At 47.9% G+C, this 139,407-nt stretch overlaps 9 protein-coding genes across 21 annotated transcripts; 7 read left to right on the forward strand and 2 right to left on the reverse strand.

The window, feature by feature from the left end:
* The first annotated feature begins 4,411 nt into the window (after nt 1-4,411).
* On the forward strand, nt 4,412-73,508 carry kiaa1217 (KIAA1217 ortholog). 10 transcript variants are annotated; one of them, XM_084702653.1, is made up of 22 exons: nt 4,412-4,527; nt 25,471-25,797; nt 40,137-40,217; nt 41,302-41,497; nt 43,766-43,964; nt 44,867-44,960; nt 52,496-53,301; nt 55,148-55,252; nt 55,794-55,843; nt 58,090-58,235; nt 60,376-60,551; nt 62,738-62,874; nt 63,109-63,256; nt 64,205-64,757; nt 64,943-65,153; nt 65,271-65,599; nt 65,768-65,923; nt 66,358-66,477; nt 67,944-68,021; nt 68,326-69,945; nt 70,549-70,674; nt 71,797-73,508. In XM_084702653.1, the coding sequence occupies exons 1-22, from the start codon at nt 4,504-4,506 to the stop codon at nt 72,322-72,324; spliced, it is 6,210 nt and encodes a 2,069-aa protein (XP_084558779.1). In that variant the 5' UTR covers nt 4,412-4,503; the 3' UTR covers nt 72,325-73,508. The 10 variants fall into 10 exon arrangements, with proteins under 10 accessions (XP_084558779.1, XP_084558783.1, XP_084558777.1 ...); XM_084702657.1 differs by having other exon boundaries at nt 4,419-4,527; nt 25,466-25,797; XM_084702651.1 differs by lacking the exon at nt 4,412-4,527 and adding an exon at nt 23,338-23,449 and having other exon boundaries at nt 25,466-25,797.
* Nucleotides 73,509-74,639: 1,131 nt separating this feature from the next.
* LOC146275046 (uracil nucleotide/cysteinyl leukotriene receptor) lies at nt 74,640-75,596 on the forward strand. Its single transcript, XM_084703686.1, has one exon. It carries the CDS (start codon nt 74,640-74,642, stop codon nt 75,594-75,596), a length of 957 nt encoding a protein of 318 aa, XP_084559812.1.
* Nucleotides 75,597-75,708: 112 nt separating this feature from the next.
* nphp3 (nephronophthisis 3) lies at nt 75,709-86,833 on the forward strand. Its single transcript, XM_084703722.1, has 28 exons — nt 75,709-75,765; nt 76,490-76,900; nt 77,126-77,251; nt 77,345-77,495; nt 77,612-77,764; nt 77,904-78,037; nt 78,171-78,331; nt 78,522-78,678; nt 78,841-78,915; nt 79,124-79,291; nt 79,691-79,794; nt 80,068-80,182; nt 80,395-80,538; nt 80,716-80,813; nt 81,126-81,228; nt 81,375-81,457; nt 81,604-81,736; nt 81,959-82,123; nt 82,497-82,591; nt 82,720-82,842; nt 83,037-83,226; nt 83,501-83,742; nt 83,924-83,999; nt 84,233-84,360; nt 84,485-84,725; nt 84,838-84,963; nt 85,093-85,208; nt 85,385-86,833. Exons 1-28 carry the CDS (start codon nt 75,709-75,711, stop codon nt 85,551-85,553), a joined length of 4,044 nt encoding a protein of 1,347 aa, XP_084559848.1. The 3' UTR covers nt 85,554-86,833.
* A 2,297-nt stretch (nt 86,834-89,130) lies between these two features.
* LOC146275048 (holocytochrome c-type synthase-like) lies at nt 89,131-93,354 on the reverse strand. 3 transcript variants are annotated; one of them, XM_084702947.1, is made up of 7 exons: nt 93,216-93,354; nt 91,130-91,277; nt 90,781-90,938; nt 90,408-90,556; nt 90,061-90,180; nt 89,745-89,831; nt 89,131-89,478 (listed from the first exon to the last, which is right to left on the reverse strand). In XM_084702947.1, exons 2-7 carry the CDS (start codon nt 91,251-91,253, stop codon nt 89,280-89,282), a joined length of 837 nt encoding a protein of 278 aa, XP_084559073.1. In that variant the 5' UTR covers nt 91,254-91,277; nt 93,216-93,354; the 3' UTR covers nt 89,131-89,279. The 3 variants fall into 3 exon arrangements, with proteins under 3 accessions (XP_084559073.1, XP_084559072.1, XP_084559074.1); XM_084702946.1 differs by lacking the exon at nt 93,216-93,354 and adding an exon at nt 92,060-92,170; XM_084702948.1 differs by lacking the exon at nt 93,216-93,354 and adding an exon at nt 92,066-92,090.
* Nucleotides 92,847-101,142, forward strand: tfr1b (transferrin receptor 1b). 2 transcript variants are annotated; one of them, XM_084702944.1, is made up of 19 exons: nt 92,847-92,959; nt 94,384-94,436; nt 94,564-94,780; nt 94,869-95,061; nt 95,150-95,287; nt 95,393-95,480; nt 95,563-95,685; nt 96,125-96,220; nt 96,408-96,547; nt 96,929-97,101; nt 97,218-97,337; nt 97,455-97,540; nt 97,648-97,711; nt 97,798-97,865; nt 97,962-98,032; nt 98,109-98,199; nt 98,304-98,531; nt 98,664-98,798; nt 99,036-101,142. In XM_084702944.1, the coding sequence occupies exons 2-19, from the start codon at nt 94,392-94,394 to the stop codon at nt 99,246-99,248; spliced, it is 2,289 nt and encodes a 762-aa protein (XP_084559070.1). In that variant the 5' UTR covers nt 92,847-92,959; nt 94,384-94,391; the 3' UTR covers nt 99,249-101,142. The 2 variants fall into 2 exon arrangements, with proteins under 2 accessions (XP_084559070.1, XP_084559071.1); XM_084702945.1 differs by having other exon boundaries at nt 92,878-92,959; nt 94,388-94,436; nt 99,036-99,378.
* A 450-nt stretch (nt 101,143-101,592) lies between these two features.
* Nucleotides 101,593-110,265, forward strand: tnk2a (tyrosine kinase, non-receptor, 2a). The gene is given in 22 exon segments (XM_084703814.1): nt 101,593-101,938; nt 102,092-102,194; nt 102,971-103,178; nt 103,341-103,509; nt 103,619-103,689; nt 103,828-104,040; nt 104,506-104,655; nt 104,810-104,905; nt 104,985-105,166; nt 105,520-105,646; nt 105,740-105,886; nt 106,027-106,121; nt 106,230-106,424; nt 106,633-106,724; nt 106,848-106,892; nt 106,981-107,219; nt 107,399-107,602; nt 107,709-108,087; nt 108,090-108,466; nt 108,639-108,734; nt 108,840-108,961; nt 109,133-110,265. Coding segments are annotated over 20 exon segments (3,105 nt in total). The 5' UTR covers nt 101,593-101,938; nt 102,092-102,194; nt 102,971-103,079; the 3' UTR covers nt 109,140-110,265.
* Nucleotides 110,266-116,476: 6,211 nt separating this feature from the next.
* Nucleotides 116,477-123,342, forward strand: tmtopsb (teleost multiple tissue opsin b). Its single transcript, XM_084702984.1, has 4 exons — nt 116,477-116,816; nt 118,483-118,811; nt 120,341-120,574; nt 123,049-123,342. Exons 1-4 carry the CDS (start codon nt 116,477-116,479, stop codon nt 123,340-123,342), a joined length of 1,197 nt encoding a protein of 398 aa, XP_084559110.1.
* An 8,141-nt stretch (nt 123,343-131,483) lies between these two features.
* adipoqa (adiponectin, C1Q and collagen domain containing, a) lies at nt 131,484-134,383 on the forward strand. The gene is made up of 6 exons (XM_084703245.1): nt 131,484-131,606; nt 132,073-132,302; nt 132,596-132,801; nt 132,902-132,982; nt 133,074-133,214; nt 133,466-134,383. The coding sequence occupies exons 2-6, from the start codon at nt 132,092-132,094 to the stop codon at nt 133,586-133,588; spliced, it is 762 nt and encodes a 253-aa protein (XP_084559371.1). The 5' UTR covers nt 131,484-131,606; nt 132,073-132,091; the 3' UTR covers nt 133,589-134,383.
* Nucleotides 134,384-134,792: 409 nt separating this feature from the next.
* and1 (actinodin1) lies at nt 134,793-139,273 on the reverse strand. Its single transcript, XM_084703381.1, has 6 exons — nt 139,204-139,273; nt 137,863-137,907; nt 137,634-137,776; nt 136,955-137,338; nt 136,576-136,830; nt 134,793-136,353 (listed from the first exon to the last, which is right to left on the reverse strand). The coding sequence occupies exons 1-6, from the start codon at nt 139,271-139,273 to the stop codon at nt 135,307-135,309; spliced, it is 1,944 nt and encodes a 647-aa protein (XP_084559507.1). The 3' UTR covers nt 134,793-135,306.
* Nucleotides 139,274-139,407: the final 134 nt, after the last annotated feature.

The raw sequence follows: 139,407 nt of genomic DNA on the forward strand, positions 1-139,407 counted from the left end.
TCAAAAGAGTCGTTTAGGACTAATTCAAACTTCCAAGTTTCCTTGTGCATGAGGCAACTTCTAAGTTAAATATTGACAAATACAAACATAGGAATTAAGATGTTGAGAAATGGGAGCCTTTATGTCCTCTGTTATTAGTTTTTCTAGTGGTGTTGTGGACTTTATGACATACTTAGTCAACTGGCTGGCTTTACCTCAGCTTGTCATGAGTAGTCATGATTGACAGTACAGGATTTTTCACATTAGATAATAAAACTGTGTGTGTGTGTGTCTATCTGGGCTTGTTTGTGTGTGTGTTTGTGTGTGTGTGTTCCACTATGTACATTTAGTTTCTTTCAATTATCAAGCTTGCAGTAGGTACAAGACAACTGCCAGTTAATATCATGTATCACAACTAACACCCATCAATTATTCATTGTTGATACAAGACAAAACTAACAAACGGAGCATTTGGTTTGTTTTGGGTGGAAGTTGGCGTCAGAGTTGTAATATTTGCAGAGAAATGCTTGCTTGAATCTGCAGGGTACCACAACGACAAACATTTTAGAAAGGCGCTGGTTAAACTGTCATCTTTGTTGCCTGTTGTAAATGTCCCATCTCTCTGCGGTGTCAGAAAAACACCAATGCACTGTGTTCGTCGATTCATTTTTAATAACAACTGAATGCGGCTCATGAATGTTTTAACATGTTTTGGTCGTTGAGTTTGTCTGCCTTATCAGTCTCACAAAGCTACCTTTGGAAGAAAACCAAGCCAAATGGCTGCCAGCCTGTTGTAACTGTTGTAGTGGGACTTCAAAACAAACACTAAATGGCCAGCTTTCTTTCTCTGAGGCGGTTGTCCATTTCCTCAACACTCAGGGCAACGCTCAGGGCCTGCTGGGGGCGTGGGGGCCTGGGCTCAAACAGCACCGTGTTTCTGTTGAGATCTGTTCACTTGGTCTGTTTGGCCTTCTCCTCATTTCCTTTATGCCTGTTCCTCAATGTGTCATCAGATTCTGACAGAGAGAGAAAGAGAGGGAGGAATGATAAGAAGAGAGATGACAAAAGTGAAAGAGAAGGAGAGACAGACACTGTGTGAATACTGTTTACATAGAGAGAGAGAGAGAGAGAGAGAGAGAGAGAGAGAGAGAGAGAGAGAGAGAGAGAGAGAGAGAGAGAGAGAGAGAGAGACGGGGGGAGAGAGAGAGAGAGAGAGAGAGAGAGAGAGAGAGAGAGAGAGAAGAGAGAGAGAGAGAGAGAGACGGGGAGAGAGAGAGAGACGGGGAGAGAGAGAGAGAGAGAGAGAGAGAGAGAGAGAGAGAGAGAGAGAGAGAGAGAGCAGGTGTGTGGAGGAGACGGTCTGGTGCCCCCCTCCAGGGCCATGCTGGGAGAGCAGTCCGACAGGTTCAGCGCCTGGGACATCTGGAGGCAGTAGACTGTCTTTCGTCCCGTCTCTCTCTCTCTCTCTCTCTCTCTCTCTCTCTCTCTCTCTCTCTCTCTCTCTCTCTCTCTCTCTCTCTCTCTCTGTCTCTCTCTCTCTCTCTCTCTCTCTCTCTCTCTGTCTCTCTTTCTCTCTCTCTCTCTATGTATCTCCCTCTTATGTGAGGGAAATGAAGAGAAAGAGATGTGAACGGGAGTTACTTTCTCACCCCCACGCCTTTCGTCTCCTATGATATATCAAGTATTCTCCTCCCCTCTCGTGTCCAGCTGGACTGCTCCCCCCCCCCCCCTCCAACACCCTCCCTTCTTCAGGAGTCCTCTACTCCGTCTCTCTCCAAGTCACTCTGCGGTCCAGGGAGACCCCTGCCTGGCCTCATAATGTCACAACCGCTCCCCTGAGCCCTGGCTCGCCCCCACACCTTTCACTCCATGTAACCTTCCTGGAGCTCCATCCCTGTTAACACGTGTAGTCATCATCTGTTAGGGCCACCATCAAGCCTCATTAAGGACAGGATAGCACACACTGCCGGGATAGAATCACAAATGCTGTGAGGAAGGACTAGCTGTGGTCAACCGGTCACTGGGTCCAGTTTTGCTTCAGAGGTTTGAAGTGGGTTTATTTACAAGTACTTTGGCCTGTTGATGGGAACACAATGGGTATACTTTGTTGGTCATTTTTTTAAATTAAAAATACGAATATATTTTGAAGATTCGGTATTCTGGGCTTGTTGTTACAGAGTCCAAATGCGGGAGCTTCCCTGAATATGTTTTCTGGACTTCCTCCTGTCTGCTCTTACCCTTGGGTATATGATGACGACGTCACTGCAGCAACCCTAATCTAACCTCCGGCAAATTCCCCCAGCGATTCCCATGAAGGATTATGGGAATGGTAGAGACAGAAAGAGAGAGAGAGAGAGAAAGAGAGACAGAAGTCAGAGAGAGAGAGATGGACAAGCAGTCATAGACAAGGAGAGCGAGGCAGAGAAACCCCAGCTCAGTGAGGCTGTGGCAGGTACGGTGCTACATCACTCAGGTAATGCCAGCTCGTCACAGAGGCTCGGGGCCGTGTGCCGTTTCTGGATGAGAGTGTCGTGGAATTACCTTGATGTGTTCCAAATAAATGTCTTTGGACTCTTTTCCTGGGCTACTTATCAGTGTGCTGTGGTCAGTAGGGTGACCATCTCTCTGTTTCCCTGTCTGAGTGGAACATTGAAGATGTTCTGTTCGGTGTGTGGCTGGCTGGCATAAGCTGAATAGCTTCAGGTGTTTTCTTAACCTGCTCCACCCGCCGCTTTCTTCAAGTGTAATCCATTGATTTAATGTGTGTAACCGCACACACACACACAGCACACTTCTCTTTATTTGTTTTTGTTCTCTGTCTGAATGGATTCGTGTTTTTATGCATGTGTGTGTGTGTGTGCGTGTATGTAGACACACATACATACACACACACACACGATGCTGTTGAGCGTCCTCCTTCTTCCTCTCGTTTCCTTCCTGCTAAAAGCTCCATTAATCACCCCCTTGCTTGAAGTCAACTTCTGAGACACACCAATTCCTCAATGTTCCTCAGTCTAGCATAGCAGCCCCCCCCTCTCCCACCCCTCTGGTTGGTGAGTTCAGAAGTGCTGACACACACAAACCCTCGAGGTAGCGGCAGTGGCAGAATAGTCTCTGTCTTCATGTAAAATACAGACGTGTTCTGTAGTTCTGAGGTAGATGCCCCTTACACACACACACACACACACGCACACACCCCAGAACACATGGTGCTCAGGCTCAATCTAAACAGTCAGATGAATGTTTCCATTGCAGATCCTGGCGTGAAGGAAACCATATCTGCGTGTGTGGTTTTCCAGACCGTCTGGTATCCTGACTGGCGCATACTGTAAGAACCCTTAAAAAGAAAAAAAGAATTGCGTCTCCAATCCCATTCCAGTCACAAGCCATGTGTTCGGTTCCACTGGGCCACCAAATGTTGACCTTTACGACCTTAGGTGACAAGGCCATGTGATGACAGGCCACAGCAGATAGGAGACGCAACAAAAGCCCCCTTGTAAGTGCTGTTAACTTGTCCCCTCTCACCCTTCTCCCCCCTCCTCTCTCTCTTCCTCCCCCTTCTCTCTTGTTGGGATGGTGTGGGCTGCGGCTTGGGTTTGCAACGAGAGAGGGAAGGGAAGGAGGGGAAGGAGGAGGAACAGGGAGGGGGGTTTGGAGGTCTCAGTGGTGAAAAGCTCCAGCCAGACTCCCAGAGATGACGCCTATGGGTCTTGAGGAGTCTTGAGTCTTGAGCTCACCGTCGCCCCGTCCCGTCCCCCTCCCTCCCTCCCACCCCCCACCCCAACCCCCCCCCCAAAAAAGAGAGGGGGCTGAACCTCAGCTGTGGTTTCTAACAACCAACTGTGGGACTGCAGAGAGAAAGCTGTAGTCGCCCAACCCTTTACTCAGTTCCAACCCTCCCACCCCCCCCCCCACTCCCCCCATCCCGCCCCCATGGAGAGGTGTGTCTTGGTAGGACAGCCCAGCAGGAAGTCCCCCACATGTTTTGCTTTAACCCCCAAGTGGACCCCCTGAGCCCCTAACCCCCCTCCCCCCCACACACACACACACACAGAGACACACACCCTTTTTGTATCTTTCTCCTCTCTTCTCTCACCCGCTCCTACCCCCTCTCACTCTCTTCAGTTTTGCATTGACGGGAGACAGGCTGCAGATACTGGCAGGAGGTCACACAAACTTTATTCAAGAGGACACACACACGCGCGCGCGCGTGCACATCAGTACACGTGAAGGCCGAACAATAGCTGTTGGCTGAGCGGAGGGAGGGAGGGAGGGGGAAGAGCGGCCGTCTGCTTTCTCGGTGGAGCTGATTGGAGCTAGCGTAAACACACAGGCCAGGAAGTGTTAAAGCGAGCGAGGGGGGGGGGGGAGAGAAAGGAGGGGAGGAGGGGGAGAGCGGTGGAAGTGTGCAGAGCAGAAGGGAAAGGAAATAAGTTTGGGCTGCATCAGGGAGCGCTAGTTCAGAGTCGCTCCTCTCTGTGTCTTAGCCCTCCGTAGTCTCATTTGTGTTTTCGGACAGACTGTATGACCAGGTGCCAGGGAGGGAGGGTGAGTAGCCGTTTCTTTACACACACACACACACACACACACACACACACACCCTCTTTCTCTCACACAGACTCAGACACACACCCAGACCCAAACATACGGTATTAGCCCACTAAATAATCTAGTAGTTTGTCATAGCATGAACTATCTTTCTTTGAAATGTATGACTAGATATCCTAAGGATCTGTCTATCTTGATCCATCTTCCTTTGGTTTCGAACGATTGTTTGGATTGCTGTTTTGCGGTGCAAGGAAGATGAAAGCCGTGCGCGCGTGCGTGTGTCTGCGTGCGTGCGTGTGTGCATGCGGCTGTGTTTTTATAACTGTATCCAATTAAGCTCATGGCATGTGGGTTATACCAAAGCGGCTTGCGGGTCATTTCACAAGGGGACTAGAAGTCTGAAAAAACTCGAGGCGTTTGCATCTCTCCAGCTTTATCAACACCATCTATCATGAGTCCATCCCTCTCTTTGAAAACCTACCCAGAGGCTGAAGTGATGGACAGAATGTGTTTATTTGCGCCTGTCTGGTTTGCCATGGTTTCATGAAGCCCCTCGGCCATATTAGGAAGATAGTGGGTGATAGTGGGTGCATCCGATCTATTTCGATTTGTCCATGTATGGGTATGTTCGCTCCCTGGATCACATAGGCTTTAGAAGCCTCCCATCAGGGGGCAGATATTGCATTCTTCTCCTCCGAGGGTGAACGACAGAGTCACAGGGCAGCTTTAAATATGTGAGGCTTGTCGTCCCCTCATGGGCTTGTTCCATGGAAGTACCTCACTCACCATGATGAAAGGATTTGCAATGGTCTTGTCCGTTAGAATAAGACCATTCAAAACAAAGACCTATCCCTTAAACTTTTAACAAAGTAAGAAATGTCTTTTTTTCCAAAAAGTATTTGAAAAAATACTGCGGTTTAAAAAAAACGAGACATTTTCCATCTGGAAGCGTTTTTGGATACTTTAGGACTTGTTTGACTTTTTCCAACCATTAAGTGGATTTGCATCTGGGGTAGCTGGGTCACTTGCCCAAGTGAAAGCGGATGGAAAGATTTTGCAGACACGTTCAAACATAAATGTTTGATATGAAACTCACTTAATGTCAAACTGGCAGTCAAGTAGGGGGTTTCTGGGGGTGGGGGGAACCTTTCAGTATCTGGAGACTGGGAGCCATGTCCACAATGATGTGTCAAATAAACATAGGAAATGACTGAGCAAAACAACTTTCGGCTTTTCCAATTATTCAAACAAATTATGACCCCAAACTTCAAACTAATTTGCATATGCAGTTTTTCAGAATTGAATTGCGCTCCCCAGTCTTGGTTAATGCACCCTCTGCTTTAGACAAGACTGGCCATAGTTCAATTTAGTAAGTTTCACTGATACACACAAACTTTCCATGATGAGATGGTAGTGGAGAAATGTGTTGTGTTCCGGCAGTCAAACCTGGCAAACCTGCTAGGAGGGTAGGTGAGGACTTTCAGAGCAAGGTGCGCCTCGTCAGGAAGAATGATAGGTGCACACCTGACTTCCAATGGTCCATGTCCTCATCTGTCATCCCGGCATCCCTGTCTCCCTCTCTCTCCCTGTCTCCCTCTCTCTTCCTGTCTCCCTCTCTCTTCCTGTCTCCCTCTCTCTCCCTGTCTCCCTCTCTCTTCCTGTCTCCCTCTCTCTTCCTGTCTCCCTCTCTCTCCCTGTCTCCCTCTCTCTCTGTGTCTCCCTCTCTCCCTGTGTCTCTCGGTCTGTCCGCCTCCTCTATTTCTACATTGCTGACATTGTGGATTGACGTTGCTGCATTTGTCTTAAGCAAACTACTGAGAAAATGTTGTAAAAAACAAACCCTACCCAGTCTGCTAAAGCCAATCTAAGTGTCTAAGTGTTAGCATATGAAAGTGCTTTAAATTTGGCAGTTTATTCATATTCGCTGTGCCAGACATTTTGGCTTCTGAAATCGCTACTGCATCGACTGTACCTGGCCCAAGCTCCGTAGAAACAAAGAACCAGAGGGGACAAGGCTAAATCTCAGCCCACAATCAAGCACCAAACTGGGCCATGTCTAGCAGCAGATGTGGATGCACGGCTCTGGTACTGGATGGCTAATTTCTTTCAGTGGAAACACACCTGGCCCCTGTGGCATGTGTCCCAGCTGAGGGGTGGGAGGGAATGGGGATCTGACCAGGTGTTCATCTAGAAAGCTGTCAAGAATGTCATTCCTCATTGGGCGTTTGGCCAGTGGGGTCTGTAACATCAGCTCTCATAGGGGCCTGATCAAAGCGTAGTATGGAGGGATCCTCTTATCAGGACACATTTGGAATTGGAACCTGGGATGTGAAGAAACTTTCCTTAGTCAAGTTTTCTGGACCTTTTTGTGTGTGGCTCTGTGTGTGTGTGTCTTTTAGCACATTGCTTCTTTTGTGCCAAGGACCATCTTGCACATCTTTGTTTTCAGTCATCTGATTTGCACACTTCCATCTTGAGCTGCAGACAGCGGCAAATATTCAGCGGCAAATGTTCAACAGTCCTAACCCAGGTTGTCCTCCAAAAGTTCTCTGACCTTTGAAACATCCTGAAATTATGAATAATCAACTAGACCATGTCATGCTTCAGTCAAGGTGATCTCCACTGATGATGCCTATCTGGCCGAAACTTGTCTTGTGGCCGATGTTAGAACCAATAGCTTTACCACGAAAGTCCTCTTAAAACTATCTTTCTGCTTCTGAACAGCAGAGTCCTATATTGCAGGCAGGGAGGTTTGGGAGTGGAGCTATGTCCATCACATGGTTTGGACTGGGATGTGTCTGTTTAGCTAATAACATCTTTAGTCTAATAGAGGTGGATTTGATATTAAGGGATCATTGTAGAGTTATTTTCTTCATCCAATATTAATCAAAGTTCCCCCACAGCTCACTGACCTCATAGCACACCAAATAATTTCCTTGATGGCGGTACAGAATCATTTTAAATAATCTAAATGACCCCCTCTACCCCATGAAAAACACATTCATTGGCCCAAAGGGCATTATTTCCCATTTCTTTGTTGACGTAAATGAATACCTTATCTGAACACACTTCGAGCAAGCTTACAGTCAGATAAGCCATTCCCTATTTCATAAACATACTTTTTTACATGTTCCACTGACTCCAACAGCTTGCCAGTCAACTCCCAGATAACAGCATTTTAATGACTTGCACAGAGCAAAAGTGACAGACTAGCAAAAAATAGCTGCAATGGCTTGGTTTCGAAATCACGCATCAAAACAATATCATTTGCCATCTCTCTTTTTACATCTCAGCTCCACATTGTTAATTCCAAATCAACCCAAAGCTATAATTTGTCCCAACTAGATACCCCAAACCAGCGAACAAACAGAAATTGAAATGGTTTCTTCATTCAGACAAGTCTACCCACATCATAAAACACAAGACTCTCAATGTTTTTTTAATGGTAGAGCTGTTTGGTTGAATGGAAGTGGGCACTCAGGGTGAAGGAGGGACTGGTATGGACTGAAGATGTGGTTTCTTTTGTCGATGGCCACTGACAGGCTTTGGCGGAGGCTTACGTAAGCTCTCAGCATTCTCCAGCAGTCCTGGATGTGACAGGGATTATCCATAGAGTGAAATACCACGCATCCTACAGTGCTTTGCAGGCTGAGCTCATGGAAAATCTGTGTGTGGGTTAGCCAGACCGATCTCAGCCATTTAATAATATATGGTATAAAAAAAAAAGGATTGTTTACAGTAACTTGAAATATTTGAATCTCTTTCAGGACCCGGGCAGCCTCTGGGTCACTCACATCTTTGTTTTCCCTCACGTTCCTTTCAGACACGATGACTTATGAACTCAACCTCATTGCCTCTGAGAGTCATTTTCTTGACCTCCACCTCCTCCACCCCTCCTCGCAGGGCGGGGGGGTAAAACAAACGTCCTCCGCCCCTAACTACGGGGAACCCCCGCACACACGCCCACAAACACACACACACACACGCAAGCACACTGTCTTGACACTTCATTTCTATTACCTTCCCCTTCTTTCTGTCCCTCTGTTTGTTCTTCAACTGCAAACATTTCCCCTTCTCTTCCAGACCCGACGAGTTTTCTTTATGGCCTGAGTGTTCCAGACACTTGCTTTACGCCACTGTGGAACCACACACAATGGGGCTGTCTGGTGCCTTAGGCCTTCTGCCTGTCAGTCTGTACACACACACACACACACACATACATGGACACACTACGCTTTAGGACTGTCTGGACTCACACTGTATAACTTTCCTTTGTGCATCCATCTAGGCTCTGTAGACAAGCAGGCTTGCAGACGTCCTCACAGACAGTGTTTGCAGGTCAGGAGACCAGAACAGCCAGAGCAGCACTCAGCTAATCCAGGTTGTGTACTGTAGTGAATGAGTAGTCCTGTTCAGTGCCTTGCTTCAGCTTAAACTCGTGCTTCGTGTGGAGATTTGAGGTGGGGACGTCAAACAGAAAGGGAGATGGAGTTACTTTGGGCCACGTTGAGGGAGGCAGTGCTCACTTTAAAATGCTGATCCAGGTTAAGGAGTCAGATGGCTGAGCGGTTAGGGAATCGGGCTATTAATCAGAAGGTTGCCGGTTCGATTCCTGGCCGTGAAAAATGACGTAGTGTCCTTGGGCAAGGCACTCCACCCTACTTGCCTTACTGTAAGTCGCTCTGGATAAGAGTGTCTGCTAAATGACTAAATGTAGTCATAAGGAGAGAATGTAGGTTGTAGAGTGCCAAACATGACCAAGGTACAGTTTGTCCTGGGCCTATGTTTCCCCTAGTGTTGAAATGAGCTGAGCTCAATGGCTTAGGATGTTACTTTGGAAGCTTTTGTACACAGAAGAAAGAACCATCCTGGGTAAATACTGACCCAGGGCAGAACTTCAGTTTGGAGCCAAGCACTAAAAGGGTTAACCTCAATGACATCAGCGAAAAAGAAAAGAGAATCAGAGAGTGTGTGAAAGACGAGATGAGATGCAGTAGGCGTCCCTCAGATCATCTGAATTAGGGTTTAATTGATGAGCCGGCGAAAAGTTGGCTATAATCCCTTAAAGTGCCCTTCATATCAGGCTAGGATAATTGGAAAGTCCATTTGCCTTCGTCACTCTTTATCCAAGTTTCCACCATTCTATGCTGCCGAAAAGCAGAGCTGTCTCCGTCCCTGAGAAGAGTTGTTAATTAAGCTGAGGTTAAGTTGGAATTTTGCCGGCATTAAAGCCGGCTAATCCCAATAAATATGGATGAAAATCCGCTGCGGTCGAGTTCTGCCTCATCCCACAGCTTTGCCCCTCCCAACACCCCCCCTCACCCCACCCCTCATATGTCATCTTTCCACTCGTTTGCCTTCACCCCCCCCCGGGACCACCGGCTAATGATTCATTATTATTGTGATGTCACAACTCTCTCCGCCTGACAAACTGATTATCGCACTCTTCGCTTGTATGGATACTTTGCATGGCCGTGTATACACATACACACACACATACACACACATACACACACACACGTTGGATAAATATTTTGTTACATGTGTCTTAAAGTGCTTACATTGCTGTTACAGGTGCATGAAATGTGCAGGATGTTCCAGTAATGCCAAGCTTTTCTGGGGAATGTTGAGCTACCTGAACACCAGGCCTGCCAGGGGTTAAATGGGGCGAGCGAGACGGAAGCCTCCCTTCTGTCCCGCTCTCCGGAGGGGTTTGGCTGCTTTCGCAAGAACACGCCCCCGCTCTGCTTGAAGGAAAACACCCAGGAGCATGTAAACACTGGAGGCTGCACCAGGATACACAGGGTAGTGAGTCTTGACCAATCTGTGGAGACGTAAAGGCAGCTCCCTCACAGATGAAGTGTGCTTTTGAGCGAGAGTTCTATGTCTGAGGCTTAATGTATGATTCAGCATGTGGATCCGGGACGCTTTAATCCCTTAAGTAAGGGAATGGGATTGAGCCTGACTGTGACCATCCTCCACTACTCTGTTCAGAACATGAGTTTTGGCAGATATGATGACTCAAACCAAAGCATTATCCCAGTGAGGGTTCTGTCCTCTGACACAAGGGGGATGAAGGCTTGCTTCTGCCATGTTCGTGTCACCAAAGCAATGGTCTCCATTTTGGAGTCTTCCGACTGATGCATTAATCAACTTGATCCTGAGGAAGGTCCTGCTAGTCTGGTATTGAGGAAGTGAGAAAAATTAGAGAAGTATGACAATTAGGAAATGAAAACAACAAGAGACGAAGTCTCTGTATTATTTGTTTTCCTCATCCACCCATCTGCCCTCTACCTCTTCCTAACCCACACTGCACCTCTGTGTCCCAGAATGCATTGCTCGTCCACCCGAAACTCCCTACAGAGTTATAAACCCACCCTCTTATAAAACGTAGCAGTTATGTGGAAGAGTGGAAATTTATCTTCCTCTCTTATTTTCCCCACTCGTAATTCCAAACGTTCTGGCTTGGACTTTTGATGGCTTTTGTAAGATTTTGTGCAATGATGAGCTCGAACCCACGTCCGCCGGAAATCAATTGACTCATTTTGCGTTTCTTACTTGATAAAATCCTTTTTTGTAAGTAATCGAAGCAATAAAACGTGTTTGAGATTCATTTGGTTAATTCTGAAGAAAAGCATTATCCCTGATGAAAAAACGATGCGGTAATGGAAGAAAACCCATTGATGCTTAACCCGGTGGAACAGATTGGATATATTTTACTCAATGTCCTCAGGCCCTCTGTCAGGAAGAAGGAGAGCATGCAGGATGGAGGCTTAGGCTGGTTTACATTTGACTGCTCTTTCTTAGAACATCCTCTCAGCTCGCACCTCAGAAGACAAGGTCACAGAACGTTCCATTGCATTCTGTGGACCAAATCTTTCCATGGCTTTGTATAAAGGCAGGAAGCTAGAGGAAGTGGTCCAAAACACGTAAACAGTCTTGGTGTGATGCAAAGACTCACGTGCACACACACACACAGACAAACACACACACATGCAACACACAAACACACTTTCCTGCTTTCTCAGGTCTTTTGTTCCAGTTTTCCTCCCATCTGGTTCTCCTTCCAGGGGGGGGAATTGTGTGTTCCTCCTCTTCCCCCTGTCGGGGCAGCAACAAGGCCCTGTTTTATCTCGGCAGTAAGGCTCTAGACCGCCGGAGCCACATGCTAAAGCCATTCAGTTATGGACAAGACCTGCGGTCGACCACGAGAGGACCGCAAATAACTGTCCAGGTCAAACTGGTGGTGGGGGAGGGAGGGTCAACCTTTTTCTTTGAAAAAGCATATTTTTTTCATTTTTCAGCTTTATTGTGACAGTGGAGAGAGACAGGAAATGTAGAGGGGAGAGAGATGACCACGAAATGACTTCAAATAACTGTCCAGGTTGCCCGGGCTGGACTCCAACCCAGGCCCCTCACGTTAAGGCTTTAGCCTATGTTGTACAGCTCTACTCGGTGAGCCACTGGGGCACTCATCAAAACAGGGTCAGGCTTATAAAAACGTATACAAACAGAGTGAACCTTTGCTTGGAAGAGGTCAAGTGGTGTGTGTGTGTGTGTCTACAGTTTGTGCGTGTGTGTGTGGTGTGCATGTGTGATAACCATTGATTAACCCTCCTCTCACCACTCAGAGAAACCCAGAGAGCAGTCGACCCAGGGGGTGTCCCCAGTAACAGCCTCTCTCTCCCAGGCCTAAATACCACGCTGTCCCCCCAGAAAACATCACACCCACTTACCACAAATACCATGACTGTGTTCAATGAAAGGCAGGGGCAATCTGTCTCATATTTCAACTCACAAACACGGATATAAATCCGCATTAACCCCTGTCAGTCTATATTGAACCCTTGGTCTACCAACAGACACTCAATATCTATTACTGTTGGGCAGGCCATTGTCACGGACAGAAGGACTCTCTTTAATACTTAGACCCTGGCTGATATGTGTGTGTCTGTGTGTGTGTGTGTGTGTGTGTGTGTGTGCGTGTGCGCGCGCATGCTGCCTTGATCTGTGTGTCCGTGACGGCTCTGTGATTAATGGTGCTCCCCTGTGAGACACATTATGAGTTCATCACAGCTAGGTTCTCACTCTAAATTTACCAAGACCCAAGAATGCATCCATAATATATGCCTTCCTGTCCAGGCATTGATGAGCCCCAATTAGAATAGCTCAATACTGACTGATTTCGATGCTAAGCTACAGTCCACGTGTCGAGGTCGAGTTGTTGTGATTATTCATTGCCGATAAGAAGCACACTCCATACGGACGCAGACATGAAAAAACGGTGTGTTTGTTCCTATGGATCATGTTGTGTGTATGTGGGGCTGTGTATGTGTGTCTGTGTGTGGGTCTGTGTGTGTGTGTGGATCCTGGACGTAGCGTGGTTATGTAGTATGTAAAACCAGTGGGCTGGTGAGCTGGGTCCTGTGCTGCTGTGACACTCGGTGATGAGGGCAGAGTTCCTCTGCTAATCCGCTGGAGCTTTGGCTGTCCTCCCCTGGACACACACACACACACACACACACACACACACACACTCTGTGATTAAAATCTAGATACGGCTGTCCACTCCTAAAATATGAAATAACCTAGAAAAAAAAGATGGGACAACATTTTCCCCGGATCCTGTGGATGGAACCTGCTTAGCAACCATCCTTGGCCATGTGTGTGTGTGTCCATGTGTTTTTGTTTGTGTTTCCATTTGTTTTCTATCTATGTGTGTGTGTATTCGTGTATATGTGTGTGTGTCTCTGTGGGTTTATAGTTTCTCTGCTAGTCCAAATGGAGACGGTCTAGGACTTATCTCTGGGTGGAATCACCATAGAATCTTTGGTTTCCGTGGTTTCCTTCCTGGGCCCAGTCCTATGGGAGATAATGATGATCTCTAGACTATCGTCTAATTAGACCAGCAGAACTGAGATAGAATACCTCATATCTCTCTCTCTCTCTCTCTCTCTCTCTCTCTCTCTCTCTCTCTCTCTCTCTCTCTCTCTCTCTCTCTCTCTCTCTCTCTCTCTCTCTCTCTCTCTCTCTCTCTCTCTCTCTCTCTCTCTCTCTCTCTCTCTCTCTCTCTCTCTGTATATCTGTCTATCTCTCTCTGTCAGTCTTTTTCTGTGTGTCTCTGTCTCCCTCTATCTCGTTTTGTGTCTCTCTCCCTTTCTCACTCACGCTCTGTTTTTCATTTTGGGGAGCAAGAATTGGTAGAGGAGAAATGAGAGATGGAGTGGAAAGGAGGAGGAAGGAGGGATGTAGAAAGGATGAAGATGGGAAAGTGGGGTGCTTGTCCAGAGTGCGAGAAGGCCCTGCCTGGATGACATCAGCGGCATGCCTTGGCTCTGATGACATTGCTTGCTGACGAACTGAGGTCCGCCTTGGAATGATGTCACCGGCAGCCAATAGACATCCAGCTCTGGCCCGTGTGGTCTGCGCTAGCCCCCATGCTCCGGGGTTTGAAGCAGCTCTCACTCTCCAGAAAGCTTGCCTCCGTCTTTTGTGCGGGTTATTTTTAGCCTCTAATTCAAACATGGATTCTATTTGAGATGCCCCCCCCAAACACACACACACTCTTGACTGTCTCCGTGCATCATTACCAACACACACAAAAACACACACACAAAAACACACACAAAAAAACACACACACAAAAACACATTCAGAAAGAGGAGCTGGAGAACTGACACATCTCCCACAGAGCGTGTAATGCAGTAAATATGTCTTTAAGGCGGTTAGCATTTAGCTAACTCAATAACACAGCTCAAATCTGGCGTTTCACTCCCCAAAATAAGTCTCTCTGCTCCACCTTGTTTGGTGGGGCTGAGAATCAAGCTGAGAATAAGTTTTAAAGCTCTTGAGGGCAGGAGACTCAATAATTCTGCAGTCCTTCAGATGCAAATTTGGAGTTAGCTTAGTATCAGTTCATGTAGTTTACATTTTACATTTAGTCATTTAGCAGACACTCTTATCCAGAGCGACTTACAGTTAGTACTGGGACATTCCCCTGAGGCAAGTAGGGTGAAGTGCCTTGCCCAAGGAAAAAAACGTCAACGGCTCGAACTAGTAACCTTCTGATTACGAGCCCGTATCCCTAACCGCTCAGCCACCTGACTCCCTAGTTGTAGAGGGAACTTGCTTCCTCATTCCTCCCTCTCCTCTCTCCTCTCCTGATACATTGGCTTCTCTCTCCTTCCCTCTCTCCTTCCCTCTCTCCTTTCCTCTCCCCTTCCCTCTCCCCTTCCCTCTCTCCTTTCCTCTCCCCTTCCCTCTCTCTCTCTTCCCTCTCTCCTGAGACATTGGTCAGTTCCCTCTCTCCTGTCTTCTCCTGGGAGACCTTAATGTTCTTTGTAGCTGTGATTCTCCTAAGATGTTCTGCCATTGCTGTCCTGTTGTAACAGGCCCTCGCTAAGTAGTTATCGACTGTAGTTAGGTTGGTGCCGTGCTTCATGTTGCTAAATTATTGAGCGTCCAACCTGATTACAGGAGTTTCACTGCAGAAAGTAGGAGCTGTCTAGACTGGTGGGTAAGGCTTTTACATCACTCCACTGCCTCAGCCAGTCACTCTAAGTACAGACGTCCATCTAAAGCTGGAACCAGCTCCATTACAATAGATGTCTTGTTAAATCCTTGTTGTTAATACATTGAAATAAATATAGTTGCATGAGTGGAACATGATCTTATCGTGTATGGCAGATGGTGGATGGAGTTAGTCCACACTTGGGTCGACACAGTGTCTGTGTACAGAACAGACGATGGAGTCTGAAGTCTGTTGGTCCACGGTCTGGCCTCCCTCTGTGTTGGTCTGGAGGGTGCACAGTCCCTCTCTACTGGAGCTGGGCATGCTGTCCCCCTCTACTGGAGCTGGGCATGCTGTCCCCCTCTACTGGAGCTGGGCATGCTGTCCCCCTCTACTGGAGCTGGGCATGCTGTCCCCCTCTACTGGAGCTGGGCATGCTGTCCCCCTCTACTGGAGCTGGGCATGCTGTCCCCTTCTACTGGAGCTGGGCATGCTGTCCCCCTCTACTGGAGCTGGGCATGCTGTCCCCCTCTACTGGAGCTGGGCATGCTGTCCCCCTCTACTGGAGCTGGGCATGCTGTCCCCCTCTACTGGAGCTGGGCATGCTGTCCCCCTCTACTGGAGCTGGGCATGCTGTCCCCCTCTACTGGAGCTGGGCATGCTGTCCCCCTCTACTGGAGCTGGGCATGCTGTCCCCCTCTACTGGAGCTGGGCATGCTGTCCCCCTCTACTGGAGCTGGGCATGCTGTCCCCCTCTACTGGAGCTGGGCATGCTGTCCCCCTCTACTGGAGCTGGGCATGCTGTCCCCCTCTACTGGAGCTGGGCATGCTGTCCCCCTCTACTGGAGCTGGGCATGCTGTCCCCCTCTACTGGAGCTGGGCATGTTGTCCCCCTCTACTGGAGCTGGGCATGCTGTCCCCCTCTACTGGAGCTGGGCATGCTGTCCCCCTCTACTGGAGCTGGGCATGCTGTCCCCCTCTACTGGAGCTGGGCATGCTGCCATGGACCTCAACCCCCCCTCCCTCCCTTCTAGCAGCACCCCCAACGCATTCACACCCGGGCATGACGCACACAAACACACACAAAAACACACATACATACAAACACACACTTGGGCCCAGTCCATACACACACGCACACTTGGGTACAGTCCACACATGCATACTGGGGGTTTCACAGTTTGCCGGTGAGACAGTAGCTCCAGTGTTCTCAGATAGCCCCTCTCCACCCTCCCTCCACCCCCCCTCCACCCCCCCCACCCATCACCTTACAGCACAGCTCAACCTGCATCACTTATTAGCCCAGCCCAGTCCCAGCAGCGGTGACCCTGAGGGAACCCACACCGGGTACTTACAAAGTGTACTTACAAGTTGCTAGACTGAAGTGTCAAACCATCTCTCACACACCCTCACACAATGGGGTCAGTACCGTTTTTTGGGGGCTTATTATTCTCGAGTCTGCCGTGCACATTGCTGAGATGGTTGGGCAGGGGAAGGGTCATGATCTGTACAAACAGCAGACACGTTTCTCCCTTTCCCCCAAACCCAGCCAGCTAGACTGGGGCTTAGCCTGCGGTGTGGCTCACAGCAGATGGCTACGGTGACTCGGGTGATTGGTGGAGGACAGTGGGTCGGCTACATGGCTGGGACTGTGGCAGTGTTGGCTCCTCTGAGAGTCTGGCTTGTTGATAAGATGTCTTGTTGTGTTCCCCCGGCTGGGTCTGTAGCCAGCAGCACAGCCAGCGGCAAGAGAGAGAGAGACAGAGGGAGGAAGAGAGAGGAGCAAGAGAAGTAAGGGACGGAGAGAGACGGAGAAACACGGGGGGGATGGAGTGAAGGACAGAGAAGAGGGCGGGCGGGCGGTTGTGTGAATGAGTGAGGAAGGGAGTGAAAAGAGAGTGGTATAGAACAAGAGAGAGAGAAGACAGAGCAAAAGAGGAATATGAAATTGCAAGGTGTGCGGGAGAGAGAGAGAGAGGAAGGAAGCCTCCATACCAAGAGGGGAGGGAAGGAGGGAGGGAGGGAGGGAGGGAGGGAGGGAGGGAGGGAGGGAGGGAGGGAGGGAGGGAGGGAGGGAGGGAGGGAGGGAGGGAGGGAGGGAGGGAGGGAGGGAGGGAGGGAGGGAGGGAGGGAGGGAGGGAGGGAGGGAGGGAGGGAGGGAGGGAGGGAGGGAGGGAGGGAGGGAATGTAAATAGGCAGGTGACTGGCTGGAAAGTCAGGAAGCTAAGCTGATTATCACCATGGAGAGAGAGACAATTGCAGAGCAATCACTTTTTAATGAACCTGCGCAAGATCAAGCCATCTTAAAATTCACATTTGGGAGTCAACAGATTTGCATGCTCCTGCATGAACAAACCCTCTGCCTAATGCACACCAGCATGTCTTGGTTGTCATGTGCTAAGCTTATTAGCATCGTTTCTTTCCGTCAGTGTGTGTGTATGTTTGTCCTCTTTCTTTTTCCTCATGATTTTCATGAGCTGTGGAGACGTCTCAGTTACTTCATATTTACTATTTATTTATGCAGACCTCTCAGGAGTGGAAAGATAAAGAGTGAGGGAAAGTGAGAGATAAAGGGAGGGAGAGGGAGGGAGAGAAGGAGAGCGTGAACACCTGACCAGAGAAGATAACAGATGTCTTATCAACAAGAGCAAACCATTCTTCTTGGACAGCATACAACATGGTTGCTCCTATCTCTGACCCGATCCCTCCACCCTACCGGAGCTGTCACACAACTCTACCGTCCAGAATGAGAAGGACAAACACATTCACGGAGTGTTTGAGGCCACGATCAGACAGAAAGATCTGTTAGACTATCATCCTCCAGCCAAGCATAGGCAAGGACAGGGGGGCACTGGATGGACTTTGATGAACAACAGAAAAAGAATGCATTGGCCACATCACAGGCGGTTGCTGGAGTTTTGTTTTGGCTCAGACGTGGAATTACTAGACCCATTACACAAGCTGTTGTCTTCTCTTGGTGAAAACTCTTCAAGTGCATAGGTAATTGGCCATTTGGAGTGTGAATAAGTTAGGCCTTAATCGTTTTCTCCTTATGGTTGATGGCGTTATTGTACCGGGGAGTCCAGAAGACGCATGGATGCTTGTGAGCAGGTTCTGGAGGTCAGTGCCCAGCCCTCTGTGACTCATAGCCCCAGGAATGGCTCTTCTTGCCAGGGGAGGAAGGATGGAGTCACCAGCCCCCCCCCCCCCCCCCCGTCTTTCTTTCTTCCTTTCTTTCTCTCTCTTGGCTGGATTCTGCAGCTGCCCTCAGACTACTCCCCTCTCCTCCCACTTCCCGTCTCCGCCCCTCGTGTGATGATGCTACGAGCCTAGCCGTTGGCCAGGAGACGGTAGCCTCTGACGAGGTTGCCTGGGTCAACGTTAAAGAGGTTCCCAAGTGGGGGTTTGGCTAGGCCCAGGGCAGGGCAGACAGGGGTGTACTGGAGAGGTGTGTGTTTTTGACGGAGGGGGGGGGGGGGTGGTTAATATGCACAGTATGCAATGGCAGTCATGTGACACATTGACTACAGACACGCTTTTCATTAGGCAAGACTCAGTGACTCCGTTAATGCACAACTAAGAACGATTTTTTGAGAAACTGCTGTGAGGAGGAAACGAGACCACGCACCGCCAAACACACACCGTCTCACACACGTACACCCAAACACACACACTTTCACACACACAACCAAACACACACTCACTCTCTCACACTTGCACATGCCCTTTTCCAAACTCGCTCACTCTCATCCACTATTACCATTTTCGATACTGTCTCTCAGATTTGATCCAATGTTCCATGAAGTGCTAGAATATGCCAAACAGCTCCCCCTTGTGTATGGCAGTAAAACACCACATCATGTTTCAACACAAATCATGAGGAAAATCTTTATTTGACATGAAAGGTTTAATTTCATTCTAAATGTCAGATCTAAACCTTCAGAAAAAGAAGGTATTGAGAGACAGACAGTTGCGCTCATTCATTTCATCCGGGTAGTCAGAGTGAGTCAGCTGCCTGCCTTTCACTGCACAGCATGCTGTTTGGACTCACTGTTTACATCCAAACTTGAATTGCGGGAAAAGGGAGGAGATATTGAAGAGGGGGTGGGGGGGGATTAAGCGGTGGGGATCTTTGTATGGCGCACAAGAGAACTGATTCAATATCATCTGAAGAGATTTGGGGGCTTCACACACAGTGATGTGTCTCCTTCGCTGAAACACGGTGTTAGACTCATATGAATTTTTATGAACACACAAGATGTGTGTTACTGCAGGAGCCTAAGATGATGCCAAAACCAGAGGAAATCCAACTTGCAGTTCCGTCTCAATCCTTTGCAGAGTATTGACTTAAGACAGTATTTACTGGGCCTAAACAGACAGCTCTGTTGGGAATAGAGCAGCAGTCAAATGCAGTTGAGTGTGTCGTACATTTAGCTGAAAGGCCTTACTGGCATATGGAAGCCCATTATGTTGTATTCATTTGAAGATTCATTAGCTGGATTTCCTCAAACACATGCACACATGCACATTCATGCATGCCCACAAACATACACCCTTGCACACACACTTCTGCACACACATGCATGCACACAAACACACACACAGTTGGTATCTTTTGGCCACCTGCCTATCCAGGCTCGCAGCCATTTCTGTGTTTATTGAAGACTTCCTGACATACAGCAGAGAGCAGCAGATAGACTGGGCTGCATCTCCGTGACTGTGTGTGTGTGCGTGTGTGTGTGTGTGTGTGTGTGTGTGTGTGTGTGTGTGTGCGTGCGTGCGTGCGTGTGTGTGTGTGTGTTTGGGTGCGTGCCTGGGTGTGTGGAAGTGTGCATGGGTGTGTGCGTGGGTGTGTATGTGGGTGTGTGTGTGTACGTGCATGTGTGTGCTGCATGTGTGCTCCTGTGGCAGGTTTGACACAGGGCAGATGTTGTTGTGTTCATGTCAGGACAGGACAAAACACACAACAGCTGGGAGAGAGAGAGAGAGAGAGAGAGAGAGAGAGAGAGAGAGAGAGAGAGAGAGAGAGAGAGAGAGAGAGAGAGAGAGAGAGAGAGAGAGAGAGAGAGAGAGAGAGAGAGAGAGAGAGAGAGAGAGAGAGAGAGAGAGAGAGAGAGAGAGAGAGAGAGAGAGAGAGAGAGAGAGAGAGAGAGAGAGAGAGAGAGAGAGAGAGGAAGGAAGGCTTGGTATCCTGGATAAGGAAGTGTGATCTTTCTTTCTAATTTCTAGTAAAAACCAAACTGGTAACGCCCCATCATGATATTCCTTGTATTGATGTGTTGCATTGGCAGAGACTATGGTGGTGGTTCCCAGGCTAACGTTCTGGAACCACATTCCCCGTACAGTACAGTATCTGCAGGGGAGGGGGGTGATGATAAGGACACCCTGCCAGTAAGCCAAGCAGACAGATTGTAGCTTGAGAAAAGTTGAAAACCTGTTCATTTGCTTAGACTGTAGGATTCTAGATAACAAGGCCTAAACAGGGTTCTGGAGGTCAGGGCCAAACCCTGTGTAACTCACCGCCCCAGGAATGGAGGATGGAGGAAAGGAGAGGTTTCATCAGCCCCCACCCCCCCCTCCCCCGTTTCTCTCACTCTTTTTTCTTTCTCCCTCTCCCTCACTCTCAGACACACACAGAGTTGTGTTGTTTCATTGTCTTGCGTGTGTGGCATTTGTGCATGAGACCGTAAAGTGTATTTATGTCTTTGACATGCATAAAGTGTAACAGATACTATGGGTGGACAGGGATTTGTGGGCCAAACCTTTCCTCTGTGTGTGTGTGTGTGTGTGTATGTGTGTGTGTGTGTGTGTGTGCGTGTATACTGGTGTGTATGCGGGTGTGTGTCAGGTTTCGTGTGAAATATGTGACCAGGCTGCATTGTGAGAGTATTAAGCGCTGCTTTCAGAGGGTTGATGGAGCCGACGAGGAGCGGCTTTATCCTGGAGATCAGTAATCAGGGAGAGGTGAATGGCCCAATCAGCTCTCTCTCTGTGAGCTGTTGCCAGGTCACCTCCACACACACACACACACACACACACAGAGAAACACACATAGACGCACAGTCAAAAACACACACACAGAGACAGATAAACACAAACACAGACACACACACTCCTACCTGTGACAGCTAACTGCCTCACTCAGAGCATGGCTCTGGCTGTGGCCATAAGAGGGTCTAGTGAGGGCTTGAGTCGGAGGAAGGTAACTGGGTTTAGTGAAGGCCATGGAGTCAGATGGTCTGGGATGGGAGGGCGGAGGAGAATACAAAGGCTACTTTATGTTCTGGACTGAGGACTGAGTGTGTGTGTGTGTAAGCAAGTTTGTGGACGCATTGTGCTAGTGTTTTTTTATGCAAACCATACAAAAAAACAACATCCCTTGCTGGAAAATCGAAATATTTCATTTCCACATCGCCCACTACTCCAGTGTGCCAAACACTTTCATACCAATAGTACGAGCTGTTCCCTCCCCAACAGGCCATCCATGGGGGAGTGTCTTCAATGTCTGTGTATTGGTATTCACAGTATCATAATATGACTCTGTGGGCTTTGCTTTTATAGCACACAGCAGGCCTTTGTCTGGCCACATACTTATGAGAACGTGATAGTGGGAGAGAGGGTAAGATAAAGAGGGAGGGAGAGCTTGCATACATTCCTCCATAAATAAATGACAAACGGTGCGTAACTGGAGACAACATTGGTCCTTCGACGGCCTCTTAACGAGACCTGGGACGTCCAATGACAAGTGGTATCTTGTTATGTCTAGAACCTTCCACACCAGGACTTCTCACAGAGAAACCGAGTCGAAAGCAGAAAGAGATAGTTTATATAGATAGTTTTCAACTACCGTAATGCCTTTACTGTCAATTATCCACGTTACACTGATTGCATCACTCGTCAGTCTATTGATACAGTAACAACTAGATTACCCATAAGGCTTTGAAAACATGTGGTCTATGTTTTCCTTTGGACCATTCCATTTAGCTAACACTGGCAACTGGCAGAATGGTAATGGTTTCATGTTTAGGGCCTTCCAATCACGTCATTAAAATGTCTCAACATGAAATCTTTGTCTGGCTACATGTCTCGCTATCGTGTTGTCTATCAGTCTGTCTGTGTATCAGACAACCTAGCATGCCGTCTGTCTAGCTAGCTTTACGCCTGACTGGCCGGCTGACTAACAGTCTGGGAGAGTGGGTGTGCGAGAGAGCCAACGTTCCGTCCATATGTGGGACATTATCGTCCAGCTGGATCCAGTGTGTTTGCTCACTTCTGATCCCACCACTTTCAATGACATGGTCCACAAGGCTGCAGACTGATCTCCCACATTTCTTCTGAAGATGTTTAAATCGTACGGGAAATACGATGAACTAAAGCATGCTTTGGTTACATCACCAGCTGGACAGCAGTTTGCACAGCATGCAGTGCAATGCTGCTGGGTTTGCGCAACGTCGAGTCATAAGTCAATCAGTCCACACTGATGTCAGCTGACTTTTTGAGAAAACATGTTCTTTTTATGGAGCCGTGCAGGCATGACCTCATTGAAGAGCATTTTGTTGTGTAAAATATTGTTTTCTGAAACACTGCCAAACATACAGTAGCCCCTGTGCAACCTATTTATTTGTAACAGATATACCTGACTGGCTGCTGCTGTCCTGGCTGTATTATGTGCTGAGGACTCAGGAGCAGTCTGGATGAGGTTCAAAATGGGCTGTGACACATATTTGGAGGAATGCCTAGCTCTGTGGGCCTTTCAATGGGGTTTCATCAGGGACTATCTGGGGGGAGAAGCATGCTAAAGCTAACTGATAATAACCAGAGAAGGGAGGTTGCATGGCTGTGTTACTACATGTATCATTGTGTGTGTGTGTGTGTGTGTGTGTGTGTGTGTTAGCGTTTACAGTGTCTGTCATAAAGGCCAAAATGCTTGGCAGTCACCTGATGGTCTGGTGCCCCAGGTTTCCCACAACAAATGTTGTCCCACAGCTGCCTCTTTGTAGATGTGAAAATGTGTACACACACACACACACACACACTCTCCCAGGCTTCCCAGATGAGGCAGAAGCACAGTCACTAACCCTTAGGGTTGTTGTTCTGTGTCCCGGAATGCAGTTTACTTTCTAAATCCCCCACCAGCCCCCGGCCCCACCGGTCTCCCCTTGAGGCTGAGGGGGGAGATTGGGCAGGTTTGGGGGGTTGGGCCGGCGTGTCAGTAACCTCCGTCCCCTTTCCACGTGAGCCCAGGCTGGAATTTCGAAGCCCCAGCAGTTATCAGTGTTGATGCAGTGTTCCCACTCAGTTTGCCTGTCCCTCTCTCGCGGCACGTCTGCTTGTTGCTCTCGGCCCGCGCGGAGCCCACCGACATGGAGGAAAGGATAGGAGAGGAGGGTAGAGGAAGTAGCCCAGTGGAAGGTAATCTGTGAATGACCCTGAACCGGAATCCATCTTGTGTGTGAAATGTTTGAGGCCATTTGAAGTGTTTTCTCTCTCCTCTTAGCATGGACAGGCTAAGTGAGTTACCGTATAGAGCTGCAGAAAGAGAGAGAGAGCCTGAATGACCGTGTTTGGGAGGTTAAAAATAGGACCTGCAAGTACGCCAACCATGCTGTGGCAGTAAACTTGAGAGGGAGGAGGGGGTCTTTGAAATGACACTGCAGCACCTCTCTATGTTCTTAGACACCTTAGGCCCCCTCCACACTGCTTGGATGTGATCCAGACAGCTTCTCACTCTGTGTGCCATAGTGCGGGTGAATAATATATATACAATAGTTTTTATTTTTATTTTTTTTATTTTCTCCTTTCAACAATGTTTTCCCCTCACTCTTGACATGCAATTGTGCCCATATACATCCTGGAGGAACACATCGTAGATGGAAATCAACTGGATATCATCTCTGTGTGTGTATTGTTGGCTGGTCTGTTGTGTATAATGATTTTCAGGATTTACGTTCATTCGAGAGGAAAGCTCTTTTGATATTAGTGCACTTTCGAGCGCTGCATTCCAACCGTTTGAAAGGATTTCCTCGAGCGAATGGCCCACCCCACCAAATAGGTGCTTACGTGGTGAACCGTCACCTGAAGAGGCTGTCTGCAAGTCTCTGTCGGCTGGCCACACAGATACGTGTGCAGAGCGGCCAAATTGCTTTAGGGTTGCCAGGTTGGGTGGTTTTTCTTATTAGCTTCTGAACGGTACACGTAGACATTATAGCAGACCTGGCGCCTGCAAAACAACATTGCTTTATCGTTTGAATTGTCACACTTCCCTGGTCCTTCTCTCTCTCTTCCCATCTCCTCTCCTCCTGCACTCCCGACAGCCTGGAAGAATTACAACGGGGGGTGAAAAGGGACGTGTCAGCGTGTAACACACAGCTTTTTGGGATAGCCTCCCCCCAGAACACACACACGCCCTTTCACCTGAGCAGGAAGTTGATTTGTGGTGTTAAAGTACGGATTCCCACAGGGTTGCATTGATTTATAACAGTGTAACGGTTTGTTGAGAGCTTGGGGTGTTTCAGGGGAAATAGTAGTAATAGTACCACTCAGTGATAGCGTACTATAAAGGGCTGCATCCACAGGTTTACAGACCTATTGGTTCTGTTGTAACAGTGGGGACTGGTTGTATGTTTGCTTCATTGCCTCACATCTGCCACTTGGCATAACTCCCACATGTTTTATGTAGATATAATCTTGTTGATTGGACACATGGTCCCTGTTTCCTTGGGAACCCATAAATCTCCAGGAAGAACTCTCAGAACTTTATTAAAACATCCTCTCTGCACTAATGAACGACGAGACATTTCCTCTCAATATATCTGCTTCGACATGAAGCAGTCATCAACACCTTCTGTTTCACCCCGGGATGATATTTCCCAAATATATCAACAGTCTGGCTTGTGTTCCCTCTCAGACAAGATACTGAATGTTGGCCTGTTTTTATTTATTTATTATAACATCTGCTACTGGTTAATGTTTTCCTCGACAGAATTGCTGCTGTCATTTTATATTTTGTCAGTCCACTCTCCAGTCTGGAGCAAGATGAAGAAGTTATGAGGTTGTGCCCTGTTGTTCAATAGCTGATGCACAAGTCTGTTTTCTTATGAAAATCTCCTATACTTGGATGCTAATTGTAGTCATTTCCTCTGACTGTTCTAGTTGTATGAAGAGGGTTTTGTAAGCGTGAGTGGTGATTGTAAGTACCTGCGATATCACTGCAGTCTCGCCCACTTTGGAAGGTGTTGCGGTCTTCGTGAATTGTAATCTTGCAAAGCTTTTACTGAAGGGACGACTGAAACACACACACACGCACGCACGCACAGACACACACACACACTAGGCCTCCACACACATATCAAACTGACCTTGTCTTACACCGTGGCCTCGTCGACGATCCAGTGTACTGACCCTCCCTGTCCATCCCCGTCTCCACAGAGCAGACCAAGAGCAACCTGAAGGTGACCTCCCCAGAGGACGGAGAGCACCTGAGCCGCAGGCAGGCCTCGCCGAATGGCACGCCGTCCCGCTCCCACACCCCCGCCTCAGCCTCGCCTGCCCCCGCCGCCGCCGCCACCGACCCCAAGGCCTCCAGCCGCACCGTCCCCCGCAGGCACACGGTAGGGGGCGCCCGCAGCTCCCGAGACATCCTGGCCATGCAGCCCCCGGACATGGACAAGAAGAGGGAGGCCTTCCTGGAGCACCTGAAGCAGAAGTACCCCCACCATGCCTCAGCCATCATGGGCCACCAGGAGAGGCTCCGCGAGCAGGTCCGTGGTGCTCCGGTGGAGCTCGTCACTGGGTGTTTGGGTGGAGGTTGTGGGTTGTGTTCACGTCAGTGGTAGTGACTATTCAGTGTCTGTTCTCACCAAGGTGTGCATAGCCTCTGTTTTTTTCAAAAGAAATCATACTGTAACATAGTTGCAGTAAAACCATGAGACACAACGGCCACTGTGTCTTAGAATCACAGCAAGACTATATTATACTATATTATATATTATTACTTTATTATGATCTTAAGGAAAGTACTCATTTCGCATGTGTGAAAGGTTTTGTTATTTGATCGATTTGTTGTTTTGAAGAACTTGGCCAAGGCCACTATTTATCCCTTTTTACCCATAGGATAGGATGGAAGGCCATCCTATAAATCAGGATGTCAGATATTTTATACTCCAACTGTTCTGAGACTATTTTCTTTTTTCCACCTTTCACTTCAGCTTTGTGTTGGCTAAGACTTTGTGTTTGAAGCACATATAAACCTGTTGCTGCTTATTTATGCATTGCAGGTAATTCATTTGTAAAGAATGTATAACAGGATGGAAATGTATTGATTAATTATATACGTATATATAATTATATTATATGCTGTCCTCACATTCCGACTTAATAACATGCTGCATGTCCAGGTGTGTTTCAGTGAGTGCTCAGGGAGGACTCAGGGAGAGGCAGACTCAGAGCGAGGGTGGAGGGAGGGAGGGAGGGTGATGAAGTGTGAGGGGGTTGTGAGGGGAGTTATCTAGGTGGACCTTGTGCTCACCTAGCCCTGGGTGTTGTTGTTTGTTCCGGGTCAGAGGACACAAAAGGGAGACAGGTCGCCTGGGTGTATAGCCAAAACAAAGATTGAATGTAAGGCAGTTAGACACTGAGCCATGGGGGGTAACATGGTAAAGGGCACACACCGCGTTGCGCAAGAAGTGTGTGTGTGTGGACGTGTATATTTGTGCAAGTGTGTGTGTATGTGGGGGGGTGTGTATGTGGGTGTGTGTGTGTGTGTGCGTTTGTGTGTGTGTTTGTGCTGAGATGCATTCACATATCTGATTATTGAAACAGAGAGAGATTTGTCTAACTAAATAACATTTTCAACTAAATGTGTAGAGACTTCCATTTCCAATTCAATTCCAAGTCAATATCCGACAGTCCGACACAATAGTATATTTGGAGATAAATATGGTCGTCGGACAGGTAAATTAAGCTCTGGACAGGGTGGAGTCAAAGTTGCCATGGAGAGGCATGATGTCATCGCTCGAGGGGCTCAGCTTACATGTAGGTGCCTGTTCGGAGTTTGGAGTCTTGAAGCCCTCGCTTAATGCAAGAGCGTTACGCTCAAGTCATGGAACACGGTACAATTGTGGCACAGTCCTTTCTGTCTGAGTTGTGCAATGGAATACAAATGAACAATTGTCGTTAAAAAGAACGCTTCAACTTTTAAGTCACGCATCTCTGACGCAGTTTGACGGTAGGCTCTTACTGCAATTGCATCCTTATTTTAAGGTATTCAAACTATTCCAGTTTTTAACGGAAACTTTCGGTAAGTTGTTGCAATACGTACCGACAGGCATGCATTCGCTTCTGTTTTTCGTTTAGAAAGTCATGCTGAGTCTTAAGTAAAAAAAATATATATAACCGATGTACATGTCGAAACTACTCGGTGCAGATATCAGGTGCTCCACTTGGGGGATGCTGGAAAAGTGGCGCTGGAGTTTTACAAGCAACAAAGCAATTGGTTATACTTTTCTTAAATTATTGGTTATATTCCAATACTTCATTAACAGTGGCTTAAGACAATTTGCGACAATGGCATACTTATGTGAAAAATCGAGGCGTATGAAGTGTTACAATGTGTCTTTAACAGTCGTTTTATAACCTCTCAGCGTCTTCTTATGGCGCGTAATCGGCATGGCGAGTTCAAGGACGTTCCAACAACAACAGTTGATCAATTCTCGACTGTAAAGGTCAACTACGAACTGGCGTATCATTCTCACATTGAAGTCTTCATTGGTCAGTGCATCTAACCAGTCGAATACCTTTCATGTGTTTGCAATACAATCTCACCCAGGCGCAAGCTAGTATGATGATGTTGAATTTGACCATCGTACCCGTGTTGTATTTGCTCAGTACTTGCAATTTTGTGGTGGCTAGTTGGACAATTGTGAAATTGATTCAGTAAAGGTATTGCACGGATACAAGGGGGTGTTTGTTATCGTCGCTCTCTCTCTCTCTCTCCCTCCCCACACCACCACACTCAAAAGTTGTTCTATAGGTGTCAGGTGTCTGCCTTGTGAAATGTATTATTCATAAAGAATACATAAACTGAATAGAAATAAGGCCCTGTCCATGGATTTTGTATTTGAGAAAAACAAATAAAAAGCATATTGTTTGAATGGTGAAAGACTTCACTTTAGAAGGATATGGAAGAGTGAGACTGTTCGCTTGTTTTGGTCTTCCTGGGACATCATCCGTGATTTGATTGATTTGCAAGATGCTGTTGAGGGTCATTCCAGGGTCGTGAATCATTTGTTCTATACTGTATGGGCCCTGTGGAGAGAGTCCTGTCTAGGCAGCATCGCTTCCCTCCAAGTATTTTCCCATGGATAAAGTTCAAAGTCAAGTGTATTCAAATGAGCTGGGGGAGGAGATCTGATTGGTGGGATGTGGGCTTCTGTTAGCTGTTTTGGACAAAGAAGTATGTTTTCTTTGTGAGAACTGAGACTATTTGCAACTTAAGCTACCAGAAATGCATGCATGGACATTTTTGGCTGGATTGAAACTGCCATAGCCAGCACAAGTTTTTTCTCATGTCAGTGTTACATATGGTAGTCCACTTCACCTGACATGAATCAGATCTAATCTGGACTAGAATTTATCCAGGGATATTTAAAATTGTTTGCTTTAACCTTTCCTTGTGGCAACTGTGTGCTTCAAGTATGCTTTCTGCCATGCGTTGTTGTAATCAATGTGTGTCTATTGTAGCAACACTTTTACTTGGAAGGACAAACACATGTAATAAGGCTGTAACATGGCAGTGAGTAACTGTAAGTAATGTTCTCAAACGGCCGTTGAGTGACAGAGAGTTCCCAGAGGAGCAACTTCGGAGGCAAGGGTGCTACGATAGTGACACCAAAAAGAGAAGGTCTGAAATTTCACAGATGGGGTTGTCTCAAGGTTAAACGGAGGTTGGGAAGATGATATCTCTACGCTCCGCAGGAAAGTGAGTGACCCCCCCCCGCACCCCACCCTCACCCAACCTCGTGATGAATGACTCACTCTCATACAATTTCTACCCCCCAGTTAGTCTTCCCCCCTCCCCTCAATTCCTCCCTTGCTCTGATCCTTAAACCCTTAACAAACGGCAGGGAGGTTTAATTTCCTCTCTTGATCGGGCCTGTGCAAAGACATGGCCGCCACCCAGGGGAGATGAGATAGCCGGCCTGCCCCTGTGCCCATCCACCCACCCCGCCCCTCCCTGCGCCCCCCCACCGTCCTCCCAGCCCCTTCAGACGAGTCGGCCCGTTTGATGATGATGAGCACGCACTGTAGCGCTTGACCGATCACACGGATCTCTCTCCCCCTCCCTTCCTCCCTTTCTTCCACGCTCTCCCCTTCCCTCCCTCTCTATCTCTCCCCCTACCTCCTTACCTCCCTTCCTTTCTTCCATGCACTCCCCTTCCCTCCCTCTCTCTCTCTCCCCCCTTCTCTCCCTTCCTGCTTTTCTTCCACTCTCTCACCCTTCCTTCCTTCCTTCCTTCCTCCGCCCTCTCTCCCTTCCCCGTGAGGACTGAGCGATGACAGCCCCCGCCCTGCAGTCTGGCTGCCATCGTGCCGGGGTGTCGGGGGATTACCGCCGCCATCTCAGGACAGCTGCCTGCAGCTGTGGCCTTCCCAAGTCGAGCCCAGCAATCCTTCACACCTAACTAGCCATCCAGCTCCGGAGTGCCCAGGTCTTTGTCGGAGAGGTGTTAGGAAACAGCTCCTGAGTTCCCTGTGGTGTTTTTTTGGGGGAGATGTAAACATATTGACAGGTGCAATGGATACCCATGATTTGTTACAGCTTGTATTACTGGGGGGAACCGTGCTTAGGGAAATTCAAGTTGACAAACAGTTCAGCAATGTCCTAATAGGATTATTTGGGATGGGAAATACCACCTGCTTATTTTGGGAATTACATAAACTTTGTTAAACTCAGGTTTGTTACCTAGAGCTACTGGAAATGATTCTTCCAAAACTCTTCCCGTCCTCCTTTCTCTCTCTCAGACGTGAAATTCTTAATATGGCCTTTGCAACATTTGGCTAATCTTAGGTGCACAGTTGTACTCTCCCTCTATCCCTGGCCTGCTACACTGTTCTCCACCATTGACCAAGGTCAGCCACCTCCGAGGGGCCATCCTTAGAAACTGACCAAAAAAAGAGCTTACATCTGAGAGTATATTGATTATCTCTCTCTCTCTCTCTCTCTCTCTCTCTCTCTCTCTCTCTCTCTCTCTCTCTCTCTCTCTCTCTCTCTCTCTCTCTCTCTCTTCCTACCCCTTCCTCTCTGTCTTTTCTGTCTACATCTGTTTTTCGCTTTGCATGTTCTGATTGTTTAGAAGGCCCGACGCCTTCGCATGTTCTGAGCCTTGCAAAGGGGATATATGCAAACTCTCTCGGTGTCAAACGTGTCCAGTCTTCAACCACCCACCCCTCGCCATGTTTTTCCTAAATCACCACTTTGTCACGGCTGCTATGGCTGTTACGTCCCCCTTGACTGGGATCAACACAATCAGATCCAGTGTGCACTGGGGAGCCGGCTGCCTAACATCTGTTTCTCATCGAACCTACTCTCTCTCGCTTTCTCTTTCTCTTTCTGTCTCTCTCTTTCTCTTTCTCTGTCTCTCTCACTCTGTCTGTCTGTCTCTCTCTCTCTCTGTGTTTCTCTTGCCCCCTCTCTCTCTCTGTGTCGGACCAGTGTCGGCGGCAGGAGCTGGGCCCTTTAATGACCTCTCCCCTGAAGAGGCAGTTTGACGAGATCCCCGGGACCAAAACAAACGACGTCCGCGGGGCAAACGGAGGCGAGCGTCCGGGGGAGGGGGAGGGCATGGGGGTTAACGACACATGCAGGCATTGACCTGCTAGGCCTGGGGGGCTGAGGGGGGGTTGACGGAGGTGTGAGGGTTGGGGTCAGTAGAGCCTGACCTCGCTCCGTGCCAGCACTCCCTACCCCCCACCCCAACTATGGGGACAAGTGACCCATAGAGTGGCGCCTGGTCTGGGCCTAATCCTGCAGCACAAAAGGGGGTGGTTTTGAGAGGTGGGGTGGGGGGTTAAGCCTTGTGTGACAGAGGTCTTTGCCCAGCCCAGCCCTGCTCTCATCAGCTTCTGATAACGAGCCAGACACCAGACACAGAAAGAACACACGTCACGTACACACACCCACACACACACACACACTCACACACACACACACACACACACACACACGCACACTGCTACTTGTGTAAATCAGACCAGCTAGTCAGGTCAGATCCCTTCTCCTTCTCTCAGGTATGACAAAGCTTTGTTTACAGACGGGCTTTACTTTACAACAAAAGCGATGAATCACACCGAGTTATTAGTGGCTTCTGTTTCCGCTACGATGAAACAGATAGCTCACAGAGGACAGGTTTAGATTTTTCTTCTTTGCTGTAACGCTCCTGGTTGAATGAGAGGGAAGGCGGGCGGGGAGGGAGGGGTTTATACAGGACAGACATCTTGAACTTTAAAACACACATTCCTGAGGGAGCTATTAAAGCCGTTAGTCAGAACGGTGGCAAGTGGGGAGCAACCTGCAAGATGGGGCTTCGTTTTTGCAGTCCCATTCATGGTCCAGGATAACTCCTCAGCGCACTGTGGAAGAGCTTGCTCAAAAAACACACAAAATGCATTTTAAACACACACCAACGCATTCAAACATATATATATATATATATATATATATATATTTGGCTCAAGGAGTTTAACTTTAATACCGTTGATATATAATCATCCTGCAGGGTTTGCATGGATGTCCTGATCTGTCCTGGCAGTCGAGTGCTGAAGCCTTCATGGTTATGAAACGACAAGCTCGGATCTGACCTCCAGATCAAAAAGACAGCCCCAAGAGGGCTGGAGAGGAATATGGCCATTCCATATTGTTTTTCTTCGATACACACACAAATATACACATACGCAAAACAGGAGGCATGCACACACACACAAGTACACTCACCTTGTTCAGCCCCAGCGATTCTTTGCATGCGATCAGACATCTGGCAGAGACCTGGGGCTGAAGATAGAGGCCTTCACTTCAAACGCTGGAGGTGGAGAGTGAGGAACACGACCATGACTGGAGCATCTGGTTCTGCTGATCCAAACCCATCTTGACCCTCCACCCCACCCCAAGCTCTTATTTGCTGGATAGCATTCCTTTTCAGGGAGAGGGAGAATGAGTGTAATAAGGAGAGAGAGATATGGAGAAACACCTGGGAAGTTAGGGAAAAGAACAGATTTGATTTATTGCTTTTCCACATTTTGAGACATGATTCACAACCTAAAGAGCCACAGCGAGATATGTCTAATTACTGCTCCAATCCATTATTGTTGAAAACCTCGTGGCCACTTTATGATACTTAAGCTTTGGGGTCAGCTGTAGGTGGATTTGTGCTGAACAACATCTGTTTTGTCAAGTTATGAAACTGGTCGCAACCTCCTTAATCTCACTGCTGGCAAAAGCCATCAAAACTAAGCTCTTCATAGGATGATGTTGTCTGTTGACTGTGGGGGGTTGAGTTTCTCTCGCACGGATGACTTAGCTCTATCTCTTGATAGCGCCCGGCTGATGCTGGTCATCATCCTCAACCACAGCCGTCATCCACCGTCACGGGAGCAGGGATATAGAGGTGCAGAGAGATGCCTGGCTCTCTCTGTCAGCAGGTGTGTGTATGTGGGTGTGTGTGGGTCTGTGTTTGTTCAGGCCCAAAGCTTGTAACAGGGAGTGTTCCCTGAAAGGTGACAAGAACATTGAGTAAAGGTCAGATGAGATAGAGGGAGAAAGAAAATGAACAGATGAAGAATGAGTGCGTGAAAGGAGGAGAGAAAAGGGATGACAGGCAACAGTGATGTTGAAAAGAGCAGAGCTCCATCTGGGGTCAATCTGCTAAATCCAGTACTGATTGATAACATAGACCTGCCTGTTTACGTGATTATGCTGGCGAGTGTCTGTGTCTGTGCGTACATGAACGACCATAAAAGATTGCAACTTTCAGGGAGGGAGTGGAATGCCTGTTTATTTTCTGTCATGTTTCATGAAATGTTTGACTAATGGTGCGTGTCTGTTGAAATGAACTTGTCCTCCTCTCCACTAGTCTCATCTTCTCATGGCCCCTCTCCTCTTCCCCTCTTCCCCTCTCTTCTCCTCCCGGCTCCTATCCCGTCCTATCTCATACCCTCCCGACCTCCTCCCCTCAGCCCATCTCCGCTCAAGGAGATACAGAGATAACGTTACACAGTCTGTGTTGAGGAGTGCCAGGGCTCTCTGACGGACTCCTAATTCGACATGTGCAGCGCTGGCGTTTACCACGCTGCTTCCAGGAGCCTGGGCACGTCCTCTCCGTCGAAGTGCTCCGACAGTGATTTATGCTCAAGACAACTCTTTCAGTGACTGAATGAAGCGGTATTTTGGGTGTTGCACAACTGCATTGTTGGGCGGATAGGGTGTGAATGTGATGGTGCAGTGTTCCCTGGCCATGAGTTTGTTTGTGTGCCATTGTGTCTGCTTTTGGGTGCGTGCATGTGCATGCTTGTGTGTTGAACTTAGGTGATGATCACTCAGCTCTGTGAGGGGAGATCAAGACTTTCTCTCTCTCACACACACAGACAGACACACAGACATCATCATCCCATTCTTATATGCAGCCCTGCCTCTTTAAAACTTCAGGCTATTGGGTGTACATTTTATTAAGAGACTGTCAAAAGTGCTGACTTGCCAGGTGCAAGACTGGTTTTAGCTGTGAACGGGTCCACTCTTATTCTGTGTGTGTCCCCTAGCTTGTTCATAGTTTACCCAAGTTCTCACTCTCTCTCACACACGCACACAATTAAAAAACACACACTCGAAGCTTTCAAACTCTTTGCAATCTGATTGTAGTGTGTGGATATTAGAGCAAGTCTGGACTGGTCACGACTCAAAATAGTACTGTTTCAGCAATTGTGCAGTATATCTGAGAGATCGACAGAGATGGATAAAGAGAGTGAGAGAGAGTATCAAAGTGTGGAAGAGAGAAACTGCAAGAAATGAAAAGAGACATTTAGTGTGTGTGTGTGTGTGTGTGTGTGTGTGTGTGTGTGTGTGTGTGTGTGTGTGGATGAAGGGCGTGAAGGTAAAGGACGGGTAAATGCCAGCCCAGCGAAGCCCAGACCTGCACAACTGTTATTTTGCTGTTGAGCTGTAAAGTTACACAACTTCACACAATAGGCAGCCAAACTAACCCTGAAACAAAACACCTCCATGGAGAGGCAGCTACATTAGAGGGCCTAGCTAAAAGCTAACATTAGCCTACAACTCTTATTTGTAGCAATTATAGTACGCTTTCAATCTGCGCCATTTTATTCTTTTGTTAGGTAAGATCTAACAATATGTATGGGTAATAATACTGTAAAATTACCTGTTTAAAAGAAGAATAGAGCATTTTAATTGCGAGAATTGTGGCAAAAACAAAATAAACATGTAGGTGTGAAGCGAATCTAGCAGCAAGCAAATTATTGTGGCCTGTTTAATCGAGTTTATAGTCATATGTACAGGATACACAAGTATACAAGTACAATGAAAAGCTTTGTGCCGCTGAGCTGCCTGTAACAGTGCAGATTTTAATAATCAAATAGATAGTAACGGACAATACTAACAATAAAATAAGAAAAAAAAGAAAAAAAGAGAATAATAATAATTTAAAAAAACCAATATTCCTCTGTCCTCTGGTGATGAAGTCATCAGTGGTGATGGGGTATCTTTGGGGTCGAGGGTCTCTCCTGGACACAAGTGGCATCTCTTTCTCCCCCTTACAGATGTGTTCTCCCAGACAGAGCCTAGGGCGGTTGTAGAGAGTATGTGACTGCAAGTTCCTCTCTGATGGTTTCTCCAGACAGGGATGTGAGTTGACAGTGGAGTATGTGTCATGTCCCAGGCTGTGTGTTTGTGTCTGTATACACTGGATATCTGTGTGTGTACGTGTGTGTGTGTGTGTGTGTGTGCATATGTTGATGTGTGTGTGTGTAGGGGACACTGCTGGAGCGGGGGAGTCATCAGCTCTATAGGGAGAGGAGGGGCGCAGAACCGAGCTGGACGACAAGGCAAAACAGGGGGTCTGGAATAACAGCAGGAAGAGAAGCTCTGTGTGTGTGTGTGTGTGCGAGCTTGTGTTTAACGAAGCAGGAAAAGAAGCTCTGTGTGTATTAGTGTGTGCATGTGCCCATATGTGTATGCGTTTAACGGTGCAGGAAGAGAAGCTCAGTGTGTGTGTGTTCGTGCGTGCTCACGTGTGTGTGTTGGTACACGCTCAGCCAGGCAGGGAGTTTCCACTCTGGACTGGAGGTTTGCAGGAGGGAGAGGCAGTTGTCTGGTAGCCCCTCAGGGGTAACACCGAGAGCTTCTTCTTCTGTCTCTGTGAGTACAATCACATGCTTCTGGGTGTTGTTTAGGCTTGTGTGTTTGCATTTTCATAATACTAAAACCAACTTTTGTAAGTGAGCTTTTTTGCATCCATGCATGTGGGTGTGTCTGTACAGTATGTGTGTGTGTCGAAGCACCTATCAGCATAGAAACATTTACATCAATGGATATTGATTTGCTTGTCAAAGTAATGGGACTGTAGGGTAGGTGTTCACCTGTTTCCATATCCACATCTATGTCTGTGGAAGTTTTGGGATTTTAATAAGCTGATTGTGTAGTGTAGACAAACCTGTCAATGGTGTGTTTGTGTCTGTGTGTGCCTGTGTCTGTGTGTGCTACTTACGCACATGTCGGTGGTTTGAATGGACAGCAGTGTCGGACAGTGCTAATCAGTTGTGCAAATGTCAGCAGTGGCAGTGTGCTGGGGCTAGCCGTCTCCTGTCCGGGGAGGACAACAGAACTGTTGTTGCTGCGGAAGTCCTAACTTTGTCTCGTTGACGGACGTGTTATAGATGGATCGTATTATTGTCTTTACTGTATATCTGTTTTGTTGCAGTGCACAGCTTTGGGCTGGGAGGCTTGTCCCAGCAAACAAAGAAACGACTGTGTCATCTGCCACGCCGAGCGCATGTTTTCGTTTGGCCCGGCCCCAGATGTTGATCATGTGGTAATGTGATTGACGAGGGAAGTGCTATAAACGCCACTGTGCATAAACCACCGCAGGCTCCGGCCGCACGCCATGAGGAACGCGCCGCGACCGCTCAGGAGGGCTATCACCCTCACGCCCACTCCTCCGCTAACGAACCAATTAACACGAGGCAGGGGCCGGCCTCGTCTGGCAGAAGGTCGTCTGAGGATTTGTGATGTGTGTGTGTAGGGGGGGGGGGGATTAGGAGAGGAATGCGGAGGGGTGGGGGGGGGGTGTGGGGGGTTGGGGAAAGAGAGTGGATGGCGTTTTAGGTGGAGTCATTAGCACCGGGGCTGCGGATGGGGGCAGGGACTGGGGTCGGGAAGGGGGTGAACTGGCCCAAGCTTGCAAGACAGGACAGCCCCGGTCCCAGCTCTCCAGGAAGGTGTGCTCCGTATAGAGTCCAATCAACAAACATAATGAGCTGTTTTTAGATATCTCTAGTGCAACCGTTTGCTTACGTTCCACAGGCTTATTGTCGGATTGGTCCCGGTAAACACAGATGGCGTGTCTAGGCAGGACAGAGTTAACCGGTGCCAGAGCCAAATCGGGTTGGGTTTGTTTGCGTGACTCTGGGAGTTGACCCGGTCAGTTAATTACACACAGCAGAGTGATGGAGCGCCTCTATCTCCTCTACGCCTCTCTCCTTACTCTCTCCTGTCCACAGGGAGCTCTGCTAATTACCATCTTAAGTGAAAAAGGTGTGTGTGTGTGTGTGTGTGTGTATTTGTATGTTTTTCTGAATTTGGACTTCGATCGAAGAGAGAAAGGAACGCGCTCTCATCTGCCCCCGTGTTTGGTGCGTGTGTGAATAGGTATGTCAACGGAGATAGTTAAGTAACTGTTCCTTGTTTTTGACAAAGTACAATATACTGGAATCCGAAGTTGAGTTTTAGCCTTCACGTTGGAGAGAAACATGTTCAAATCCAAGGGCCTAGCTACACAAAGCCAATCTCCCTTCTTCCAAACACTTCAGCTCTTGTGCTGCTATTTCTGTCTGTATTTTGGCGTTTCCGACCACTTTGAGTGCGGTGGACACGGAGGTGAACAGCTACCCTTGAGGCTACCATTACCTAGATGATGGAGGGAGTTGGCCGCGTGTTTTAGTCTTATGCAGCCAGGGGAAGGGCCCCCACCCACCCACCCCTCAATGGCAGCTACAGGAGAAGCCATTATGCTTAACTACCATCATTAAGTTAATCACCAGCTCTCTGCTTGACATGTCTGTCTTTGCTGGTCTGTCTGTCAGTCTGCCTGCCTGCCTGTCTGTTTGTCTGCCTGCATACTTGCCTGCTTGCCTACCTGTCTGTCTGTATGTCTCTCTGTTCTGTCTGTCTGCCTGCCTGCCTGCCTGCCTGCCTGCCTGCCTGTCTGTCTGTCTGCCTGCCTGTTTGCCTATCTGTCTGGTGGTCAGGTGGGCTCTGTGGTAAGACACCAGTATGATCTTAGGAAATGAAGGTATTATGAGGCATGGCATGAAATGAAAAACACTAGTGTTTTCGCTTAGCCTTGGATGTTGTTTGGAGCTTTTGGGTTCTCTTTAGGAAGGTTTAGACTTTTATCTCTGTTTTTCACAGCTTCAAATTAAGCCTTTTCTCTTCGGAAAATACCAGAGGTTGTTTGGGATTTGGGAGCATTGAAATATGAACATAAATCCAGATACACACTATACTTATCCCATTCTCTTCACCCATCCACACACACACACACACACACACACCCATATCAGATGGCTGTTCATGTCGCTAGGATGTCCTGTCCCGCAGGTCAGCTTTCCTGGAACAAAAGACTCACACAAAGGTTAGCTAGGTCACATAGACACACACACAGGCAAACACACACACACACACTGGCGCAGGTACAAGACACAGGCAAGCACACACACACACAGGCAAACACACACACACACACTGGCGCAGGTACAAGACACAGGCAAGCACACACACACACAGGCAAACACACACACACACACTGGCGCAGGTACAAGACACAGGCAAGCACACACACACACACGCACATAAAACACACCACTGCTTTTGCTCCAACACCAAGACTATAAAGGGGATTCACCGTGCGCAAAGTCTCCCCAGTATGAAATGGATCAGACATAAAACACTTCTCAACAGGGTCGTCCGCAGTGTGCACGCCCGAGGAAACGCGCTCTGAGATTCAAGCAGAACTAAGGCAAAGCCTGCCTCTCTTAATACGGGTTTTGTGGTGATATAGGATTGACTCATTTTATGGCATTCATGCATTTTCAGTGAGATTTTCAGTTTCTTCCTAGGGAGCAACTCAACAAGGGTGTGTGATGGTTCGACCCCTGTCTGACCTCTGTCAGGCCTTGGCTTAAAAAAACATCAACGGCCAGCTCAAAAACGACTTCCTCTACTCGTTTACATTAGCGTGTGACAAGTGCAGCTCAACTCAACTTGTTTGTCATCCATCACCACTGTGAGAGAATAAGTATAGACTGTGTATGAGAGTGTGTGTGTGTGTGTGTGTGTGTGTGTTGGTCACACAGCAGAGCAGTAGAAGTGCTGGGGTTGCTGTCAGCTGCCATGGGAAAACCAACCACTGAGAGTGAGAATGTGGGTGTGTCTTCTTCCTCTTGCCTAACCACCTAGTGATCTGGTGGTTTATGTGTCTCGAGGGGGGGGGGGGGGGGTATGTTTTTTATGGTCGCCAATGGCGACCGAGTTGTGGTTTTGAGACATCTGGAGCTAGCCACAGGAAGTGTGGAGATTTGACGGGAAATGGTTTTCTGTGAGAGCAGGGTGTCAAATGTGCTTGTCAGATGTATAATGTAATACAGTATATATATATATCTATATCTATATCTATAAATATATATAGTATGGAGAGAGAAAGAGAGACCTTCCTCAGCTCATCATGTGTTAGTTCTGTGCTTGGGGCCCGGTGTGTAAACATCATTACGTGTCTCCTTAGGAAACACTAAGCACTAAGTCTCATTTTACATAACAGGTCCTCCCGTTCAACCTTTCGCTGTCACTCACCTCTGCCAAAACACTCTGGTGGGATCTTCAACACCATATCTATCTCAGTCACAATCCTCAAACATCATCCGGCCTGCAGCGACGAGTTGTAAGTGTCCAGTGTAGGTAGACAGGGTTCATTTCTCAGCCTAATTGGAATTGGCTGCTCATAAAAGATTCAGGACGACGGCTTTGGTTTCACGGCGTGCTCCCCGGTTTGAGTCGACACGTCGCCCTGTCCTGACCACGCCGCCCTGTCCTGACCCCGCCCCCCTGTCCTGACCACGCCCCCCTGTCCTGACCCCGCCCCCCTGTCCTGACCCCGCCCCCCTGTCCTGACCCCGCCGTGTTGACGAGGTTCCGTCAGCCACCGGATCACGTTCATCCGCCAGCTGGATTGAGTCCGTATTTGTTAATTGAGTTTTAGGAGTTACGGAGGCTTGAGTCATCTGTTCTGGCTGTGGAGGGCAGGGGGGATGGTGGTGGGGGGGTTATATATTGCTGTGTCAGGTAAGATTGCTTCTGTGGTTGCACCCTTAAGGTGACACACACACACACACTGGCCCTGGATCCTTTCACCATGACTCAGCAGAAACGCATGCTCTACGATAGTAGAATGATTACGAGTGTGGACGCCGGCTATAGAAGGAAGCCTTACATTAGCCAAGAATCTAGAATGACAGGCAGGTACCGTAGCTGCAGTCATTCACTATCTACAGTATGATGTCAGCTGATAAGGTCAATCACAGAGATCATTGTTTACACTAACCTTGTAGTCTGTAGTCCATGTAAAAGATATTTATCTACCAGATAGCACTGGGGCTGAATGGATTCTCTCTGTGTTTGTGCTCTTTTCTTATCACTGGATGAGCTTTTCCATATGTGTTTGACCATCTTCCTTCCATCTCTCCATCTTCCCTCTCCCTCTCCACCACTCCTGCCTTTCTTCCCATACCTCCCTTCTCCCTCCTCCTCCTCTTTCCCCTCCTTCAGTCCCTGCAGGTCATGCTCTCCTCTCTTCACACCGAGCTCGACATTCAGAAGTACTTGCTGAAAATACAATCGCCCGACAGAGTTAGTCTGCCTTTGACCTTATCTGCATCATTCCCCATGAGTGTGTGGGATTCCCTGTGTGTGTTTTCAGTTCCTGCATCCAAACTCACCTCTCTGTTCCTGTGTGCCCCCTTGCTGTGCCTCCCTGCCTCAGCCTCTGCCCCTACGCACTCATGCCAGCTCCTCTTGCCAAGCAAGCCACGGGGGGGACAGAAAGCTTCATCAATTGTTTGTCCCATTCAACCCACCCAAACTGTATGTGTGTGCGTGTGTATGAGTGTGTGTGTGTGAGTGTGTATGAGGGTGCTCGTGTGCGTGAGTGTGTGTGTGAGCGTGTATGAGTGTGCTTGTGTGTGTGAGTGTGTGTGAGCGTGTATGAGTGTGCTTGTGTGTGTGTGTGTGCACGTGTGCGTCGGCGTTTCGATGTGCTCGCGTTCGTGCACGTACGGCCCTGGCCGCGTGTCTACAAACCCATTATTTCCCTGGCACAAGCAAAGCAGCAGTGCCCACTTTCATAAAGGCCTCTGTGTGCACTGACCCCAGCTATTAACTCACACACTGCCCCAGCTCGATAGATGACTTTTCATCACACACACAGACACACACACTAAAGTACTTAAACGTAAATGCACAAGCACTCAAACACTCACGTTTAGTAGCCGTCCAAAGCCTTGGTGCTCCACTCTTTCTGGGGTCTCGGTTAACACATTTCTGAAGCATGTAAATGTAACTGGTAAGTCTTCAAAAGATAATACTGAAATGTATTTCTTTTGACATCGAGTTAACATGGGCTCTCGACAACTTGTAGGCATGCTTACAGCGCATAGTGTTCTGGCGTTACTAATTGTGTGAGATTAGAAACAGATTTTTCCCTCCATAGGCATTTTATGTACTCTTTTTTTTAACCTTTGAACAGGTGTGTTCTGACTTGAATTGTTGCACACTCTCTGACGGCTGAAACTAGTCTATCAATTTCGAAGACTAAAGCATAATCTTCTGCTCTTCTCTTCTGTAAATCAGTTTGCTGTGGTGTGGTCTTGTGAGTTTGACCCCTTGTCTTCCCTCTCTCTCTTTCTCTCTTTCTCTCTCTCTTCCACCCTTCCAGGGTAGGAGCCCTAAGCACGGCCCCAGCCCTGTGCCCAGTGTTGGGGAGCAGGCTGAGCATCTCTCCCTGGCTTCCATTGAGTCCCTGGACACCATGTCGGAGGCGGACTCCCCCAGCGCCTTCACCCGTGGCAGCCGATCCAGGGCCAGCCTGCCTGTGGTGCGCTCCACCAACCAGACCAAGGACCGTTCCCTAGGTAGCTACCTCTGCCAGCCAGCAGGTGTTGCAACACTACACTGCCAACCACCGGCAGGCATGTGTGACCGTGTTGCATGTGAGGGCGTGTTTCAAGGACCCGACCATCCAAAGTTCCGTCTTGTCTCTCTTTCCCCTCTCTCTCTCTCTCTCTCTCTCTCTCTCTCTTCTCTCTCTCTCTCTCTATCCATGTTCTCACACACATAAACATCAGTCTACTCTCCTCCCCCTCTTTTCCCATCTCTGAGCTTAGCTGTAATTAGAATTCATTTCCCCTGCACCGGGAGATTACAGAACACAGCCCCACAATGTGCCGTCATGTTATTTACCGGATTAGAGACCACAGGCGCGTTATCAATTCACTCGGCCACTTCATTAACTGCAATGTCGAAAAATCCCCAAAGTTGTGTGCGGCCATGGACAACAAGGGAGCTCTCCCATCGCAGCATGTGCTGCAGTCCAACTGACAGGATATTGCAGTTTAATGGGTGACTTACGAGCGTAAACAAACTCCTTTTATGTGGGGAAGGTAATCATTGTCTTGCTCTTCGTGCTTTTTTGTCTCTGAAAAAGAGGGTTTAGCTCCAGCTTTAGCCTTGCTGGAGCTAAACATTTTTGTGTCAAATCTAAGAATGTTCTATACTCCCGTACCACGTGATACACACACACACACACACACACATCTGCAGAAAGCGTTGTGACACCAGAGCGTTTATGGGGTGAGAAAGGGGGTGGAGAAACAAGGGGAACATTACCCAGAGTTCCTTCGGTGGCCTTCCACCCCCGCACACACACACACACTCCCAGTTTGGTCTTTTGAGACACATGGTTCGTCCTAGAAGCCAGCACTGGCAGAGGGATCAGCACAGCACTTTCACTCAGAACACTGCAGTTCCTCAAGACGCTGCAGGAATCAAGGAAGTTCTTTAAATCCGTCCAGTAAGTTTCTCTACTTCCTTCAATACGGCATAGATTTGTAGGTTTGAGAGCTTGTGTTGCTGTCGGAAAGTGTGGAGTTAAGTGCTACCAGGGGGTCCCTGCAGTTTGAGTTGGGATTGGGTCGAAGGTGGAGCACAGTGTCCCATTAGGCATGAGGACAGAGTGGAGTTGAGTCTGTTTAAAGTCCGGGAGAACCAGAGAAGAATCAGAGAACGTCTGTTCTTTTTACTTCATTTGTTTCCGTTGCAACCTGAACATTTGGTTTTCATTTTGAGTGAAATTGGCCAATGAGCACCCACATGTTGCTCTGTAACCCTATCCCACACTGGTGAAAGCCAGATAACATGAATGCTCCAGTATGTATTGTGAAGTCTCAAATAATGTGGTGACTTGCTCTGTGCTGTTAGTATAACCGCAAACCAAGGAAGGGGCAATATTAGTTTGTATAAAAGAAAAACACATTTGTGAAGTTATTACAAGGGAAACTCATAATGAGGTGTGTGTGTGGGCCACTGAGCAACTCAGCAGTTTGTTTCCCAAAGTCATGCTTCTCCATCTCTCCTGTTTCAAGGTGCATGTAGCATGTGTAATATTTCACCCACATTAGGGAGCTTTTACTGGCCCAGTCATTGATGGAGAGAGAGAGACACAGAGTAACATTAAAGGGTGGAACAGAGGAAAGGAATAGAAATAAGGATCTGTAACAGCACAACCATATTGTTCAATATTGTGTTGCCTCCCCCCAAAAATCCTGCATCAAGGAAAATCTTGTACAAATCCTGGTGTTTCCATGAGGAAGGTTTTTAAGTCCTGTGTATTTATGATGATGCTGTGTTATAAGCGTTGACTTAAAAAGACATCCTAAGAGACATCTGTTTTGGTGGTGTACCGTGAAGTAGCCACACCCTTAGTTCAGAAGAACTGGAGCAGGACACTTTGATGTAAAGTTACATGTTTCTGCCCACATCACACATCACCCCGCCCCCTCTTCCCCCAGCCCTCTCAGTCACACAGCCCACAAGGGAATTCAATGTGCCATCTTTGATCTTTACAGGAGACACACATTTACAATCTCTCTCTCTCTCTCTCTCTCTCTCTCTCTCTCTCTCTCTCTCTCTCTCTCTCTCTCTCTCTCTCTCTGTGTATCGAATCTCACACACACATCATTTCTGTACTTAAGCGAACACCCCCCATAACCCCTGTGGACCCATAAACGCCACTAAATCCTAAAAGATGGCTTTCTGACGGCATACTGGACTTATCTGAACACACGCTGTCTCAGGTGACCTGATGACTCCCCCCCTCCCCCCTCCCCCCCCCCGCCCCCCAGGCGTTCTGTACCTGCAGTACGGGGACGAGACCAAGCAGATCCGCATGCCCAACGAGATCACCAGCTCGGACACGGTGCGGGCGCTGTTCGTCAGCGCCTTCCCCCAGCAGCTCACCATGAAGATGCTGGAGTCCCCCAGCGTGGCCGTCTACGTCAAGGACGACATGAGGAACGTCTACTACGAGCTCACCGACGTCAGGTGGGTGGTTTGGGTCTGGTCGTGTCCATGGATGTGCCTGTTTGTCTTTGTGGAAGCAGATCCTTCAGGGTGTGTGTGTGTCCCCAACCCCTCCTCCCAGGTTGTCATTGCTACCCTGCTGCCTTCCTCTTCCCCCTTCCTTTGCTACTTCCTGTCTAAGCCCTCTCCACACGGGAAGTGACCTGGCCTGGAGCAGCCTGCTCGTCCACTTCCTCCTCTCCAAACAAAATCAATAAAGCTGCGGATACAGAGGCTACCCGACAACTCACAAGCCCCTCTCAAAAACCCTCTTCTCCTAATCTGTTTTCCTTGAGTATTATTATTCAAATGATTGTTTCCATGGTTCAATGTTTGTTCAATGTTTGTTCAATGTTTGTTTCCGAAGAACGTCAAACACAGTGCAGAACACCAGAAAAATAATCAATGCCTCTTTCCGAAAGCTATACCTCGACTTCAGCCGTGTACTGTGTTCAATGTGTACTTTGGGACTATCTCATTTGTGTTATGTAACAGCAGTAAAAAGCTGTCACGTGGGTTACCGAGGCTAATACAGCACAGAGGTAGAGAACACATTTCAAGAAGCCGCACTCTACATATCAGCACCGAGCACATATCCGAAAAAACGAGAAAACTCGTAGTTTCAGTCAACAAAACGTCCACAACGCCGTTTGCAGATTTCCCTATGAGTCATTTGAGGCTTCGGGTATAATTCGAATCTTTGGACACGGATGGAAGTCTGGCGCGATGTCTGACTACAGGAGAAGGCTGTCTGGGTACGACGTGGCCATGGCTGAGTACTGGCCCATGGCAGGGTACAGGAGACCCAGGTCCAGGCAGGACCGGCCGCTCTCTGACGGAGATCTCTGGGCCACCGCTTTACCAGTGGATGTCTTTCCCCACAGGAACATCACAGACCACTCCTGCCTCAAGGTGTACCACAAGGACCCGGCGCAGGCCTTCAGCCATGGCCCCAGACCCACCAACGGAGACGCCAGGGTGAGTACCAAGCTCACACCCATCTGGGGGTTCCACTGAAATGGGCTGGTCATCCAAGCATTGGTCCCTGATCTTAGCTAGGCCACACCGTTGTTGTTGTTGTTGTGTGTGTTTTTCAAATACAGCGACAGCCAACCTTACCTGGGGGGTAATTCTAACTAAACTAGAATGAAGTTAGGTTTGGACTTTGAACCATTTTTATTGTGTGTATAGAAATTGTATTTGTTGGTAGTGAGTGAGTGTGTAATTCCCAGAACCACACCCGCGGAGTAACAAGGATAAAGGTGGACTTGTTTATGAGTGTCGGTCACACCGACTGGCAGGGTGCCAATGGCTACGTCAGAGAACAGGCCTGTCTGGGAAGTCACAGTGCACTGGCACAGTCATCAATGGGCCTTACCGTATCCAGTCTCCTTTTCCTCTCAGTTCTCCTTCACTTATTACTCTTCTGCCCCCCCCCCCCCTTCCCCAAGTCTTTGACCCCCTTCTCCACCTTTCCATTGTTTTCTCCTTCTACTCATCGCCCATCGAGACACTCTTGTGGTCTGTGCTCCCCACCACCTCAGCTACTTAACGGGGCCTTTTTTTCTGATTATGGGGTGGAGGGGTGTGAGGGCGTGTCAATCCAGCCAGTGGGAGGGCTGAAGAGGAGGGGCAGCCCTGTGGAGGCAACCCCGCATGCACGTCTCACTACAACGTTGCTGGGGGATGAATGGAGGAGGGATTGAACCTAGATTCACAGGACTTTTTCTTTCTCCATTCTTCTCCAAATCTCCCCCTAATCTCACCCCACCACCACCACCTCGCTCCCTCCCTCACACACACACACATTATTTTTGTTTCCCGTCGATGTCACGGAACTAAAGCTTCCTAAGACCTCATTCCTTGTGTGTTCCTCCACCTTAAATCCTCTCGGGCCAGCAGACCCCTGTCTCTCTCTGTAATCCAGGCTCTGACGCTTGATCTACCCACCCTACTTTCCCCTCTCTACGTGGATTGCTAGGAAACATCCTCAGCATTATATGAATACTATTCACATTCTCCCGGGGAAAATATGATTTCGCCTAGATAAAGGGAGTGCAGGTGCTTTTGTGGACTCTGAGGGGGAGAGTGCGGGGGGGGGGGGGTAGTTTGAATTCCTCTAAAAGCTTATGAAAGTGTTGCCCTGGATGGTAACACTCTTTGAGGGGGCTCTCAAAGGTCAAGAGAATGAGTGGGAGAAGAACACACATAAGGCAGGATGGAGAGCGGCTTTGGGAGGATCAGCAGGCAGAGAGCAAGAACTTCCAAACTGGAGGTGCAACACTTCATAAGGAATCTTTCAAGAAAACCTTTTTAGGATAGCACTAGCTGCTTTTAACATAGACGAGCAATGTTCATAGGTCCCTAGTTACATTTCGTAGCTAGGGAGGCCTTCGGAGTTGTTTAGCACACAGCTCAGTGCCAGCGGAATATGAATTTCATTTTTTTGAAGCAGTCGTTCCTTTCCAGACAATTATTCCATCTTCTTTTGTGTAAACACTGTCAATCTAACTTGAGCTGGAGGAGAACGCAGAAGTTCATCCTAGAATCGGGTGCACTGTTTCTCTTATTTGAATGTATTTATATGATATATTATATTTGTTATGATCTAGTGCTTAAGGTGGACTGGCAGGCCATTATGCATCCCTAGTAGAGTGTTGGAGAGTTATTGCTGATGTGTGCCTCTCTGTCTCTGATGTGGACTCTCTAATCAGCACCATGAAGCAGTTTAGCCCGCAAGCTGTTACACACTCTTGTCTCAACAGACGAAATCTGGATTCTTCTGCTAGGTGTGGTCCGCAACACATTAGACATGTGAAATGCACCATGTTTCTTTGCATGTTATTTATTCAGTTTGTATGTTAGTTTGTGTATTTGCAAGAGCGTGTGAGAGAGACAGGAGTATAAGAAATGATGTTGGGTGTGTGTGTGTGTGTGTGTGTGATAGAATGATAGAAAGAAAATATGTTCTGTGTGAGAGAGAGAGAGAGAGAGAGAGAGAGAGAGAGAGAGAGAGAGAGAGAGAGAGAGAGAGAGAGAGAGGTTAGATTATGGTTATGGGTCATAACAAGGCTTGGTACAGATTAGACTGAGCTCTTTCGTGTTGTCCCAACCAATCAACATCTAGCAAAATGTCAAGTGTGAACCTGCAGGTCACATGGTACAGATTTCCCCTTCGAAATAAAGCAGACATCGAAGTCTAGATTGTTTTTTAATCAAATGCTGCAAGAACATGTTGCATCATGCATTTGATATCAAATGGGAATTTGTAGGCAAGTGAATCTGCAACAGTTGTTTTAGCTTGAACTAGTCAAAGAAATTACATTTGTGATGAATCAATCGAGGATAATGTTCTACTATGAAATATAATGACTGAATGTCTGAATCAGTGCCCTGTTTTTACAATTGGCCTGATTAGCTGATGGCAGAATGCCCCTTGCAGACAGACCGACATGCACACACACACGCACACACACACACACACACACACAAGATAATCAGTAGCTTTATTTTTGACAGATGTTAAGCTCAGACTGCAGATGTTCCCTCCGAGACAAAGGCCTTTTCTGATACCGCCTTGCATTGGCAAGTCTCGTTTTATTGTGAAAGCCAAAAACTGGCATTCGAGAAGCAGGGACAACTACTAAAATTGAATGAGAGCCGCACCTGTTCAAACACTGTGTGGGGGGGAAGAGGGGGGAGGGTTGGGGAGAGGGGTTGGAGGATGGTTAGTCTATGGTGGGCTGAACAGTGTTTCTTTATATCAGTATTATCGTGAAGTTCTTCATAAAGTTTCGTACTGAAATCAGGCGGAGCTGGTTCATGCTGGAGACTATCATCGTCCTATCACACAGTCGGGGGACACTGGGTATGGGGGCCTATTTAACAGGATATCGCTGCACTCTGCATTGCTTAGTGCGACACAGGATGCTCACTGTTTCAATCCTGCTGCCTCCGCCTCCCCGGCCTCCACCCTTGGTTCTGTGTTCCTGTCATGGGGGGATGCGTCGCTGCTCTCTGCTCGGATGTCGAGACGGTGTCTCCTTTGGGTGCGGCAGGGAGCCGCTGCGAGCAGAACCATTATGGCAAAACATGTATTGTATCGTGTGTAATAAAGTAGGAAGTAATCACTACTGCTGAGTCCTCCTGCCTGAACCATGTCGTACTGAGCTAGCAATATTTTTTTCTCCTTCCATAATACCAAATGTTCTCTTTCTTCCATTCAGATTATTTAAATAGTACAGAGCATCATCGGATTAATAAACAGCTCTTTTTGGTTTGTAAATGAAGTCATAATGTTCAATTAGGTCCAGTTAGCAATAGCTACAGTATTACTCTGAAATAGATCAAGAAAAATGTTGCTCTGTCAGCTTCAAATCTTCATGTGTCAACATGTTCACAGCTCTGCATATTTGAACATCAATAGCTGCTGGCCCCTCAACAGACTCATGTGAAGTGATTTTGTGTACACAACACCAGTGTTTGCTGTTGCTTGTGTTTTGTACATAGAGTTTCAACTTCGGGCTCATGGTTCACTGTAAGGTGGTTCCCCTCAGGATAATACCCTGTTATCTTCAATTTTTTCCCTTTTTAATCTTTATCAAATATTATTCTCACACTTAATGACATAGTGCTACTTAAATCTTTATTGATGATAAAGAACTGTTTCCCTGAGGATTATTTTTGCACCTGGTTTTAACAATGTTATATCAGCTGTGTTTGAGGATTATTCATCACAGTCAGCTGTTTCCAGGGTAGAATCAACAGTAGGCTAATATACTGTCGTTCTGCCTTCCATGGATACATATTTGTTTAGTTTGGCATTCTTATTTCAGTTTAAGCATCAGCTTAATCTTTAGCTAGCCTGTGGATGTCGACCTGGTGTACAGCTGGACTCAGTCTTCAATCTAACAAGTAACAACCGTGTGGTATCGAGGGGTCTTTATGAGTTCCTCCCAGACATGTTGTATTTCTAATAACAACGAGAGAGAGAGAGGGAGAAATAGAAAGAGGGAAGGGGTAGAAGGGAAAAAGTCTTTAAAAAAGCAACATGAGCCAAATGCAAACCAAATGTTCCCATTTTAACCCCTCATAGCCTCACATCTGAAGACTCATTTTATGATTTGTTTAGCCAGAGTTTTATAGGTCTACTGACCAAATCCAGACCGTTGCCCCTTAAGGTCATGATATTTGAGAAACTAAATGCTTGTAGACCCTGTAAGGTACAATAGCATCTGCTTGTGATTGACAGCCATAGCTGTCTTGTGTGGCTGTGGTACGTACCAGAGAGCAGAATAATGGTTCTGCGTGCTTATATACAGTACAGCACTGCTTGCCCAGATACAGTACAGCCCTGCTTGCCCAGATACAGTACAGCACTGCTTGCCCAGCCCTGGTACTGTAGTTCCCCTGTACTTTTCCTTCGACTGCACACCTTGGCAAAGACAATAACAAGTCAAAGACAAGACAAGACAAATAGACATTTTGCACTCAAGTGTATTTAGGTATGATTATACTAATCTAAATAAGTTAAGGCGTTGTTGTACTTCTACCATCTTAAGCCTTTGATTTATTTATTTAGAACATGCTGTTCTGAAGTTTTTGAAATTAATACTGTGTTTCTGGCCAGACCTGTATCTCCAGGATATTTGTAGACGTCTTTTCCTTTACAGGGTAGGAACCTTGTAGAGACGTAAAGTTCTTGTTTGTCTTTGTGAGTGTTCCCAGCCCAGGCATTGTCTTAGTTCGCTGATACAAGCTTTTATCCTTTATTGCTTTTTCAATTCTACACAGACACAGGCTGCCACCTTAGTGTGCTGTCGCACCTTCTCTCATTTAAAGGAAGGAGCTTGAATCATTCAGATAAGAATTGTGCTTCACATTATTTTTATGAGACTACATGTTTACCTAAATATATTTAAAAAAAAAGACTTGGACAGTGTGCTACTCTGCAAAAACGACCTTCAGTCGGAGAGAATCCTTGTCCGACAATATTCAAAACTGTGACCTGTTCACCTCTCATTGAGGTGTAACCTATGACTCATGCTTCGTCTGAACAAAGCTTTGATTGTTTGGCAGCACAGAGGAGGGAGTTAGAAGGATTGACAATATTCAAGGTTGCGTGCAAAGTTTGCAAGACTCCTGCCACAAGTTGTTGCAATGTTTCACACTGCCAGTCCATAGATTTGCGCCCACCTCTGATTGGAAATATGCAGCTTCCCTTGAACGTGGTGAGTGTTTGTATAACCCTCTACAAAGTTGATTCTGTATTTTTTTTATAATTTGACAAGGACGTGTAACCCAACAGAGTCTTAGCCTGTATTCAGCTGTGATCCTTTATGATGTCACCTTTATTATCACTTGGAGTCACATTGAGTCCCAAGTTTCTTCTTTTGTAATACAAGGGTTTGTTATACATGCATGGTATGGGGAAGCATTGTGTAGATTGAGACTAGATGTTCACACGGAAACTTTCTCTGGCGGATTCCTTTTAAATTTGCAGGTGACTCGCCACCGAAACCCTTGATGAAATGATCTCACTGCCACTGCAAGGCTCCTACCTGCAAGTTAGCTACACATTCCTCTGAGCTCATATCCCTGCATGCCTTCCGACTGCCGAGTTTCACTGTCAGCTATGTAATCCACAATGTGAGATTTCACTCTGTTAACTTTTAACCACAACCGTAGCTGCATCATGTTGGAATTCATAATCCATCAGTACTCAGCAGTCCTCAATGGGTGGTCAGGACAAGGCCATAGCTGCCTGTTCCGGCCTCCTGTTCCCCAAAAAAACAAAAAAATAAGAAAAGTGCCAGAACAAATCTGTTGCAAATTAACTAGCTACTTTCTTGCCCCCGAGGCCAGCATAGCTGAGGTCCTTCTCACATAGTGTTTTCATATGTGAGACTGTTTGGAAAGCCACAGTGTTATCTGGGAGAGGCCTCTTGACATTTCTGAGCACTATGTAAACTTTGGCAAAAAGCTGGAGGTAAATGTTGCAGCTTTTGAAAGAAATGTGAAATGCTAGTTATCCGGGACAATAATCTTGTACAGTGGTATTTTATTCACAATCTGAGGCAGAGTACAATTTATAAAGGATTGTTCAGTGAAATGGAATGTTACTGTGCAAAAGTGTGTGTCAACTGTTCTTTGATTCTCTTTGCTGACGGTTCAATCTTGTCACAAAACATTTTGAGAAACAACAGCCTTAACGGGGTTAGAGCAATGTTTTATTTTCGTTGTGGTGGGATGTCTGGCAGGACACACACAAAACAAACAAGAGTTTCAGCTATTCTCCAAGAAAGACATACCCCCTTATTTTGACGATCTGAAACGCAAGTATCAAAACACAAAGCGCAAGTAACTTTGTGGGCGTGACTTCAGCTTGGTTGTTATTTTGCCGGCGGGATGAATGACTTTGCGCCTGGCGCAAATCTAAAAAGGGTTGGTCTGAAGTAGCTACATTACTAATGGGTGTGGTTTGGGCGTACGTGCAATAAACCAATCAGAGCATCATCTCACATTCCCTTTAAGAGCAGCGCTTGTTCCATGGCGAATTGCTATTATAACGGCGGATTTGCCAGGTGCACGCCAGGAGCAGTTCACAGGAGGAGACCAACATTCTCGTCAAAGCCGTAAAATATAGAGAAATGACATTGTATGGGAAAGGCAGAGCAGTTTTCTCATTGCACTAAATTGCCCGCTCATGCTGTTCATTCAAATTATTATTCTTATTTTTACATATATTTTATTTTTTTAATTGTTATATTTGTAAATTGTTTAGTTCTTAGAATTAGTTTAACTAATGTACTTTTGTACTTAATTTATACCAGTTTATTGTTTGCACCTTCCTGCCACAGTAAATCACGTGTTTGTGTAACATAAGCTTCATGGCGAATAAATCGAATTCTGATTCTGATTGGCATGGGAGAAGAAACCTAACCAAATTAACTTCGGTTAAACAGTCATGGGAGGAAATTGCCACAGTTGTTACAAATAAAGTTCACATACATAGAAATTTCTTATGAAAATCTTTTTATATTCATTGAAGAAATGTAACACGCCATAAATCAAAACAATGTAACGTAGCTTCGCAGAAAGAAGACTGGCCTCACCAGCAGTGCGCACGGACCAAGCTTGCGCCCTTAAAATAGCATCTGAATAATGCGCCATTGACTTTAGACCACGTTTTTCCTGGTCAGTTGCGGAATTGTTTTTCGGAAACTGCAAGATAGCACCAGGGAACGTTTGCGCCGGAACACGCCTCCTTTTTCGCTGAACCGCCCACGGGAGCGCAAAGTCATTTCGATGTGCGTCTGTGGAGGGAAAATTTGCCTTTGCATCGAGTGCAAACTAGGAATGACACTTGCGTCGTTGACTAAGTCAATTGCACTGGGTGCAAGATAGGGCCCTTGATGTTGCTATTCGCTAACAAAGATTGCCAGGGTTTGCTGTAAATCTGATGTTGAGTGTGTGGCTTGAAGTGTGTTTCATTCTGTGTTTCTGCATTTCAGATGCACAGAGAGATGATGTACGCCAGCCGAGAAGTCCAGCACCCCCTGCGGCAGCCCCCCATGGGCCCCCCGCCCCTCCACCCCATGCAGGGCGCCATGTCGCCCACCACCCCCCACTCCCTGCCCCCCTCGCCTTCCCGGATCCCTTTCGGCCCTCGCCAGGGGCCTCTACCGGCCAACACCACCATTCCCCGGGACCGCATTGCCACCGCCACCCCTCCGGGCCGCTCCGTGTCCCCCTGCCCGAGCGCCATTCTGGAGCGGCGGGACGTCAAGCCGGATGAGGACATGGGAGGTGGGAAGAGCCATAGCTTGGCCCGGGGCAACGAGGGGCTGTACGCGGATCCTTACATGCTGCACGATGGGAGAATGAGCCTGGCCTCTGCCCACATAGGGCACCCCCCACCTGGGGAGAGTCCTGAGCACGGCCTGGGGGGTTACCACCGGTCCTCCATCCGCTCCACAGGCTCCTACAGCGGGCCCAGCCCCACGGACACCATGGAGCACCCCGTCCTCTACCGCCAGAAGTCCCGCAACAGCCAGCTACCAACGCTTGGCTCCAAGACCCCGCCCCCCTCGCCACACAGGATGACTGAGGTCCGGGTGATTGACATCCACAGCGGCCCGCCCCCCCACGGAGGTGTGCCGCCCCCCCACGCCACGCACATGGAGCGCTCCTCGCCTGTGCGTCAGTCCTTCAGGAAGGAGGAAGTGGCGGCCAGGTCCAGGAGCAACATGGGCTCTCCTGTGGTGGTTGACCTCCAGGGTCATGGGCCCATCCCGCCGGCCAGTGACCCCCAGACACGGTAAGCCTCACGGGGACCCAAGGTGGGATAGATGGGGGGGGGGGGTGGGAGGTGGAGCATGGAGCATGGACTAACTCTGCATCCCTGTTGCCACCCTAACAGTACGGCTGGGCTGTTGTAACCCTAAGCCTCATCATCCTCATCTTCTGCAAGGGTAGAGACCCGGCCTTCGTCCATGTGTTTGTGAACAGAGTCAAGCCGAACCCAGCGGTTGAGACTGGACGGCCTGGCTTGTGTCTATTTTAGCTGGATCTAGTTTGTCCGGATCTGCGTGTGTGACCAGCTCTGCTTGTGTGAACAGCTTACCCACAATCCTCCTGGAAGCTGCAGGCCAGACAGTGTGGATTAGTATTTCTTTATTTCCGTAGAACTTGGCTGCCATGACACACTAGGTGTGTTTACCAAGCGCAGTAACAGGATAGCACCTCACAGCCACCTGTATGCAGTGTATATTTTGGTGTATATTCTCTGGCTTGGTTATTTGAACAACATTCATCTGGGTTGCCTGGAGCAAAGCTGTACAGCACACTGGCGTGGGTTTTTCAGCCGGGCAGTGTGGTCAGTTGGGTTTGAACAGAAGAAGCGAGACGGGCACACAAACAAGAGAAGCCCGGGGGAGCGATGCTGTCCAGTTGGCATTTCACAGAAGGCTTCCCTGGAGGCCCTTCACATGGAGGCAGGGAGTTGGTGTAAGCGGGGAGGGGAAAGAAAATATTGACCAGGTGGTATGAGTAAGACCTGGTGCTCCTGGAACGGGCTGATCGCTGGAGCAGATCTATGAGGACCACCTGTGCGGCGCGACCACACCAACGGAACTGGCGTGACAAAGGCATTTGTTGACGTTCATTTTTATTTATTTATTTTTCTCCTCTTAAATGACTTATTCTCTGCCTGAGTGTCTTTAGGGGGGCCATGACCTAGAAACGAGTTGACATTTCCAGACACCACATGGTACATTCACCAAACACTCAGATACAGCATGTTGTGCACACAGTACAGGTGTTGCCTGGACAGTACGGTCGGCCAGGTAACAATCCCCTCACTGTTTGGCTATATGTTCAGAGGTCTCTGGCTCCATACAACAAAATCCTGAGTCACAGACCTTCTCGTTGTCCTCAGTTGCCCTTTTTCCCCCTACCTCCCTCCCCCTCCTGCTTCTCCACAGCCCCCATTAGACAAGTGATGACATGTGAACACAAGAGCCTTGCTATTTGTCCATGGCCTCACCGCTCTGACTCCAAGCCCCTGATAAGGAGCTCTATTCACTCCCCTATCACGGTTTTCCCTGAATAACTCGAAGGTAATATGAGAATTGATGAGTTCTGTGTCGTCTTCGTCCGAGCACCAGTAACTCGTGACTCACCCTATTGTTTTAGCTCTGAATGGGAAAGCCCCAATGATCTAGACTCATCGGAAGCCAGGGGGCTTAATCTACCAGACAGCCCTATGCTTGTTCCAACCACTGATGTTGGTTTGTTTTACATCCAGATGACTGGAGTGGTTTGACTGGGAGGGCATTGCAGACATACTAAAGGTGTGCAGTTCAGGACATGTTTGACCAAAGTATAGGGTTTCTGTGTCTGAATCAGGTATTGGGTGCTTTAGGAAAGTTATTTTAAAACTTAGGACACTTTTATTTTTTGCCCGCCATTTGTTTATTAATCCATACATAAAATATATATATATATATTAAATCAAAAGATCAAATCAGCTTCCTCAACCAAGCCTTAAATGCAGGTACTTCCTTCATGATTAGGCTGAGTTGTAAAAAAAAAAAATTACGGCATTAATTAATAACCACACAAGCCCCAGTGTTAAAAGCTTGATTTTCTGATGTTTCCTGCAGACAGCGAATGAAGGCTATGGAGCAACAGATTGCCAGCTTGACTGGTCTTGTTCAGCATGCACTTTTAAAGAGTCCAAACTCTAGTGTCACCGAGGAACCTCTCAGGTAAGCAAGTAGAAGAAGAGCAAGAGTGATGCAGCCTGGGAGTTTTCTAGAAGGAAAAAACCCCAGCTGTCCAGCCAATACGAATCAGTTGTGATCATATCAGTCAGCTACTGCAGGGTAAACAAAACACTAATAGGATGAAATAGTACCCAGGGTATAACATGGAGTCATTTTCCTGAATCTCCCCCTCTATCCCCCCCAAAATGGCTGTTGTCTGGTTGGTTTACCTGACTGCATAACAACACTACATTTGACTACATTTCAGCATGTTCTTTAGAGAACTGAAGCTAACTGTCATGACAATGCAAGTGTATGTTAGAGACTTGGGATAAGCTCAAACAGCTTATTAACAACTGTCATGTTTAACCCTCTTTGTATGTCAACCACATTGTCTGTCGGAATGTATATGTTTTCCACTAATATTTAACATTCATTCCTATTGTAACTTCCTAGAGAATCGACTCCACTATGAAATAACAGCAAATACCAATGTCTCTCTCTCTCCCCTTCTCTCCCTGTGTCTCTCTGTCCCTCTCTTCAGTGAGAGATCAACGAAGACAGCCTCTCCAAGTCACAGTTCACACAGTGCAGGTCAGTAATATCCAATACATACCACATTATGCTACAGGACACTCTTGTGTAACTGTGTTATTCTCATCTTAAAAGATCATTTGTAGCGTCCTGACTTAATACGCCTTCCTGTGATGCACGGCCCAGACAAGTTAGTTAACCTCCATCGGCATGGTCAGTCATGTGCACCACTTCAGAGGAGAAAAGCTATCCAGCCAAATCTTCTCATCGCCACTTCATATCAGCCTTCAAGTCCCCTTCTCGTCTCCCACACAGAACCAAGGCAAAGAGAGTTAGTGAGTGAAGACATAGAGAAGGTGAGACAGGCAGGAAGAAAAAACACCAAGCTAATATCGGCTGCTGAAAGCATGACTTGGACCAACACAGTCGGTCTTTCTCAGGCCCATGGGTTATTCCATCTCATCTGTGGGCTTGATCAAATAGAAATAAAAAAAATATTGAATAAAAAGAACATTACTCAAGTGTCTAGCAAGGGTCTCTCATCTTGCGATATCCTTTCTCATACCAGGCTAGATTGTATCATGCAGGTGCCCCACAATCTCACCAAACACCAAGAGAAGACCTTCCTCATGCCTCAAATATCACATATCACATCAAACACGAGAAACTGACCTTGCTTCAATCTTTAACTTCATCTCAAACCCCTGTAAATCCTCCACCAAAACCTCCACATACAGGGAGATGCATTATAAAACAGACCGTGTTTGAATACTTGAGGTCATTGTCTCGGGGCACTAATCCGAAAGAAGGGAAGGAAAGGTATACAGGTTCAGTACGCGGCTAACTAGCGACACAAGTGCTGCATTCACTGTAACCTGCCCTTCAGGTCGGTGGAGCTGTCGGGTGAAGTACTGAGGGAGAATAAAGGCAGAGGGAGAAAGAGAGGAGAGGGAGGGAGAGGGAGGGAGAGGCTGTGAGGTTAGGGGTGCTCAGGGATTACGAGGACAATGGCAGTGAGTCCTGTCACTCTTGGGCTCGGTCTGTTTCTCTCTCTCTCTTTTTCTCTGTGCAAAGACAGATCTTTAGAGGGCTCTCCGATGAATATTCTCTCTATTCTCTCTATCCTATTGTTCTTCATCTGGGCAGGGGCTGCACTTCTGCCAGGGGACTTGTCTGCCAACATCATTGAAAAACAGAACATTTCAGATCCAACTACAGAACAGAAATGGGTGCAAAATTCCGTTATATAATGGAAAAAGGCCTTACCACATTTTTTAAATGCAAACAGTGCAGGGAGGTTCAATGCTTGAATGCATTACTTATTGGAATACCATTTCCTGTTCTGACTGAAATCAAATGGAATTGACCCAGACTGGGACCCCAGGCGGTTACCAAGCGACTGAAGATCTACCTGTGTCCCATTTCAATCAAACACTACAGGAACTACTGAAATCAAATACTAAACAGGGGACTCTGACAGGCTCTGGACTGTTTCTCACTTCCAAAGATAAGGATGGCCTCTGAGGGGCATGTGAGCAGAGTCACGTTGCTCACGCTGCAAACATCCGGCAGTTTGGAACCCCCGGGTCCTCTCCTAACCGTGATTGGAAGTGACGAGGGTTGGTCAGGAGGGATGGAGGTGATGGCGTGATGTTAGAGGCTATGCCAGCTGAAGAAGCAGAGCTCTGCTCCGGGCACAGATGGTGAGACCCAGGGGGCGAGAACGGCCCATCATCACTAAACATGAGAGGCATTAATGCAGGACTGGCGTGGATGGTGCCAGTGGTTCGTACTCAGCAGAAGAACAGGGGAGAGGAGAGGGAGCAGGGGGAACAACATCCCCACAGGAGAGCCATGGTGGGGTTTTTCCACTTCAGATGTAACGCGTGTGTTCGTGTATAACGCAATACCTGAGGCAGTGTGTTGAATTTCATCTGCTCGGAATAAGAGAGTGGTATCCTGCCATACCCCGCTCGCTCACCGCCCTCGAAAAAGGATTGCAGCGTTCCTAAAGTTTTCATGGTGTCCTCAAAGATATGCCAGACTGCTCCGGGATGCACCCACTGCTTGGAATTGGAATAACTGATGTGACTGATATGAATGTTATAATATTTTTTATGTAAATTCCATCCTCTTCCTCTTGGAATCAGTGCTTGTAAATGAGAAAATATGTGTGCCGTTATCACTGCCTAGTCTGCCAAAATGGCGCGCAAACGTCTGTAACCTCAGACTTGTTGTTGTGGTTGTTGTTGTTATCCAGAACCTGATGGGGTTTTTTCTCTCCTATTTTTGTTGTTGGCTTTTAGGGGATTCGCCGGTGTTAGCGATGCGGAGTGTGGCCGCGGCGGTGCCCTCGGACGTTGTCCCCGCCCCCGCGCACGCCAACCTGCTGCAGGTCAGGAGGAACGTGAGCGACCTCCGACAGCAGCTGGTGCTGATGAGACAGCAACAGGTGCGCCCCTGACACCCTGCTGAATGATTTAGAATCAGAGAAATGATACTCGATTATAATTACATGACCATGTATAATGCATAGAGGAGTCCATTGGTATCGCGTTCGTCCGCTGTCGTGTGGGGCAGGCCTGGGTCAGGGTGTCCTTGCGTGTGTTTGCAGCATATTACAGTTTTTTACAATCGCTATGACAATACTTCAAACACGTTTCCTAAACTCTTAACGAACAAACACACCACGACACACAATTGGCAAAATGGTTTCATGCTCAAAAACACACATTGTAAACCCAAACACAAATTTTCATAACACAAAAATAACACTAATACACCATGTCTACCGAAACACTAGCACACGTTCTCTTTCAACAGGAACTATTAGTCAATCACAGCACAATGTCACAAAAAAAACACTAACATCAGATGGAATTACAGAAACTGCATTCTTTTATATATGTGTCAGGTCTCACAGTATATGGATCATATATTGTGTTTTGCACTGCAGTTTCTTCTGAAGCCTCTCTACATTTTTGTTGGGTTTAGTAAATGCATGGGTTTTGTTTCTTTTGGTGCAGAAATTCAGAACAAAAAATGAATGACCCATCTCAGAGTAGCTTTATAGAATGTACAGTTACTGTATTCAGAAAAAGAAGACAGAAACATGATTGATGCAGTAAAGGCTTCATTTGCAACAGGACATTACTGCAAAAAAATATACAATATAAAGTTTTTTTTTGATGATTGAAAAGGACATTCAGTCGTGGTGAAATCAAATACAAGTAGCTTTATTTACTTCAATACAGGATATACACACACTGGGTATTTCACAAATGAAAAGCCGAACAGTTGCATAAACATAGCTTGCTTTAAACTCCTAAAATATCCACCCCTTTCTAAACATAAATGTTTTGCAAGATAACCAGTTGATTACCTGTCAATTTCCCTCTCTGCTTCTTGTCAATATTTGATATCCCAAGAGGGTGGGCCTGAGATGTATCTAACTCAGGGGTTGCAGTGTTTTAATGTCCTCATTTGGTTACTGGATAGAGCCCATGAGTTCCTTACGTATGACTTGCTTATTATGACTTGCCTCCAACGCCTGGAGCAAAGTTTGTAGTAAGAGCACTTGACTTTGCATTTTGGATGGATACTCTGTTTTCCTAACGTCAATCCTTCTCTCAAGGATTCCTCCCAGATCAGCCTGGTTTGCATAAGGACAGACATGACATATTTACGCAAAGGCAGTCTTACTGTAATTCACTAGGGACCGTCCTCCGTTTTCCGCTACGACACCATTTACAGTATTTCATCAGTTACCCTAGCTCTGGCCCTTCTTTGAGCGCCACCACACATTCTAACTCCTCTCCTTCTCCATTGCCCTTGTCCCACTCCTCTCCCTTGTCCTGGTACTTGTCCTCTCCCTCATGCAGGCATTATTCTTACTTTGTGTGTGTTGTTCTATATTGTTCTTTTTCCACACAAGATCAGCCCAAAGAGGTCCTCTTTATATACCATATGGTCATGCGATTGAAAAAACCTCAACACCTGAGTGTTTCCCTGTTGGGAATCAGCTGTGATTTACTGTATTTGCATAACTTCAACCAGCTGTTTTTCAGTAGCAATGGAATAAAATACAGGGGATATATTTGTGTTTCAATTCTCGATATGAACAGCTGTTCACTTTAACGTTAGCCAATAAGTTAGGTTTGAACATGATATTATCTGTTCTGACATACAGTGTGAAAGCATTGGTAAATTAGGCAGTGAAAATCGTTTTTGGTCTTGGTTGAGTTTGTGTGTAAAAGAAGTTCAAGCATTTTGTGTTTACTCTATGCATTTTGTGTCAAAGCAACAAGAAATGTGTTCATTGTATAGCCAACACAGACGGATGTTGTGCTAACTGTGTCAAGAGTTTAGGAAACGTGTTAAAAGTATTGAAAAAATGGTCATAGCGATTGTAAAATACTGTAAGCTCTCGGAGTGTGGACTGGACTGTGTGTCGCCGTTGTGTTTCTTCATACGTGTGCTTGTGGCTGTCTGACTTGGTCACGTGTGTGTGTGTGTTTGTGTGTGTGTGTGTGTGTGTGTGTGCGTGCGTGTGTGTGTGTGCGTGTGTGTGTGTGCGTGCGTGCGTGTCGCAGCTCCAGAACCAGGAGGCTCTGCGGGCACAGCTGAAGCAGGCGGAGCAGGAGATCAGCTCCAAGCTGGAGGAGGCCATGCGGCGCCTGGAGGACCCCGTCCACAGGCAGAGAGTCCAGGTGGAGGAGGACAGACACAAGTACCTGAGTCTGGAGGAGAGGGTGCAGGCCCAGCTAAGGTGACACCAGTTAGACATACGCAGTGCATATACCCATATACTAAGGATAATGACTTAGCTTATTTCTGTACCTACAGAGTCCAGAGTCAGAAGAAAAAAAAAGCAGGGGTGAAAAGATTTAGAGAATAGGTGTTTGCTTTGTTAACCTTTATCCTGACTTCCAGTGATCACAATATCCCTTTTGGCTTGTGAAAGTAGTATATTGGTCTTATTTCTCAACTTGGCACCACATACTGTGAGATTGTTGCCTTTAAAGTCATCCTCAGCTTTCAGGACTGTAGGGCTCTCACCTCACTCATCAGCTCCTCTCACTGCTAGGCAGGGTGTGGTAAGCTAATACACACACACACACACACACTAATACTTCAATCCCCACACAGCTTCTTACCAGGTAAATTCATTCCAGCCATGAGTCTTCCTTGCTTCAGTTTAACCAACAAGCTGGTGTACATCGACATTCACAGTCACACACAACCAAACGCTCAATTACCGTCTGCAAGTTAGAACCGGCAGACCTCGTCTGTCTCCCGTTTGAAACGCTGCACCCATGGAACAACGGGACCGGCGGCAGACCAGTTATTTCCAGCGTACACTTGAATTGAATTCACCAGCTGCAGCTTGCCAAACGGGGGGGGGGGGGGGGAACTTTGATTTAATTCTTTTTAACCGTTTTTAAACAGCCAAGGTCAAAGTACTCGGCCTGGCTTTTCTGTCGTAAACACATGCGTAGATAAACACTGTGATTGGAGGATTCTTCCTTCTCTGGGAGGGAGAACAGGGGGCTCACAGGCGCTGGCCGCTGGCAGTGCCTCCATGTTGTTTTTGGTGGCCGTCCAAATGTGAGTCAGCAAAGTGCAACGGCGTAGGCGCTTTAAATACGTTTGGTTAATGAGGTCTGCTTTGCTTGACAGAGAGAGTGTGTGTGTGTGTGTGTGTGTGTGTGTGTGTTACTGTAATTTAGTTTTGTGTGTCTACATATTTGTACATTCATGCCTGTGAGTGTGTGTCAGTTTTGTTTTGTGTGTACCCATGTTTGCACAGTATATGAGTGTGTGGGTGTGTGCATGCATGATTACGTGTCCGTATGTGTGTGTCTGGAGTGAGAGAATGAGTCTTGAAAAAGAACAGCCTTTTCTCCAGAGGATTACCAGAACTGTCAAATAGCACTTGACAGAATCAGCTACAACACTGAGAAGCACTGAGTATATGTTAATACAAATAACCTGCTACATAGCTGTGGTAGGTTATTTGGTAGGTTAACTATGAATAGTAACACAGTCTCAGTCAGCCCATGTGTAAAATATATAACATTTAACATGAGGTAAAAGGGGCACTTGGGATGTTTTCTTAGTATGTATTCATACTGTATGTCAGATCCTTTCAGCTGTCCCGGTTAGTCCCAAGCCTGGCAGGGGTTGCTTGTTTGATCCTGCTGTCAGTCCAATATCTTGTTGCCCTTGAGCAATACTGTGAAAGCTGAGAGAAAAAGAGAGAGAGACAGATAGAGAGACAGAGATTGTGAGAGAGAGAGAGAGAGAGAGAGAGAGAGAGAGAGAGAGAGAGAGAGAGAGAGAGAGAGAGAGAGAGAGAGAGAGAGAGAGAGATGAACCTGTCATTATCTACCTCAAATAGATGAGCCCTGATATGTCTTAAGTGTGTTTTCCCATCTTTGGAAGCCACCAAAACTTGCTTTATATAAGTCTGTGAAGTTTGAGTGGCAAAAGTTTTTATTTCACGGTCTCTCAGTTGAAATTTCCAGTTTAACGCCAGTTGCCAAGAGACGTTCAGCTGAACACATTTTGGCTTTTTGGGTACTGATTTTCCTAGCTCCAAGTCACACTGAATGGTGTGACTTGACATTTCAGGTGTCTCTCATAAACTCCAGCATATTTCCTCTTGAAAGCTACAGTTATAATATTCCTTGTGGATATGGCAATGTATCTGTTAGATAAGCCGTCCTGTATATTGAAGTTCTAGGAGTGTGTCAACACTAGTCAGTCCAGTCTGCATCATTTGGACGGATGTTTAAAGAGATCAGCCAGTACCTAACATGACAGATTCTGCTTACTTAAAACAAGCTGTGAGTATGTGGGTATAGCCTGCCTCCTAGTGCTGAAAGGAAGAAACACTCCTCTTTTCCTCACTCCCTGCCTCCTCTCTCCTTCTCCTCTTCCCCTTCTCCACAGTGAGCTGGAGCAGTATGTGGACTCTCTGAACAGGGAGACCAGCGTGGTTGGGGGCAGCAGAGCCGTGACTCTGAAGGACGTGGAGGAGGGGGCTGTCAGTCTCCGGAGGGTGGGCGAGTCTCTCGCAGGGCTCAAAGGTAAAACATCCAGACTTCATGCTACAGTGCTGTACCCAGTGTCAAGGATACTACTCATTCAGCATTTGTACTTTGAATGTTCAAGATCAATTCGATTTTCACAGATTTTGCTTGAATAACACAGTATCACAAATATACTGTTCTGTTTTGATTTCTGTGCTTTTCTGTCTCGCTGTCTTTCGTTCTCTCTCTTCTCTCGGTCTCTCTCTCTCCTCCCCCCCTCCCTTCCTCCAGGGGAGTTTCCGGCCCTGCAGACCAGGATGAGGGCGGTGCTGAGGGTGGAGGTGGAGGCGGTCAAATTCCTGAAGGAGGAGCCTCACAAACTGGACAGCATGCTGAAGAGGGTCAGGAGCCTGACGGAGGTCCTCAGCGGCCTGAGGAGGTAGGAAGAGAGAGAGAGAGAGGTAGGAAGAGAGAGAGAGAGAGAGAGAGAGAGGTAGGAAGAGAGAGAGAGAGGTAGGAAGAGAGAGAGAGAGAGAGAGAGAGAGGTAGGAAGAGAGAGAGAGAGAGAGAGAGAGGTAGGAAGAGAGAGAGAGGTAGGAAGAGAGAGAGAGAGGTAGGAAGAGAGAGAGAGAGGTAGGAAGAGAGAGAGAGAGACAGAGAGAGAGAGAGATAGATAAATAGATAGATACTAAAGGAGAAATAATGAGAGAAAGAGACATAAGGACTGATAGACCAATGCAATGTGGGTGAGAATGGAGAGAAAGGGCGAGGGAGATAGGAAACAGGTAGGACGAAAGGATTGAAATGTGTGTGGGGGCTGACAGTGATACGAGTGACAGATTAAGGAGGAAACCAAAGCATTCCCAGAGTCAGAGCCAGGGTTCTGTTGAAGACTGTTGATAATTATGTTGACCAATTTGCCCCCGTCGACCTCTGAAGGGTCAGTAGAGCTGACCGGAGCCCTGCGTCCATCTTGATTTAGCTCAGGCCTGTCTCCGCTCTCCGCAAACTGACCCAACGGATCATTACATGAATTCAGGAGAAGACGCTGCACCTCATTTCCATATAAATATCAGTCAGAGGCACCAGGCATCATGGGTGGTCACTGCTCTCACCCCTTGGCACCCGCCGCCCACTGCAAGCAAAATCAGTCCCGTTCCATCATAGCCCTCTGCAAGAGCTCTCTCCCCTCACGTCACAGTCCATTAAGATCATTTAAGATCCCTGTTCAGTCCAGATGTACTGAGCCAGTTCTCCTCTGAGATAGCACTGCAATGCAGGAGCAGAACCTATATATTCAATGTAGGGTAGGTTACGTTTCTAATTGTGGTGAAGTAACATTCTTTTGCAACATGAATCAATGCTATCTTCTCTTCCTTTTCTCCAGATACTCTACAGAGGGCCAGCACAAGGCCCCAGACTCTGCTCTCAGTGCACCTGCCAAGCCAGCTCCACTGGTGATCCTCCCCCCCGCTGCGGTCCAGACCGACGCCCCCGTGGACGCCCCTCCTTCCCAGGCAGCCACCAAGCCGGGCTCCCCCTCCGCCCTACCCGAGCCCCAGACCTCCACCGTCCGGTCGGAGGTCATGCCGGCCTCTCCGGTGGTCATCCACCACGTCCAGAGCTCCCCGGTCCTCATGCAGCAGTCGCAGCAGTCGGCCGCCCTCACCAACCAGCCCTGCCCCCCGCCCACGCCCTCCTCCACCCCCACCCACGGAGGGTTAGACTCCCCAGGCCCAGGGAAATCAAGGGTATCCCCCTCTCTGTCCACCTCCGACCCCCCCAGCCCCGCCCCCCAACATAAGAAGACCCAACCTGGCAACCCGGAGCAGCCTGTCCCCGTTAACGGCAACGGGAACGCTAACGGCAGCCAGAGTCTCTTCATCGAGGAGCTCCACACCAGCCGCAGCAAGAGCAAAAACAGAGCTGTGTCCATACAGGTACAGAACCCTCACCACCCTGATGACATGGGATACTGTTGGTATCACTTCTCCTGCAAGGATTCAATAATCGCCCTTACCCTCGGTATCACTTTTCATTAGGTAATTGTATTATTGTCCTCACTCTCACTCTCTTTCTCTCTCGCTCTGTCTTTGTCTCTCTCTGTTTTCTCTCAACCTATCAGGCAGCAGAGAAGGAGTGGGAGGAGAGGAGGCAGAACATTGGCCACTACGACGGGAAGGAGTTTGAGAAGATCCTGCAGGAGGCTCAGGTCAACATGATGAAGGGCATTCCCAGCCTGGAGGTAGGCAGCGAGGGAGAGACTTCTCTGACGGCCCACCCTGCTGCCCCTGGGGACCAGGCAGACAGCCCCCAGCCTATGGATCCAACCACAGGTACTGTGGAAGTCTGTTGAAAAAATCTTTCTGTACCACCACACTATAGGATATCAAAATAATGCATGTTGTCCTATAAGGTTATTAACAGTTGTATCTTTGTGTTTTGTTTACCAGTAGAAGACCCCAATCCCGAGCCCACCACAGACATACCAGCCAAGCCCGGCCCTGAAAAACTCCCCAAGCCGGTTCTAGAAAAATCTAGCAAGCCTGCCACCACTGAGCAAGCCTCCAACCCTGCGACCGGGGACCGACCCACCACCGAGCCCACCACTGCCGCCCCGGCCACAGACAAGGTCTCCAAACAGGGGGCGGAGAAAGTCAGCAAGTCCCCTCCGCCACCCCCTCCTCGGAAGACCTTCCCCTCCCCCCTCCCCTCAGGCATGACCACCACACGCTCCGGAGAGGTGGTCTACACCAGCAGGAAGGAGTCCATCTCCGCTCAGGTTAGTACAAACGGCCGGGTGGTCCGCGGTTGGAACCATGTGTGCGGGTAACCTGAGCCTCACTGTGTGTGGTCCCGCCTAGGGTCCAGAGCTGTTGGAAGGAGGTGAAAAGTATCCAGCCGACTGAACGATTGTGTTGATTTTTCTTTACCTGTCCCGTCTATCCAGGAGGGGGAGGACGGGGGCCAGACGCCCGCCCCCCCGCCTAAACCCACCAAGGTGCCCCCGGAGATCAAACCCAAACCCTCCACCCCTCCCCCCATCGCTGTCTCTGCTGTACAGGAGGAAGAGGATGAGGGGGACAAGATCATGGCTGAACTCCAGGTAGGACACACACACGCACACACACTTCACAGAACACAAGCTCACTAACTCGTATCTCACGTGGAGAAGGGTCATAATCAAAGTCCTAACAGATGGAAGGCTTTTGTGTGTGCTGCATCTTGTTTTTACTGAATTCTCTGTGTGGGAAATTGGGTCCTCTTTGTATACTCTCCTATCTCATCTCTCCTATCTCATCTCCCCTTGGTGGTTGGGTTGGGGAACTGGGAACAGCTACCTAACTTAGCCTGTTGTTAAAACACGCGTTGTCCTTTAAACGTGTCAAGATAGCATTGGCACAGACGCATCAGAGCTGGGGAGAGACGAGTGTCCACTGTGGTCTCTCTTTGATGCAGGATACCACCTCCCATACAGCCCAGGAACCAGTCCCAATCTCATCCTAATCCGTACTCCCCTGACATACTTTCACTCCTCAGGTCTTCCAGAAGTGCACGATAAAGGATGTAGGTGTGAAAAGCGTGTTAGAACCCGCTAGAATCGAGCCCCAAATCAGAGAGTTAAGACCTGGGGCCCTAATGCCCCTCAAAGAGAGAAAGGTAAAAGAGGCCAGCCCCCGTTTGTTGCCGCCCTCCTTAATCGCCTGCTTTCTCCGTCCGGCTACTGTGTCAGCTCGCACCTGCGATGGCTCTGCTTTAACCCCGCCTCTGTCTGCCTCAAGCACCCTTGCCTCTCACTTACTTACCCTTGCCTCTGCTTCTGCCTCGACAGAAACCTAAAACAAACTCCTCACGTCATGTAGGAGACGTGTTCTCCATGCCTTTCTCTTTCCACTTTGTTATTTCCACTGGAAGTCTCGGCTTGTTCTCGGTTTTCACGATTAAGTCTGCAGAACGTGAAGGGTCTGAAAAACGTCCGCTTTGTGTTTGTCAAGCAAATGATGGTGATTTTACACTGTTATTGAATTATGTTTGCCTGGATTTATCCAAAGTCAATAAACGAATGAGCCACTTGAAATCCACTCGTAATCAAATGGTCTTGTGTATTATTGTTTTCCTTTGATCAAGAATTGTCAGAATTCTTACTAGTTTTGCTGCAATCCTCTAGTTTCACTGATTGGCCATTGAATTGAGGATAGTTGAATGTGTTTTTGCAGACTTGGTTCACTTTAGGTCACCCTGACCACTTTGCATGACCCCTCTCCTTACTTTTTTGGTTTCATGGGATAACTTCCTACCTTCTCTGCTTCTTTGTCCAACTTTTAACATGCTTATATTTCACCTTTTATGTCTATGAAGAAGCTTAATGTTAAATTGCTAAATTATGTTTAAGTTTCTTGAAAACTAATTGTGTAGTGGATATTGTTCCCATGGTACATTTAGTCATTTAGCAGACGCTCTTATCTGGAGCGGTAGACAGACGCTCTTATCCATGGTAGACAGTTTCACAGAACACTGTGTGTGTCAGATAAGATTTTATGAACCCTATCTGTGGGATCACTATAGGTCAAGGTCAGCTTTAATCTTTTCCTGGGAAATCCAATTGTAACGATGAGTTTTGTTTATTCATTATATTTTGTTTATGATGCAGGGTCCTGATATAAGATGATAATTATAGTTAAGATCATTTTTGCACATGTTGTAAGGTGTGTCCAGATTAGTAAAGTAGTTTACTGCTAAAAATCGTATGATATATAGTCATACAATAGTGTGGACATATCCCTCCCCCCCAAACTTGACAAAACTTTACAATAACAGTTATTACAAAAAATACCGTTAGTTCAGGCTACAGATTTGCTTGCATCTGTTTTCCTATAAAGCATCTCATGACAAAACAGCTAAACTGATTATTGAAGGATGTCATTTTCATCTTTAAGAAAATATGCTGTGATGCTGTGCAACACACTGCGAGAGATGCCTCATAGGAAAGTTATTGCCCAATGCTGTCATTAGAACATGGGATGCCAATGATCTATGGTCAGTGAATGCACAATGCAAGCCCAGTCCTAACACAGCAGGTCCAGTTTCACCTTAATCCTGTCCCCCTTCACGCACTGTCCTGGCAGAGCTCTGAACCCAAACGGGAGGACAAAGATCCCGGCACAGACGAGAATGGAAACACCACTGTCCGCCAGAGTCCTGGGGTACAGCAACTCACTTTCTCCTTTTGTAAAGAATAGCTAAATCATGTATCTATAGACATCTCCTCTAAGAGAAACCTAGAGTGTTTTCCAGTGATACAATTATTTGTTGTCAGTCTGATAGGATTACTGTAGTCAAGTCCAAAATGTCACAATACCTCAGTCGAATGTCAGACCTAGCAGTCAGGGGTTAGACTTATAAATGAGTTCAACTCAATTCAAATGCATGCACCATATCTGATTGATGATTATGGTGTTTTGCAGAGGCTTTTAACCAATGACAACCCGGTGTTTTGAATTCACCCAGGTCATATACTATGTCACCGGGCAGATCTCCAAGGAACAGCTGACGGCACCAGCGCCGCCAGGACCGGAGGAAGCCCCAGAGAGCAGAGAGCCGCAACCACTGTCCACCTCACAGGTGTCAAATGTCAATCCTAACGACAATTCCCCAAGGCAGCAGCCACCACAGTCCCCATCCCAGACAGGGCCTCCTATTTCCCCCAAACCCGTGGGCTTGAACGGCTTCTTCCCCGTGCCTAAGAAGCTCTCGAAGCGGCCAGACTCCCTAAAGAAGAGCCTTGTCAAAAGTGTGGGTTCCCCAGCCACCAGCGTCATCCTCAGTCCAATAAACGTGGAAAAGAGAGTCGAGTTGTCGCTCGTGCAGGGGGTCCGGTCCACCAGTAAGATCGTGATGCCAGCTACGGGGCCCGAAGTCCCTCCAACTGCCGTCAAGGGTGCTAAGAGTGCTGAGGCGCTGCGGGAGAAGGTTGTCTGTGAGAAAGTGCAGTCGAGGTGCGATGAAGAGGACGAGGCCAGTCTCAGCGCAGACCTTCCCGGGGAAGAGGCTCCTCCACCCCCAGACAACATCGCCTTCATGATCACCAACACCAACGTCCAAGCCTTGTCTCGTGTTGAATACCAGGACCTGGTCAACGCCAATAAGGGCAGCGTCCGGACCGTCACCGTGGGTAATCGGGAGGGAAGCGGGACTTCAAGAGACGGACACAACTCGGCGCCACAAGACAATGGCTTTGGCAACAAGAAGCCAGTCATCATCATCTTCAACGAGCCCATGGACATCCGCTCGGCGTACAAGCGCCTGTCGACCGTGTTCGAGTGCGAGGAGGAGATGGAAAGGATGCTGGCCCAGGAGGGGATCGCCGAGGAGAGCGAGGAGTCGGATACGGAGAGGAGCAGCGGGGGGCTGGATCGGTCTATGGGTGGGACGGAGGGAGGGGACGGGACGGTCGGAAAAAATAGCCTCGGCTCTTCCTCCCAGGTCACCTCAGTCCAAACCGACGTGTCACATTCCTCCTCTTCCTCCTCCTTGGAGCTGACGGGAGGCGACGGCAAAACGGACGGAAAGAAGAAATTCAAGTTCAAGTTCCCGAAGAAGCAGTTTGCAGCTTTGTCGCATGCTCTCCGCAGCGGCACCAAGTCGGGCAAGAAGACCCTGCAGGTGGTCGTGTACGAGGACGAAGAGGAGTCCGACGGAACGGTCCGACAGCACAAGGAGGCCAAAAGGTTTGAGATCACACGTTCAAAGTCCTCCGTGTCCATGGATTCCCACACGGGTCCGACCCCGGCGAAAAAGGACCCCATGGAAGCCAACTGCAGATCAGATGACATTCGCAAGAGTACCTACAAGACGCTGGACAGTTTGGAGCAGACCATCAGACAGCTGGAGACCACCATCAGCGAGATGGGCCCACACGCCGCCGAAGAGCCCGCTCCCTCCAGCGTGACGGAGGCACCCAAAGCGGTGGGGCCAGGGTTGCAGAGGTCGTTCTCTCTCCCCACTTCCTCCAAAGGTCCCGGCCTCAAGGCTAACAAGGCATCCCCGAAGAAGAAGAGCAGGCCTGCGCTCCTCCCTCGACCGGCCATCATCCCAACCGCCACCGTCACCCCAGTCGCAACCCAACAGGTCTCTCTCTAGCTCTCGTCGTTCCTGGAGGTTTCGGGTCCTTTTTTTTTTGGTACTCCTCCCCCCTCCCCCCAACTCCCCCCCCCCCTTCCACCTTCCTTCACTCCATACCTAACAAACTGGTTTCTACCAGCCATTAATCCACTTCACACGTGCTCAGAAATGTTGGAGTCCCCCCACTTCTGTTTTCTCCCTCTGTGAGATCATGGTCCCACATGATCGGAGAGTGGCGTTTTCATTGGGTTCCTGTGTCTACCGTCTTTCCTGTGGTTCACTGTTCGAAAAAAAAAAAAAAACTCTTAACAGGTGTTGTGACAGCAGACTCTTTAATCAAACAATGACACTTTCAAGTTGATTCTCTTACATATTTCTATTTCTTTGGTTCCTCACTGCATGTAATGTTTTTAAAAAGTACTCTTGGTATTTAGCACAGGGGGATGCATGTTCTCACTGGAGTCAGTGGTAAAAGTGAGAAATGAACAGGGTTTACCTGTCTGTGTTTTTTTCATACCTACAATATGGCTTTCTGTTCTTTATTTTTATTTTTTTCTTTATTTTTTCTTTCTTGTTTTTTATTTTCCCGTTTGGATCCTCCCTTTGCAGAACGCCAGTGTCGCGTCCCCCACTAGTCGGATGCCCGTCCCGATGTCTGCGAAGTCCAGGCAGTCACCCACAGACAAGGCAGGAAAGCAACAAAAGCTACAGGACGCTCAGAGGCAGTTCCGACAGGTAGTTTTATCATAGGGCGGCCTTAACCAACCGACTTGAGGAAGCAACCTTATATATCTAACATAGGGTTAGAAAACAAAGAGGCTTATGTCGTGTTATTATAAGGGGGAAAAAAAGTTCACCAAAGCTGTGAGACTTCAAGTGTTTATAAATTTGATTGAGAGGGCAATCTTGGATCTGTTTGTGTTTTCTCTCGATCTGCTCTGACTGGAAAAGGCATGTTTGACTTTTGACTGTTACCCATTTTCCATAACCACCAGACTGTATGCTTCTTGCATGTCCACACTGCTCATGGCTTTCACTGTGTTGGTGACCCACCCCCCAAAAAAAAGAAAAAAAAGAGAAAACACAATTCATCTCGTCATCATCGAATGTGATCACACACCTGCCCCAACTGGTTCCCATCACAGCTGAGTTCTTAGACAGTGTCACCAGTCCCAGGATGCTTTTGGCTTACGCTCAACTTTCACTAAAACCAAACCTACCAAACTAAACCTTGACAATGTTCCCTCCTCTCCCACAATGCACCTCTACTAAACCAAGGTTTTTTTGTAACATGCTTTCTCCCTTCTCAGTGCACAGCTACTAAACCACCCTTTGACTCCCCTCCCTCAAAGGATAACCCTTTGCCAACCTTCTCAACTCCCTCGCAACCCCCCAAAATATGCACCTCTAATCTATTGTCTAAAACCCCTTTCCCATCCAAGCATCTCTGGTATTGCCATCTTGGATTTGGTCCAGAGCCACTCTCCCTCAAAGCGTGACAATCTTTCTTAACACACAGGCGGTCACTAGAGATGCCACCCTTCCAATCCCTCTCGCTGTTTTCCCCCTTTCCATCCTAAAACAACTTTCACCTTTGTTAGTACACTGTAAAACGTCTCTCTCAGTTCAATTGTCTTTTCAATCAGTTCAAGTAAGTCTGAATATAGCTATTGTAGCTGAGCCTTTCTGTGTGTCACTTTAGTTTCTCTTTAATCATCTTTATGTCGATTTGTATATAGTCATACATTTCCCTTGTCTATAACGTAAGAGTTTAGTGTTGTCTTGCTTTGTTGTTATTTCCAATGACCAGATCCCTTTATTGACAAACAGTCTCTGTTCTGGCATCTCTGTTTGCAGGCTAACGGAAGTGCTAAAAGAGTGGGAGGGGATCATAAAACAACTTCCCCTACTGCCTCTAAAATCCCTGCTTTTTATCCTAGCTCTGCTAAAGGCAGCTCCCAGTCTGCCCCAAACTCAGATGCTACTAATCCAATTAATCCTTCCTCCACCTTATCCCCTTCCTCCTCAACAACCACAAAGTCCTCCATCCCTTCCCCCCTCACCCCTCGCTCTGGCTCCACCCCCTCCTCCTCCCACATCCCCTCCCTGTCTAACGGATCCCTCAAACTCCCCGCACCCCACTCGCACACAGGTAAAGCTCTCTCGTTCTCCTCGCAGACTCCAAACGGTCGAGTGCCCTCCTCCTCTTCCTTCTCCTCCTCCTCCTCCTCCTCCCCCTCCCCTCTGTCGCCCACGCCGTTGGGCCCGGGTGCCAAGAGCATCCGCACCATACACACGCCCAGCTTCACCAGCTATCGGCCACATCACGGCAGCAACGGTAAATCCTGCATCCCAACTGCCACCGCGGCCAAGGACTCCACTTAGCTGCCCTTTAGCTCCTCCTCCAGGTCTGTCTGTCACAGAGAAGGTTCACTTACAGTGAGTCATGTTGAGTTCTTTTTTCTTTGAATTCAGTATTTTTTTTTGCTTGGCCTTTATATAGCAGTGTTGATGCACTTCGTTCCCCTTTTATCACTTGTGTTTCGTTTGTTGTTGAGTTTATTTGACACTGGCATTTGCACGTCAAGGCTTTCAATTCTTATGGATGGCATTCTTTCTTCCTTTGCAGATATTTTTGAACTTAAAAGTGTAATTCTTGAAGCGTGTAGTACTGGGTAAATCATTTACAAGTGACAATGTTATCACTCTGGAGTTGGAAGTAGGCCTAGACTTAATTGGAAGCTCTTTGATGGTTTTGAAAATATATTTTTCTTAATAGTGTCGAAGAATAGAAAAAATAGTTGATGCACAATCATGATTATCGTGTACAAAATTGTGTTTTATTTTTTAATACAGAAACTGGATAACCATAGTATATTTTGATCTGACTATATTTCTTATGTTGCCAGACTTTCAGCATACAATAGCCCTTCTATATGTATTTTGTGAGTATACTAAATGTGTATTGACCATTAACTGCATCGACTTCTATTACATAAGTAATATTTTGTCATACAATTATCCATGCACTGCCAATTTCTGTTTCCCCAGGTAGCAAACCGGTTGTATGAGGTATCCAAGTTCTCCTTTTAGTAATTATCATTGTGCCTACTTGCCAAAGTCGTTTTATGTCACTTCAAGCCTTTAAGCAATCATTGGACATCATGTACTTCATGGGGAACTCTACATGCACTCTTTTAGTGTGGTGGTCTTTTCCTTCAGCAGCTTTACTGGAGGTCTATGTTTCTTAAGTTAACTTTTATTGATGTCTAAGTGTATACAGTACTAAAAACACAAGTAATTGATAATACTGTTCGACGATGTGTACATAAATGCTTCTAATAAGAAAATGAGTAGTTTTGTTAACATACCAAAGTTTATTTGTATGCATGCATTTAAAATACCTTAGGAGAGTGTTGTAAAAGAAGAATTACGTTTGCACAAAATAGATTTTGTAAATATTTTGTTTTCTCTCATTTTTGTAAAGCTTTAAACCATACTACATAAGAGCAATGTGGTAAAGAAAGTACTGTGTTGGAATAAAAACAATAAAGTCTGCATGCTTGTAATGCATTTTTGTTGTTCTTTAATTTCTTTCCTCTATAAATTCTAAATGATTTATAAAGTTATAAATGATAAGGATTTCCAGACGACCTGGTGTGTGTGTGTGTGTTACTTTTGTGTGTCATATGTCATATGTGTGAGAAAAACAGGAAGGAAACATCACTTTGATATCAGTCTGTGGCCGGCCTGTGCTTTGGGGGGGGTCTCCAAAGAGATACAACTTATTTGTTTGATTTATAGGTTTTATGGGTGAGTAAATATGACAATCTTCTGATGTTTGTTTTTTATGGTCTTTTTATTGTTCAGATATATTTAAGAGACAAATGTATACATCTTAGGCAACATTTGCTATAGAGCTTGTTTACAATAAATGTCTAAGAAAAGCTCAGAAACTCATGTGATTTTGAATTGTAAAGTGCTTTACACAAAAATACATGCAATGTATAAATATATAGTATAGGGGGAACTGTTATGTAGTCACACATTATTACAATTTTGCGGTATGGAAAGTTATTAAACAAGTGAAATTTGGAATGGGTTGAGATGGACTTTTCAGGGTGAAGTGAATGATGACATTGATCTTGTTTTGGTAACACAACCTAAACTGCCCCTTTACATTATCCCCTTACCCCTTACAGCCCTCCTCCACACTGTGCCTGCTTACACTATTATAATAACCTAAATTGCTAACAGTTACCATTTAATTACATAGCAATTCCCATATACCTACGTATGTATTACTAGGTATTGCATTGCTACGTATGTAGTTAGCCTACATGGTAGTTAATATAACCTTAATGTAAAATGTTGCCATTAATTTCATTCTTACATTTAAGTATGTGTACATACTTTATGTACATGAGATGCCTGTCATCAATGTTACAGTGATGGGCAAACCATTGGATCAGTTCTGCTTTTTAAGTCTTGCTAAAAATGTACCTGTGGGTGGATGTGAGAGTTAGAGTCTGAGACAGTATGAGTCACTGCCTTATTTATGACAACCAGTTCAACCCTGAAAAAAAAACAAATCCCAGCACACTACTTAATCCTAGAAGGTGTATCAATTATTCTATAGTACTTTATCTAGTATGTCTTTTTTCCTTTGAAATCACAGGCAAAGAATTCACCTCAAGACCATGAACTACAGTAAAGAAGAGAGACAAAGCCTCTATTCAAGAGGTTCCCACCTAGAGAACCTCCTTTTTGCCAGCTTCTACATCCTGGTCTTCATTGTGGCCACGCCCAGCAACACTCTGGCACTCTGGGCCTTCTTTTGCCGCAGGGGCATGTCGCCATGTCAGATTTTCCTGAGGAACCTAGCCATAGCAGATGTCTCTTACGTCCTGCTTTTGCCCTTACGTATGGTCTACCACCTGTCCGACTGCCACTGGCCCTTCAGCCAGGCCTTGTGTCGTGTGGTGGGCTTCCTGTTTTACCTCAACATGTACTGCAGCCTCTACTTCATGACCTGCATCAGTCTCCATCGCCTCCTCATCGTGGTCATCCAAATCAGGGCACAGTGGATCAGGAAAACCCTGTTTGCCAAAGTGGTTTCTTTAATTATATGGGTGACTGTCATAGTGTCCACGTGCCCTGTGCTTCTGTCCAAGAAAACTGTGACTGTTGAAATCAACAACGTGACCACATGCAGCCAGCTGTACTTGGAACATACATCTCCTAAAGCGATGGTTTCAACTATAGCTGCGTTTGTTATACCTCTGTTCACTATAGGGGTCAGCTATGTCCTAATTTTAGTTAAACTGAGGGCAGTTAAGCAACATGAAAAGAGACAAGTAAGAGATAAGGCAGTCCAGATGATCATTCTTATCATGATTAACTTCATGGTTGCGTTTGTACCGTACCATGTGATCAGAGTCATCTACATTGAGAAACACAGTCAGACACACATGACAGAATCATCAATTGCGATCCTCGCCAGAACCAATAGAATAGCTTCTGCCATGACTTGTGTGAGCGCAGTTCTAGATCCATTGATGTACTTTTTTCTTGCCAAGACTTATCAAAACATGCTTCTTAAGGTCTTCTGCAAAGACAGTGTAGTTGACCAGCAAACAACTTCCGAAAATAAATAGCATGGGCGCATATAAATATTTAAATAGGCTAACAAAAGCTTTTAAGTTGTCAGTCAAACTAACTTGTATGAAATGCCATGTTACATGTAAAATGTCATGTTTTTTGACTGACATGGGTTTCCGTAGGGAGAATTGTTGTTACCAAGGCAGCCAGGATGAAGCTGAGAAGGTGAGCAGATTCTTTAGCGTTGTGAATAGGAAATAGCTGTTAATTCTATGCATTATTAGTGTCTGGAAGGAATTAAATGACAATAGATAAAATAAACACGCTAGCCATAATCTCATGTTGTCGCCATCGCCTTTGGTATTTGTTTTGCATTTGACATACTAGCAAGCTAGTCTAGCTAGCTACACATGATGTCAGTGGTATAGCTTGGTTCCTAACGTATGTAGCTAGCGTGTTATCTTGCCGAGGTTTTCTTTCCCTTTCGTTGTATTTGTACAACTAGACTAACTTTCAATAAAGTAAAGTGTACATTTTGTGTTTGTGCGACGGCTTGATGTAGTTAGCCTTGGGTGCGCTTTTTAGTGCACTACTTGCGATGCTGTCTAGAAGCAGATGTCAGCAATTTGTTTTTCTGTGTTGGCCTTCATATGATGTTTTGTGGATTAAACTAAACATTGGGTAACTATTCTTATTTGATACTAGCTAACATTTCATTACTTAATCCTAGTATAGCCAAAATCAATTGTCATTCGCTTTACAGTATCAGTGACTTTTCAGCCTTCATGGTTGTGTGCAATACAGATGTTTATGTTGTGTGCAAGTAACACTGGTATTACTACTATAACACAAACAATACTACAAGTTACCTGACTTGAATGTGCTGTAGATATGCTTCCTACTTAAGCTAATGGAGATAAAAACAAAAGAACGTGTGTCTCCTTGGTAGCCGACTCATAGCAGCAGTGGGTGTCCAGAGGGGCTGAGCAGGTTCACTATCCCAGGCTGCTGGAGAAACGGCTCCACAGCCACCAGCATGGGCACCGCCTCCTCCCTGGTCACCCCCGGGGAGGTCATCGAAGACGCCTACGGAGGCGAGGGCGGGGAGGCCTGTGAAATCCCCGTCGAGGTCAAGCCCAAAGCGCGTCTCCTACGGAGCTCCTTCCGGCGGGGGCCGCGCGTCATCGGCGCCAGCTTCAAGTCCACGGGCTCGGTGGACCTGGAGTACGCCGCAGAGTACGAGCGGCTCCGCAAGGAGTACGAGATCTTCCGCGTGAGCAAGAACAACGAGATCGCCTCCATGCAGAAGAAGGAAGCCAAGCTAGACGAGGAGAACAAGAGGCTGAGGGCAGAGCTCCAGGTGAGGAGAGGGAAGGACACACAGGGTCTTCACTGACTCACAGTGTCACACCAGAAGCCTAATACTGATATAGGCTATTTCTAACTGGAGGGAAGATTGGCATGATTTGGCTTCGACAATATAGTTGTGGAATAAAACACAGGCTTTTAGGAAGGGTGTGATCAATGTGTAAAGGCCGAGAGTGAAGTGGCCCTGGAACAATGACTGACATGTCTATTTACACAGGCTCTACAGAAGACCTACCAGAAGATTCTGAGGGAGAAGGAGAGTGCACTGGAGGCTAAGTACCAGGCCATGGAAAGAGCTGCAACCTTCGAGCACGACAGGGACAAAGTCAAACGACAGTTCAAGGTCTAGATCCATACCTGGCTCCCAGATGTCAATCAGGCTTTCATCACCCCCAAACCCTGGTGAGAGACCTAATGGCGCCTTTTCCCTTGTTAGATCTTCCGGGAGACTAAAGAGAAGGAGATCCAGGATCTGTTGAGAGCCAAGAGGGATCTGGAGGCCAAGCTGCAGCAGCTGCAGGCTCAGGGCATCCAGGTGTACGACCTGGATGACTCGGATTCTGATGACAATCGTACCGCGGTCACAGGTAAAGAAGGACGCAAACTCCACATCAAGGCAATTACACCTTGGCCATTAAGAGTTTGATGTATGCACTCAACGGCATAGCATATGGACTATCTCCTGTTTTGGTTCTACCCAAAGCTGCAGGGACTCAGTGTGAGTACTGGGGTGGTGGTGTTCTGGGTAGTGAGCCCTCTATGGGCAGCATGATGCAACTACAGCAGACGTTCAGAGGGCCGGAGTTTGCCCACAGTCTGATCGATGTGGAGGGCCCATTCGCCAATGTAAGCAGAGGTAAGCACCATAGTCTTGGTTGAAGTGCTTTTGTTGTTGTTGTTTGTGCAAAAGTATATTTGGATATCTTTGCGTAGTTTCTTTGAGTAGCTGTAGGCTTACAGGGTATTTTCCGTGTGTGTGTGTTTGTGTGTGTCAGACGACTGGGATGCGGCGGTGGCCAGCCTGCTCCAGGTGTCTCCTCACGTGTCGCAGGCCTTGTGGAGCAACACGGTGCGCTGCTATCTGATCTGCACCCAGGAGACCAAGGCCGAGCTGGATATCTTCACCCGGGTACGGCCACACACAGCACCACCTTCCCCCACTGTGGTCGCCCCCCTCCTGCGGACTCTTTAATGCTGGTCGTCAGTGATCTTTCTATATCCGCTCTCTTCTTAGTGTGTGTTATTCCTCCTCTCCTCCGCAGAGGTACACGCCCCTGCTCCGCAGGCTGTGCGAGGGGCTCGGCCATTTCTACCTCAACGTGTGTTTCCCCGAGGACAGCGCCGGAGCCTTCGCCCCAGAGCGCCGGCTGGAGATCGAGAGGAGCTCCTTTTGTCTGCTCCTTCTCAAGTCCACCATCTCCAGGTCTCTCTCTCTCTCTTTAGACGATAGTACCAAGTGAACAAAAGAGGTCTGGAATCGTTTGAGAGAAGAGAGTGTTTTTTGTCTTGCGTGTCGCTGAAGGATCAAAATCTGCAGTCATTTAAGGAAAACATCAGTTTAGCTGTGTAAAATCACAGCCTCTTTAAAATGTTCGGGTGCGTGTCTCTTTAAGCTCGGCGGCCGAGGATGCGGAGGAGGCCTTTGTGAAGAGCCCGGACGGCCGTCCCCTGGTGCTGTACCTCAGGACCCTGGAGGCCCAGCCTCTCTCTGGCCCCACCAGACAGCTGCTGGAGCGGGTCAACGCTGCCGACAAGGCTGCCAAGGTCAAGGTGAGGACCGGGCCCTGCACAAACACAATACAGGGTTTTATCAATGTCCCATCCATATCTATAAAGGCGGTTTTACCATTTAAATAAGGAGGGTTTCATAAGGAGGATATTGTCATTGATATTAGTACTGTGCCGAAGCAAAGATTGTTTTTGTCGCCACAGGTAGTGGACCACAGTGGCTCTGCAGAGGAGGGAGCAGCTATGATTTATGCACAACTTGAGAAAGTCATCAAACAGGTAGAATCTCTGAACACTCTTATCTTTTTTGCTAAATATGAAGTAACCAAGTGCACGGTTCAATTCCTGTTATGTAACGGATGATTATTAGTAGTGGATGTACTGATAGTATTATACTATACATCTTTGTGTCTCTCATTCTTTCGTGTTGTCCATCTCCCCCTCTATTTCTCTTTCTCTCTCTTCTTCTTCTCCTGTCTGCTGTCAGGAGCTGCTGGGTCTGGAGGGTGGGGAGGGGGACTGTAAGGATTCTGGGATGGAGGAGGGTGGAGAGGAGGACTCTGGAGACGTGCTGTGGGACCTGCATGACGAGCAGGAGCAGAACGAGGCCTACCAGCAGGCTTGCAGCGCTGCCTCTCAGCTGGGCTTCCAGAAGGTACCGCCTCTCCGCTGGCCCTCCACCTCACCTCGTCTCTCTCTCTTTTGGCATCTCTCCTTCTCCTGCTCTTCTGTTCTTCTCCATGTCATCACCTTCGTCTGTCTAGCCCCTCTCACACTGCAATCTTTTTTCTTTCTTCAAATCTCCATTTTTCTTCTTTTTTTTTTCTCCTCCCATCGCTCTCTTCTCTCCACCTCCCTGTCTTTTCCCCTTACACTTTCACATCTCATTCTTTCCTTCTTCTCCTTCAGCTTCACCATTCGATTTCTCTTCTAAATCCACAAAGTCTGCCATGTGGTCTTTGGTAAGTGAGTGAGCAAAGTGATTGTGCTGGGATTGGAGAAAGCCCTTTGCTTATTTAAACATCCTATAATGTGTGTGTGTGCGTGTTGCCAGTACATAGAGCGCCTGAACGACATGGTGGCGGCCCCTCCCCCCACCCCGCCCCTGCTGGTGTCTGGGGGGCCGGGCTCAGGCAAGTCCCTGCTCCTGTCCAAATGGTGAGGACCAGGCCTAACACCAACCCTCTCCATCACAAACACTCTCCTCTAGTGCTTTACACTAGCCTGACATGTCCAGACCCTGAAGGGGGTAGCATAACGTCATTATTCTTTGGAGGAAACGTTCAATTATTATACTTTTTTTTTTTTTAATCATGTTTACTGGTGTTTTGCCCTCTGTGTGTTGTCACTTACACACTTGTGTCTGAGGTTTGTATGGTATGTTAAGGCCGTGTGTGTGTGTGTGTGTGTGTGTGTGTGTGTGGGGTGCAGGGTGGAGCTCCAGCAGAAGCAGTCCCCCAATACACTGTTCCTCTACCACTTTGTGGGGCGGCCCCTGTCCACCAGTTCAGAGCCAGTTCTCATCATTAAACGCCTCACTGTCAAGGTGAGAATAACCTGCATGTCTCCACTCTAACCCTAGCCCTCCCATCTCCACCTAACACTCCCATCTTCACCTAACCCTAACATCTCCACCTAACCCCCCCATCTCCCAGAGGGGATTAAGAAGATCTGGTTTTTCTTGAATCGGTTTGTGTGCTTTGAGTATCACTGTTGAGATTTGAGAGGTGTGTGTGTGTGTGTGTGTTGTCCCTTTAGCTCCTGCAGCACTTCTGGACCATCTCAGGTCTGTCGATGGAGCCCAGTAAGATCCTGGAGGAGTTTCCTCGCTGGCTGGAGAGGCTGTCAGCCCGTCACCAAGGCAACATCATCATCATCATCGACTCCATCGACCACATCCAGGTTCCTACTCGAAGCACTTGAATAGAACTTTCCCTGCGTTCAATTGAATTCATGACTGGGCCCCAGCCTCCATGAGCTCCCATTAGATTGACACGTGTGTGTGTGTGCATATGTGGGTGTGTATATAAACCTGACTTTTAGATCTTGGGGGTTTGTTTTGTGCGTGGGGGTCACCAGCAGGCGGAGAGGAACATGAAGTGGCTGATCGACCCGCTGCCCGTCAACGTCCGAGTGGTGGTGTCTGTCAACGTGGAGACCTGCCCTCAGGCCTGGAGGTGGACGAGAGCCTCCACACACACACACACACTCACACACACACACACACTCTCAAACACACACACACACACACGCGCGTGCATGGGCCATGTTCATTAGATCATTAGCTTCATTGTATTTTTCTAATGTATTCAAACACAACACACCTACACACACACTAAATAGTGAGTATAGGATTCTCAGGCCATATTTAGACCTGGAGGCCACCCTGTACAGTCAACATTGAAAGTCTATGGCTTTCCTCTTAAGTCATGGTGCATTTCTGACGTGTGTGTGTGTGTGTGTGTGTGTGTGTGTGTGTGTGTGTGTAGACTGTGGCCAACCCTCCACCTGGACCCCCTCAACCCCAGAGAGGTGATGAGCGTGATCGACGCAGAGTGTCTGGCCACAGGCGTCAAACTGACCAAAGACCAGGTCAGACTGAGCCCCTCTCCTCAATCCCAACCCTGCCACACTTCTTATCCATGTCACCACATGTCCAGCCAAGAGGAATCCTCCTGTCTCGCTATAGTGCATCACAAGTCGGTCTGTGTGTGTGTGTCTGTGTGTGTCTCTACCAGGAGAAGAAGCTAGAGAGACACTGCCGCTCTGCCTCCACCTGTAACCCCCTCTACGTCACCCTGCTGGCCAGGATGCTGACAGGGTGAGGGGCGGCCGGGCGCGTGCACGTTGGTGTGCTTCAGCCGTGCACTTGGTGCTCAAAGACAATGTGAATGTCCTACAGCGGCCTGTGTGCATGTGCATATATATATATATATGTGTGTGTGTGTGTTTGTGTGTCACCTCCAGATCCCCCTGGTTGTTAGACAGGACTCTGGAACAATGTCTGCAGTGCCAGGACACCATGTCACTGTACATCCTCTGCCTCAAGGTGGCGCTAGACTCCCTCAGCACCGACAGGGAGAGACACATCATGAGAGAGGTGAACCCCCCCCCCCCCCTCCCCCACACTGTCCTCCACTCCTACGCCCCCCCCCCCCCCCCCGCAAATGCGCGCCTGCTGACTGAAATGCCAGTGTATACTGTAGTTCCACATGGCTTTTCTTTTAGAGCAAGCCGATGGTCGATGCTCTGAGAAACACTTGGGGTGTTGTTCGTGTTCTGTGTTTTTCATGCCCGTGTGGGCGTGTCCCCCTCTCCCCAGATGCTGTGCCTGGTGTGCGCTAGCCACAACGGCGTGAGTGAGTCGGAGGTGCTGGACATGTTCCCCGAGCTGCGCATGGCGGCCCTGTCCTCCCTGCTGCGCCGGCTCCAGGGGCTCTGCGTCCTGGCCTTCAGCTGTGGGCTGCTCCGCTTCCAGCACCTGCAGGTGCACCCTCCCCCACGGCCCACATGTCACACTGAACCGCTGTTCTGTTGGGATCCACACACACGTGTGGAAGGGGTTCGTCTAGGGCTTGCTTCTTCCACAAACTCTGTGCCTGTATTTTGTCAAATTTAAACGGCTTGGCAAGGATCATTTGGTCTATTGATTTCCGACCAATTTACTGATTTGAATTAGAATCACTCATGGACCTTCTTATAGAAGTCTCTGTATTTGCAATTTAGCCAAGTATATTTTGGGGTCAGTCGGTTTTTTGTGTTTGTGTGAGAGAATGATCCGAACCTTCAACAGTCGACCTTCACATTTGTCCCCTGTCATTCCCTCCACTGACGTGTGTGTGTGTGTGTGTGTGTTGCAGGCTTGGGAAGCGGTGAGACTCGAGTTCATGAATGGGGGGACCTCCTCAGCGACCTACAGAGAGAAGCTCATCCACTACTTCAGCCAGCAGCTCGGGTCTGTAAAACCACCACACAATAACCCAACAAGCCACCCTCACCCTGGTGACGGTCCCCCAATGCGAGGTGACTCAATGCTTATTGGGAGAGGTGTGCGTGTGCGCGTGTGTGTGCGTGTGTGTGCAGAGAGGACAGGGTGACGTGGCGTGTCGCTGACGAGCTGCCCTGGCTGCTTCAGCAGCAGGAGGACAGGAGCAAGCTGCAGCTCAGTCTGCTCAACCTGTTTGTGTCCCAGAACCTGTACAAGAGGTCAGTATGGCAAGCGGCACCGCTGCAATACAGAGATTAAAGTAGTCCACAGAAACGTTGAATCCTAGAGAATATCTGTAGTTGTCTCCAGATATTCAGATCAGATAGGCCTCCCCTAGAGGGATGTACAGTTGTTTACAGACACTGAGGTGACTGAGGAATGTGTACGAGTCTCTTTTCCCCTCCTCTTCCAGGGGTCATTTCTCAGAGCTGCTGGCCTACTGGCAGTATGTGGGCAAGGACAAGAGCTCGATGGCCAGCGAGTACTTTGACTCCCTGAAGCAGTACGAGAAGAGCTGCGAGGACGAGGAGAGCATGACGAGGCTGGCCAGCCTGTACGAGACGCTGGGACGCTTCCTCAAAGACCTGGGCCTGCCCAGCCAGGTACCACAGCGCCCTCCGCTGGAGGCATGGCTCTGTGCACACGGACAGCACTGGGCAAAAGCCTTTAGGCACCCCGTGATGTGTTTGACATGAATGCCGTCTTATACATGAACACCGTTTAATACATTTTGCCTTCTGTATTTGTGAGGCAGTATGAAAAGCGCAGTGTTGCGATGTTTTCATTTTCTTCGTTTCATTCTTTCCTAAAGCACTAGAGTGTAGCATTGCAAGTCACACTTGTGTTTGTGTCCCCCTCCCCCCCCCCCCCCCCCAGGCGGTGGCCCCCCTGCAGCGCTCCCTGGAGATCCGGGAGACGGCGCTGGACCCGGACCACCCCAGTGTGGCCGGCTCACTGCACCAGCTGGCCGGCGTGTACGTGCAGTGGAGGAAGTACGGCAACGCGGAGCAGCTGTACAAACAGGCGCTGGAGATCAGCGAGAACGCCTACGGGGCCGAGCACGCCTGCGTGGCCCGCGAGCTCGACGCCCTCGCCATGCTCTACCAGAAACAGAACAAGTGAGGGGGGGGTGTTGGCGCTGCGGGACATACGATGGGGGAAACGTCAAACGTAGGGTAGGATAGGGGGTGCTCCCGAGGACCAGGACGGAGAGAGGCTGGCCTAGGCCCTAGACCTAGGGTTAGGACCACGGTGCTGTTGCGATGAATGCTTTTTTTTGATTGGAGCGTGTGTCTGCAGGTATGAGCAAGCGGAGAAGCTGAGGAAGAGGTCTGTGAGGATCCGACAGAAGACTGCCAGACAGAAGGGACATTTGGTGAGAGAGAGAGAGAGAGAGAGAGAGAGAGAGAGAGAGAGAGACTGAGAGAGTGACAGAGAGAGAGAGAGAGAGTGACAGAGAGAGAGAGAGAGAGAGTGACAGAGAGAGAGAGAGAGAGACTGAAAGAGTGACAGAGACAGAGAGTGACAGAGAGTGACAGAGAGAGAGAGAGACAGTCAGTAAGTGTGTGAGAGTGGCGGTAACTCGTTCCCTCTGTCTGCGGCCTCCAGTACGGCTTCTCTCTTCTGAGGAGGAGGGCTCTGCAGTTGGAGGAGCTGACTCTGGGGAAGGACACAGCCGACTCTGCCAAGACACTCAACGAACTGGGGGTCCTCTACTACCTCCAGAACAACCTGGAGTAAGACGCTACACCCCCCCCCACACACACACACACACACACACACACACACACACAAGGAATTCCAATATGAACAGATCCAAATCTTTGATTCCGTCGTCATTTGTCTGTGTTCTTGCTGCAGGGCTGCCAAAGTGTTTCTGTCTCGCTCCCTGGAGATGCGTCAGCGCGTGCTGGGCCCCGACCACCCGGACTGCGCCCAGTCGCTCAACAACCTGGCGGCGCTGCACACGGAGCGCCGCGAGTACGAGGCGGCGGAGGAGCTGTACGAGAGAGCCCTGGACATCCGCAAGCGGGCCCTGGCCCCGGACCACCCGTCCCTGGCCTACACCCTCAAACACCTGGCCATGCTCTACAAGCGCAGGGTGGGGCTCGGGGGTTACCGGGTGGAAGGGTTAGCTGCTGGTGGGAGGTAGGATATTGAGCATTTGTCCTCTGTGTGTGTGTGTGTGTGTGTGTGTGTGTGTGTGTTTCCAGGGGAGGCTGGAGAAGGCCGTACCACTGTATGAGCTGGCTCTGGAGATCAGAGAGAAGAGCTTTGGTCCCAAACACCCCAGCGTGGCCACTGCTCTGGTCAACCTGGCTGTGCTCTACTGCCAGCTGGTGGGTAGGGCCTCACTACACGCACACACACACACACACACACACACAGAGACCAAACACATATACACACAGACAGACACAGTAACACATGCTTGTTCTGACCCGTGTGTGTGTGTGTGTGTGTGTCAGAAGAAGCATGGGGAGGCCCTGCCCCTGTATGAGCGGGCTCTGAAAGTGTATGAAGACAGTCTGGGGCGCTCTCACCCCCGCGTCGGAGAGACCCTCAAGAACCTGGCCGTGCTGAGGTGAGGCCCCACACACACACCCCACCCGCACACGTACACCACACACATACACCACACACACCCCACAGACACTTTCACCGCACACACACACTGACTAAAGTAAGATGACAAATACTGCCTCGGCAACTCCCTCACTACCGCCCCTCTTTGTTCCTGCCCCTCCTCCTCTTCCTCAGCTATGAGGAAGGTGACTTTGAGAAAGCAGCGGAGCTCTACAAGCGCGCCATGGAGATCAAGGAGGCGGAGCCTTCTCTGGTGTGTGGAAAGGCGCCGTCTCGCCATTCGTCCAGCGGGGACACGTTCAGCCTGCGAGGGCCCGCCCCCCTCCCCCACAACCCCAGGTGATCCCGCCCATGGGCTCCAACCAAGCCCCCCCCCCCCGACACACAGTATGAGAAAACACTGGGGAAAATCCCCCTATCTCAATTCTCTGCGATTCCCCCTCCCTTCCACACATCGTCCACTGGAACAGCATCTCTTGACGTCACATGATTGGACAGATAGAAGCATGAGCTGTCCTGTGCATTTCAAGCCAATCCCGTCATAGCGTATCTGGGGTTTTCTTTAGAAGGAGGGATGAGGGCGGTGTGTTGTCCGTCCCAGGCCTCCATCCACACCCTCTGACGCAGGCTCAAACATCTGCTGATCCAAAGGGAACATTCCTCACGACTCCATGCTGCTTTTTGTTTTTTGTTCCGATGCCGTGGTCCACTGTACTGTAACTGCCATTCTAGATACGAAGTACGCTTTATTGATTATCTGTGAACTATGCCTATATTATCGTGAAACCTATATGTCAGATATATTTATAAATGTATCGTGAAATGTATCGTCGCTGAAATAATGTGAAAATGATGTCAGCCAACGTGAGCCCTTCCCAGGGCCTCAGGTTGAGTTGGTATTTTCCTGACCTTCCAAACCCACGACACATCTCTGATGTTCATGTGGCTCTGGGATGCTTCACTGACGAGTCCTCTGTCTTAGTGGGATTCATAGGAGACGGCAGGTTATGGAGACCTCAGGTATTTTCCATCTTTCAAATTATGCAAACAAATGCCATGTCCACGTACCTGAGGTTAGGTTAGTCATTTTCTGTTTCAAGTTGCTTTTCTTTCCACATGCACCACTTGAATATGGACGAGCCCAGTATTTATGCATAGGGAATATACCACCCCACAGTGGACCTCAAACATAATTGCAATCCAGTAGTTAGTAATGTAGCCTATTGACCCTACATACAGTTATGCAAGTAAAACGAGAGGCCTTTTATCTGAGCCCACCTAATGAGATACTTATCTCTATGAAGAATATAACAAGTGTTATGTATGCCAATACAAGGTCCTCGCACAGAATGTGTTTAGCCTGCTAGCGGAGAGCTAGACTGATTATGGTGCCAAATAAACAAAAAAAACATGTTTCCAAGTCCTGCCAGTTGAATTATTACCGTTTCACTGTCCGTGACCCATAATTCCACTTTGAATTCCTCTGGGATCTGGCCTTCCAACTGTCTTCACAGCACTGCCCCCGGTGTCTTGCAGGCTTCACTGATGCAATGATCAGCCTAAAGTCATGTGTCCTTTTCTACATAATGTGTCATTGTGAAAAATAAAGCATTCAACATGTTACATACCGTTCATGTATTTGATCATGTATATGTGTTTAAACCTTGTTTGGGAATACATTTTGTATTTTTCATTTAAATGAAATCTAATGTCATTTTGTTCAGTAGGTGTGTGTTGAGGGTTCACGTGCTGCAATGGGACTGTGCGTTGTGTTTATCTATGTTTTTCTCCATTGAGAAAGGTATAGCTCTACCTTTCAGCAGTGTTCCTGCAAGAAAGAACTGACTTACCAAAAAACATACTTCATCAAGTACTATTATTTGTACTTTGTAGAAATCAGTGAAGGCTGGACTTGAACCCAGGCTGTTATGGTACTGCCCCAGCTTTCAAAGCATGCACACTAGCCCAGTGAGTTAACAGTGGACACCTGCTTTCTTCTGGTTTTCTGACACAGCAACCCTGCAGGTTGTTACAAGTATGTCAAATTTAAATTTTAAGTGGAGATTGTTATGATCCCGGATAGCTCAGTGGTTAAGGATGTGGGCTACTGTATGAGGGGTCTTGTGTTCAAATCTGGCTGAAGGATCTTCTTACAGCTACATTTTTGCTCTTGGGATTATAAATAAAACTTAACTTATGAATAAAACTGAAAAAAGCAAAATGTATTTTTAGACTCTTGGTTGAGCCTTTCCTGGTGGGACAGTTGGGTACCTGGAAGGACAGTTGGGAGAGGGGATCTGGACAGTTGGGGAGTGTGCTGCAGTTACAGGGATCTGGGCACACAGATGTGTTTGGCACTACGCTCTGTGCTGGATTTGAACCAAGGTCATTGTGATTTAGGCCCTTGGTCTCAACCCACTACACCACAGAGTCCCTTTTCTATATACTTGGAAAATAACATATTACTTAACTGATATCAGTTAAATGAATTATTATTGAGCGAGATTTGAGCCAGGGGTACCGTGTTTCTCAGTAGACTCGGTACACATGCTTACCCACAGAGGGTTCCTGCCAAGTTACTTTCTACAAGACAGTGTAATTGCCCTTATGACCCTACTAAATGCGTAAGGACAATGTACATTTTGTTTCTGCTAATGCCAAGTTATAAAACAGAATACTCCTTCTAATGATACTTACAAAACAAGTGAAAGTTTGCTAAAGGATTTCTAAGAACTCGTTCCCAAAATAGTGACCAAAAGTAGACTTTTCTTGAATTGACTTATTTATTTCTGCAACACGGTTAAATATTAAACAGAAAAGTACAGCTTACCGTCTATTAGGGTTGGGAATCTTTTGGTACCTCAAACCTTTAATAAAATTACGATTCAATATATGCTTACCTAAAATAAAAAGTGATTTTCTAAATTTGTGAAATGATGTGAATCGCTAGAAGATTGAATCACGATTCTTGTTTGAATCTATTTTTTCCCCACCCGTAGTATTTGGGGACAGAAGTATCAGAATACTGTACACACACAGAGATGTCATCTTCACAAACAAAATAAATAATCAGCTTCTGGAAAAGCTTACAGCCCTACAACCGAGGCAGTAACATCAGCAAATAGATCGTAAATGAAGACCAAGTAGAAAGCAGATGAACCTAAAAAGGTATAATGGATTACAGTTGAGCCATATAACAGAAGTCTACTCCAATCTCTGGTACAAAGGTTGGTGACGATGTTTAGTTCTTCTGCAGTATGGAGTACATTCCATAAACTCGATTTCAGGGTCTTGTGTGGGATAATATCCTTGTTGAATACATTTGATCATTCCAGACTGATAATGTATAGTGAGTTCTTTATCACACAAATGTATTCAACTTAAATCTTTACTTTAATATGACTAAACCTTAACCTAGCACACACTGACCAATATAAAAAAATTGGGAAAAGGGGAGAAAGGAAATATCTAGGCTGAAACGAACACAACCGCAATACTCACTTTTTGAACAAAGCAGTTCTGCGCAATAATAACACTAATTTTGTTTAAATTGAGCTATGACCCCTTGATCTGCAATCCTTATGGTCTACCCACTGAGCTTTACCCTTCTGCCATCATACACAGACAACACAACCAGACCGGGGGTCCAATCAATGATCACATGTTCAGCTGGATGGAACTCATCACAGCTTTCATTTCAGGGGCAAGGATGTTTCGTTAAATCAATCACACAATGTTCTCAATTATATATCCACCAGTTGACAGGGACAGACCTGTGACCCAAGTGGGGTAACGGACCCAGAAAACTGGTCCTCGTCCAGCTAACCCTTAAACAAGCACACACACACACTCATGCTCACCTGCACTCCAGACAGCTCCTGGAGCACAACAGCACACAGAAATCAATATGATTAGAAATGTCAAGCTGCTATTGCTTGTGAGAGTAATGACATACAATGTGAGTACAGCAGACAGGCGACACGTAGATCTCAGTATTGAAATGCGCTGTCCCGAAAGAGGGCGTCTTCACCAAAAGTCCTCATCCTGTGCCAACGTGCCGAGTGTGCGTCTACGAGGTCCACCGCCACCAGGCCACTTTCATCCGGTCCCAGACGGCGTCCATGGAGTCGAAGGCGGGCCGGACGTCCAGGATGGAGAACTCGTAGGTGTCCTTGTTGATCTCGCCGTCGTAGTAGTCGATAACGTAACGCACCTCCTTCCCACAGCGATCCACGATCCAGTCGTGGCGGTCGAAAGGTAACTCATATCTACGACCACGTGGGGAGGGGGGGGGGGAACGCACAATCAAAAGGTGCTTGGGAGATCTTAAAAACATTCAGTTCCAACATTACGTTACCTGTACTGTCAATAAAAGTATTTTTACTCTGAGTATTAACGAGTGAAAACACTTTGCTGAAAAAGGGACATACTTTGATCTTCCTTTTTCTACAGTCCCTGACCATGTGACACCATCTACTGACAACACATGAAATGGTTGACAGTGTTTGTGGAGGTGCTGGAGCTCAGGCCTCACCCCATCCAGTGACGCATACGAGCCCTTGGGGAGAACTCCTTGGCTTTGCCTCCGAATCTCTTCAGGGAGGGGCCACAAGGACATTCCCTGCAAGGAATGAGACACAGGTTAGGGAGTGAATCATATGATTAATGAATCATTCATAATATGGGAAATACAATTTGATAAATGATGGTATGGACTTAGTCAGAGTTATCCAGCTCCTCTATATCTGAATAGATGAAAGCAGTAGACAGACTTATTTCCCCGCTCTGCCTCTACGTGCATAGGGAGGGGTGGTGGGGTTCAGCCACTGTCCAGAGGAGTGGAGTCTTACTGGGCATGAAGGGCCTCCCACTTGAGGATCTCCTGCCAGGCCTGCTCATTGTTCTGGTTGTGGATCTTGATGATGTTTGACATGTCCTGAGGACCTAGGTCATCCTCTCTCCAGCGCCACCTGCGGGAGAAATAGGCAATGAAATTCCAGACTCGAATACTGTTAAATGATTACACCTACAGGAGGAACAGGAGGATTCAAAACGGTTCTGTCATGAGGCCGTTACTGTAAACCAGGCCAACTCATCTGCTTTTACCATCTTGATCGAGATGGTAGAATCTGGTTGTCGAAATCTGAAAGTTACAATTCTGAGCAGTTTTCCTACTGTCACTACGACCCAGACTCACCCCTTGCGCAGCATGGCGTTCCAGAACATCTGTTCGGAGGGGTAGACCCAGTTCTTCTCCGACCCGGCGCGGGGTATCTTCGACTCCTGCCTGGCCTGGGGCAGGGCGAAGGGCTGGTCTGGGGCTGGTATCTGGTTAGGTGGGGGCATCTGCCATACACAAACCACAGCAGACATAAGAACTAAGTACTTTATTTGGATTTCTGCAACCTTAAGTGGATTTTAACTTTCAAAGAAAATGATATACGTGGTTACATGGTTTATGTGTGCTGGTTAAGATTACTCTTTCACTTCTAGAAGCACTACTTTCCAGCATGTCCAGATGAGGGCCAACAACAAAAGACACACTGCCCCACATGTGTTGTGTGACCTACCATGTTGGTGGGGTCGATGTCACTCTGGGCGCCGGCCGCGGCCCTCATAGGACACTCCACAAACTCGTAGGCCCTGTCCTGGTGAGGCGGGACTGCTGGAGCTGCTGGCTGCTTCTCCTCTGCTGCCTGGTGCATGGGGCACTCTGCAGGGGGCGCCACTGAGGGAAGAGGAACAACCTGGTCAGTCTGAGCTCAGTTGTGTTCAATGAGACAGAGTGAAGAGGTACAAGGGGAAAGGAAGAAGGACATAAATAGGCGAAGACCACACCGTTTTTTCTTTTTTGCAGAACATAGTTCCGTGTGAACAGACAAACCATTCAGCTCAATATTGTTTTGAGCTGTCTCTCACCTTTGACGGTCTCCTGGTGCATGGGGCAGCCCTGGGGAGGGGAGACCCCCATGCTGAAAGGAGGGGGCACCATCACAGCCTCCGCCTGGACGGTGGGTGTTGGACTAGACATAGTGGCTCCCATCCTGACCTACCAGCCTTGTCCAAGCTAAACACCAGTGACAGAAAGACATTTAGCCAAGCCAGTTGGACTACTGCTATTACAAATTACGAGGTCATACCTAGCCAAATAGATTGTTAATAGAATCTGTATTATGTAGCTAAGCCGTCTCACCATTTGTATACATTAGTAGGGTTTATTATTATAAACGCTACCTGGATAGCCACATTGTCATTGTATGGGAAAAATTTGTTAGCTATTTTGCTACATCGGAGTCTACCCAAGTTTGGCAATTTATACATCATTATCAAGTTTGTAATTTACGGACAGCAAACACAGCTCACAATTGTCACAGAAACTGTAGAGCTATCCTCTCAAGTTAAATTTCAATGTCTAAGACAATGAATACTGGTAGGCCGACTAGTAGTTAACGAGCTTATAACTTTATTGGCTGAAACTAAGCCATTTACACACTTTGCTGATTCGTAGCTAGTTAGCTGACTGGACACCCGTGCTGCCTTAATTAAGGTTGCGAGCGACAACCAATAAAATACATTCAAATATAAATACACCGTCCGCCCATAAGCTAGAAAGATACCATACTATTAGCTACAAGCCTATAGTTACTTAATTCAAAATTGTGTAACCATACATCCACCTTCAAGCGTTAGCTTGAAGACGATCGAGCTAGCTGGCATTAACCAGCATTTAATTCAATAGGGTTATCTAATACAGGAAAATACAAACTATCATATAATGTACTAGATGTACGTTGCTCCTATTACAGCAAAACAAGATGTATACCAAAAAATAACACCAAATAAACTGACCTTAACTTAGAAATCACCAGTGCTTCACTGCTTCCCCAATGTCAACGTGCAGGACACTTCCCACAGTGCACTTCGCAGGGGTTAGTTACGTATTGACGTTTAGTACGTCACTTATGACGGAGACGTTTTCGTCAGAGAATGTCTAGTTTTACACACAGCATAACGCCCTTTTTTCCTTTACTTTAATGCAGAAGCAAATTGGGAAATAAACTTTAAAGCTCATTCTGAAGGTCTTTAAAAAAAATAGTTAATGTTATGCTTCTCATGCTTCTATGAACAAAAAGAGCCATCGCGGCCAGTTAGCTTCCCTCCAAACAGACCTCCCCCTACAGTGGTCAAAGGAGGGTGTCTGATGCTAAGGTTATGTCTCTCCTTAAGATGCTCTAATGTCATTTTACATTGGTTTATTGTTTGATTCAAATCAGGTTTCCATGTGAATAATAAAAAACAGTTTACCAACTAGTCTTTCATATATCTTCAAATGTTATTGCAATTATTGCAAATAAAAACTCGTCTGGAACCTGGTCACTTTTGGCCCATGTTGTGCATCGAAGTGAAAAGCTTTTGCTGAATGACCAGAGAATGTCTAATAATAATGGGCGCGTTTCCCAAATTCGTTAAGAAGCTCTTATCGCTAAGAGCGTTCTATAACGTTTTTAAAATGCTCCTAAGAAGCTCTTTGCGTTAAAAGCTTCTTAACGAATCTGAGAAACGCGGCCAATATCCTTCAACAAGCTCTGGAATTACATAAGACTGAGCAGAGGCGTGGTATCAAACTGTGCAGTCAAAATGTGCCTACGTGCTTAGGATGCATTGACTGTAAACCCGGAACTACCGGCCAACGACACAACGTGGGGGAGCGCAAGGATACTGCACTAGAGTATAAAGAGTGCCGGAGAGGTGAGATAACATTTTTATGAACCTCCATTATCTTTTTGAAGATTACACTTGTACATAATATAAATTATCGTATGTGGTTACAGTTTGAGCTACTGGCATTCCGCGCTGTAATGTAAACTAGACAGTTGAATTAGGGCAAACGACTGGACACTGGATGGTGCTAGCCTAGTCAAGCAGGGTTGGCTAGCTATCATTAGTCGTTAACCTACGTTTCCAAATACTGATTTCCCCTTATTTATCTGTAAAAAGCTCTCACCTGTCTCTTTGCATGTTTGATTGCGGTGTATTGACGATATGTTAAATATCTGTGTACGTATGGGACAATTAGCTTTATAGTTCCGTCACTGTCCTCTGCTATCTAGCTATCTGGGGTGGCGTGGTGTTCTAATCCCACGTAGGTAGACAAGTCTGCGACCGGAAGAGACATCTGACCTTGACAGCTAACTGCTAATTTAGCAACTGTAGCTAGTAGTAACTAATTGCCTATATTGTGCATTCTCCACACACATTTGTTCAGTGTGAGGAAAAGTGAAGACTTCGTATTGTATCATGCAGTAGAGTTCCAGAACTTTCTATTTGTGGCTTTTTCACTTGATGTGTGATTTGTTGCTGGCATTGGTGAACCAAGAATAATGTACAGCCCTCAACAATAGAATTTATTATAATTTCCCTCCCTTCGTTATCTTAGTCTATTCACAACTAATAATTATTAGAAGAAAATGAGTATTTCCTGGTTGTGTGTGGCAGTGGTTAGCTGGGGATGTGAGTGGCGGCAAAACATAATTCTCAGTTTCCTCTTCCTGGTAGCCCTGTGTGTGTGAGAGAGAGATATGTGTGAGACATATGGGAGAGATTTGTGTGCTATGTTTGAAGTGGGATATTTGCCTGGATTTGAGGTCATCACCACTGAAAGGTCATGTTGATTTGGATGGTGTCTAGCTAGTGTGTCATAAGTGTCGTTTATCTGTGTGTTGTGACATCTCAAGGTCTATTTTGAGCTGGAGGAATGATAAGAAAGCTTGTGTGTACATTTAGGATTTAATTTCTGGTGTTGGAAGGAGAGAACTGTGTGCTAGAAAGATCACCTCAGTGACATGTGGGTAGGTTGAGTGACCTTGCCCAAGTGTGTTGGCGGTCTGGTTTCCTTGTCTGTTGAATGTCAAATTTCCTTTTTGAAAGAGTGTTACAAAAGTGTTACAAAAGATACAAACTGGTTGTGACTTGCACTAAAACTGGTTTGTTGAGTAAATCCCACAGGCCCTGAGGTAGTCTGAATGGCTGCTCTGTCTAAACGCAGAGTCACAGTTAAAATTATTATTTTATATATATATATATATATATATACACATACATATACACACACACACAATTATTTGCAATCTGTTCTGTGGTTCTCAATCTTCCCTTGACTTTCTTTTTCCAAGCCAGAGCTATGGCGGCAAGAATTAATCAAGCGAGGTCCGCACTGACCAAAATGGTGAGTTTTCATATAAGTGTATGACGTATGATACATCTGTAGATGCGAGTGTGGGTTACAGTTTGGCCTTCACTACATACTCTCTCTCTCTCTCTCTCTCTCTCTGTGTTCTATCTCTCTCTCCCAGTTCAACAGCGAGCGTTACAGTAGGTTCACCCTGCAGTCCGAGGAGGAGGGAGGGCCCCACGTCGAGGTCAAGCTGTCCAGCGACGGGATCGAAAATGACCACGTCCCCGATTCGATGGACGAATCGCACGGCTCGCCCTCGTACAGGGCGCCGCCCCGGGACAAGTACCGCAACGTGTGCTACCTGGCCCTCGGAACCCTGCTGATCTTCGTCATCGGTAACCATCGTGACTGCCATCCCTCAACTGGAATGTTCTATTTATTTCTCTGCGTATTGACCAATCCCTGTGTTTGTTTCCGTTTCAGGTTACCTGATTGGCTATGTGAGCAATCGCTCCCCAGAGAAGAAACTGGTGAGCTGTGAGCCTAAACTGGGAGTGGAGACTGAAGAGACTGAAGGTGGCAAGGAGAAAGTTGTGGAGAAGTCTCTAGATTGGAGTGACATCACCAACTTGCTGGGGCAGAAACTCAACCCAGAGGCCTTTGACAAGAGACTAAGGTACGCACACGCGCATGCCATTAGAATTCTCTTTTGTATTTTATTTTTTTAATTCCTCATTGGACAACCAAGTCTCCTTCATCCACAGTGAGTTTGCGAGGGACGATCATGAAGCAGGAAGTGATGGAGACCGTGTTCTTGGAAACCAAGTCTTTGAGGGATTTAAGAGTCTGCAGATGAACCCCTGGACTGACATCCACTACGTACAGCTGCAGACTCAGAACAGGTACACACACACACACACACACACACACACACACACTACTTTGCTCTTTCTTTCTCAGTGTTATATTACTTGTCTTCCCTTCTCCTGACATCTGCTCTTCTACAGCATGCAGCCAAACCGTGTTCTGATTGGCTCTGAGGAGGTGGGCCAGCCTACTGGTTACCTGGCCTACAGTGCTCGTGGAACTGTCAAGGTGAGTCACTAGTCTGTGTGGGCCATCCTACTGGAAACATAAACACAAAAATATTTTCTGAAACAACATATTTGATGTGCAGGGCCAGGTGGTGTATGCAAACTATGGGCGCAGAGAGGACCTGCAGGAGCTGCAGAAGCAGAACGTGGAGCTGAAGAACAAAGTGGTGTTGCTCCGCGCTGGGCGTCTCAGCTTTGCAGAGCAGGTGTGTGTATGTGTGTGTGAAACCGGCTCAGCGGTTGCGACAGAAAAAGAGGGGGAATTCGCAAGAGCACTACCTGCTGTGGTCATTTATTCATCGGTTAAAGCAATAATAATATATGTATAACATAACCAATGATGAGGTAGGAAGTCAGTAGGTCAGTGGTATACATGTGAGTGTGAGTGAGTCATGATGGTGAGCAGTGTTGAAGGGTGTATTAACAGAAGTCAAAGGTTTGCCACAAGGTTTGCTTCCGACGTCCTCTCAAAGGGGCCCAGGTGTATCCACTTAACGGCTGAGGAGGAGGAGGCCGTCACAGTGTGTGTGCACGCGCCCGCACCCTCCCTCCCATATACACGCCCCAGTGGCTATATCCTGTATCTGTGTAGCGATGACATGGCAGGTTTCCTGGGCCTTGCTGAGCTGTCTGGTCCTGTGTCAGGTGGCCAGTGTTGCTGAGCTAGGAGCCTCTGCTGTTCTGATATACCCAGACCCACAGGACTACAACTACCAAGACACCACTGAGCTGTACGGACACGTGAGTACAGCACACACACACACACACACACACATGCATCACACCAGCATGCGCCAATGTAGTTACAGCACTATCGACTGAAGGAATTTGACCTTGCCCCACTTACTGTCCCCTTCTGAGTGCTGAACTCAGTGTTGTGTGTGTGTGTGTGTGTTCTCACCTGTGTTCTCTCCTGTGTTCTCTGCAGGTCCACCTGGGTTCCGGTGACCCCTACACCCCTGGGTTCCCCTCCTTTAACCACACTCAGTTCCCCCCTACGCGCTCCTCCGGCCTGCCCTCCATACCTGCACAGACCATCACTGCCCAGACAGCAGCCAAGATCCTAAAGTAAGGATAGACACACACAACATGCACTACGTAGAATCACACGCACACTCCCAAAGACACACTGACATGAAAACCAATAATATCCTAACGCACACACATTTACATTTAATCATTTAGCAGACGCTCTTATCCAGAGCGACTTAAAGTAAGTACAGGGACATTCCCCCCGAGGCAAGTAGGGTGAAGTGCCTTGCCCAAGGACACAACGTCATTTGGCACAGTGCGGAATCGAACTGGCAACCTTCAGATTACTAGCCCGATTCCCTAACCGCTCAGCCACCTGACTCTGGTTCTGCAACACACTGCTTTATGCATGAGTGTGCATTTGCTAATAGCCTCTCTTTCTCTGTTCTGTCCTCTGTTTCTTTCTCCTGTCTCTAGGAGGATAGGAGGGGTACAGGCTCCCAACTATTTTATGGGCAGTCTCCCAAGCGTGACCTACACACTGGGCGGGGCCAGCGACGGCGAGAACGCCACGGTGGAGGTGAACAACGTGCTGGTCACCAAAGAGCTGCACAACGTGTTCGGGATCATCAAGGGTTTCACTGACCCAGGTGTGTGTGTGTGTGTGTGTGTGTGTGTGTGTGTGTGTGTGTGTGTGAGCACTGGCCTTCACCGCAGATACATGGGGATCTGTACGACATTCAGTTTTCATGTGTGTGTATTTCAGATCAGTATGTGGTGTTGGGGGCACAGAGGGATTCCTGGGGTCCTGGTTATGCCAAGGCCACCGTGGGAACCACACTGCTGATGGAGCTGGCCAGGGCTGTGTTTGAGATGGTGGAACACGGTAACACCCTCTCTCTCTCTCTCTCTCACACACACACACACACACACTGTCTGCTCCCAAGCATATCGACACAGTTCACATGCACCCAGAGCCCCTGATGTCTGCGTGTCCCTGCAGAAGGCTTCAGGCCCCGGAGGAGCCTGCTGTTTGCCAGCTGGAGCGGAGGAGACTACGGCAGTGTTGGCGCCACCGAGTGGTTGGAGGTAGGAACTACATCCTGCAGCCTCTTTTGGTGGGGGTGGGGGTGGGCTCAATTTTCGCGGCCAGTCTTTCAGGAGAGTGTGTGATTGTTTCTCTGTTCGTATCCCAGGGCTACTTGTCTTCTCTCAACAAAAAGGCTTTCACTTACGTCAGCTTGGATGGAGCTGTCACCGGTGGGTGCAACGCAATAACGCATGCACACGTTGAAATACAGTACTGAAGCTTTGAGTTCACGTTTGTCTGTATGTGTGATCCACAGGCACTGGGGCCTTCAGGGCTTCTGCCAGCCCCCTGCTCCACACTCTGCTGGAGAGCACCATGAAGAGGGTACACAGCTGTTCTGGATGGGGAGGTTATAGGAGGAAGATCATGTTGGATGATGTGTGTGATTATTTATTTTTTGGTTTGCCATTGTCTGTCTAGGTAAAGAATCCCATTGGTTCAGTGAAGAGTCTGTACGAAGATGTTGCTGGGAACAGCTTCCAGACCAAAGTGTGAGTACTCGTGTGGGCTCTCCCCCCCGGAGCATGTTGTGGCTGTGTAGGCTGACTGTTGTATGTGTGTCCCCAGCCTGACGCCAATGCAGCTGGGAGATTGTGCCTATCCTTTCTTGGCCTTCTCTGGAATCCCCTCCCTGTCCTTCAGCTTCTTCTCTGAGAGGGTAAGTTCACACACAACCCACTGTAGTGACGTGAGATCACAACAACTGTCTGTGTGATCTCTGAATTCTAACCTTGAAACCTTTCTCGTGTGTGTGTGTACAAGGCTAAAGATTACCCTTACTCCAACACATTCCTGGACAACAAAGAGAACCTGGATCGTGCTACCAACCATCGCCTCAGCACCTTGGCAGTAGGGGCGGGGCAACTCGCAGGCCAGCTGGCTCTCCGATTGGTGCACGACCACATCCTGCGTCTAGACGTGGCCAGCTACAAGACCACCTTGAGCAAATCGGTGCAGTCTCTCCGGCGGCAGCTGTTTAACGCCAAACAGGTGACGTCCGCATCCGGGGACAGCCAGGGGAAGAGGGGCATTCTGGGAAGCGGTTGATGTTGGTTAAAAGGTCTCGAACCGTGTTGAGGTTGGGAGGTCGTGTAACGGTTCTGATTGGTTCCCCCCCCCCAGGGCCTGTCTGGTGATTGGCTGGCGATGGCGTACGGCTCCTACTCCAGAGCCGTGAGCAGGCTGGAGGCAGACGTCCTGAACACTGACTTCGACAACGCGGAGGCCTGCCGCCTCCTCAACGAGAGGATCTTGACTGTAAGACAGAGCGCCTGCCTGCCTGCCTGCCTGCCTGCCTGTCTGTCTGTCTGTCTGTCTGTCTGTCTGCCTGCCTGCCTGCTGTGAGCAGGCTCAGCATTAGCAGTGACAGGATTGGACCATAATGAAAAATACCAGAACAGTGACAGGATTGGACCATAATATCTCTCCCATATGCCTTCTTTTCGTATGCCCTCACTCATACATTGTCTCCTATCCTCTCTCCGACCTCCACAGGTGGAGCAAGGCCTGCTCTCTCCATACGTGTCGCCTGTCCAGGTTCCGTTCCGCCACGTGGTGTTTGGCCGCGGGCCGCACACCCTGGGCTCCCTGGGGGCGCTCAGCGACCCGAAGGAGCTCCACACCCAGCTGGCCCTCGCCACCTGGACGCTGCAGGGCTGCGCCGACGGCCTGGTCGGAGACGTCTGGGAGCTGGACAACGAGATCTGAGTGCGCGTGTGTGTGGATGGTTGTCTCTGAGAGAAGCGTGGGTGTAAGAAAACCGTGTGTGTGTGTGTGTGTGTGTGTGTGTGTGTGTGTGTGTGTGTGTGTGTGTGTGTGTGTGTGTGTGTGTGTGTGTGTGTGTGTGTGTGTGTGTGTGTGTGTGTGTGTGTGTGTGTGTGTGTGTGTGTGTGTGTGTGTGTGTGTGTGTGTGTGTGTGTGTGTGTGTGTGTGTGTGTGTGTGTGTGTGTGCGTGCGCGTGAAGAGTTCTGTCTAAGATAACCATGTTTGTCATCTGGGGAGAAGCCTCAATCGAGCACAAGCTATCAGAAGCCTACCACCGCCAAGAGGTGAGGAGCAGAAAAGAGAGCGTTGTGGCTTCAGCGGGCTCTGCCCCCCTCTCTGGCTCCCTGTAAGACCTGGCAGGAGATGAGGTACCTCATCTCCTTCTAGCATTTTACCCCAATCCCCAACCAACCAAAAGCCTTGGCCGTTACCATAGAGATGACCTCGAAGCCATCTTGCACTGAAAACGTTTTTTTATTTATGTTTTGTATTTATTTATCAGTGGCAGTGTTCACTATAAATGTGATTTTTGTTTTTTGACTCAAGTTATCGGGAGCAGTGTCTTCCATAATTATGACAGTTATACTGTTTGATCCAACAGCAGCATCTGCTACAGAAATACTCTCCTTTTATGCTACTACTACCAGAGGCTGCTATGGATATGTGATTGACAACTGTATTGGTCAACTGGAGCATGCTGTAAAATGCATGCTCATAAATTATCAACCTTAAAGTTACATTAAAGACTTAGGAATTGAAGTAATAATCTCATGATTAAATAATGGTAGTAGGTTGATAAACAACAAGATTTTGGACAAGTTAACAGCACATGCTACAAAATTGACAAACTCTTCAAACCCTGCAAATAATTCGATTTGTTTAGGTTCAATTGAATTCTGAGAGCCATTTCTGTTGCACTTTTGGAGCAGTTTATATTTCTGATCTTAAGAATTATCGGGAGCAGTGTCTTCCATAATCAAAGTCATTATCGGGAGCAGTGTCTTCCATAATCAAAATCATTATCGGGAGCAGTGTCTTCCATAATTAAAATCATTATCGGGAGCAGTGTCTTCCATAATTAAAATCATTATCGGGGGCAGTGTCTTCCATAATGTCAAGCGTTGAAGGTAGTTTTTGCCTACCAGTGTGTGTGTGTGTGTATCGGGAGCAGTGCCTCTCATATTTCACTGAAGGGTGGAGTAAGTTATCGGGAACAGTGTTTCCCAGAGTTATTTTGTGTGTAAGTGTACAATCTTTTTCTGCTGTCTGTTGAAATCTGTTCACTAGAAATCTAGTTGTGTTCAGAAATTGTTTTTGGGTTACTATTTTGTCACATGCTTCTTTCTCTCATGATCGCTTTCATTTCTTATTTACAACCTCGAAGTCAGGAAGCTTAGGTTAATTCATAACCCACCTTGTGTTTGTAACTTGGACTCTATAGACAGAGAAACTACTCTTTGTTTAACTGTAGACTACTGTGTTAACTGCTGAACATTCCCCAGAGCTACTTTTGCTATAGGCCCACACGGGTATCGTTTTACTGCATGTTATTGTGTTCACCCTTGGTACAGTAATGACTCATCTGTAGGCTAGGGAAGCGCTCCTTAGTTAGTTTTTATCCCCCAAAAACTCTGGTTACTGGTTGCTGTTGCTACAATTGTTGCATGAGTCAATACTTCAACTGATGTATGAGTTCATAATCAATTTAGTTGATTAGTTTGTTGATCGATTAAATGTGTTCAATATCACGCATTTAGCTGTCACGTATTTAGTAGGCTAATGTTTGCTTAAAATTATCCATGTCTTTCTGGAATAAACTCACTTTTGGCTCAGCGCACTGGGTTGTATGTGTGATTACTGCACTTGGTAGTTGGAGGGCGCAATTTTGCAGTCAGAACGCCGAAGCATAACTGGTATGGAAATTGCACATCGTAGATTAATTGGGGACCACTGAAATGAAAATAATTCATCAGCGCAAGGACAATAAATTCAATTTTGTAGCATATTGTTAATGTTGAGAAATGTGTAGTTTATTGTATAGTAGTTATCATGGTTTGTTAATTTGTGTTATATTTTGACCAACACCGTACTTGATATTACTATTGATAGACATGAATGCTAACTTGGCCATTTTGATTCGGTTTAAAATGTTTAATGGTAAAAGAAGTGGTGGTATACTATGGATGCAAACCTTGTGGATGCAGATACTCATTTGCGTGCACTTTAAGAAAAGACTACGCACAGAGTGACGCCACAAACCCAGCACGCTCAGGGAATCGCCCCGGAATTACCCCGGACAGGGAGAATAACAGACTGAACTGAATTAATTCACATGTTCCTGAGAATTCATATTAGCAGCAACAAAACGCAAGATTTGGACTAGGAATAAAAAGATGAGCAGAGGTCTCTATGAGCGTCCAAGCCTTTGACCGGATTGCTGTGCTGTTCTTCCGTCAGTCGTGATTCACGGGAACCTTATTACTGTGCGACTAACGATGTTAACGGTGGTGTAATTTAGAGATGGTATATGCGACAAATGAGGTATTCCCGTAGACAATTTAAAATACTATACGTAAAATATGTTTTAACGAGACGAGAAGCAGGGTGCGCGGTTTGTTTTGCTGCACAACCAGGTGGGCTAATCTGATTTGGTCCAAGTGACAGATTGTGTGTATGTGCGTGTCCTTTAGTATGGCGATTTCTGCTAAGACATGTTCTCTCTTTGTACCCCCCCCCCCTCCTTTATTTTTCTATCCCCGCCTCATTTTACCCCAACCCCCCTTCAGTCTCCTATATATCCGGCTGTCATGGCGTCTAGGAGGTGACCTCCAGTAACCCTGCTCCCTCTTGACCACATCTCTAATCCCTGGCTGGTCCAGCAACATCCTGGTAAGTCGTCAGTAGAACGTCTCCCATAGACAACATGGCCTGAAGCCATCACACAGACCCCAGGCCCGAGTGAGGGGAGATGCCAGGTCGGGGTGCTACTGAGAGGTGTACTGGACTGAGAGCAGTATTCAGGAAGTCATGAGGTAGGGACAGCCAGGATGCTGATGAATAGAGGCTATATTTAGGCGCCTGCATTCAGGCTGCCCTCAATAAAGATACAGAGAGGAAAGAACACTGTCTCCCCACGACACAGACACACACATGCATCTCAGCCTCCATAAAAATGGATCTCAGCTCCCAGCCCCCCCCCCCCTCCGCCCTCCCATCATGTTGCGTTTGGGAGCAACTAATTGCATTGTTGTCATGGTTACCTGGCAGACGAGCTGTCTTTTTCTGTCCATCTGTCTTTCTGTAACTCTCAGAATGTCGTTATTGTCTCTCCATCTCTCTCCCTCCCTCCCTCTCTGGAGGATGTTGAATTATTTAACAGTGGATGAAGGAGTAGGAAGCTCTGAATCAGAGTAGAAAGAGCGAGGGATGGGGATGGAGAGAATAAGGGAGGTGTGGAGGTGTCCTGTGTTTTACAGAAGGGTGAGTCAGCAAAGAGGGGGGGAGAGGGGGAGACAGCGAGGTTAAAGATAGCTTGGCCGATAGAAAGGTACGGTGCCAGAGTGTGTGGTGTCTGATGTCTTGTGCTGAGGGTGGGTGTGTGTGTGTACGTATGTGTGCGTGCGTGCGCATGTCTGTGTGTGCGTGTGTGCGTATCAATTGAGCAGAGAAGGTCGGGAGGCAGAGAGAAGATTATCAAACTAGACAAGGAGCAGAGGAACACAGAGAGAGCAGACGCCTCCGCTAGAGACTGGAGGACGAGGCTGAAGAGCAGATATGGGAGAGGGCTGTGAGTACCAGCGCCTTCCCTATGCCAGAGATGAGGAGGACGAGGAGAAAGAGACAGAGAGAACAGAGGGAGGGGCAGGCAAGATGGTAAACACCTGGCTGTTGTGTCTGTGCTTTGTCGACCGTATACAGAGGGAGGGAGGGGATACAGGGACACTATTGTCTGATCGTTTTGTGTGTGTGTGTGTGTGTGTAAATTCTCGGGTGTGTGCGTGTACGTACATGCGTGTGTTGTGTGTGTGTGTGCAGATGCAGATGCAGGCCGAGGAGGGGACAGAGTGGCTGGTGGAGCTGCTGGCAGACGTGCAGCTGCAGCAGTACTTCCTGCGTCTCCGCGATGAGCTCAACGTCACTCGGCTCTCCCACTTTGACTACGTTAAGAATGAAGACCTGGAGAAGATCGGCATGGGGCGCCCAGGTGTGTGCCCGGGTCTGCGCGCGTGTGTCCTTAGTTCATCCGTTTATTCATCTCTTGATCTCTCAAATATTTGTTGGTGTGTGTGTGTGTGTATGTGTGTGTGTTTTAGGCCAGAGGAGGCTGTGGGAGGCAGTCAAAAGGAGGAGAGCTCTCTATAAACGCAAGTCCTGGATGAGCAAGGTACAGCACTACTTTCTGTGTAGACAGACACACATACACACACACACACACACACACATACCTCCGCCCACCCGGCCTATGTGTGTGTGTCTGAGGTGGAATCACTCTCAGCTGTAGTCTCTATGTCTGGGCCAACAGGTGTTTCCAGGGAAACGACCCGATGCTGACCTCCAGCAGTCCCTCCCCCATGGGGCCTCATCCTCCCTCGCCCTGCCCACTGACGCATCGCCGCCCGGGGCAGCACTGACCTGTCTGATCAGGGAGGCGGAGCTTCAGATGTTTGAGAGACTGGGAGACGGGACATTTGGAGTGGTGAAGAGAGGAGAGTGGACCGGACCCAACGGACGAGTGGTGAGAGAGAGAGGGAGGGAGGGAAGGAGGGGGACAGAGGGAGCGAATGGAGTGGGGGGCAGACCAGAGGCCCATCTCTACAATGTGTGTATTGTCTTCCTCCCTGGTTACTCTGCAATTGAGTTAGCATTATCTGTTAGCCTACTGTCCTCTCAGACTCGCACACATCCATTCATTTATTCTCTCTCTCTCTCTCTCTCTCTCCCTTTCCCTCTCTCTCTCTCTCTCTCTCTCTCTCTCTCTCTCTCTCTCTCTCTCTCTCTCTCTCTCTCTCTCTCTCTCTCTCTCTCTCTCTCTCCCTTCCAATCTCTCCTCTCCCCTCTTCCTCTTTTTTTCTCCCTTTTCAATCTATCTATCCCCTCCCCCACTTTCTCCCCTCTTCCTTCCTCTCCCTCCCCCTTCAATCTTTCCCTCCCTCTTTCAACTTCTTCCCCCCCCCCCTTGATCCCCCCTCCCCCCTTCTAGTTGTCAGTGGCAGTGAAGTGTTTGAAGGGTGGCATGCTGGACTCTGAGGGGCTGGATGACTTCATCCGGGAGGTGAACGCCATGCACTCTCTCAGCCACCAGAACCTCATCCGTTTGTACGGGGTGGTCCTCACCCAGCCCATGAAGATGGTGAGACTCGCTGAGGTCACACGCACGTACACACATGCACACACACACAGCAACACACATACAGCATGTGACATCACAATTGTTACCTACAGTTTCATACAACGACATTGTGTGTGTGCACATGTGCGTGTGTGTATGTGTGTGTGTGTTCCAGGTGACAGAGCTGGCTCCTCTGGGGTCTCTGTTGGACCGTCTCAGGAAACGCCAAGGACACATCCTGATCTCCTCTCTGTGTGGCTACGCTGTGCAGGTACACCAGCACCGAATCATCCTGCCAGTAATAATCCTATTAGAAATCTCTAATAGTGTGTATGTGTGTGTGTGTGTAGGTGGCTTGTGGGATGTCCTACTTGGAACAGAAGCGTTTCCTGCACAGAGACCTGGCTGCCAGGAACGTCCTGCTGTCGACCAATGACACAGTGAAGATCGGAGACTTTGGCCTGATGAGGGCGCTGCCCTCACACACAGATACATATGTGATGGAGGAGAGCCACAAGGTCCCCTTCGCCTGGTCAGTGTGTGTGTGTGTGTCTGTGTTATAATGCCTGTGCGTGTGTGTGTGTGTGTGTTATAATGCCTGTGTGTGTGTGTGTGTGTGTTCTAATGCCTGTGTGTGGGGTGCAGCGGTAGCTCTGTGGATAAGTGCACCATGTAGGCTGAGGCCTTACCACAGTGGCCTGGTGTTTGAGTCTAGCCTGGGCCCTTTGCAGCGTCGCTCTCTCTCTCTTTCTCTCTCTCTCTGTCTCTCTCTCTCTCTGTCTGTCTCTCTCTGTCTCTCTCTCTCTCTCTCTCTCTCTCTCTCGCCCTTTCCTGTCACACTTCACTTGCAAACCGTTCACTCACCACCCCCCCTCCCCTTCGTAGGTGTGCACCGGAGTCGTTGAAGACGCGGACCTTCTCCCATGCCTCAGACACCTGGATGTTTGGAGTGACCCTGTGGGAGATGTTCACCCACGGCCAGGAGCCCTGGCTGGGCCTCAACGGCACCCAGGTACCCCCCCCCGCACACACATTACTACCTATAAACACACACACACACATTAGGTTTACATGATCTCATCTGTGAAATTGTGTGTGTGTGTAGATCCTCCACAAGGTGGATGTGGAGGCGGAGAGGCTGAGGAAACCAGATGACTGTCCCCTGGATGTGTACAACGTCATGCTGCAGTGCTGGAGCCCCAAACCAGAGGACAGACCCACCTTCACCGCCCTGAGAGACTTCCTCCTGGAGGTGGGAGGGGAGAGGGGCAGCTTGGGGTCCTACTGGTGGAGACCTGGATGGAAACTGTAGACCATGTTCTGTGTTCCTCTGGTTCATTATGTGGCAACGTGTAGCTTCTGTGGTCTAATGGTGGATGTCACTGCTCATAGAACATGCCCACGGAAATGCGAGCGCTGCAGGATTTCGACGAGCCGGGTAAACTCCAGATCAACGTGAACGACGTCCTCACCATCATCGAGGGGAGGTCAGTGTGTGTGTGTGTGCGCGTGTGTGTGTTTGCATGTTTGTCCGTTTGTGTATGTGCGCGCGTGTACACGTATACACACCCTTCCTTGCCGTTCCTCTGCCTCAGAGCGGAGCACTACTGGTGGAGGGGTCAGGACAGTCGCACTCTGCTGGTTGGTCAGTTCCCTCGTCATGTGGTGACCTCCGTGGCCGGCCTGTCAGCCCGTGACATCAGCAGGCCGCTCAAACACTCCTTCATACACACCGGCCACGGAGACACCGACCCCCACCGGAGCTGGGGGCACGCCGACCGCATAGACAGGTAACACACACACCACACACCACACACCACACAACCCTGACTGGATGACCCACTCACCGTCCACCTACAGTTGCTGCGTCTCACCACTAGAGGGCGGCAGTGTATTATCGCTGGCTGTGTTTCAGCCTAGAACATTCTGTGTGTGCTTCTGACAGAGGTACTGTATGTGTGGGTCAGTGTTTGACTGTACACCTCCCCCCCCACACAGCCTGTACCTGGGAAACCCCATGGACCCTCCTGATATCCTGGGAATGGGGCCCTGCACAGTCAGGCCCACTAAACTCCCCAACCGTGCCAAGAGTGAGTTTTCTGCCCCATACAGACACATACACGCACACACTTCTGCTCTCCAAAACACAGATATACTTGCAGGGTCTTGTTGTGTAAAACTCTCTCTCCCTCTGCCCCCCCCCCCCCCCCCAGAGCAGCCCCCCCCTCGTCCTCCACAGCCTGCTATGCTGCTGAAGAGTGAGTCTCCTACGCTAACTTCCCTTTAATACAGCTGCTGATCCATTTAGAAGGATCTGGAATATTTTGTGTGTGTGTGTGTGTGTAGAGCCCTTCTATGACTCAGTGCTGGACGATGATGATGAAGACTCCGGAGCCTCGTCAGGGCTAAAGAGGCTGGGCGTGTCCCTGGGCCTGAAGCTCCGCCCCTGGGAGGGGCCAGGCGTGAGGTCAGCCCGTAGCGAGGTCTCGCTCATCGACTTCACCGACGACAGCTTCAGCTCGGCCACGCCCTCGCCGCTCACGGAGACACACCCACTAGACCAAGACACCCTTCATGTGAGGAAGGTGGGGTGGAGCTCTGTGGTTAGAGCAATTGGCCACAGATCAAGAGGTTACTGGTTCAAATCCCCTGCTTCACTGTAGAATGCTTTGTTTTCAGGCGTCTGCTAAATGAATCTTTAAAAAGAATGTATTATTGTATCCAAAGGTATTACGGAAACATTAGCAGTATTATCTCTCTTTAGGACACTCCCTCCATCCTGGACTGGCCCCTGCCACTTCCTGCCTATGACGAGGTTGCGCAGGAAGACCAAGACCAATCAGAGGACCATGAGGTGCGCTCCATCAACACGGGATTGGCTGGGGATACGCTGGCTCTGCCCAGCGCCACAGGAGAGGGGAGATACGAGTCTCAGTCAGCTGATCTGTTCCAGGAGCTACAGAGAGAGGTGGGACGTGCACATACACACACGCACACACACTCTTTTACGATCACTCATCACTAATCTGGAGGCAGGGTAGGTGTTTTAACTCTCTTCTCTGGCTGGCCCGCAGGTGATGGTGAAGCTGCAGGTTCCAATGGCGACCGGGCGCTCCCTCCCCTCCTCCCCCCTCCCCCTGGCCCCTGCCGCCCCCCACAGGCAGATCTACCTGCCCCCGACCTCCTACTCCTCCTCCTATGACGACAGACCCGTCCTCCCACCCCGCACCCCCGTGCCCCCCATGCGCCCCTCCAAGATCACGCCGCAGGCCTGGCCGAACCCGCGCACCAGCTCCATCTCCCTGGGCGACCGGGAGAACACGCCCCCTCAGATCCCGCCCCGGGACCACGCCCTCTCCCAGCCCGCTTCCCGCTCCTCCTCCCCTCTCCCCCTGGTGCCCCCCTTCTCTGTCTCCCCCCAGTCCTCCTCGCCTCTCTCCATCCCTCCTCCCCCCTCTCCGTCTCCCCCCGTCAGAGGGCTAGCCTCTGCTGTGTCGGCCCCCTCAGCTCCCTCCTCTCCTCCGCCTCCTCCCCCTCCTCCTCTCCACCGCCCTCCTCCCTGTCCTCCAGGCTCACGGTGGCCCCTCCCCCCAGCTCCTCATTGGACCCCTTCTCGGAAGGCCGGGGCCTGTCAATGTTGGTTGACGGCTCGCAGAGTTCAGTCCCCTCCCCTCTACCGGATCGCCCGGCCTACCTGGAGAGGTACGGAGCAAACATGGCTGCCGTCAAGCCCATGATGCACCAGCAGCCAGGCAGCGCCAAGCCCAACTCCTCCTACAACAACAACAACGGAAGGACTACAGCGCCTAGCATGCAACACAGCATCACAGAGGTGAGAGAGGCGCTAGTTCCAATGTGGTGTCGAAATGAATAAACAGGTGTCGTGGGACGGCATTAGTTATTCACATGTGTGTATAATTGCATTTGTGTGCGCGTGGATGCTTGCGTGTGTGTGCGTGTGTACCTGCATGTGTGTGTGTGTGTGTGTGTGTGTGTGTGTCCAGGTGCAGGAAGCGGTACATGGTGTTACAGTGGAGGAGTGTGAAACTGCCCTTCAGAGCCACAATGGAAATATCCCCCAGGCCGTGCGTCATCTAAAGGTACACACACACATCCACACACACACCTATGCATGAGTTGTAAAAGCACTACACCTCACACGCTCCAGTCATGACTAGTTAGTCGCGAGCACGTCTCTGTTGTAGGTTCAGCAGCTGTTTCGTCTGGGCCTGCGTTCACGGCTGGAGTGTCAGGATGTTCTAGAAGGTTGCCAGTGGAACCTGGAACAGGCCAGCACCCTTGTACTGGAGTCATACAGCCGGAACAGGTACACACCAACATAAACACAAACACACACGTCTGTCTTTGGGCTGCCCTAACTATCTTTAATATCTCTTTTTCCTTCTCTGGTCTCACCTCCAACACTCTCTCTCTCTCCCTCTCTCTCTCCCTCCATCTCTCTGTCTTCATCTCTCTGTCCCCTACCGCTCTTTCTCAGGCAATGAAGACAGAGGACCAGAGCTGCATCCTTCCCTGCATCATCCAGGCTTCCCGTGGACCCCAGGACTTGCCCCCCCCCCCCCCCCCCTGTGTGGTGGTCACACACGCATGCTCTGCCTTACTTCCTGCAGCCAACTACTGAAACATTCATAGGTTACCCTGAACACCCTGGACTTGAAACATTGATATTTATTATTTGGATATTTAAGGATTATTTATGTGGCCGCAAGTAGTTTCACCTCAGAGGGTGATTAGTAGAGGAGCCTGCGCTTTGTGTGTGTTTGTGTGTGTGTGTGTGTGTGTGCATGTGAAAGAAAGAGAGACAATGAGCAGTGTAAATACCCATGCCTTTCACTGTTTTGAATTGCTAAGATCAGGGATTAATGAGAAGACGTACTGTTTTACACAGAGGTAATTGTGTAAAAGTATTTAGCCATTGGTGATACATAGTGATACAGACATTCACAAAGTATTTCACTGCAAAAACACTACTGTACTGTATATGGGGTAGACAATGGTGTAGTAAGGGTGAAGGTCTTCACAATAATGACGGATTTCATCTTCAGGTATGTTATCATTATTATATCAAATCTTCTTAGATGCTGCATGTTATTTAGAATGTTTTGAGTTGGCGTATAGCCACTATTGGATTGTATAGAACAGTTTGGGATGGATGCTGTTTTGGAATCAAATGTCAAAAGACTACACTATTGAAGAAAAGGAAATGGAGTCTCTGAATGCATTATACCTTCTCCATACTTAAAACCAGGCCCTGAACATGGAAAATAATAACAGAATACACATGAATGTCAAGGCAAGGACCTATAATGATAAATGAGCTTCTTTGTCCCATGATGCACCTGTGCTCCACACTTCATAATGGTAGTGTATACATATGAGTAGGTGGGGAAAGAAATCAGCAGAGTATGATTTAAAAATCGAACCGGTGTTGAAAGTGGGTGATCATTCATATATACATGCTGAAGCAATCATAGACTTTATCTTTCCTCATGGAAGGTCAAGCTATCATAGGGTGGTGAGTGTATGTGTGTGTTTGTTATACAGTGTGTCTGATGGCAGAATAGCATCTCATAGAATGAGATGCTATTAAATAAATGTTTTTATAATAAATTGAGTTTTGAATCATTCTCACAATCGTTAAATATACGTTGGTGAATAAAGGCACACACACACACACACACAAGCTAAGGATACAGATCCCTGAGCAGCAGAGTTCAGCCTGTATACTCAGTCTTGCCTTTCTTACTGCTGGAGTAAGCACTGTTCCCTGTCTCGCACACACACACACACACACAGCCACCCTGCCAGTGTAGGAGTTCCCTGTCACTGTAAGGTATTACAGTAGTCTCGCTCCTTGACTCAACCCCCACGGTGAAAGTGAGAAAATCATGTTTGGATCATATAACTCATGCAATCATTTCTATTACAAAGACAAGAGAGATCAATGGCGCCAGACTGCACACCATGTGTGTGTGTGTGTTAGATGTGCACAGTGCACCAGCTTTGATTTTACAGAGTGCCTAGAGAATTTATCTATCCAGTAATTCCCTTCCTGGTCAACTCAATATCAGACTCATTCAGATAAATAGCGATGATGGATTGCTCAGGGATCACCTGCATTCTTACAGAGAACATTGATCAGCGGAAGAAGTGTAGCTTTTACAATTGATTCCTAAATTGAATGACCGAACAAATGAGAACAATAATCCATGTTTATACATCCAGTAAAGAGTTTTGGGAAAATTGCCCTGTGTGTGTAAGTGTGGGGGTGGGGGGGTGGAGGGGAGGAATACAGGACGGGCACCAGCTAACTGTGTGGCACAGGTAAACTCGTTTCCCATGTCTTATTCCCTCTGCCTCTTTGAGCTGGGAGGCAGGCATCAGGACAGAGGTGGAAGGAGGCATACTGGTGGCTTGTGTTTCCTCCAGCCAACTCCTCTAATGAATGACATGGAACAGTTCAGCAGCTGAAAGACAAAGAGTGACCTAACAGTGACCCCAGCCATGGCACACAAGCACACACACACACACACACGAGGCACACACACATTACACACTAGATAGCCTTTGCTTCTCTTGTAGCCTTGTCTTGCTCTCTTTCTCTCTCTCTCCCTCTTGTTATCTGTTTCTCTAACACAAACATTCTGGGAGAGAGATGAAGCCAAGCTAGGCACACATGACCAATCAAAGGATGGATCATTAGGCAGAGTTGAGGGGGTAGGATCTGTTCTGACAACACCGCCCCAGTACTCTCAGACACCAGACCAAGAGGGATGTGGGAAATCTGACTTTCACACACACACACATATATACACTCACACTGCTAAACAAAATCAGACGTAAACTAAACTGAAAGAAAGATGGAGGGAGGGAACACAAATAGACAGATGTCTTTTCTGTCGGAGATATAGAGACATCCCAGCCAGTCATGTCTAGCTAAAGCAGAGGGAACGTGAGACTAGTGTCTGGCGGATCAACAATGCTGCTCCTCCAGAAACTCACTTTACCAAAATGAAATGAAGTCATGACACGACTCCCAAACTCTGCAAGACAGGGTTATCATAAGAATGACAGCAACAAATGTCCCAAGTCAAGTCCATTTTATTGATCCCACTAGGGGATATTTGTTTGTAGACAGGTATTAAAACACATTCAATCCATCATAAAATACAACATAAATATATGTATATGGCATGGGTCTTCCTTGCTCCCAATATGTGACAGCTGCTGTCTGAGATGCACATACAGAATGTTCTGTACACATGCTAATAACGTTCGGTTGATTTCATGCTAATAAAGTGGTTTAAATTTAGAATTGAATTTGAGTGTGTGTGTGCATGTGTGCATGTGTGGTGAGGGGAGGGGGGGAGTGGGGGTGTAGGGGTTATAAGCTGAATGAACCAATAGGGATAAAAGAGGAAGACAAGGTTTCAGTGCATTGGTCTTCCAGCCTGGTCACAGGACCTCGGTGTACTCTCCTCACCTTCATGTTGTTACAAAAGTTTTAGATGACAGATCAACGCTCCTGATTGTTCCTTGCTATTAGCTATTTAACCCTTAACCCCCAACCATTGATCCCAATTGGATTTCATTAGGTTTTATTTGCAAAAAAGACAATCGAGTCAAAACAAGTTACTGACAAAAAAAAAGAGTTAGAGCTAGAGAAGGGGGAGGAAGAGGGAGAGAGAGACTGACTCATGCTTGAACCGGACAGAAATCGATGGCTCAAATAGAGGAGAAAATGTGTCCTCCCAGTAGAACGGTGTAAGGGGCGGAGAGGAGAGATAGCAGAGGGAGAGAGAGGGGAGAGAGAGGAGAGGAGAGATGGCAAGGGGAGAGAGAGGAGAGATGGCTGGGGGAGAGAGAGGAGAGGAGAGATAGCAGGGGGAGAGAGAGGGGAGAGAGAGGAGAGATGGCAGAGGGAGAGAGGAGAGATGGTGGGGGTTGGAAGAGGAGAGAGAGGGGGAGAAAGGAGGAGACAAGATATAGCAGGGGGGATGGCGGAGGAGAATAAATGGTTCCCTCTAAAAATCTCCAGAGTGTGTCCTTATGTGAGGGTCTGGTCATGCAATGGGTGTGCATATACTGTGTGTGTGTGTGTGTGTGTGTGTGTGTGTGTGTGTGTGTGTGTGTGTGTGTATGTTTGTGCCAGTATATGTATGAAACTTTCCTGCAGTGAAATAAGATGTTCTCATCGTCTGGAAATATGGGAGGGTTAGATGGTCTCTCTTTAGATATGAGCTTAAAAGAAAAACTCCCCCACCTACAGTATGCTCATGACATAGTCGCACAAACATACACACGAACACATACACACACTTATGAGTGATGAGAAACAGACAGCATATTAATGTAGCACATCATTCAGATTAATGACACTCTTCAAATACTGTCCTCCTCACTTGCGCTCTCTCCCTCTGCCACCGTTTCCCTCCCTCCCTCCATCACTGCCCCCCTACCCCCTCCCCCCTCCTCTTTCTCAGTGTCGTTTCAGGTCATCTACTTTATTCTCTCTGCCTACCCATTTTCCTCCATCCTCCTAGGATCAAACATGTCACACACACAGACACACATGCATACACACACACACACGCGCACACACACACACACGCACATCTCCTTTTGACCAGGTTGACGTCTTAGGGGACCGGAGGAGGAGCTGCAGTTGTAGCTGTGACTCTCTAAGTGCCTCTGGGTCGGAGCCTGCCTCCACCCCGGAGTCCTCCAGTGGCCATGTTCAGACCACGGTTGGAGGTTATCCTGTCGTGTATCGGACATTGGAGTCTATAAAAGAGTGTGAAGAGGGCCTATGAGCTCTTAGGAGTGTGTGTGTGCGTGCGTGTGTCTGTGTGTGTGCGTGCGTGTGCGTGCGTGTGTCTGTGTGTGTGCGTGTGTGTGGGTGATGGAGACCGATAGTGAGTAATGGTGTGGGTAAATGGATACTGATGCTTCTCTTTCCTCAAACACTTACTCAAAGCCAACCAGTCCCTTGACAGAGAGCACTGGGAAGAGAGAACAGACAGCGGACAAACACTCCCTCCCATTTCTCTCTCCCTCTCTTACTCTCCTCCCTCCTCCCTTTGTCCCCATGAAATCAATCAAAAAAGCCTTTGGTTCAAGGATATTCAATAACTCCCCGTGTTCTCTCTCCTATGAGTTTTTCATTTATTTCAATTTCTTGGCATGACAAAAAACAGTGCTGAAGTACAAAACAACAGAACTTACGTGTGTCTGTGTTGTGCAACTGTTAAATATATAAACCCTGAGATCAAGGAGGTGGTTTAACGGGTAGAGTATAATGTCTGAGGCCTTACCGCTTCAGGTTTGATTCCATTTCCTGCATGTCGTCCATTCTAATCTTTTACCAAAATGTCCTGTCCCTCCAATCTCTCATGAAAGCAGAAATGCAGAAAAGAATATCAGAGAAAAACTGATGAGACCAAGGATTGTCAATTGGAGGATATGGGTTTGTGACCTCAACCTGTACAAAACACATCAAAACATCTAGTTCTCAGAACTTCTTTACACTTAGAGTCTCACCCATCTGTCTGTTGAGACATTGCTGGATTTAGTTTTACTTGTCAATATTTTGCAATACATACAATAATGACATTTCACCACACGCTCATGTATTTCACCCAGTCGCCTTAATATCAATATCACTTAATTTATTTTACTTAATTTAATTACACACACACATACACACACACAGACACACTGAAACACATGCACACATGCACACACACAGACAGACAGACACACTGAAACACACACAAACAAAACAACAAGCTCAAGCTCATCCCCTTTTGCCTCTATTTTTGGCCTCTATCATCAACTTTTCAGAATTGGATTTTCTTTTTCAACCAAGTTTCTTCTTTCTTTCTTCTCTCTCTCGCACACACACACACACACACACACAAACACACACACACACACACACATGGCTCTATATCTCTTTCTTTCTAACTCTTTCACACAAATAAGCATGCTATAGAGAGGTATATCTCTCTCTTTCTCCCTCTCTTTCACACACATACACGCACACCTTTGCATGGCTCTATATCTTTCTCTTTCTACCTCTCTTTCACTAACACACACACACGCACGGCTCAATATATCTCTTTCTAACTCTCTTTCACACACACACACACACACACACACACACACACAGACACACACACATGGCTCTATATATCTCTCTGTCTACCTTTCTTGCTGTGTCCAGCTCTGTGGCTCTGACAAATTAGCTATCTCTCCTTGTGCTGATCACAGCCCAGCTGAACAGAAGGAGAAGGAAGTAGAGAAGGATTTGTGAGTGGGAGGGGAGGGATGAGAATGATAGAATGATGAATTCATGATGTGTTGATTGAAAGGTAAAATACAAAACCTCAGAGTTTGGAAACTATTTATATGACATGACCTGTGGTGGTTGGCCTTCTTGAGTTCACTGGGGGAGTTACTAAGTGACATGAGTATGTACGTGTGTGTCTGTGTGTGTGTGTGTGTGTGTGTGTGTGTGTGTGTGTGTGTGTGTGTGTCTGTGTGCAGAGGAGACAATAGCCTTACAGAGTTTGTGTATTTAGGAAATACTCCGTGGTCCCCATGATTTTGACCTTGACTCCAAATCATATGTAAAACTCATGAGACGTAAATAAATGACACACATACCAAAACACCTTTGAGGGTGTGGGTGTATCTGTGTGTGTGTGCGTGTGAGAGAGGGAGAGAAAGAGAGGGAGAGAGAGAGAGTGAATGAATGAATGAAGTTTAGGTTCAATATAATTGATTACCAGTGCCTTAAGAGTAAATTACATTGCTCAACCCCTGACATGTTTCTGGGAGGAAATCAGAATCAATGGGTCTGACAGGGCCACTACACTCACTTCCAAACACACACACAAACAGAGACTATGTATAAGCAAAGTTCATCTCCCTAAGTGCTTACCTATTGTTTATGTAATACATGCTTTTCCCCCTTTTGTTTTTTGCAAAACCTGTGGCAAGTCTTGACCTCATATCCTAGGAAGTCAGGTGGCTGAGTGGTGAGGGAATAAGACAACTAATCAGAAGGTTGCCGGATCGATTCCTGGTTGTGAAAAATGACATTGTGTCCTTGGGCAAGGCACTTCACCCTGCTTGCCTCAGGGGAATGTCCCTGTACTTAATGTAAGTCTGGATAAGAGCGTCTGCTAAATGTAAATATCCTGGCCAACAGAAAAATGTAATAAAATTCCATTGTAAAACAAAAACCAATCGGTAGGCCTACATATATAAAATGTAACTTAACCATTCTCATAGCACCATGGTCATTTGCCACACACACACAACCCCCCACACGCATACACAATGCTTTAATTCCTCAGCAAATTACGATAAATCTCCCACCCCCCAACCCTCCATCTCCTCCAATGATCTTTTGTCCGCTGTGTTTTCAGTTACCGTTCTGTGTCTCTTGTGCGCGGCCCACGTCAACGTGCAGGCAGCGATAAAAGCCCGTGCGCATTATGGCACCCGATAGGATCGAGAGCGAGGAGATGAATGCGCGAGGAAGTCTGCGGCCTTACGGCGAAAGACTGCACACTACTACTAACACTGTTCCCCGGGACACGTAATCTGATCACTGAAACTTTTTGTCTCGAGCAACCGGTGAATGAAGTTCACCAGTGGACAGCAGTTTCAATGCAGCTTCCATGGGTATGTCTCCGCATTCCATGATGGGCTTGACATTATACCGGATGGTTTCTCTTTGCTCAAAAGTCAGCAGGACGCGCTGCTCACCGGGGAACGAAGAACAGTAGAGAACCGTTGCCCTTGGGCCGGTATGATTGTATCAAATGTGAGCTTAAACTGCGCGAGCTGTCCAGGGGGAGACGGCACAGTGGTCTTGCGAACTCTCAGCCCCACCGGGCACCTTGTGGTTGCAGTGTGCCTCGGATTCATCGGAACGTTCGGTTTTCTCAATAACTTTTTGGTTCTCACTCTGTTTTGTCGATACCGGACATTGCGCTCGCCTATAAATGTCATGCTTGTCAGTATCTCGTTTAGTGACTTGCTGGTGTGCGTACTTGGAACCCCGTTCAGCTTTGCCGCCAGTACGCAGGGCAGGTGGCTGATCGGACGCGGCGGCTGCGTATGGTATGGCTTCGTTAACGCATGCTTAGGTGAGTATCAGACAAATAGTCTACTACGGTAACAAACAACTATACAACCATTTCTCTTGTGTTCACTTTTTAGTGGGCTGTGCAAGAGAAGAACAGGTGTCGGTTAGTCTCCACAAATCAGCTTTTATATATTTGAACACACCTATAGCCTACATAAAAATGATTTTCAATAGGGTGGTCGAGATTTCTACGTAATGTCGTTTAAAAAAAATCTGTCAGAAGACAATTTTAAGTAACACTTAATTAGAGTAAGAATTAAGAATAATGAATGATTCAACATGAAGGAAGCTAGTCCAATCTGTCTCAAGTTGCTGAGTGTTTCTCTTTGGCAGTCTTTGCGCAAGGATCCTTGCCGTGCCTGTACCACAGACGGTGGACGGCTCCTGGACGTTGCCTAACTCAGTATTGACTCTTGCACACCACTTGTCTGTAACTGCATCAACCACCGTGCGGTCTAGGGTGATGTTGAGGCTCTCTCTCCCACCAAACTTCGTGAACATTCTCTCACTCATTGCATTTTATCCTCCAAGACACAATACGGAAAGATATATTGCCACCATTCTTTTGAACCACACTGGCACAAGAGGTTCTAAATGTTTGGAAATAGACAGTTGATGTGACATTGGTGTGGTGCTCCTGTACATTCACGTCCTCATTTGAACCTGTTCTTCTATTGGTCTGCTGGTATCTAAGGAGAGAGATTATAGTTTAAAGGTTGAAAAAGTAATTAGTAGAAACTAAAGAAAACTCACATCTGATTGAGAAAAAGACCGGAGTGTCTGTGTGTCTGTGTGTGTGTACGTGCGCATGTGTGTGTGTACGGGCGTGCGTGTGTGTGTGTACGTGTGTGCGTTCATGCCTGAGAACGGACACACATGTCAGTCCATTAGCTGTTATAACACACGTCTCAATTGGTACTAATTAGAGAGCGCTTTTAGTTCACCTACCACTCGCCCGCCCGCCCGCCCGTCCCCCTGTCCCTCTGCCCACTCCCCCCGGCCCCTCCAACCCTCCCCCCCCCACACACACACACACACAAGCAGTCAGTGTTTAATAGACCAGCTGACCCCTTCAATACACACACACACACGCACACACACACACACACACACACCTCTGCAGCCAGGCGCAAGCGCCCGCTGAGTGTGTCCGCAGTGAGGGGATTTAGGGTCGGCGCCAATCATGGTTTCCATAGCAGCAGGTGATTGAGACTAGATGTAGTGGCCCAATGAAGTATCTTATATTCTCATTAAACCATATCTTCTGATTAGGCAGATGAGAGCTAATCATGCTACAAAACTCTGATTACTCACCAACATCTGACTCAATATGTGACAACAGTAAGGCTTTGTATTAGCTCCACTAGAGCCCTGATTGGGGAATGGCATTTTGTCTTCGCTATTATAATTATCTCTATAATCATATTTCAAGAACAATTAGGCTACCTACAAAATTCTGAACGTGTTTCTGGGTCTGTGTGCGGGCAAATGTGTGAGGGCAGCGTGTGTGTGTGTGAGGCAGCGTGTGTGTGTGTAAGGGCAGCGTGTGTGTGTGTGCGTGCAAGGGCCTGCGGCTGATGTCTGTCGACACCCCCCCCATCCCTATCTCCACCGCCCCCCGCCCGCCCCCCCCCCCCCCCCTCCCGCCCCCCCCCCCCCCTCACCAGGCATCGTGTCGCTCATCTCCCTGGCCGTGCTGTCGTACGAGCGCTACTGCACCATGCTGAGCCCCACCCAGGCAGACGGGCGCAACTACTGGCCCGTCCTGGGAGGGGTGTGTTTCTCCTGGCTGTACTCGGTGGCCTGGACCGTGCCCCCCCTGCTGGGCTGGAGCCGCTACGGCCCCGAGGGGCCCGGGACCACCTGCTCTGTGGACTGGAGCACCCAGACGCCCAACAACATCTCCTACATCGTCTGCCTGTTCACCTTCTGCCTCCTGCTGCCCTTCCTCGTCATTGTGTTCTCCTATGGGAAACTGCTGGCCGCCATCCGACAGGTACGACCTCTGACCCCTCACCTGACCCCCCCTCATTTGTGACTTTTCGTATGAGGTCAGCAGCCACAGTTCCAGACCCATGCAGGTGATACAGTAACTGATCCATGCAGGTGATACAGTACCTGACCCATGCAGGTGATACAGAACCTGACCTATGCAGATGATACAGTAGGTGTCGGTTTTTCGCCCTCATACCGTGTACAGTAAAATCCAGAGAGCCAGCCATCCTCATCCATCATCCGTGACCAAGCTCCCCAACTGGAGTTGGGTTCAGCTTTACATAAGAGTGTGTTTTACTCAGTGTTCTGCGGGATATCTGTTTCTCAGGTGTTTCTGAGTTGGGCTCATGCACTCTAGCTCAGAGCAAACCCATCCAGACAACTGGGGGTTTCTGGCTAACTGCTAATGACAAGACAACAAGGGATTAGATTCATTAGAATCAGGCCCTGTGGAGCCTTTTGTTTATGAGAAGGGCTTTAACGTGGCTCCCTACTAATGACGGGGAATGCCTGTAGACAAACTCCCTGAGCCCAGCTACTCCTGTTTGTGTTTGTGAGTAGGTTTGTACGTTGTGTGGGTTTTGTATGTGTGCGCGCGTGTGTGTGTGTGTGTGTGTGGGTGTGGGTGAGGCTTCGAGAGAGGAGGATCGAGGCTGTAGGCAAGGGATGAAGGACGCAGATAGAAAGAAGGGCTATGGTCACAGTGTCCTCTTGCCAATCTTGTTTTTGAATGGGGACCAACTGTGAGTATTGTGTATGTATTGTTCAGTCAAGTGTGCATTTGTGTGCGTGACTCCAGTGAATGAGATTCCCACCTGGCAAGGGTTCCATCCAGAGCTTAAACAACCAAAAAGGTGTGCACATGCCTTAGTGTGTGTGTGTGTGTGCTCGTAATGGCCCTGTGTTGTGTTTCTATTGAGGTGTATTGTTTCATGGGGATAATCTCCTGCTTCTAGAGCACACACAAACACATGGCCCTGTTACACGCAGACACGCATGCAGTTATGCAGTGGGACTCAAACTGGCCTGAGTAGTAAGCAGTAACCCGAGTCAGAGATATTCAATTACAAAGACACAGAAACACAAAGAATGACAGAGAGAGAGAGAGAGAGAGAGAGAGAGAGAGAGAGGGAAAGGGAGAGAGAGATAGAGAGAGAGGGAAAGGGAGAGAGAGAGAGAGAGAGAGAGAGAGAGAGAGGGAAAGGGAGAGAGAGAGAGATAGAGAGAGAGAGAGAGAGCCCGCGTGTGGTCATGTGGTCACATAAGTGGTTTAACAGAAAGAACTGCAGCAGAAGGTGAAGGAGAGTGAGAGATGAAGCAGAGGAGGAAGAACAATAGTGTGTCTGATTTATGCCCATGAGAGAACAAGCCGTTGCTGTGTAAGTGTGATGAGTGTGTGTGCTTTAGCAATGGTCATCAACGCATTACCACGTTTCGTAGCACTATCTCTTTAACATCTGTCGTGTGTGTGTGTGTATGTGTGTGAGTGCGTGCACACACTTGTGTGTGTTTGTGTGTCCATTTCTCTAGGTCAGCAGTGTCAGCTCGGTAGTGTCCCGTCGCCGGGAGCAACGCGTGCTGGTGATGGTGGTTACCATGGTAGCGTGCTACCTGGTGTGCTGGTTGCCGTACGGTGTGGCGGCTCTCCTGTCCACCTTCGGCCCCCGTGACCTCCTGTCCCCTGAGGTCACCATCATCCCCTCCCTGCTGGCCAAGACCTCCACTGTGGTCAACCCGGTCATATATATATATATGAACAAGCAGGTGAGACACACACACACCCTCAAGCCACCCTGCATCCACCTTTATCAACCTTGTTGTGAACAGCAGTGCATTAGGTGACAAGAGAGGTGGGGGTGCTTTGAAAACACACAAAGACACAAACAGTAATGGGCAAACACACATACACGGATGTCACACCTCAGGTGTGGAAAGGTGAACATTTAGAATGAAAAGGCACATGCCTACAATGGCTGGTCAGTTGATGAAAATCCATTAAATCCCACCGGACAAAAGACTTGTCTGTTCCTGTGTGTTTAACAAGTCTGTCATCTCTCACCTTCTCACCAACACTAATGTTCCTCATCATCAACACCTACCATGAGAGAAGAGGAGACTCGAGGAGCGGAGAGGATTGAGACAGAGTGAGAGTAGGAGAAGAAAGGAGAGAGAGTGAAGGCAGACAGAGGGGAGAGGAGAAATGAGAAAAGACGGGACGGAGTAAAAGAGGAGGAAGGAGGGAGAGCTTGTTTTATCTTCAAAAAGAGAGCTACCTTTGATTCTGATTAGCAAGGGAATCCATTATCAGAGAGGAGCACAGTGGCTGTGACCTTTCTCTGCATTCCCATCCTCTCTCATCCCCATTACACACACCCTCTTTATCAGTCTGTGTGTGTGTGTGTGTGTGTGTACATGTATTTGTGTTTGCAAGTTATTCTGTCGAGCAGTCAAGTCCGTTATTACACTCTGGTGTGTATGATTGTATTATAGTTGCTCAGAAGTGAAACAGCAGTTTTCTCTGAGGGAATACATTTCGACCTCTGATTGTACTGTCATACAGTGCTGTAACGATTTCTGTTCAGAACTATACCTGAGAGAACATTGAGTTTCATGAGAAAAATAATTGGACTCTTGTACTTTCACTGCAATGACTTCTATAAAACAACCCTCCTCTTGTAGCCACTAACAATTACGATGTTTCTGACCAAGTTATTTGTTCACACACACTCACACACACCGGACACCTGTGTGGCGCTGTCAGTCTTCAGTTCCTCCCAGCCCATATCCATGGCAACATTGAGTTGAGGCGAGTTGAAGACTTTAAGTGCTGCATGGATTCAAGAACGGGTCTCAAGGAGAGCGTGTCCACAACAATATGGGTTTGTGTAAGAGTTTGTTCACAGTGAAGAGCGTGTCTAACAGTGGTGACTTGATGATGTCAGTAATGCCAGATATTTCCTCATGGTCTGTGACACTCGTCACAAACAAGGAGGTGTTGTTCTGTCATGTTTCAGCAAAGAGATGAGCTGAATAGGCTGCACACACATGGTCACACACCCGTGACACCCGTAGCAGACGTGCATATGTACACACACGACAGGGAAACGTACACACACACACACACACGAGCACACACACCTGTGCCTTGCTGAGGTCTTTGTCTCAGTTAGATACCAATCTGCTCCTGAGCTCAGAGATAATCCCTGCTGTCGCCTCCCTGTCCTTTCTCTTGATATCTCATCCCTCCTACATTCTCTATCCTTCATCAAGCTCTCCCTCTCTCCCTCTCTCCCTCCCTCTCTCCCTCCCTCTCTCCCTCCCTCCGTTTCTCCCTCCATCTCTCACTCCCTCCGTTTCTCCCTCCGTCTCTCTCTCCCTCCCTCCGTTTCTCCCTCCGTCTCTCTCTCCCTCAGCTTCTCCCTCTGTCTCTCTCTCACTCCCTCCGTTTCTCCCTCCGTCTCTCTCTCACTCCCTCCATTTCTCACTCCCTCTCTCTCTCTTTGCCCCTCACCACCGACTTGTCACATTCATTTGTTGGCCCACCTCAACCTTTGTTTTCTATTCATCGTTTAACCTTCGTTTAACTATGAAAAGGTTATTCTAGTGCTTCCTAGCACAGGCTGTTCTTTTGCACTGATGACGCCGATACTGTCATAACCGTGCTACTTATCCTTGATTGTCTGCTGGCTTACAACATGCACCATCAGTACACCTCTTTGGAACAAAATGATCTGCTCAGTTAGTACATTAAAATGTAACTAGAAAACATCCCACAAGGTGAGGTTTTCTTTTGGGGAGGGCGAACTGTTTCTGTTCCCCCTTCCTGATTCCAGAGCATTCCAGACAGATCCAGTTGCTTTCCCTCTCAGGACCATCCCATTACGCGCACCCCTGCACCCGCCCGTCGCCACACTGAGAAGGTCAGAAAGGATCTCCTTCTCTTAGCTCCTCCCTCTTGGCGCCGAGAGGAAGCTTTGTGGCCGTCATCGATGTCTCCTGGGGAAATGTAGTAGACTCTAAGTATACGTGTGGAACTGAAGAGTATACTAAGTACACTACGTTTGTTCAGGGGATACACAGCCTGCATGTGGGGGCGTGGGGAGGATGTTTGACACACACAAATACCGTCATTGGACAGGTGGTGTTGATTTGTACTGGCCTTTTTGTACTTAACTGGATAAAAACTGACTGGATATAACTATCTAAATTAATGTGTGTGTGTGTGTGTGTGTGTGTAGTTCTACAGGTGCTTCAGAGCTTTCCTGAGTTGCTCCACCCCTGACCATGGCTCCAGCTACAAAACATCGTCGCGGGCCACCAAAACATTCCGAAACAACCGTCATGGAAACGGACACAACGTTAGAGTTGGGCTGCCACCCATTGGCCCGCTCACTCCCCATTCTGTCCACCAATCGTCCGAGGCGGCAAACTGTCAACCTCCCTCCAATCCCCACATTCCTTCCCCACCTCAGTCCCCTACCACTGGCACGCCCAGACCCAGACTGACTCTAGTGGCACACTATAATGTCTAGAGACAGAGAGAGAGAAAGAGAGAGAGATACCAGGAGGCAGGAGGGCCCACATGAAGAGAGACTATACCGAGAAATGTACATACCTCTAGACATTTAACCATTTACGCAGTCAAAGGTCAGGGGTCGTTAAAGAGATCTTGTGCAAGTCTTACGTCCAGTAAGCCCCACTTAATGAAGGTGTTTTAGTCGTGCTCATCAGATTCTTTGCTAACCAGGGTGGAAGGGAGACAAGGGACACAACATGTGTGCAAAAGATACAGTGATCAATAGGGGATTTAACCTTACATGACTCTCCACTGTATTCTAACACACTTCTGTCGACCAGACTCAAAGCTACAAGGTTAAGCTCTGGTCCTTCGAGCTGCTCAATGGAGAACCTAGAGGTTACTTGAATGCTGACACTGTTTTCTGTGCATTATATCTGGACCAAGGGGATTTCTCTTCTAAAGAGACATCAAAGTAGTGGTGTTGTTCTGATCAATAACATTGATTGAGTAACTGATTGACCGACTACAGGTTAAGGGGAAAGATGTCGCATTGAATCTCACAGTAATCACTTTCATTGATCTCCCACAATATTACACATGAACATGCTCACGCTGTCTGGCTGAGTTGTTTGTTCTGGCCAGGGCATTGCAGAGATTGCATGGACATAGACTGGATTGAGACTTCGTAATGAACGCAATCAGTTCAGAGGTGTCATTATGCTTGAAGTGTATCTTTAACAGGGCTCTAGAGTGACCCAAAGTTTTCCAGAGACAATCCGGCTGTTTTTTTTCCTTTCTTTTTTTCTGAACCAAAGATCCAATGTTGCTTGTGCATCTGTGCATGAGTAAACAACCCTGGGAATGAGTCCAGTCTGTGAGCAAACTGAGAGCAGGGCAGGCTTCTGAAAGAAGCTGAGGAGGGCTCCATCTATTCACCCCAGGGGGCTTTGGGAAAGAAGGGGGAAAATGGAGTCCAGGTTCTTGTTGTGGGGGGAGCTGAAGGCATTCGCCACTGTCATCAAAAGTACTAGAATGAATCCCGGTTTACTGTGGTCGTTTCCAGAAAGGACACTAACGATTAGCATGCAAATCTTTAGAGAAACAGTCAACTAGCAATGAGACTAGTGTTATTTAGTTTGTAGTAGGTTTGTGTAAGGGGAAGGGGAAAGTTACACACGCAATGAGATAGTAACTTTACAGGTTTGTGCTGTTTGAGGTCATATTCAGAATTTACCAATGGCAATGTATTCCGCATGTTTGCAATGCATATGGAAATGTGCAAGAAAGCACTTTACAGACAGAAATAGAAATGACTCTCCATAAACACATTTGCTCTGCCGCAATAAAGCAATTACAAAAGGCAACAAAAATAGGTCAAGCTTTTCCCTTTACATTGATTAAGTGTATCTTAGTTATGTAACTTCATTAATTGTGTTTTCTTAATCAAAATGTTTTTCTCTACCAGTTCTGGGAGGCACAATGTTTTTTTGGAAGATAAGTGCATGATGTTTTTGTAAATTGTGTTTTTTTTTGTCAGTTTGTATGTAATGTTGAGGATTGAGGATTCTTCTGTGAAATATGTTTTTAAAGGATTACTCGGGGTTGAGAAGGGAGGTAAGCAATCTTTACTGAATCCGTTTTCATGCTTGATACATGGGGATTTGACACAGTGGTTAACAGTTGATAGAAATGTTTGCAGAAACATTTTATGCAATTAATTTTTAATTTTTCTTCTACGCAAGAAAAACTAATGTATGCTTTTACTTTTACTTGTGACAGATCTGCTTTCTATCAAGAAGGGGAGACACTATTATAGAAGTCTAGGATCCATTCAGATGCATTTAAATGCATGTTATTAGTGGCATTTGTAGGTTATCAAAAAAAAATTATTTATTAAATCATAAAGACAGCAGTTTTTTCTTTTTCTTTTTGTCAAGATTGTTCAAGTGTTATTTTTAAAATGTTGTTCTGCTTTTTCCACTGTTTTTCGTAGCATAAACAAATAACGCACAAATACATGTTGCCTTCTCATTATAGAATAGAATATAGAATGATAATGACATTTCAGAATGTGTGTGATGGGTTGTTTGCACACAGTCACAAAAACAAATCTTCAGATTTTCTCTAGCACGGACCTCGTCCAATTTGTAGTAGTATTTTTGTTAGATGAACCTATCCATTATTAAATCGTTGTCGAAGGATATAGAGGAGATTCATATTTTAAATTAAATCTTTCATCTGCAGGGAAACTATCCGGGAACACAGAATAATTTAAACGAATAATACTTCAGAGGGTCACGTCATGAATGAATGATGAGTTGAAGTCCACTCACATAAACACATTCTTACTTAATATTGTGTTACTCTCGTCTTTTATCTTCCTTCAAGCCATGATATCAAACTATACAGTATGAGTCTGTGTGTCTGTGTCCAAGTGTGTGTGTGTGTTTCTATCTAAGCACACTTCCTTAAGATAAATTCCTCCCTAAACCCATTTTATAAAAATCCTTGTTGAGCGAATCCTCTAATCTGATAATGAATTCACAAATTACTTACATAGTTTTTTATCTCGTTAACATGGACTGTGATATTGAGTTATCACTCTAACCCCTACATCCAATGTGCAGCATTGATTCGTTTGTTAGTTTTTATGGCGGCAAAGCAATTATAATGGCAATTATAACAGTAGGTACAAATCAAATATGAGCCAAATAAGAAAAGTGACTTAATTATTGTCCTCTTCGTAACTCTTATGATCAGTCTGTTGAGGGAATTATTTTGAGCGCCGGGGGATATTCTATGATTGATTCTGGATTTCCCCTTGGAGGCTCAGTCTGAGGTGTGTGGTACATTTGTCTCACGTTCCCAAGTTTGGCCCTCTCTGCTGTTGCCACAGAACCATCTGCCTAAATATCGTACCTCCCTGATTGGCATATCATATGGAGGCAGAGTTCCTAAACTTCAACTGTGAGCCAAAGCAAGTAGCACGCACGAACGGAGCTGAATGAATTCACAGGACTCTGGAGACTCTGGAGAGATGGGATCCCAGGCCAGCCAGCAGGAGGGAACCGTTGGGGTGATGAACGCCATGTAGATGTACAGTTTTGTGTGGAGAGCTGCAATGTTTCAGACTGACCAGGGTCAACAAACAGCCTCCGTTTTACCCAGGCGTAGCTACGGACAGCTGCAGTTCAGTTTTAACAACCTTCTTCTTGTTCAAGATAAGCAACCGAACACACCTCTGAAACGAAGGACACGTGGGCTCCGGTGATTTGTCAATAAGTCACTAATCAGAGGCAGCTCGAGGTCACAGACGTATGAATCCATCCATGGTCAGTGTGTGTGCGTGTGTGCTTGAGGGTGTGTGCGTGCGTGTGTGTTCAGCTCTCGAGCAGGGAACACGCGTCACCTGGTCCACCTCAGCAGGCACCTGGACCAGCCTATAGCGATCTTTCCTTTCTTTTCTCTCTTTGTCCTGCTCCTCTCCCCTTTCCCCTCTCTCGGTCTCATTCTGGCCTTCTGCAGATCTCCCCTTCAATGATACTGGCTCATTAGCACATCACACTCCACCGCCAAGTTTCACACTTCACCCTCCCCCTCTCCCCCGCTCTCTCCCCCTTCCTTCTCTCTCCCCCTTCCTTCTCTCTCCCCACCTTCCCACTTCTCTGTGCCTTCCTCTCCTCATGTCTTTCTCTCTCTCTTTGCCCTGCCTCTCTCTCTCTCTTGGTTTTGCCACAGGCGGTCAGGCTGTCGAGTGCAGCTGTTGGAAGAGATGTTTTGCATGTAAATACCAACACGCACACACGCACACAAAGACACACACACAAAAAGCATACGCACCCCCACAGAGAGAAAGACATACACACAATTAAAATCACTATCAGACACCCATTTATGCTTTTCAGGTGTGCTGAAATAGCTTTTGATGAGGTCATAGAGTTGAGCGGATCCAAGCATTTCCTCCTCGCACACACAGACAAGCTGCAGAACATAGGACACTTGTTTACACTGCCTTTTCTCTTCTCCTCTGGGGGGATGATGATGAAGAGGAACGTTGCCGTTGAAGATCATAATCTTGACTTTCTATCTCTATGCCTTTCTCAATTCTCTGCCTCCTTCCCTCGCTCCCAGTTACTAACCCATGTCTGTTGATTTGTATGCGAGTCGAACACCCCTCCGTAACGCTACATGGAGAACAGGAGTGAAAGAGCCTCTAAATAAAGCGTAGATGTCAACAACGGGGTCAGAGATTAAAGATAAGGGGTCACATAGCACTCACGGACCCAGAGAGATATGAGACTGAGCCATCTGTTGCTAGTCTACACAGCTGCGTTTAGGAGCCTCTCTCTCACACACACACACACACATACACACGCAGGGACAAGCCCCTCAGGCATTGTGTCTCTGGATGGCACATCTGCTAAGCAAAACAGAAAAAGAAGGAAGTACGAAAGCATATGCAGAATGCATATGATAGAAATCTGCCTGTCAGTAAGTAACTAGTTAACCCAAGTTCAACCAACATAGCTCTATCTCACAATCTTTTCATCAGGGTGTACATTCTATGTGTGTGTGGTGCGTGTCTCTGGGTGTGTTACTGTGTTTGTCTGTGTGCTTGTAAAGATAAACCTCTTTCCGTTCAATTTGAATTTCCTAACTTTTCCCTTAAATAAAAGTCTAAAAGTTAAAAGGCCATTCAACTCCAAAGCCTTATCTCTGTAAACGCAGTTATCTCAGCATGCAGACAAGAAGAAGACTGGATAATGGTCATTATGGTTAGATGAGACTTATTACCACACACACAGACACTCTCACTCAGACACACAACTATACTTAAACACACACCGCCAGACACACACACACACACCTGCCTGTAAGTTCATATGTAATTAATATTTAATCAGCCGTTGGGCAAGCGAGGGAAGCCCCCTCCCTGTGGATGGAGGGATGATAAACGAGTGCTCAGAGCGAAGGATAACAAGATAAACACCAGAGCATCGGCAAGACGACAGCACGAGGAAGAGCCATCCATCACGCCAAGGTTTTCACGACGACCTGTCGCTATGCCATCAGACGTGGGCCATGCGTTGAGTACGGCGGCGCACAGTGGCCCTCAAGCACAGCCTTGACTCCTCTGGAACACTCTCTCAAACCGAGCACTAACTCACAGCAAACTACGCTTCTGGGGTAGAACATTATGGTATGAGGTCTACAAAGGAGCTGGTGAGAATGATGAGGATCCACACGTGTTTCCTGGATAACATGATCCAGGCTGAGGACCAGTCCTGTCTGTGAGCTTGTGTTTCTCTGAAGGAGATAACATGATCCAGACTGAGGACCACACCTGTCTGAGATAACATTACCCAGGCTGAGGACCAGACCTGTCTGAGATAACATGATCCAGACTGAGGACCAGTCCTGTCTCTGAGCTTGTGTTTCTCTGAAGGAGATAACATGATCCAGACTAAGGACCAGTCCTGTCTGTGAGCTTGTGTTTCTCTGAAGGAGATAACATGATCCAGACTGAGGACCACACCTGTCTGAGATAACATTACCCAGGCTGAGGACCAGACCTGTCTGAGATAACATGATCCAGACTGAGGACCAGTCCTGTCTCTGAGCTTGTGTTTCTCTGTCTGAGATAACATGATCCAGACTGAGGACCAGACCTGTCTGAGATAACATGACCCAGACTGAGGACCACACCTGTCTGTGAGCTTGTGTTTCCTCTGCTTTGGCACAAGGGTCTGGTCACCCTCCTTTTCAAACTGATTCGACAACCAACCTGAATCCGGTTGGGCCAATCACAGCCATTTATATGTTTAAGAAGATGACCTTACAGGAGAGCGTCATTGAGGTATTTGATATGTAACCTAACTAAAAAAACATTAAATATAACTAATAACTGTTAACAATACTGCACTCAGCAATCCTTTCACTCTCTCTCTCTCTGTATATCTCTCTATTTCTCTCTATTTCTCTAAAACTTCATTTGCACCATAAAGACTTTTATTTCCACACAGATGACCTAAAAGTTACAGTAAAAGGTTAGACTGACCGTTAGAAACTTGCATATCCAAACAAACATATAAAGTTTTCTCATGCCATGTTATCACCAAATTGAGTTTCTAAAACTGGAAATGCCTCCAACATACCAAATACCCCATTATACAGTAATTGTTAATTAGGTAACTAATGATAAGTTTCTTATTAATTGAGTATGAAATTAATTTAAGTTCTACCTCATCTTCCAGCAACTCTGCAGTTCAATGATAAGGTACCTACCTGCCTCAGTCTGTGCTCATCTCTCTCTCTCTCTCTCTCTCTCTCTCTCTCTCTCTCTCTCTCTCTCTCTCTCTCTCTCTCTCTCTCTCTCTCTCTCTCTCTCTCTCTCTCTCTCTCATATCCTGTTCCTGGCTGTGTTTTCACCATATGTGCCACGTCTCTCATTCTCCTACAGGGAATGTGAACGAGCCTCTGAGCTGAGTTATGAACACACACACAAAAGCATTGTGGAGAAAAAAATGCATGCAATTTAACAGTCTAATTAGTTTTTCTGTGTACAATATCCTGAAGTGCGCACACCTTTGTGTGGTTCGACAACGTGTCTGTGTGAGGGTCTGTGTGAGGGTGTGCTTGTGTGTGTCGGTGGGGGGGGGGGGTGGGGCTAGGTCAGCTTAGTGGGCTAGGAGTGCTACACAGTTAGGACGTGTTTCAACCCCAAATGATCCAAATGACTCAGCCCCCATCAGAGTTTACCTTCAGAGAACAGAGGACTGAAAAAAGTTAAGACTAAGAAAGAGACGAGGGGGATGAAGAAAAGAACATCAATAGAAGCACGGTTTTTAAAAAAAGGAGGAGGAGGAGGAGGAGGAGGAAAAGATTTTGTTCAAATCCCCTGGTTTTACACCGTGGCTTTGCTCTGTCTGTTTAATCCTACAGATAGAGGACTTGTGTAAGTGCTGACGAGACGTTTTCCTTTCGGAGCTCACTGTGACTCCCGACGCAGATAGAATCTACAGCCGTAATGGAATCTGTGCCTCCGTGTGTCACGCACACAGGCGCGCACACGCGTAGACACACACACACACACCCACACACACACATACACATCTAGACGTGGACAAAGACACAAACGGACACGCACACCCGTGCCCACCCATGCATCGACACACAGTCACACACACACGTCCACTCAAAGACTCGATGTGGGGCAAGGTGAAAGAGCGGATGCAGAGCATGGTGTCCATATAGGGTATTAGGCAGATCCTGTACCTACAGAGGGAACGTGTGAAGATGGGGAGGCTGACAAAGTCCTGCTCAGTGCTCACACCCCAGCAACAGTGTTGCCCTCGGAGGAATTCACCGTGTGTGCACACTGTCTCAGATGCAGGAAAAGAGTGGGAGGGGAGGGAGGGAGGGAGGGAGGGAGGGAGGGAGGGTAATCAGGGCCATTTTTCTTGTTCTTTTTTAACCTTCGCACCATGGCACCTTATAATCAGTGGCGTGCTCCGGAATATTCCGGTGGAGTATTGACTCTAAGTCTGTCCTTTACAGAGGCGCATACTTCTGCTAACTTAGGAGAGAGGAGAAGAGAAGAGAAGAGAGGAGAGGGGAGGGGAGGAGGGGGGAGGGGAGGAGAGGGGAGGAGAGGGGAGGAGAGGGGAGGAGATGGGAGGGGAAGAGGGAGAAGGAGATAGGAGGAGAGATAGCATTCCTGCCTTTCTCTTCCGCCTCCCTCCCTTGCCGTGTCTCTCCATCTCTTCGTCTCAGCATTCCTTCCTCTAATGAGAGGTGAGAGCTGAGCCAGACCTCCCAGGAGGAGGCCCTGCGGTGGGCTGTCTCGCTCCATCTCAAGGTGATTCAGCTAGCACCAACGCTCTGGCTCTTCTTAGCGTCTCCACAGGGAAGCGTTCACAATCCACTGACCACCAGAGGGAGACACAGATCTGCTCTGTGTGTGTGTGCGTGTGTGTGTGTGTCTTTGTCTGGTGAGTGCGTGCGTGGTGTGTGTTCGTGTTTGTGTATGTGTAGTTTGTTCTAATATGGCTAGCAGGTCGCTGGCACAGGGAACGTGTGTGACTTTGTCACCAGCTGGTGAGTCTCTGTCAAAGATATATATAGGCGTGACAATCACACCGCATACACACACAGACTGTACACATGTACACACACACACACTACTTTTACGCAAGGACAGCGCAGGTCTCATCACCCCTGTTCACTCGGTCATCTCGTTTTTCATTCTCTTTGCACTGTAGGGGTTTAGGAGAAAAGGTAAGACAATGTGTTTGATTTTCTCTCCCTCCCTCTCTCTCCCTCTCTCTCTCTCTCTCTCTCTCTCTCGCTCTCTCTCTGAAATGAAGCACATTAACATGTCCACTATGTTTGGATCAAAATAGAAACACACATGCATGTGGCCATTTTGATGTTTTGTTGTTGGTTCAACAGCATGTTTTCTTTGTACCGCCTGTGCAATCTTGAACAAGTAGAACTCGTATTCAGGGCCATTTACAGACCCAGTTCGGTTCCATAATCACACCGAGTGAAGCATGGAGACATAGGCGGTCTGAGCTCTGTTGTTTACGAAGCATCAGGCTAAACTAACCTTAAATATTCCTACCCTGTCTGCAAGCCGGTTCATGCGAACATCCCTGTTCCAGTCTCATCAACAAATCAGCAGTGGTCCACCATTTGTAACATTTATTTTCCACTTCCTGATTCCTACTTCCTGTCCTCTCAGAGACCATCGTCTTGTTGCCATGGCCACAGTGGGACGGGTGCTGTTGGTGTGCATGCTGGCAGTCGGGTGGTGTCTGGGTGGAGGGGTGGAGGAGGAGCCCAGCGTTGACCCCAGGGAGGGCTGTTCCCGCTGGATGGGGGGGGTGCCTGGGACCCCTGGTCTGGACGGACAGCCAGGGAGGGACGGGAGAGAGGGGCGTCCTGGAGAGACCGGAGAGACCGGAAACCAAGGTTACACATCCTGATATACTGTTGGGTTGCATGCTGTGTGCTTACTGCATGGCACAGACAGCTGCACGTGTGCAGTTGGTTCCAACTTCACTTGTACAACTGTGCTGGGAGTCCGGGTACGTAGATGTGTGGGATTTAGTAGAACAACATTTTGGCCAGCTTATGCCTTCCCTCTCCCCCTACTCTTCTCCCCCGACTCCTCTCCTCCTCTCTTCCACCTCCACATCCTCCTCTCCCCTCTCCCTCTCTTGCCTCCCGTACCTCCCCCTGTTTGTCATTTGCTCCCTGCCCAGGGCCCAGGGGGGAGAGGGGGGAGCCCGGGGAGCCGGGGGGCGAGGGAAGGCTGGGGCTACGGGGTTTCCCTGGCACGCCAGGTCTCCAGGGGAACAGGGGAGAGAGCTCTTTCCCGTACCACTCAGCGTTCAGCGTGGGCCTGACCTCTCCAACCTCAGCAGTGGACACGCCCATTGTGTTCACCAAGACCTTCTACAACGAACAGGTAACATGCGAGCGATCCTTGGAACAGTCACTCATTAGATATAGAGGAGGTCATTGAACAATTGCAGCTTTTCCTTATTCATGTTTCTCATTATTTTCAGCATCACTATGATGACATCTCGGGAAAGTTCCGGTGTTTTATCCCTGGAGTGTATTACTTCACCTTCCATCTTACCGTGCAGGTCTCTCACTTTCTCTTACACACACACACTTCCTCAAACACACACTCAATCACACTCACACGTGTCATGTGTTGATAACTGTGTTTTGCAGGGTGAGGGGTTACGGGTTGGTCTTTACAGGAATGGGCGTGTGGTCTCCCTGACTCTGGACCAGTATTTGACCTCTGACCTTGACCAGGCCTCGGGGGGTAGTGTGCTGACCCTTGCAGCTGGAGACCAGGTGTGGCTGGAGGTGAGCTTCCATTCAGCCTGCTGGCTGCCTCCACTCACCTGCCTCTACTTATCCTGGTTCTATTCACCTGCCTCAAATCGAGCTGCCTCTATTATTCCTGCCTCTACCCTGTTGGCTTTATCCTGTCTGCCTCCACTTAGCTGTATATACTCATCCTGCCTCTACTCAGTCTGCCTCTACTTAGCTTGGTTCACCTGCCTGCACTCACTTGTGGTATATGATGGAGATAAACTGTCATTGTACTCCTACAGGTGTACGGCCCAGAAATGGAGAACGGGGCCGTATTTGCAGACATCACCAATGACTCCACCTTCACTGGCTTCCTGATCCAGCCCCGCCTACCCGTCAGCCCATTGGCGAACCACTGGCGTTGAGATGTCACGTGATTTCTGACTCCTCCCGTCACCTCAAGCTCCTCCCTGTTATCTCTCTTGTGCCCCTCCCCTTCTCCTGTTCCCGCCTCACTGCCTTGTGTGAAGAGCAAAGTTAAGCTCCCTGATCATTGACTGTGGTTGTCAGATGGCTGAGTGGTTAGAGATTCGGGCTATTGATCAGCCGATTCGATTCCCGGCCATGCCAAATGACGTTGTGTCCTTGGGCAAGGCACTTCACCCTACTTGCCTCGGGGGGGGGGGGCTCTGGATAAGAGTATCTGCTAAAATGACTGAATCTGTCAGGGACAGGACATGTCCCTCTCTTCTCCTCTTCTCCCTCCTCAACCCTTTCTTCTCTTCATTCATTATCCATTTGTCAACATCCAACTGGCCTATGGCCCGAAGTGACAGTTAGTGTGAGACTGTGGTCCGTCTTCCTGCTGGGTGATATTTACAGTCCAGTCTCAAATTAGATTCTTCCAAAATGATCTGCAATGACAAAAGGTCACACTGCCAATTTAGAACAGCATGCTAGATGATTCACAGCCCAACGTCAAATGAACGTACAATATGACTCTGTTGTATTGTAACTGTCATGTTATGGATATTACTGTAATATACGGACAGTAGTGGTTCGATGATCAAAAACTAGATGTGATCATTTTGCGTGGCGAATCATGGTTTGTGAAAAGCATTCCTGCTGCCTCACAATGCATCTGTCTCCATGGACGCTCGAGTCATGGACATCAGTGTGTCTGAGTGCTCCTGGATCAATAAAGTTGAGTTTCTGCTCTCCAGAGGCCTGTTGTCTTCTGTGTTTGTGTGAGCTGTGAGAGTGAAGGTGGGATGGGGGTTCAGAGGCTGGGCAGAGGAGGAGGGGGCTGGGGTGGGGTGGGGTTGGGAGTGTGTTGTAGGGGGGGGGGGTGGGGGGGTGACTAGAAAGTGTTTCATTATCAGCCGGCAGACATCCCTGGACACAGTGTTCTTCTAGTCACTGTCTTCTTTTGTCCTATAGGGGTCAGCAGAGGATTATCAGCTTATCGTGCCGAAAGCCTCATCTTTCTTCCTTTTGTTTTTTGAAACACACGACAGGTTCTTTGATTTTCTTCAAGAACGACAGGCAGCAAACAAGGCAAAAGTTTAAGACTTTCAAAGCTTTTATTGGAAACATTCAAAAGTGAAAGAACTTTACATAATACATCAGTAACAAAAGCAAAAGACCAACAAACAAAAAATGAGTTTTATAGATGCAGAAGCGAAGCTGAACTTTGACAATTCATTAAATATTCCAGTGAGTTGGGAAGTGATTCTGCAAAGCAAAGGGCCGGGTGAAACCATCACATGTAGAACAGCTACAGAACTTCTCATCAGCACCGCCTACCAGCTAAGCGTGCTCCTACAGCCATCAGCAACGTGTGTACGCGTGTGTGTCAGATATCCTCTGGCACCAGTCCTGTTTCGTCCATTTTCTCTCAACAACTCTGCCCCAAACTTTTGCCAGTTTGACTGGTTGTGTGTGTGTCTGTATATGTGTGTGTATGGTTTATATGTGTGTGTGTATAGTAGTATCGTGGGGTTGTTTAAGGATACACTCTTGGTCTGGCTGAATTATATGTGTAAGTGTTAGTCCATTACGTGTAGGCTAGGTTGTGTATGTATGTGTGTGTGTGTGTGTGTTAGTCCGTTGTGTGTAGGCTGGGTTGTGTGTGCGTGTGTGTTTATTTCTTGCGGTAGTCATCTGCGTAGGCCCTGTGATCTCCCTGCTCTGGGTACTGGTCCCCGTATCCCCTCAACATGTCCTGGAAGCTGGGCATACCCTGTGAGTGGGGGGGGTAGGCCCCGTAGGACTCCTCCTGCCCGCTCTGGTAGGGCTCCGCCTCGTACTGCTCCTGCTCGCTCTCTCCTGCCCCCTGGTAGTGGTGCTCACCCTGGTCCGCTGCCCCCTGGTGGTCAGCCTCGGCATGGTGCTCTGGACGGGCCTCTGCAGGCTGCTCGGGCTCGTAGCGACTCAGGCGGCAGTCGGAGTCGTACTCGGGGTCGCAGTCGGGGTTGGTGGGCTCCCTCACGCCGCTCCTGCTCCCGTCGGCGTTGAGGTGGGGCTCGTAGGGCTCTGCGGGGTAGGCAGTGTGGCGGTGGGCACCGGAGCGGGGCTCGCTGGGTTTTAGAGGGTAGCACTCTTGGTCGTAGCCGATGAAGCAGTCATAGCCCTCCTTGGTCTTCCCTCGGGGGCCCAGGGGGTGGCGATCCTCCTGGGGGGGCTCCTCGTAGCGGGGTGGGGGGGCGGGATATTGCTGCCTGGGGGCCGGAGGGGCCCTGCGGTGCATTGCAGCCGCCGCGGCCTGGCGGTACATGGCAAAGGGATCGTTAGCATTAGCATTGCCCTCGCTAAACATGGCGTATGGGTCGCTAGCCGGAGCGTTAGCCTGAGCGTTAGCCTGAGCGCTAGCCATAGCCTGGCGAAGCCTGGCGTACGGGTCACTAACTGGAGCGCTAGCTTGACGATACGAGGCATGAGGATCGCTTTCCCCGTTAGCGTTAGCATTTGCGTAGGCGTCCCTGAACATGGCGAAGGGGTCGCTGCGCTGCCTTGGCGCGGGGGGAGCGGCACGCATGGCGGCAGCCTCGTCTCGATGCTCATCTTGGAACTCCGCGGGGGGTGTGGCGTACTTGGTGGCGGTCAGAGGGTTGCAGCCATCCTCAAACAAGGGGTTACAGGAGCCGGGACCGGCGGGGGCCTGGGCGGGGGGGGCTGGGGCCCGGGGGGCCTGGAGGGTGGCAGCAGAAACATACAGTCATCTAAAATGCTTTCAGCAATGATTCGATGAAAAGACTGAAATACAAATAATTTTAACATGATTATTTCCAACTCATATCCTTATCAAAAGACAAAAACGAGTGAACATCTAAATAAATAACCCCAATAGCGTGGAACCCAACGAGCACATCAGTAGTGCCTCTCGTGAGGCTGAAGACGGAGGGGGGCCTACCTGGAGGGAGGCAGCGTAGGCGCAGTAGGGGTCCCTATGAGGGTCACAGTTGGGGTAGCGCAGGTAGAGGCCGCTGGGGGCTTTCTGCACCAGCTGGGGCTTGCAGTTGGGGTCCGTTTTGGGGTTGCAGCCCAGGTGGGCGTAGGAGGGCAGGGCTCCGGCGGAGGGCTTGTAGCCGTAGGCAGCCCTCAGGTGGTACTGCAGACACTCCACGTCCTCGGAGGCACAGATACGCAGCAGCTCCGACTTCTGCTCCTGGAGGGAGAACCAGGAGATCGGGATATGAAGGATGATGATGGCCGATTCATTTTCACCAGAAAACAAGCTGTTATCAGTAATGAGACTCCCAGGGGAGAGAGCCAGTGTGTGGGTCTCCTACCTTAGACAAGAAAGACTCCACACTAGGGGCGTAGAAGTAGTACCCAGACCGGGGGTCCTTCACCGCTACGGGCGAGCGCACGTACAGGGGGGCGGGGGCTTTGACTGGGGCGGGGGCAGGGGCAGGGGCCTTGGCCTGGGCTGCCAGGGCAGCATACAGGCAGTAGGGATCCCTGTAGGGGTCACATACTTTGATGGGGGCAGGTTTGGGGGCCTCAGGCTTGGGTCTGCTGGTGTAGGAGGCCACACAGTTGGGGTCTTCGGAATCGGCGCAGGACTTGTAAATATCCCCCAGGTGGCTCAGGTAGGCCTTGTAGGAGCGGCGGCCCTCGGCTCGGTTCTTGTTCTGGAGGTAGGCCAGGTAGACCCGGTCCAGCTCCTGGACCTGGGGAGAGAGAGGTGGGGAGGTGAGAGGAGGGGTGAGGTGAGGAAAGAGAGGTGGTATGAGAGGTGGGGAGAGCGGGGTGGGGGAGAGAGATGGGGAGAGAGGTGGAGAGAGAGGTGGGAGAGGGGAAGCGAAGAGTTGGTAAGAAAATACATCCAGATAGCAAGGATTTAAGACTTTCATTAAGATGAAAGCAAATGGCAAGGACAAAGTCAAAGGGTGGCATTCATGTGTCTGCCCACTGTCACTAGGTGTGTGTGTGTGTGTGTGTGTGTGTGTGTGTGTCTGCACTCACTGCCTCCTGGTTGCCATTGTCTGTGAAGAACTTGTACCAGCTCCAGAAGTCAGCGTGCTGTTTGTACCAGCTGATGTTTCTACGGTTACGGACTAGTCTCCTCTGTGACGCCATAGCAACGGTAGCATCACTGGCATCTCCTTCTGGTCATACAGACATCACATGATATTTTCATACAAAATACAATTCAAAATGTGTGTGTGTGTTTAAAAGGTTATTATGTCATTACCATCTCCTTTGACGTTCTGAACAATAGGTCCAGCAGAAAGGAATTCTGAAAACAAACACACACAATTGGACATTAAGAGACACACACACCAACAAAAGCAATTGTGAAAGCCAGATGTTACCTGCCTGAGTCAGAACAGAGACTGAAATTACCCCCCCCCCCCTTACTGTGTCTGCAATATACAGGTAGTAACGTGCAAGCGCACACACACAGATATACAGGATAAGGGTAATTGGATCTGCCTGAAGGTTTTCTGGCCGTAGCTCTTTGTAGATTTTATAGGTTACTGTTAATAGTGAACCCCCGACTGTGTTGTTACCTCAAAGAACTGTGTGTGTGTGTTTGTGTGTGTGTTTGTGTGTGTGTGTGTCAGAAAACACAGATTCAGCTCTCTTTCATCTCCACGGGGAGAAATTGTTCATGCTTTACAGGAGCAGGGAGGCAGTGATGGAGGGAGAAGGGAGGCAGGAATGAGATTGATATAAATTGGCAGAAGGATAGGTGGACGAAGAGCTGGTGAGACAGAAAGAAAGAATGAGAGATAGAAGATGAAGACAGGATGAAGTCGAGGGAATGTTGGGGGGGGAGAGAAAGAGACACAGGAGGCACTGAGGAAAAGACGGGGAGCTTCTGAGGTGGAACAGAGGGACAGGGAGAGACAGAAAGCTTTTAACAAAAGCAAGAAAGGAAAAACAGCCATGAGGAAGATCCGGTGCTTTTGGGGATGGGAGGCCGGGGGGGCCAGGGGGCACAAGACGGGGGGGGGGGGGGGGGTGCTTCAATGTCGCTGCCTCAGTGTATCCGTTGTATTATTTTTTATGAGCCTGTAAAAGAGTAGAACATCTGGTAACAGCAGCCACAGGACGGAGGGAGGAGGAAAAGAGAGGGAGAGGGAGAGGGAGGAGGAGAGGGGGAGCACTGATGCTGACAGGTACTAATCTTTTACAAGACCAGGAGCGATGAAAGGGCGCTTCTCTACCTCCTCCCCCTCTCTCCAGCCCTCTAACTAGCACAGGGGCCTGTTTCAAAAACAGTTTAAGAGGAGAGACAAGAATTCAATAAAGCTTTGCCAGGATAAAGCTGTCGATCATGTCAGCTCTGAACTCGAAACAGGTGGGTTCAGAAACTCGTGGGTTCAGAAACTCGTGTCTTTGTGTTCAAACGCTTAAGCATTTTTGTTGCCCAATCCCTACCGAACTCACTCAACTGGGAGGGAAACCGTACTGTTCCTCAGTGAATCTCCTCAGCCCAGTCTCACGAGAACAGGTTGACGGATTGACTGAGGTCAGTAAGTGAGGATGCACAAGTGTCACAAATGCATGCTTGTTGGCATGTACTTACCTGGCAGTAGGATTGTAGCCAGAAGAGCTGTTGTTAATAAACAGGAGAAAGACATTCTTTCTGCAGCCATCACTCTACCTCCCCCTCTCCTGAGAAGACCAAACACACACATACACACACACACACACACACATGAGAAAATGCTCACCACACAGAGCAAAGATGACGATGTTCGAACCTTAACCTGACATGATAGTGTGTACT

This window comes from Hypomesus nipponensis, chromosome 8 (assembly GCF_054491055.1).
Source record: "Hypomesus nipponensis isolate SF chromosome 8, ASM5449105v1, whole genome shotgun sequence".
Classification (NCBI taxonomy): domain Eukaryota; kingdom Metazoa; phylum Chordata; class Actinopteri; order Osmeriformes; family Osmeridae; genus Hypomesus; species Hypomesus nipponensis.

Excerpts from the sequence above, each read along its gene's own strand:
- tmtopsb (XM_084702984.1), top strand. The coding sequence starts at position 116,477 with ATGATTGTATCAAATGTGAGCTTAAACTGCGCGAGCTGTCCAGGGGGA. Across the intron at positions 116,817-118,482 it reads CTTCGTTAACGCATGCTTAG|GCATCGTGTCGCTCATCTCC; the intron begins GTGAGTATCAGA and ends CCCCCTCACCAG. Across the intron at positions 118,812-120,340 it reads TGCTGGCCGCCATCCGACAG|GTCAGCAGTGTCAGCTCGGT; the intron begins GTACGACCTCTG and ends CCATTTCTCTAG.
- kiaa1217 (XM_084702651.1), top strand. The coding sequence starts at position 23,401 with ATGGAGGAAAGGATAGGAGAGGAGGGTAGAGGAAGTAGCCCAGTGGAA. Across the intron at positions 65,924-66,357 it reads AGATCATGGCTGAACTCCAG|GTCTTCCAGAAGTGCACGAT; the intron begins GTAGGACACACA and ends TTCACTCCTCAG. Across the intron at positions 66,478-67,943 it reads TGCCCCTCAAAGAGAGAAAG|AGCTCTGAACCCAAACGGGA; the intron begins GTAAAAGAGGCC and ends CTGTCCTGGCAG.
- and1 (XM_084703381.1), bottom strand. The coding sequence starts at position 139,273 with ATGGCTGCAGAAAGAATGTCTTTCTCCTGTTTATTAACAACAGCTCTT. Across the intron at positions 137,777-137,862 it reads TCAGAACGTCAAAGGAGATG|AAGGAGATGCCAGTGATGCT; the intron begins GTAATGACATAA and ends CTGTATGACCAG. Across the intron at positions 136,354-136,575 it reads CCTACGCTGCCTCCCTCCAG|GCCCCCCGGGCCCCAGCCCC; the intron begins GTAGGCCCCCCT and ends GCCACCCTCCAG.
- tfr1b (XM_084702944.1), top strand. The coding sequence starts at position 94,392 with ATGGCGGCAAGAATTAATCAAGCGAGGTCCGCACTGACCAAAATG. Across the intron at positions 94,437-94,563 it reads GGTCCGCACTGACCAAAATG|TTCAACAGCGAGCGTTACAG; the intron begins GTGAGTTTTCAT and ends TCTCTCTCCCAG. Across the intron at positions 95,686-96,124 it reads GTCTCAGCTTTGCAGAGCAG|GTGGCCAGTGTTGCTGAGCT; the intron begins GTGTGTGTATGT and ends GTCCTGTGTCAG.
- LOC146275048 (XM_084702947.1), bottom strand. The coding sequence starts at position 91,253 with ATGGGAGCCACTATGTCTAGTCCAACACCCACCGTCCAGGCGGAGGCT. Across the intron at positions 90,181-90,407 it reads AACGCCATGCTGCGCAAGGG|GTGGCGCTGGAGAGAGGATG; the intron begins GTGAGTCTGGGT and ends TTTCTCCCGCAG. Across the intron at positions 89,832-90,060 it reads TGGGAGGCCCTTCATGCCCA|GGAATGTCCTTGTGGCCCCT; the intron begins GTAAGACTCCAC and ends CATTCCTTGCAG.
- LOC146275046 (XM_084703686.1), top strand. The coding sequence starts at position 74,640 with ATGAACTACAGTAAAGAAGAGAGACAAAGCCTCTATTCAAGAGGTTCC.
- adipoqa (XM_084703245.1), top strand. The coding sequence starts at position 132,092 with ATGGCCACAGTGGGACGGGTGCTGTTGGTGTGCATGCTGGCAGTCGGG. Across the intron at positions 132,983-133,073 it reads CCTTCCATCTTACCGTGCAG|GGTGAGGGGTTACGGGTTGG; the intron begins GTCTCTCACTTT and ends TGTGTTTTGCAG. Across the intron at positions 133,215-133,465 it reads GAGACCAGGTGTGGCTGGAG|GTGTACGGCCCAGAAATGGA; the intron begins GTGAGCTTCCAT and ends GTACTCCTACAG.
- nphp3 (XM_084703722.1), top strand. The coding sequence starts at position 75,709 with ATGGGTTTCCGTAGGGAGAATTGTTGTTACCAAGGCAGCCAGGATGAA. Across the intron at positions 79,292-79,690 it reads CTCAGCTGGGCTTCCAGAAG|TACATAGAGCGCCTGAACGA; the intron begins GTACCGCCTCTC and ends GCGTGTTGCCAG. Across the intron at positions 80,539-80,715 it reads ACTCCATCGACCACATCCAG|CAGGCGGAGAGGAACATGAA; the intron begins GTTCCTACTCGA and ends GGGGGTCACCAG.